General features: G+C 44.6%; 4 protein-coding genes across 4 annotated transcripts; 2 read left to right on the forward strand and 2 right to left on the reverse strand.

Moving 5' to 3' along the window:
- Window positions 1-2,669: 2,669 nt before the first annotated feature.
- On the forward strand, window positions 2,670-26,682 carry LOC310771280 (TBC1 domain family member 9B-like; the record flags this gene model as incomplete). The annotated part of the gene is made up of 12 exons (XM_083663929.1): window positions 2,670-2,872; window positions 3,427-3,509; window positions 5,791-5,920; window positions 6,075-6,173; window positions 7,925-7,993; window positions 15,079-15,319; window positions 18,768-18,833; window positions 19,148-19,216; window positions 20,882-20,935; window positions 21,354-21,451; window positions 21,874-22,179; window positions 23,184-26,682. Coding segments are annotated over 12 exons (1,793 nt in total), but the record flags the coding sequence as incomplete, so codon positions are not given.
- Window positions 26,683-27,562: 880 nt separating this feature from the next.
- On the forward strand, window positions 27,563-34,802 carry LOC310771282 (MRN complex-interacting protein-like; the record flags this gene model as incomplete). The annotated part of the gene is made up of 3 exons (XM_083663931.1): window positions 27,563-27,622; window positions 32,696-32,755; window positions 34,692-34,802. 3 exons carry the CDS (start codon window positions 27,563-27,565, stop codon window positions 34,800-34,802), a joined length of 231 nt encoding a protein of 76 aa, XP_083520057.1.
- A 15,174-nt stretch (window positions 34,803-49,976) lies between these two features.
- LOC310771281 (sequestosome-1-like) lies at window positions 49,977-64,170 on the reverse strand. The gene is made up of 9 exons (XM_083663930.1): window positions 63,932-64,170; window positions 62,811-62,999; window positions 58,371-58,466; window positions 56,837-57,150; window positions 56,009-56,165; window positions 54,981-55,049; window positions 54,676-54,854; window positions 54,199-54,415; window positions 49,977-50,758 (listed from the first exon to the last, which is right to left on the reverse strand). The coding sequence occupies exons 2-9, from the start codon at window positions 62,977-62,979 to the stop codon at window positions 50,598-50,600; spliced, it is 1,362 nt and encodes a 453-aa protein (XP_083520056.1). The 5' UTR covers window positions 62,980-62,999; window positions 63,932-64,170; the 3' UTR covers window positions 49,977-50,597.
- A 1,906-nt stretch (window positions 64,171-66,076) lies between these two features.
- On the reverse strand, window positions 66,077-94,330 carry LOC310771283 (E3 ubiquitin-protein ligase RNF4-like). The gene is made up of 7 exons (XM_083663932.1): window positions 94,153-94,330; window positions 93,469-93,503; window positions 87,806-88,088; window positions 87,577-87,683; window positions 76,829-77,091; window positions 73,432-73,483; window positions 66,077-66,767 (listed from the first exon to the last, which is right to left on the reverse strand). The coding sequence occupies exons 2-7, from the start codon at window positions 93,478-93,480 to the stop codon at window positions 66,618-66,620; spliced, it is 867 nt and encodes a 288-aa protein (XP_083520058.1). The 5' UTR covers window positions 93,481-93,503; window positions 94,153-94,330; the 3' UTR covers window positions 66,077-66,617.
- Between the last annotated feature and the right edge of the window lie 36,670 nt (window positions 94,331-131,000).

A 131,000-nucleotide genomic window follows, 5' to 3' on the forward strand; every position in this document is an offset into this window, starting at 1 on the left:
CCTACATGATGAAACACACGAGTAGGCTTCACGAAAGACTGAACGCCGTGACGTTCATTACACCGCCCCTACATGATGATACACACGAGTAGACTTCACGAAAGACTGAACGCCGTGACGTTCATTACACCGCCCCTACATGATGATACACACGAGTAGACTTCACGAAAGACTGAACGCCGTGACGTTCGTTACACCGCCCCTACATGATGAAACACACGAGTAGGCTTCACGAAAGACTGAACGCCGTGACGTTCGTTACACCGCCCCTACATGATGATACACAGGAGTAGGCTTCACGAAAGACTGAATGCCGTGACGTTCATTACACCGCCCCTACATGATGAAACACACGAGTAGGCTTCACGAAAGACTGAACGCCGTGACGTTCGTTACACCGCCCCTACACCTGGCAAATTTGAACGAGATGCTTTTTGATATAATTCATAACGTTAATGCAACAACATGGGGAATTAGCAGTCACGTCACGTGGCTGCCACATTAGCTGCTCATGTCAAGAACCAAACTTGGTAAGGTAAACCGAGTCCTGAATGCGGGGGGTGGGGCCTACTGTTGATGTCAGTGTGAATATAACGCTAACGACAGGCGCTGACAGCAGATCAGCTGCGTCGCCGTAAACACAAACGGACGTCACCTCACGTGACGCTTCCGAGGAAAGGACGTCTCTAAAAACATATTTCCTCGTTTCCTCTCTTTTCTTGCATCTCTCCATGTCTCCCCACCATTTTACAGAAATCACACATGCGCTCGACATTTCTGCCAGTCAGCACTTCCTGGTTGACCTGTGCCTGTGTTTTCATTGGCTGCACAGACTCTCCCGGGGAGACGACCTATTGGACTTCCTGTCAGGAGGGGAACAGTCAGCTGAGCTCGAGTGTGTTTGTGCTGACCTCAGCTTACAGAGAGGAAGCCTCACAGAAGCTGTTTACAGCCCTGTGCAGAGGACCTAAGCATGTCAAAGTCAAAAGAAAAAAAAGCTGCAATGCCAAGATGTTTTCAAAAAGATCAAATGAAAAGTTTCTAAATATATTTTAAAATAAATACAATAAACAGCAGCCTGCTAATGCAGGAAACAAATATTTAAGACAACATTTATTTAAAAAAATCAAGGCTGCCTAAGGGAGTGTTCACGCTGCCTGGAGCACTTTTGTGAGGATAGAGACAGTCTGCATGTCTGGGAACGCCCACAAAATGTTAAACGGCTGCCGCGCGAGTGGGGTAAAACCGCCAATATATCTCATGGGCTGACTCACCAAAAGACGGTGCTGCGGCTCTAAACTACAGGTTTGGGGGTTCTAGAGCAGAACACAAGATGTCTGCTCAGATGTGCGTTTACTGCGGTGGTTAAATCCCCGATCGTGTCTGCCTGGGCTGGGCTATCAGCTAAATTCTAACTTTGCTGAATGGATAGAACGGGGGAATTTACCCCACCCTGACCACGCCCCCAGCCAGGCTGAGCCAGCTAACCCAGTGTTTATGACGAGACGTAGCCTCAACCTATAAATAAAAAGCAGATCACAGCAACGTTAGCTTAGCAGCTGCTAGCTCCGTAACCAGCTGGTTAGCTCTCATATCAGACAGTACAGTGTTGTGCAACAAACAAAGACTTAGCAGATATTTCCAATACATGTCATGTGTTATTTGTTTTAACCTTTTATTTATTTAGGGGCGTCTCACTGAGAGTAATGCTGTCTTGTTTATGAGTGCCCTGTTTACATTCACACCTGGAAGCTGCCCAGTACAACCACAGTCTGATCTGCTGGCCACTGAGCAGCTCCACTGACCAGTACAACCACAGTCTGATCAGTCTGATCTGATTTTGCGACCTAACCCTATTTTCCAGACCACCCTGGCGACCTAATTTCTCAAAAGCGACTAGTGACAAATCTGGCGACTTTTTCTGACCATGGGAAGCAACGTTAATGTGTTGAATCCCAAAGGATTTTGCCTATAACTTGGTGCGGCTGCTGCCGGGCTTTCTCTCTCTCTCCTTGTCTCTGCCTGTCTCACACACACACACACGCACGCACACGCACACACACACACACACACACACACACACACACACACACACACACGCACATGCACACACACAAACACACACACACACACACACAGCTTCAGTGCAGCCTCTCCTCTGCTGAGAGCAGCAGGATAGGGTTTACTTGTCATTTCTAACCTCGTATGACGAATCTGGCCCAGGCGAGTTGAGTCAGCACTTAATATTACAACTATACAGTCAATGAGTACAATGGCTACAATGGTTTTTTCAAGCATAATTGTATATGCAAATTAGCGTGTGACGTCATCTAGTGACTTCTAGCAACTTTCTGAGCAGCCAATACAATACAATACAATACAATACAATTCCAATGCTTGGAAAAGAGACGTAGCCCTACGGCAACCACGGCGAGGGCTTTGACACCCGAGTATAAATTACGCCTAAAACTTTTGCACAGCACTGTAGATGTGTTCGCTTGTCTGCTGACAGACTACAGAAAAAACTGCTTTTGCTGGATTCTGATTGGTCATTCATACAGGTAAAGAGATTGAACACAGTTTCTCTTTGCATAATGAAACCAGACAGAGGTTGAGGTCAGAGTGTTGCCCTGTAGCATAATGGTGTTGTTCCTCTCCCGGGCCTGCAGGGGCGCTGGTGGACCAGGCGGTGTTTGAGGAGCTGACTCGGCACTTCCTGCCCCTGCTGTACGGACACATGCAAGAGCTGGGCGTCATCTCCACCATCTCCCTCTCCTGGTTCCTCACGCTCTTCCTCTCCGTCATGCCCTTCGACAGCGCCGTGTTGCTCGTAGACTGCTTCTTCTACGAGGGCATCAAGGTCATCTTCCAGGTCAGAACAGAACCACTGGGAGGGAGACTGGAAGACTTGGAAACTGACTGGGTGACTTTGGTATGACCTGGGAGACTGACTAGATCAGTGATTCTCAACCTTTGAGGGCCACAGACCCTCATTTAATGGCATTTTGTGTCTCTGAGACCCAAATTTGAAAAGTTTTCCAGAGTTCCACGACTGTAGGTAGGTAGAGATAACAGAGAAACTATGTCATTCCTCTGGATTCTATCATTGTTTTAACTTCTTGTAAATTAAATAATGGTGACGTTTAACAATGCATCAGTTTGCTGGGGACCTCCTGGAACTCCCCCAAGGAGCCCTGTTAGTCCCCGGACTGCACGTTGAGAACCACTGGTCTAGAGATAACTGTGAGACTGGTTCACTGGAGACAAACTGAACCACTGGTCTAGAGATAACTGTGAGACTGGTTCACTGGAGACAAACTTGAGTGACTGACAAGATGACTGGGACCCTATCTTGGACACTGACTGAGAGACCTATTATTATGTGCTATGGAAATGAATACATGAATTGAGCAAACCACCCTGCAGGTGGCGCTGGCGGTGCTGGACGCCAACATGGACGCTCTGCTGTCGTGCAGTGACGAGGGAGAAGCCATGACCATCCTGGGCCGGTGGGTTCCGTCCAAATAACTCAACACCTTTGCTCAGTCTCAAGTTTGAGGCACGAGTCCCAGTCGACTCCATGTCATTAATGTCAAGTCTAAATGTAGAAACAGCAAGTCTAGTCACAACCAATCAAGAGTCCACTTATCAATTTAAAGCCCCAATCAGTCACTTTTTCACCTTAATATAACAGCTTTTTAGTCATTGAAGATGGTAGAGTGACTTGTAACAGGGAGAATGTCACCTCTATTGGTCACACACCGGCCTCTCCTGGGACTATACAGTTGTGTGCCTGCGTCCCGGAGGCAAGATGCGCACATGCGCTGTACATCGGGAGCGTTGTGTTCATGAAAACAAGGAAGTAACTCGGTGCAGATTTGTTACGAAAATGACGTTTCACGTAACTATGGATTATTATTTCATCACATGGTGATGTCTCACAACATGTACATAGAGCTTTCTGACGCTGTGTTTTGTTGACTTTGAACGGCGATATCGATACCGATACTGTTGCACACAGAGGGCGCTGTTTCTCCAATAGAAAAAGTTAGAAAAGTTGCTGAATGGGGCTTTAATATCTTAACTCATTGAGTGCCATGGACGGACATGTTCGTCATTTCAAATAGTAACGTAGAGTGCCAAGGACGGACATGTTCGTCAATTGCGTTTTTTGACGGTGGGGCGTCGATTAAAGCCTTCTGCCTCTCCTGTACAAATATTATAGCTATTGGAGGTCTATAACCTATTTTACAGAACCCTTAGGTGGCGACAGTGCTCTCCAGGTTAACAGAAAGGCAGAGAAAAACAGAGAATAAGTCGTTGGGGAAACGGAAATCGCATCGCATCCGTATGCATCGATATGCATGAAGCGTTTTAACGTTAGATGTGCCTGCAGCAGGCAGCAGCCAATCTGCTCCCACAATTGAGCTCCTCCATGTCCGCTGCGACAGGCTGTCGCCGACAGCCCATTCGCATGATCAGCCGTTATTATTCTCAACTGGAAGCATACAGTAGTAGCCGGTGACAAACACACGCGGAAAAAGCTGGATGTCGCCGACGCGCACCCTTCACAGTGCAGAGCAAACTCAGCAGAGAGCCACCTCCCATAAGGAGGAGTGTGCAGTTGAGGCGGGGGGGGGGGGGGGGGGGGGGGCACGCAGAGCAGCACACAACACTGACCCAGACAGACCCAGGCAGCAGGACAGGGTTGGCAAACGCAAGCCAGAATATCTGATGCCCACCAGCAGCAAATCAAGATCAGCAAGAAGCTGCAACCAGCAGCGCACGCAGGGGCCAGCGCTGCTGGTTGCAGCTAAAAATATTATTCTGCCAAACAAAATTCCCTGGCCTTCACTGTTTTATTGAAGGAAATTATTTTTGAGGTGTGACTACATCAGAAAATTAGCTTCAGAGTCAGTGATGTGTTTGAAATGTTTAATTTCACAAAAGGGCCATTATCTCAGCTTCTAGAAAAAAACTGCTCTTTTTTGTTAAATCAAGCTATCTTCTCCGGCTGATAACTAAAGAACGGAAAATGATATAAATAAACCTGTTTTTGCTGATGATAGAAAAGAGTCTCATCGTTCTTTTTGCGTGTTCATTGTTTACATAGTAATATCACACAATATTCTGTGGGCCTCGAGAAATCACTGAAAAAAGCTCTGAAACTCTGGCACTGGGAGCGTCCGTTCTCCAAAAGTGGCTGGCACTCAATGAGTTAAAGAAAACTATCTAGGACTTTTCAATGCCACATGGTTTTATGGGTTTTACACCAGCTTGTGTGCAAACCTAGCCTAGTTTGAGCGTAGTCTCACTAAGTCCAAGTTTACGCATTACTAAAAATTGTAACTGTTGCACCAACTGAAATAGTTCCAATGTAGGCATAAGTGACTTACACCATGCCCTTAGTAGGTGTAAAGTCCTCTGTAAAATAGTGGTTGGCAACTTGGCATGACGCATCGTTTTGCTAAGAGCATCATGAGTTTGATTTCTATCATTAGTTTCAGCTTCAGTCAATTCAATCATTCCAAACAAATTCAGAAAACAGAATTTAAATTCAGTCGTCTGCTAGAACAAATCTCATCACTTTCAATCCAAGTCACTCACACAAACACAAACACAACATCTCAAGCCAAGATTTGAGAAACCTTTTCCAATGAACAAAGTATAAGTTCGAGTCAAGTCCCAAGTCATCTCAAGCAATTCTACTCATGTCCAAGTCATGTGTCACTCGAGTGACCTGTTCGTATTGTCAGCAACTGAGGTGTGTGCGTGTGTCTGCGTGCACAGGTATCTGGATAATGTGGTGAATAAGCAGACCGTTGCCCCGCCCATCCCTCACCTCCACGCCTTGCTGACCAGCGGCGACGACCCGCCTCCTGAGATCGACGTCTTCAAGCTCATCAAGTCGTCCTACGAGGTCAGACGGGCTGCGTGACACGTTACGATGATGTCACTGCTGCTGTGCGCGTGGCTGCGTGACGCATTACGATGACGTCACCACCGCTGTGCGCATGGCTGTGGGACATGAAAGTGACCCAGACTGCGGTTTGTTTCTCCTCTTCTCTGAGCAGAAGTTCGGCACCCTGCGGTCTGATGTCATCGAGCAGATGAGGTTCAAGCAGAGGTTGAAGGTCATCCAGTCGCTGGAGGACACGGCCAAGCGAAGTGTGGTGCGTGAAGCTGCTCTCTTCTCAGCCTGCGTGCACACCAACACCTCTCCGTCTAGAGTGTTTTTGCGGACTGGTTGGGGATCCTCCTGCTCAAATATCTTGTAATGTGTGATCCCCTGTCACAGCTTAATCATATAGTGTGAAAACCACCATGACACAACGACTCCTGATTACAAGACAAGACAAGTTATGTAGTGTGAAAAGAACAGCGACTGGTGACTGACAACCACCGGTAACTCGTCTGAAAATGCACATCACATGACCATTCGCGTACACTGGGCATGCGCTGGACACAGGAATTGTCTCAAATCGCTCGAATAATATTTTGACTCTTGTGCATGTGGCAATAGTAGCATTATAAAATGCAGAATTTAACTGCACAACAGCTGCTAGCGTAGACAACAAGGTCAGCAACGCCGGTAATTCGTTATCCATGTTGGATTAACCACTGCTAGTCAAGGATGAGGGTCCCATGATAAGGGCGGGACGAATCAGGGAAGGACACGTCGTGACTGATAAGACCCAATCAGGAAGTGAACGTGGGTGTCTACGTCATCGTTTTCAAAAGTCTCCATTTCCGCCCGTCCAGACTGAAAGACATTCCAGAAATGTTCAAACTAAAAGGGGGCGGGAGAGTAATGTAAATGCTAGGCGTGAACATAGCAAAAGGTATGCGTTTTAGGGGTTCAAACAGGGCAGAGTAATGTAAATGCTAGGCATGAATGTAGCAAAAGGTATGCGTTTTAGGGGTTCAAACAGGGCAGAGTAATGTAAACGCTAGGCGTGAACATAGCAAAAGGAATGCGTTTTAGGGGTTCAAACAGGGCAGAGTAATGTAAACGCTAGGCGTGAACATAGCAAAAGGAATGCGTTTTAGGGGTTCAAACAGGGCAGAGTAATGTAAACGCTAGGCGTGAATGTAGCAAAAGGTATGCGTTTTAGGGGTTCAAACAGGGCAGAGTAATGTAAACGCTAGGCGTGAATGTAGCAAAAGGTATGCGTTTGAAAACAAAAACATTAGTGTGGACCCAGCATCAGCTTGTGTTGACTAGGGGTGGGAATCGTGGAGTAACTCACGGTACGATATGGTCACGATACTTGGCCCTCGATAACGATATCACGATACAGCGATTCTGCGATAATCGATATATTGGAAGAAATTTAACCTACGATACATCACGATATCTGTGTAACTGAAGAGAAAAAAATACCCCTAAATGGCAAGAAGCAGGTATTATGTATTTATTAGCAGAATTGACATGAACTCTCTCAGAGTTCACTCACTCACTCATACCATTTTCGATACCACGGAGGAAAAGTTACACATTAAGTCTTTTTATTATTATTATTATTAAAACAAGAAAACCTATATAACCTACCTACCTATATAATTCCTAAAAGTAGATATTAATGATCAAACATTTCCATTCATGTAGCCTACAGTATTTATGTTTTTGTTTCAACTACAAACATAAATAAACTTGATAAATAAACTCAACTTGAAACTATGTTTCAACTACCACACACAGCATAATATTTTAGCCTGTTTAATTTTTTTTTTTTTTTTTAATAAACATATCGATACTTGGTGCCAGTGTATCGATAACGTATCGCAAGTGGAAATATCGCGATACCGTGAGTATCGATATTTTGTCCCACCCCTAGTGTTGACATGGTGTGTGTGTGTGTGTGTGCGCGTGCGTGCGTGCGCGTGCGTGCTTGTGTGTGTGCTTGTGTGTGTGTGTGTGTAGGTAAGAGCCATGATGACTGAGTCGGCCTTCAGCATTGAGGAGTTGGAGGAGCTCTTCTGCCTCTTCAAGGTCAGACATCTCTGTACACATTTAAGCATAAAACACAAAGTTACCAACTTAGTGACCAACAAGAAGCGGGAAGCCTTAAATCCCACTTTGGGCGGCAGTTACTTCATGTAGAGCAGGGATGGGCAACTACCTTTAAAGAGGTCCCTTGACCTCTCCAGGGTTGCCACGGGTCTGCAAAGAAAAAAATGAAGTACCGTAAATTCCGGACTATAAGCCGCGGCTTTTTTCCCGTTTTTTGGCCCCTGCGGCTTATATAACGGTGCGGCTTATCTATGGATTTTTTCCAAAAAAAAAAAAAAAATCTCTCTTTTTTAGCACTCTTTCTAACTATAAATCCACTTCTGTTTTAATTTCCTCTCTTGCCCTCTTTTAACAACATAACATAACATAACATAACACAACACAGGTAAGCAGAAAGAAAAAGACGAAGCAATCACGCCATGAATGAGGAAATGACTCACCTGCTGGAGGCTGGAGATACACGGCTTGGGCTAAACTTTTACTCCGTGAAACACTATCGATTAAGTCGGACATCGCTCAGAGGTTTTGAGCAGCTTGAAAACAAGTTTGAAAACGTGCAGAAGTCCATCCACTCACTCACTAAAGAAACTAAGGCAACCGTGAACAGAGTTTATAATGCGGAAAAGCGCATCCGCGCACTGGAGGACAAAAACAACACAGTGAGTCCGAAAATGGATAAAATGCAAAATCGAAACCCTGCACACGCAGGTTGATGACTTAATCAGCAGGAGTAAAAGAAATAACATTCGCCTGATCAATGTAAAAGAGGGAGCTGAGATGGGTGACATGGACGCTTTCGTGGCAAAATCCTGTGTTACATCCTGGACCTGAAGGAAGGCGAGAAACCACCAGAGGTGGACAGGGCACACCGGGCGCCTCGGCCACGTCCAGACCCCGGCCTGCCACCGAGGGCCATCTTCATCTGCCTACTCCGCTGGCCCGACCGTCAACTCATCCTCCAGGCTGCGGGGAAGAAGCCCCTCACCTGGGAGGGTACGTGCTTTTTCGTCCGGCAGGACCTCTCCGCGTTGGTGCAACAGAAACGCGCAACATACAACAGCATCATGAGTCAATGGATATCGCTTTGGCGTACTGTACCCAGCGAGACTCGTCATAACCATTGATGGACAGCGGCGGAACAAGAGCTCAAAGTGAAACTGCCGAATATCTTTTGAGTTGGACTGGTCAATAGTACTGTGAGTAACTAAAATAAAAAAATAAAAAACGGAATTCTCTCTTCTTTAGCACTCTTTCTAACTATAAATCCACTTCTGTTTTAATTTCCTCTCTTGCCCTCTTTTCACCACACCGCGGACACTGTGTGCACTGTAAAAATAAACAACGGTGGTGTTGTGTTATGTTGTTTTGTTGAAATGTTACGGTAATACGGTAAATGGGAGCTTCCTCAAACAGCCATCTCTTTCCCGACAATCCCCTCTGTGCGTGACCACTTACATATGGTAATTACGGTAAGCAAACGGCCACTCGGCCAACTCCCTCCCCCGACTACCAGGAGAAAATCACAAACTTCGGCGAATTCACACAAAGGAAGATCAAGGAATATTCACAACAAGACGAGCAGTAGAAGCGGAATATTATAGGAGTGTGAAAACATCCACAATCACCAACGGGTTCCAAAACGCTGGACTGCTGCGGGATGAAGAGGATGACGCAGCTGGCGCTGAGGGCCGTCAGAGGCTTCAGAGGCTGTTCGATGCCGACAGTGATGAAGAGGAGTTCGTTGGTTTTGAGTGACAATGAAGGAGAGAGGAGAGTGGTTGACGAAGCCACCCTGAACCTGTTCGTTTCCGACACTGAAGATGAGGACTTTGGTGGTTTCAGTACGCAGGAAGAAGAGGAAGACGAGGATTAGTGACTTGACTTCTCTGGTTACAGGTTTGCTGCACATATAGCCTATTGTTGTGTGATTTTGTCTGGGGATTAGTGACCTGACTTTTGTTTTGTTTTGTTGAAATGTTAATAAATGGGAGCTTCCCCAAACAGCCACCTCTTTCCCGACATTCCTCTCTGTGCACGAACCCTTTCATATGGTAATTAAACATCAAAACACCCGCGGCTTATAGACCGGTGCGGCTTATAGAAGAAAAAAATAGTCAATTTTGGTCCCGCGGCTTATAGACCGGTGCGTCTTATAGTCCGGAATTTACGGTACTTGAAAGTGCTTGGGTTTAATGTACCGGTTGATCCGTACAACGCCGTCCGTCCGGAGAATTGCACACATTTACATTTCTATAACAGTATGTGCTTTGCAGCATTTATTTCTCTATAAAAGTAATGTTATTTAATGTAATATTTGTTTGTAACTTTGTGCTGCTTTTCTTGGCCAGGTCCTCCAAAAACTACATATGTTATTTCAGTTATACTTTAGCAACGTTACTCTCCTAGAACATTTGCATATCACTATACTACCATTCAAAAGGTTTGACACACCATATTATAAAATGTTTCTTCATTTTTTGCCATTTAGAATAACGAGTTCAAAACTATAAAATAACACAAATGGAATTGTACTGTGACAACAAAATCAAACAAATTAAAGCTAGCTTATATTTTAGATTCTTTAAAGTAGATGCTCTGACTTCACCACATTTTTCATTACATTTCATATTAATTTGAAGCAGCGGTGGCCAAGTGTATATACTGTATATATACACCTATATGTATATATAGGTGTATATAGAGGAAACCCTGTAATCCGGAATTGGATACGAATTTTGAATCTCAAAAATAGGTGAGCTATCATCCATTCGCAGAGACTGGAAGAAAATCAATTAGGTTAAGATAAAAGCGACATTTAAAAAAGACAGATGTAGGATTGTTGATTTATGAGAAATGTCTAAATGTAAATATTCAAGATTCAAGATTTTTTTATTTTTATTTTTTTGTCACTCCATGGTACAAGTATCACGTGTGAAATTCTTGTGCTGTGGACTCCGTTTACAACATAGTGCAAATAGTACAAATATAACAGGGCATATGGGTGCAAAAACAACAAGAGACACAACAAGCAATAAGGCAGTATAGTGATAAGACAAGTCAGAGACAGTGGCATATTCACTGCACATAGGTGCACATGTCGGGTGCATACTTTAGACGTGCTTAAACATTTTAAATTCTGCGTATTTGACATACAGGTGCAAATAACATATTCCTTATTAAACATACAATTAAACTCTGCATTTTAAATTCGGCGTATTTGACATACAGGTGCAAATAGCATATTCCTTATTAAACATACAATTAAACATTAGACATACGTAATGGTAGCAGCTACAGTACGGTACAGTGCGGCTACTACACTATTTGTGTATGTTAACACGTTCACTGCCAATGACGAGTTGACTCGTCAAAAAAAATCCAACGGTTGATTGCCAATGACGAGTTGAGTCGTCAAAAAAAAAAAAAAAATGTTTTGACGGTGGGACGTGGATCAACGCCCCCCACGTCTCCTATAAAAATATTGGAGCCACCGAACGTGTACAACCCATTCCACCGACCCACTAAGTGGCGACAGTGCTCTCCAGACTAGAAAAAGCCGAGCCAAAACTGCAGGGGAACGCGCGAGGAAACCATTCTCATACTGTAAAATGGATTGGCGAAAACGCTTTCGCTTTCGCGCATTATCGCGCTGGGAGCTGGCGGTGGGGGATTGCAAATTTGCATAATAGATTATGCGTGCAACACACTTTGAAACACCGACAGAAAGCCCACAATCGCACGCAGCTTCATTGCAGCTGAGCTCACAACCGAAACGACTCATGCAGACTCGCCCAAAGAGCAGCCGCCAGCAGCCAGGCAGCACAGACAGGCAGAGCCTCGCTTGTGACAAACGCTGCAAAGCCACCAGAGACACACCCATGGAGGGAGGAGTTTGAAGGTGAGGGGGGTTTCCTGCTGCTATGGAGGAAATTACTGTTCAAAACTATTGTTTAGATGTCTGACGTCTTACGCCAAAAATAAATGGTTAAAGTGACTGTTCTATCGAATTTCACAAAAAGCCATTTATCTCAGAATACATTTTCAGACACTGAAACCATGCTGTATTCTACTGCTAATGCCTACATAACTACTAACTCTACAAACTAACTCTTTTAGACAGAGAAAGCACACATTCTATTAGTTGTTTTGAGATCATTTGTGTTCACAAAATCTTAGCAGAAAAGAATCCTCGGCTCTAGAAAGATGAGCCAGAATCCTCAAAAAAAAAACTTGGCAGAACCTACCTACAGTATTGAAAAAACGGCTGGCAGTGAATGTGTTAAGGAGTCTCGTGGCCTGCGGGAAGAAACTGTTCCTCAAGCGATTTGTGCGTGCTTTCGGAACCCTGTATCTTCTCCCTGAGGGTAGCAGGGAGAACAGGCTGTTGTGGGGATGGTTTGTGTCTTTGATGATTTTCAGGGACCTCCTGAGGCACCGCTGTTTATACAGTTCATGCTAGGGGTGTCACGGTACACAAAAGTCACGGTTCGGTACGTACCTCGGTTTTGGGGTCACGGTTCGGTACGAATACGGCACGGTACGGTACGAAAACGGGGAAAAAAAGCAACAAATCCCAAATTCTGTTTTTTTCCCTTTGAATATGTCTGAATTCTGCTTTTTACGCTATTTATACCATCAGAAATAGTGTCTAATATGTGGGAATGAATAAATGTCCACTATTTAATAAGATCTAGGCAATCCACACAAAAAGGTTTTACTCTAGAGCAGTGATTTTCAAAGTGTGGGGTGCGCCTCCCTCTCAGATGTCTGTATTCCAGCTGTTTGACAGGGCAAAGGCATTTCCCCCCACTTTAAATCTTTATTGTACACAAGTTTGTAAACAGAGCGCATGTGTGGAGTAGCCTAATACTCCCACCAACCCCTCCCCCTGTTGTATTTGTTTTATGTAGCATTTGCGTTTGATGTAAGCACTAATTTGGAATCCTATCTAAAAGCGGCCACTAGGCGGCAGTATTTCTTTAGTCAACGTCAAAATACCTACATGTTAAGTAGAAGAAGAATAAAACGGCAGAAGAAGAAAAACTTCTAAACCCTGTTGAAAGATACCCCCACTGTCTGAGAGACAACGGGGTGGGTTTCACTTTCCCAGTAAGTACGGGAAAGAACCCTGTCAGCGCCTTAACGTTATTGGATGTGAGTTTTGTTTAGCATAATATGATTACGTTCGGTCATCTAATGGATTATTGGAACATGACAAGGAGTCATCCCCTCTTCCTTGCTTGTCTGCATCCGCAGATGTCTGGTTGAGTCTGCTTGACCGCATCACTCATCCCACGCGATGTAAGTTGCTTGTTTACAAGTTAACAGCTTTGTCAGTGTTATGTAACGTTTAGCCGCAACGCGCAACTATAAAGGACTTTGTCGCGGCTACGTAGCGTTACATTGGCAAGCTTACCTCGTTGGCTTGATGTTGACAGAATTTGCAAAACAGCTTATCGCCACAAAACGTCCCATTCTGTGAACGCGGATTTCTATGGCCCTTGTGTTGTTTTGGTGTGTCTTCTTCTGTGGCGTTTAATTCAATTCAATTCAATGCCGTTCAAACAGCGTTTAGGTGCTTCTGGATTTGACGTATTCGTCGTGTCGTTTCACGTATCGTGAAACGAGGTACCGTGAGGGTCGTACCGTAAATTCACGGGACGAATACATGTACCGTGACACCCCTAGTTCATGCAGATCTGGCAACTCACATTCTGTTACGTGCTGTGCCGCGCGTCTCACTCTCCGTAGCGCCCTGCGGTCCATGGTGGTACAGTTCCCGTACCAGGTGGTGAAGCCGCCAGTCAGCAGGCTTTCAATGGTGCCTCTGTAGAAGTCCCTCAGGATTTCTTTCCTTAGCCCAAATTTCTTCAGGCGCTTGAGTCCGTGTATTCGCTGTTGGGCCTTTTTGACGACAGTGGCGGTGTGGCCGGCCCAAGTCAGGTCCTGGTGGATATTGACTCCCAGGTACTTGAAGCTGTCCACCCTTTCCACCACTGTGCCGTTGATGGTGATTGGGGGGTGTGCGCCCCCCCCCTCCTGTAGTCTACAATGATCTCCTTGGTCTTGGAGACGTTCAGAGAGAGGTGGTTGTCCTGGCACCATTGTTCCAGGGCCCCCACCTCCTCTCTGTAGGCCGTCTCGTCGCTCCCCGAGATCAGCCCCACGACTGCTGTGTCGTCTGCAAACTTCACGATGGTGTTAGAGGTTTGAGTCGCCACGCAGTCGTGGGTGTAGAGGTCGTACCAGAAGGGGCTGGAGACGCACCCCTGGGGCGCTCCTATGCTGATGGTCAGTGGGGAGGAGGTGAGGTTGCCCACCCTCACCACCTGGCGGCGGTCTGTCAGGAAATCCAGGATCCAGTCGCACATTGCTGTGTTAAGTCCCAGGTCCTTGAGCTTGCATACCAGCCTGGAGGGTACTATGGTGTTGAATGCTGAGCTGTAGTCCACGAACAGCATTCTTACGTAGGTGTCCTTCCCCTCCAGGTGGGACAGGGCGGTGTGGAGCACGTGTGCTACTGCATCCGCTGTGCTCCTGTTGGGGCGGTATGCGAATTGTAGCGGGTCGTGGTCCGGGGGGAGTGTGAGAGAGAGTTAGCAGGGGGGGGAGGGGGGAGGGGGGGGGGGGGTGGTGGGGGTTAGGAGAGGGGTGGGAGAGGAGGGGGGGAGGAGGGGAGGCGCTCTGGCAGAGGGGTCGAACCTGGCGTAGAACGCGTTGAGTTCGTCTGGCAGGGTGGGTGACTCGTTGTTGTTTTGCTGTTTTACCCCTTTGAAGTCAGTGGCAGCATGGAGTCCTCTCCACAGGTGTCTGGGGTTGTTGGAGTCCAGTTTTGCCTCCAGCTGCCTTCCATATTCTCTCCGCGCTTTTTTTATTGTAGCTCGGAGGGCGTATTTCGTCTGCTTGTATTGTTCTGTTCCATGTACGAAATATATTCGTACATGGATGTGGTTTTATGATCATATGATGTCCGGAATTGCATGACCTGACCCTACATCATTTGGTTGAGTGTGTTGTGTGTCTGTCATGTAGTATGAGGTCTTTTCTCTGTGTGTTTCTGGCAGGCAAAACACATCATGAGTTGTTACTGGGGCTCCAGCAGCTCGGCGGCCGAGCGTCACGACCCCAGTCTCCCCTACTTGGAGCAGTACCGCATCGACGCGCCGCAGTTCGTCCAGCTGTTCGGCGCTCTGGGCCCCTGGCTGTGCGGAGGCCACACCCCCACGCTGGCCGCACGCCTCTTCAGACTGCTCGACCTCAACAAGGACGGACTCATCAACTTCAAGGAGTTCGTCACCGGACTCAGTCAGTGACCACACACTCACCTGGTTTGACAGACAGACACACAAACAGAGACAGACAGGCAGACACACAAACAGAGACAGACGTGACACACAGACAGGCAGACAAACACACACACACACACACACACACACACACACACACACACACACACACACACACACACAACACACACACACACACATACAGTCAAAAGTTTGGACCCACCTGATTGAATGTTCTATGTTTTTCAATCATAAGCGCTTATGCTTAATTTTTTGAATCGGTTTCTTAGACAAATATTAAGTTGATCCTATGGATCCTATGTTTATTTGTATATCACATAAAATGGATAAAAAGAAAAGAGCAGTGTTACAAGGTAAATATAAGATCCAAGAGGTCACAGTGCAAAATTATTAACATATTTTTTTACTTCCAAATCACTTCGAAATCATATGCAGCATAATTACATCTTAGATTATGCATTATTGTGAGGGAATTCTGAAAGTGTGCTTTTACCGATTTATCCTTCTGCTGATTCCCCCCTAATTAAATTGCAGATGTGATAGAAATTTGGTTCAAACTTTAACCAACCTAAGTCACAGAATATTGTCTCTTGGTCCATCTGACCTCAGTTGAGGATCTCACTGCTGATCGTGTGCTGGAGTACATGGTACTTTATAACCAGTGTTGGGCAAGTTACTGGAAATGGGTAATTAGTTACAGTTACTAGTTACTTCTCTCAGAAAGTAATTTAATTACTTTATAGTCACTAGTAATTAGTTACTAGGGAAAGTAACTTCTGCGTTACTTTTAAAAGTCTGCTTCGATTGTCTTATTAATGCACACATTATTTTAGTGTTGTTGTGGCACAGTGTGGAACAAGACATACTGTCAAATCAAATCTGATCTATCATTGTAGCTGCATGGGATACTTGAAGTTTTGCTTATAGAGGACGGCATGGTGGCTCAGTGGCTAACACTGTTGCCTCACAGCAAGAAGGTCCCGGGTTCGAACCCCGGTCCGTCCCAGGTCCTTTCTGTGTGGAGTTTGCATGTTTTCCCCATGTCCGTGTGGGTTTTCTCCGGGTGCTCCGGTTTCCTCCCACCATCAAGAAAGACATGTATGTTAGGGTTAATACTCCTGTCAGTGCCCCTGACCCAGGTACTGGCAAAATAACTGGAGTTGGTCCCCGGGCGCTGCACAGTGGCTGCCCACTGCTCCTAGTTCTAGGAAGGTTCCTAGTAGGGATGGGCATCGAATTTCGAATTTTCGAATAATCGTTGTTATTATCAAGGTCGACTTTTATTATTGAAATTCGAAATTCGAAAAAAAAAAAAAAAAAAAAAAAAATTTGAGTGAAATGTTGCATTGTCTCCCCTGATTCTAAGTATAGTCAAATCGCTTGGTTTGAGCAAGTAAAACAATTTTTATAAACATTTTAAGCAAGGTTTATGGAAAAATGAATGGCGGATGAAATCCCATGAAGAGGGAGAGGGGGTGACTTTGGCACCCCTTTGGCACTCAGACCTGAGCCTACTAAATATTTAATGAACCACTCATGATTGTCAAAACTGTTTTTTATTTTCGAAAATGTCAATGTCATGTAACATGTTCTTTACTTCAGTGGTGCAATGCTTGTTTGAGCTAAAAATCCACAACAGAAGCTTTTTATATTAATTAATAAAGCCGTAGACTTAGAATCAGGGGAGACAATGCAACATTTCACTCACAATTTTTTTTTTTTTTTTTTTTTTTTTTTTTTTTTTTTGCATTTTTATTTTTATTTTCGAATTTCGAATTAAATTCGAATTTGGCCAGCGAATTTCGAATAGTGTTTTTGCTAGAAATGCCCATCCCTAGTTCCTAGTAGAGGATGGGTCAAATGCAGAGGATGAATTTCCCCATGGGGATAAATAAAGGATAACTTAACTTAACTTACAGCACCGCAGGAATGAGTCCCGAAGTATACTTCCGGGTTCCTAAGAGGAAAAGTGAATCAGGTTTTAGAATGGGGATTTCACTTAAATGCATAAAATAAGTCTGTGGTCTGTGGTTAACAAAAGTTTATGGGAACGCGAATCTGGGTTCAGCAGGATCATCTTCACAAACGTGAATAACCTTTATGACTTTTCGAACGTAAATGCTTTTTTTTTTCCTTCGCGTTTTTTAGCAAACGCTTCAAAACGATTTTTTTTTTTAAATGCTTCAAAAGGCAGAGCCACCGTCTCGGGGGCACTGAGCCTCTCACTAACTCTAACATTACTCTCGTCAGAATGATCTGCATAGTTTAAATGAGTTTGCAGCCTAGGGAGAATTCGACAACATTTTATTGATCTATTTACGACAGACGACGCCAGAAACAAACAAAACAAAGTCAGAAATACACAGCAGGTCTGCCCGTGTCTGCTTTCCGGGTATATACTCTTGCCTGGGGTGCTTCAGACAGAGGGGAGGAGCGACAGATTGAGGGCGAATGGAGTCATGACAAAAAATACAATTTGAAAAAATGGATATACGAGGTCCCCGACTCCCCGCCCGACAGCGACGATATGATAGATTTGATAGATTTGTTTAACACTTTTTTTGTATTTCTTTACTGTTATTCTAATGTGTGTGGGAAGGGGGGCGGGGGAGAAAAATGTGGTCAAGTCAAGTTGATTTGTAGCCCGATTGTGGAAACCTTTGACTGGTATGTCAAAGGTGAGGTAATGTACATACTGAGTATGTACAGTATAAACAGTAGGGCTGTGGCGATTCACTTATCTCCCGATTCGATACTATCACGATTCTTGGGTGCCGATTCGATTTATATTGCGATTCTTAAGTATTGCGATTCTACGATTATTGCGATTCGATATTACGATTTATTGCGATTTTTGTTTATTTTTTTCTTTTCTTTTTTCAGTTTGTTTGCTTTTTTACACTAGATTAGAACATGGGAAAAGTTTAATCATACACTAGAGACTGTATATTATATATCATGAGTAGGGCTGGGCGATATAGTTAAAAACAGGGGCGGACTGGGATCATAATTCAGGCCGGGCATTAGATACCAAGCAGGCCAGGCCGGTATGGGCCGACGCGCGTGAAATTTGGGCCGTTTGAAGCCCAATTTGACAATGAGATGCACCCACTTTAACGCTGAAGTGTAATTATTACTTCAGACTAACTAATAAAGTAATAAAACCACTAGTAAACCAGTAGGCGGCGCCTGGCCTGCTGTTCAGTGAGTGGCCTGACTGCAAGCACCAAAAAAAAAAAAAAAAAAATTTTTTTTTTTTTTTTGGCGATTATCGATTCTGGAATAAAAGATCGATTCAAAAAATCGTGACATTAAAAATCGCGATACTTAGGTGAATCGATTTTTTCCCCCACCCCTAATAAACAGCACTCGTCTGGTTAAACTTAACTACATATAGTGATATCTACTGTATATCTTTTCTTCAGTGTCTCTCTGTCTCCCTGCAGGTGGGATGTACCACGGAGACATGACTGAGAAACTCAAGCTGTTGTACAAACTGCACTTACCACCAGGTACCTCCTTCATTGACATAGAGATATATTATACTGTGTATATCTGTTGGAGTTTATGTGTAAAAACAGTCAGTCCGGACAGTGTGGTACATGTAAAGATCCATCCGTCAGTCTGTATATTTTTCCAGCCTCAGCACGCACGCAGGAAGTGAGATCGCACGTCAGCTAACGCTCTGTGTGTGTGTGTGTGTGTGTGTGTGTGTGTGTGTGTGTGTGTGTGTGTGTGTGTGTGTGTGTGTGTGTGTGTGTGTGTGCGTGTGTGTGTGCGTGCGTGCGTGCGTGCGCGCGCGCGTGTGTGTGTGTGTGTGTTTCAGCCCTGTGTCCTGAGGAGGCGGAGTCTGCACTGGAGGCAACACACTTCTTCACTGAGGATGTTCCACAGGGTACATGCGCGCGCCCGGGCCTTTATTTACCTCAACTGCCTTTATTGAAGCAGGCTTCTATTAGAGACAGGAGACTCATCAAGTTTCAGGAGTATTTGCTCATATTTTAGTACCAAGCCTCCTTGGTTTCTGGGCTGCTTCTGTTGGGGGTCGTTAGGTAGCCGTTTTTTTGTTATCGTAATCAATGCATTACCATAATGCATTACCATAATGCATTATCGTAATGCATTACAATAATGGAAGATGGCATGCTGCAGAGCAGGGCTGTCCAATAGGTCGATTGTGATCTACCTTTAATAAGTAGCTCGCCAAAGAAATCCAAAATGTTTTTTTTTAATGCATCAACTAAATCCCACTCATGTACAGTATAGCTAACTCAATATCTACAGTATTTAACATGATTAAATAAGAACCGTTAAATAAGTTAAAGTTAAATATATAATACTGTTAAAATGTGCTAAATATGTACTTGGGGCGGGGGGGATTCAATGGCAAAAGAAGTAGCTTGTGACTAGTTAACCGGCTGACTTCTGGTTACGCCTCTGCTAACTTGAATGGGGATCAAATAGTTGAATAGTGGGCTCTGCTACACTCCTCGTTAAAAAATAAAAATAAAAAGCCCATGCTTCAAATGTAGCTACTGCCATCTTGTGGCACTTGTATGTTACTACAAGCAAACAGGCTCCAGTAGTGGCTATCACCACCAACTTAGACCGTCTCATTGACTATCACCACCAACTTAGATCATCTCATTGGCTATCATAGCACCAAGTTAGACCGTCTCATTGGCTGTCGTTACTCGGAGGCGGGCCTGTCAGTGCTGCTGAATCTCTGGCTCTTCGCTTTGCATGAGTAAATCTGCTTAATAACAGAACTGTCTGCTTCCTCTCTCACTCACATACTGCCTGAACCTCCCTCTCTCTCTCTTCTCCCTCTCTTCCTCTGTTTTCTCTTCTCTCTTCACTTCCGTTTCCCTGTGACTCCAGAATCTCCCTTCCTGTCTGATTTGGACTTCCTGGTGCAACAGGAAGTGACGTCAGGTTTGTGTCTGTGGCTCAACAATGTTTTTGGTCACGAGGGCTAGAATTGGTGTTAGGATTAGGATTTGGATCAGGAGTGGGTCTGTAGGTTGTCTGTCTGTCTGTCTGTCTGTCTAGTTAAAGACTTTTACTAACACTTAAAAAAACACTTTTAAATGATCAATGTCACACAGCTCTGTATACTTCATACATTACTGATATTTTATATACCACCAATACTTTATACACAACTAATAATGTATCCTACTTACGATTTACGACAGTACACAGTAGTAAGTAGTAGTACACCTCTAGTTGGGGTCCATAGTTGGGCCCCTGAGCTGCATCGGGCCTCACAAGGTTCCTCCTCTCTGAGGCAATCCTGTGGATATAAATCATGGCGTCCTGGGGTTGGGGGGTCTCAGCCCAGCCTCCACTCTCTCATCTTTGTGGGTGTAGGAGTGGGGGGTACCAGAGCTCTCCTTCAATGGCTGAGGGATACCGGTTGATACCGTCCTTATAGTTGAGACACAAGTTAGCTACGTCCGCTCTTCCTGTCTGAGCCACAGCTGAGTCACTGTGGACGTTTCTTCTATTGATGATGAAGAGATGAAGATAGAGACGATGGTTTCCTTCCTGTGTGCAGGAGAGGAAGTGAAGGACGGTGGGGGCGGAGCTACAGACGGCGAGGAGAAGAAAGGTAAAGTCATGGTGTCTCTGCAGTCGGCTCGGTCTCATGTTTAGGACTCAAATCTGTTCATCTCCTCCCCCTCATGCCAGTGTAAACACAGGTGAAGTTAGTCCATATAACACACGTTAGGTCATAGTGTTGCAAACACATTTCTATCTTGTGACCATCCACAGTGATATGTAGGCTATCGATTTGAAGAAACAACGTCTCACGGACATGAGAGAGAAAGATAAATAAATAAACAGGCTGTGCTCAATAAACACCAGTGGACACCTTGCGTCCAGACCCATATATAGAGTGCCGATTCATATGGGGCTGGATACCAGCCTAGCTGAGATTATGATAACACAATTTTCATTTTTGGGTGAACTATTCCTTTACATTATCTCAACCCTGATCCTGTGGTGTCCTGGCTCATGTGTTTCAGAGGAGAAGGTGAAGGACTACAAATACTACCTGAGAATGTGGGCCAAGGAGAAGGAACCCAGGAGAGAAACCATCAAAGATCTTCCCAAGATGAACCAGGTCAGGAGAACCTGCTGGAGCTGCTCACTCAGTCCCTTACCAAGTACAGTACAAGTACTCAGCGTGTACTTACTGAGTACAAGTGCTGTATGTATACTACATACTGTGTATATTGTCAGGACCTTTTCACCCTCTGCCAGTTCATACATGTAGTCAGGCTGTGATCAAGAGGGTCTTTGGGTAGATCTGAGGATCATAACGCTCTGATGTTAGCCCACAATAAAGATACAACTGAGGTCACATCCTGTGCTTTAAAGGTGTGTGTGTGTGTGTGTCCGTGTGTGTGTGTGTGTGTGTGTCCGTGTGTGTGTGTGTGTGTGTCCGTGTGTGTCCGTGTGTGTGTGTGTGTGTGTGTGTGTGTGTCTGTCTGTGTGTGTGTCCGTGTCCGTGTCCGTGTGTGTCCGTGTGTCCGTGTCCTGCAGGAACAGTTCATTGAGCTGTGTAAGACGCTGTACAACATGTTCAGTGAGGAGCCTCAGGAGCAGCAGCTGTACCACGCCATCGCCACCGTGGCCAGCCTGCTGCTGCGCATCGGTGAGGTCGGCAAGAAGTTCACCAACAACAACGGCTCCAAGAAAGCCAGCGCGACGGTCCAGACGGTCCAGACGGTCCAGACGGTCCAGACGGTCCAGACGGTCCAGACGGTCCAGACGGTCCAACATGTCCCAGCCAGCGAGGCCGAGAATGAGGACTGTGTGGAGGAGGATGGAGCGTCGGGCGAGTCCCAGGTAAGGCACACTCACTCACTTGATTGTTTTAAGGTAATGCATCTTTCTTCTTCTTTTATTCCACCTTATTTCTAGCTGCCATGATAATGATGTTTCAAAGCTGCAGGCGAACGGAGTAAATCAGGTCCAGCTTTGGCAGAAATCTTGTCGATAAAATATCCAGAGCTGTTCAAAGAGCAACAGAAATAGTGGATGTGATAGATACAATTATTACATTCCCTCAAATAAGTAGTCAAAGCAGTCTTATTTATTGTGACAAGCAACTCCCCCCCCCCCCCCCCTTATCCCACTTTTATCCCCCTTTAGTGCTAATTTAATGTATTTATCCTGGTTGCTGCTCCACCCTCTGCCGATCTGGGGAGAGCCGAAACTGGCTCCATGCTTCCTCCGAGACATGGGCAGTTAGCCAGCCGCTTCTTTTCACCTGACAGAGGAAGCTTCACCGGTAGGACATAGCACGTGGGAGGATCACGCTATTCCAACCAGTTCCCCTCCCTCTGAACAGGCGCCCTTAACGACCAGAGGAGGCACCACATCAGCAACCAGGATATTGCATGTTTTGGTGAAGGGGGTTCCTATATGAAGGAAACCCCCAGGGGGCACGGGGAGAACATGCAAGCTCCACACAGAAAGGCCCTTTTGACGACCCCACCCGGGCAGTGGGCACTCGAGGACATGCGGACGGCACGCATTCCTTCAGCGTGCACAGCGTCCCAGGTGGGAATCGAACCCAGGACCTTCGAGCTGTGAGGCGACAGCGCTTACCACTGCACCACCGTACCCCCCTGAAATGCGCAAGCTTAACGAGGAAATTGCAAGCTGCAACAATCAAGTCACGTTAAACCGGACCTTGTACCCATAATTATTTTACAGCGGGGCATTCAAAAATAAGGTTGATATTTTTGTTTGTTTGTTTTTGTCTCAATGCTTTTCATGTTTTATGTAAAGCTGGTAGAATTGCCTTGTTGCCGCAATGTGCTAAACACATCGCCTTGCTTTGCCAGGTGTGCCGGGCGCTGGCCGAGGCCCAGCTGGAGGCTCCGGCCCAGCCGCCCTCAGACGAGGAGACCAGAGACGACACGTCGGTGTCGTCGTACTCGGTGGTGAGCGCCGGCTCGCTGCAGTGCGAGGACATCGCCGACGACACGGTCCTGATTGGCTGCGGTGGCGACCAGAGGCGGGGCAGCGCGCCGGACGGCGACTGGGCCATCACCTTCGAGCAGGTGCTGGCCTCGCTGCTGACCGAGCCCGTCCTGGTGGACTACTTCGAGAAGAAGGGGGACATTCGGGCCAAGATGGCCGCCTGTAAGGCTCAGCGGGCGGTGGAGAGGCAGACCAGCTCCTCCAGTGACCACGAGTTGGCCCAGCACTCGCTCTGAGCGAGCGGACCCTTCCAGGAGCTCGAACCCTCGCACCAAGGCCTCCTGAGATGAGATCTGCCCTCCACTTCACCACAGTGTCCCAGGAGCTCGAACCCTCGCACCAAGGCCTCCTGAGATCTGCCCTCTGCCCTCCACTTCACCACAGTGTCCCAGGAGCTGCTCCTCCCACTCTGACGCTAACACAAGAAACCTGAAATCTGTTCGGTCTGCATCTATAGACCCTTTTCACAGCAACTGTTTTGGGTTGGTAAAGCAAGGAAGTTAATCAGATGTAACCAATACCATTATTGTTGGTTCCATTCCATTTAGGTGTTCCAGTGCCAGGCCCCCCCCAATACTGTTATTAGTTACACCTGCTTTACTTCCTGCTTTACCACCTCAAAACGTTTGCTGTGAAAAGGGCCTATCATTTCCCCAACCATTTTTTAGATGAAACCACCCCCACTTCCGTACGACAAAAGCCTGGTATTTCAAACGGGAGAAACATGGCAGCTCGTTTGGAAACTTTCAGTTATATTAGGAAAACGGTTCCACCGAAATGTCTTTCTGGAGACATGAGGTGAGAAATCAGCCATGCAGCTGTTGAATCCGTCTTCATTTTACATTGACAACTGTTAGTTTACAAGTTTGTTTTCGGGGACGTTTCCAAACGAGCCTCCATGTTTTACTAGTTTGAAATCCGAGGCTTTCATATGGAAGTGGGCGTGGTTCATCTAAAGTGCGTTGAAAAAATGATGGATGCGTCCCAGTGAGGAGTCCTGTTCTGCTGCTCTGCGAGTCAGAGGAGGTGAAGTCTGCTAGTAGGCTCCTCTCCACTGTTTGGACAGATCCACGTCGTGTTTTTCTGTCCTCCGCTCAGCAGAACACAATCAGACGCAGGGAGAAGAAGAAGCCTTTTGCTGTGAACTGATGTCATTAATGAACTCCTGTAATCCACCAGTGTCGTCAGTCTCACCTGCCTTACCACCGTCTCCATTCAAACACACAGCCTCTGTCAGACAGTATGTTCAGTGTTCAGGGAGGAAGCCGCGACTGTAAAAACACTATTCTGACATTTACTCGTGCAGTAATACCAATTTCTGTTAATTTAAAGAGTAATACCAGTCTATTAATTATGATCATTATAGTCTTTGTTGCTAAAAACAGCAGTACCAGTCTCCATTACTAACAGTAACTCGTAGTTTTCTGTCCTTACAGCTCAGCTTTGCTTTGTCTCAGTGAATCTACCTTTTTTTTTAAGCCTCTCAGTGGACTGTTCAGTTTCTGACTACGTGTGTGTATTTATCTGTACATGTATATTAATATGTATAAGGTATATTTTCTCTGTTCCCAGATAGTGAACTAGGTTTCTGTCCGAAGCATTTCTTCTGTCTGTCTGGAGTGTGAAGAAGAGTTGAAGGTCAATTCCAGTTTCAGTTTGATACATTTTAAACATTTAGTTTTATTGTCTATCAGCCTCTGTGCTGTATATGTAGGCCAGATGCAAAACTATGGAAGCCCCTTGAGGACATACAGGGTATTCATACATTGTATTTGCGGCGAACTTCCATGATAGCGACAATGTTCCTTGTTGTCTTGAAAACACAATGTGTTCTCTCGAGAAAATGACACCGTGAATAACTCAATATCTAGAGGAAATCAACTACTAAAAATATACTGTATGTTCCCAATGGGTGTGGGGCGCTGATTGTAAAGTGGCACACACTGGAAGTAACAGCAACATTTCGCCACATTTAGCTCCAAACAATATAAACAAAAGTAGTGTGAATTGTTTAAACTCGCTTTGTACCAGATTTACAGCTTAATGTTAAATCTTAAATCTACATGTTAAATATAAATGTTAAATATTAAATCTAAATGTTAAATATTAAATCTAAATGTTAAATCTTAAATAGAAATCTTAAATCTAAATGCTAAATGTGTGCTTGGTGAAACTAAATGTTTAGCCAATATCGCTCAAGTCTGCCTGTCGCTAGCTAAATATGTAGTTTCACCCAGCACACATTGCGCCTTTAGATTTAACATTTAGAATTAGTAAAAAATGCACACCACCGTTGTTTGGAGCTCTAAATGTGGCAAAATGCTGCTGTTAATTTCAGTGTGGCCACTTTGCAATTCTAAATAGGCTTCTGTAGAAAACAGTGTTACTGACTGATTCAACATTTATTATTGTGACTTCCTCCACAAACTGCTCTGCGTCCAGAGGATCAGTAGGTGAGGTGCTGGCGCTGTCCTCTATTGGTCTTCTCTTGGTCTCAGCTGAGCAGCAGACAGCCAATCAGCTGCTTGTTTACTGGCTGTGTCTCATACTGCCTTCATTTCAAAGTCGTGAACTCGTGTTTACAAGACCAGAAGTCGTGTGTACACAACATGCTTGACACTCAAGTAGTCACACATCGTGAGCATGCGCAGTTGACTAGCAGCCAACAATTTATTTAGCTAATGCTAGTTAGCGAGCGGCTAACTACATTAATGCAGGAAATGCAAAGGCATAATGACAGAGGAAAAAAAGTGACTGTTCGGAATATCAAAATGTTCCTCGGACATATTATATAATGACTATGGAAAGCTACGGCTAAAATGACAATATGCCTATATTAACTTTCCGTCCACGGCCTTCAACATTTTCTGAAAACCTTACAAGTCACAAGTCGTGCATTTGAGGCTTTCAGAAGAATTCCACTTACCAAGTCGTGAATACCAGTACCACATGAGGGGGGCATTCAATTGGACTTATGTCATATTGGTAAACATGAGCCCAACTCCCAACTGAAGGGCCCATCAGTTGACTTTGGGAGGTGGTGTGATGTCAGCACTTTGTAAGCCGGAGTTAGTTTTGTAGCTGAATCACTTTCTATTTGCCCAACACATCTGCTCGGTCATCACAGAAAGTTATTCCAGCCTTCTTCTCTTCTATATCGTTTGCTTGACTGCCTGATTCCTGATATATAATGAAAATGATTCCCATTAACTTCAGTTTGATAAATGTGAATGATTACAAAAGCTCTTTTTTTTATTTCCATTGTCATTTAGAACTTCACTGTATCCATGTAACACATTATTTATTCACACACCTGCTTTTTAAATTGTTCTTGATCAGTACTGTATTATATTGTGTAATAAATCCTGAATGAAATTCACATTCTCTGGATCTGTCTGTGGAATTCAGCAACTTTATTTTAATTGACAGACATACTTTGCATGGATAGAAAAAAAAATCTAAATAAGTAACAGGATATAAAAAGTTGTTTGCGGATATGATGTATAGGCTGCCTACATTCAACCTAAATACAGTTGGTTTTAGTGACTTTATGATTTGTATGATAAGACTTACAGGGTTCCAACAGGTCCTTGAAATCCTTGAACATTGTGAAAAGTCCTTGAATTAGATGTTTAAGATGGTGTGGGAACCCTGGACTTACAGTCAATACCAGGAAGTTTGGCTTCTGACTAAATAAAATTTAGTTTAGCTCAAATCCAAGCATCCTTATAGCTGCAGACCAGACTTGAGCTAGTGGGTCAAATAGAAGTCGGCCTGAGCTTGTGTTTTGGGTTTTAACCGGCCAAAAAGTGATTGTCTGCCAAAATCTGTATGGTCTGTATATAATAACATTATGTATAACAATACTATGATATTGTTTCCTATGTATGTGTTACAAATGATTTGAAAACTAACAAACCTATAATAACCATGATTTATGGATGTGTTATGTGTAAAATAAACAAATTATCTCTTTTGCAATTATCCTCATGACTTTGCATTATTTTACCTGCTCTGTGCCCTAGATTATAATCAACCCAGTCCTTTTCTGTAATCTGACGGCAATCACTTTTTGCCACAACACGTTCCCCTCCCGTCCTGTAGGGGGCGCGCTCACATCAGCAGCACCGTTCAGCCGGGTTCAGTGACTTTGGGCTCAGAGTTCACAGACTGACAGACTGGTTCAAAACATCCCGGGAACAGAGCGAGGAGCCGAGCCGTGCTGAGCCAAGCGGTCAACATGGTGCAGGAGTTCCAGGTCCTCAGGTGTTTCTCCTGTGAGAGTTTCCAGGTGCAGCAGGTCAGTCACTCTGCTGAGACACGGGCTAACAACATTAGGCTAACGCTAAGCTAAGCTACACTCAGCCAACACTCGACAGATAAGAAGAGCCCTTTACGGTGCGTCGGGAATCGGTGCAGTTGTAAATCTGACCACTTTGCAACTGTGCTGTCATAAATATGCTTGCTTTGTGGTTAGGTTGCCATAACTAGCCGGGACACACATCTTGCATGTGCGTGGCGTGTGCGTGCTTGCTGCGGCTGGTGTTACGCGCAAATCAACCCCCCTGTACATGCGTGCCCCCCCCCATTGTCACCTTTCACTGTGAGTGTAATTTTTTTCCTGATGTAATTTCATGTGTTCCATTGTTGTATTGTTTTATCTCTTCTATTTCTGTAAAGCACTTTGAATTGCTTTTGGCATGAAATAAAGTTGCCTTGCCTTGCCTTCAACATTAAGCTTCTACTAAGGCCTCAGAATCTTTCATAAGCATTCCTTACCCAGACTTGTGCTAGAGTCAAAATGGTTTTTCGTCAATATTCTGTTGTTTTCTATTTGGTCAAGTACTATTTTAAATAAACAAGTTAAATGCAATTATTAGCCTCATTTTGATATGCAGACAGGCTCCTTCTTTCTTTCTGTGTTCAAAGCAAGTCACAAGGCTGTCTGAAACAAAACAGATAGCCTATAGGTTTTAATCTAGTTAGTGACAGATGCTGAAATGCTATTATTTTCAAGCAAAACACATGTAGGCCTATTCCTTGTTGATCAGCCTACCAACCATTAATACATGTTATTTCAAGAACCTTTGCTTGTTGCATTCTCTCACACATGCAATACATGAAAGAGACAGACATGGTTAGCATGATGATTGTGAGAAATAGGTGACACCTGCAACAATGGCAAGGTGTGGTCAATCTAATTGTGCCTGTAAAGAATAGAAAAAATTGCCTCTTCACATTAAGTGTCTTTCTAAAGGATATTAACACAATAAATGCATGAATCTCCCAATTGAGGAATTTATCATCAGAGAGCTTGTAATCTTGACGTCAAAATTACCACTTAAGGTCATATTGTGACCCCAATAGGCTACATGCACAACTTTTTTACTTCCTGAAATTAGTGCAGCTTCTTTATTTCCTGTCCTACACTATTGGATGAACTGATTAATCAGGTGTGCCTGATCATTGTTGTGACTGCAGCACACCTGCCATTAATCAGTTCATCCAATAGTGATGACAGGAAATAAAGAAGCTGTACTAATTTCAGGAAGTAGTGGAGTTGTGCATGTAGCCCATAAAGAGGAACTAGGAAGACTAGAGCCAAGGTGTTTGGTTTTCCCTGTCACCTGGTGGCTGAAATGTGGTACAGCAGGGGACACTTCTGCATGAGGCGTACACATAGACAGTGGAAGAGATGTGAGGTCTTGGGGACAAGCATGTATGGGAGGGCAGAATTGCCCATAGAGAGGAATTAACTAATGCAAAAGACAGCAACAGTCATCAAAGATCTCTGTGGTGCAGTGGTTTAAGAGCTGACTTTTGGCTGCAGAGGCCTTGGGTTCGAATCCCACTATCTGTTGCATGTCTTTATAACGGTTTGTCTACTTACTTGAAAGGCCATGCATTCTTTAGTCGATTGATTGATTGATTGATTACTAACACCTATTTTTACAGTCCATCCTTTGGCAAGAGATGAAATGTTGGTACTCCAATTAATTCAAACCCTAAATATAGGCTACATTTGGAAACCTTTCCCTTTAAATGGGCTAGTGTGTACAGACGAGACTTGATGAGGTTCCATTCTTTTATAAGCCTCCATGGGAGAAACATTTGTACACATGGTGGTTGAAATGCGGTACTGCAGGGGGGGCAGTTCTGCACACTCACAGACATGTGAGGTGTTCACAGGAGGGACAAGCATGTACAGGAGAGCAAGGTTGCACATAGAAACAATTTAACTAATGCAAAACACACCAATTACCATTAATGGTCTCTGTGGTGGAGTGGGTTAAGAGCTGACTTCTGGTCCATGTTGCAGATTAGGGAGGCATGAGTTCAAATCCCAGTTGTAATGTGTTTTGCATGTCCTTATTATAACAGAGTATGTCTACAGCACTTAGCCTATAGCCTACTTGTCAAAGTCATGATTTTTTATTCATTTATTTTCTTAATACAAAGACCCGTTTTTACAATCCAACTTTAGACGGTTTTAACTTGACAATTGGCATTCTAAATTGTCCCTAGCTTACTTCCAGTTGCAGTTTGCTAATACAATAACTGACAGGAATTAAGCTAGGTTTCAAACTGTTCCCTAGCAACATCGTTCCGGGAAAACTGTCTATATTTAGTGAGATTTGAAGATCTGAGGTAACCTACTGCCTGCCTGTAAATTTAGCAGTGTTTTTATGTCCAGATGACACCTGGCGGCTAAAATGTGGTACTACGGGAGGCAGGTCTGTCCTAGGGCTGTGCGATTAATCGATTTTGAATCGTAATCGAATTAATTAGTTAGGACGATGTTAAAAAAATGAAAATCGTAAAATCGTTTTTTTTTTTTTTTTTTTTTAATTAATTAATTAATTTTTTTTTTAATTTAATTTTCACTTTAACTAGGGTAAGTACGTTACGCGGGGCGGCTCTCTCTCATGTACGCATGCTGCTACTTGTGTAAAGTCTCTCTAGAGGCTGTGATACTGGCTACTAAAAACAGCAGCACAATGGACTTATTTCAACACCTCCGACCAAAAAGCAGCTTGTTGCACTGCAGGCTGTAGCCTACAAGATAACGATTGCCACAACACACTCACGCGCGCACACGAACACAGACATTATCACCGGACGATGAAACGTTGCCAGTTCACATAATAACAAAACAACACATGAGGCCACCGAGTACTGATAGATTGGCTGTATTCATGGCTGCCTCAGCTGACTCACCTGTCCCTGTGTGTCTGAATTTCCCCCTAACTGCTATCGCAGTTCCACGCATTCCTGTTGTGACTTTGTGTTATTCTAGTACAGATATAACTCCGAGCACGGGTGGTCGCTTAGACACTAATATAATTATCTCACGGAGGAACACGCAAATCCACCAGTGTCAAGTTAGCAAGCAACAGCCAGGAAGTTAAGCATAGCAGCGGCAAGCTAAAACAGGAAGTTGAGTTGTTCTACCTTCAGAGTAAAAGCGTAAATTGTCAATTATGGAAAAAAGGGGGGAAAAGAGCTCTGCAGGGCAACAAATGTTTAGAGAAGTATAATAGTATAATAAATTGAAATCGAAAATCGAGTTTTGAGAGAAAAAATCGTCAATTTTAGTTTTAGGCAAAATCGCACAGCCCTAGTCTGTCCAATGCGTTTGTTTACATAGGGGGGCGCGCATGTACAGGGGGGTTGATTTGCGCGTAACACCGGCACGCCCACGGCATCCACACAGGCAGCGTGGCTGGTGCGTGCAGCTGCTGCGCTGCTGCCTGTCTGCCAACTATCTTCCTATAGAGTTTACCTTTTATTAAATTTGCTATAAACAATACAATGATGATTTTAACTGAAGATCGATTGGGCTCACTTCAGAATCGAGGCAGTATGACTTGTGTGTCTGTGTGTGTGTGGTGGGGATGGGAGGAACAAAGCCACGTTGTAGCCTATGTGGTTTTCAGAGGGCAGGAGAACTGCAGCTGTGAGCTCAGCTCATCCTCTCGTCTCAAATCAAAACGAGCCTTGATTGGCTGTGGCTGCCCCTGTAAAATATCATTTTAATGTCTTTCTGTGTCTATTTGTGTAGAGACACGCTAGAGACGCGTGCTGTAAAAGGAAAAAATAGGCTTCGCTTCTATTCTCTAGATTACGCGCGTCTCACGCTCGCAAGACACGCGCTTGAGACGCGCGTCTGATGCCGGTGGTGTGGCTGCTGTAACCTGTTAACATGGGCGCCGAAATGAAAACGACACGCAGACGCCACGCAGACGCACAGCACACGCAAGATGTGTGTTCCGGCCGTATTTTTTCCTTTTACCGCGCGCGTGTCTCTAGCGTGTCTCTACACAAATAGACACAAAAAGATATTAAAATGATATTTTACAGGGGCAGCCACAGCCAATCATGGCTCGTTTTGATTTGAGACGAGAGGATGAGCTGAGCTCACAGCTGCAGTTCTCCTGCCCTCTGAAAACCACATACACTACAAGTGGCTTCGTTCCTCCCCTCCCCACCACACACACACAGACACACACACACACACACACACACAGACACACACACACACACACACACACACACAAATCATACTGCCTCGATTCTGAAGTGAGCCCAAGCGATCTTCAGTTAAAATCATCATTGTATTGTTTATAGCAAATTTAATAAAAGGTAAACTCTATATGAAGATAGTTGGCAGACAGGCAGCAGCGCAGCAGCTGCACGCACCAGTCACGCTGCCTGTGTGGATGCCGCGGGCGTGCCAGCCGCAGCTAGCACGCCACGCACACGCATATGCCACGCAGTCGCAAGATGTGTGTCCCGGCCGATAGGCTTCGCTTTTATTCTCTAGATGACGCGCGTCTCACGCTCGCAAGACACGCGCTTGAGACGCGCGTCTGATGCCGGTGGTGTGGCTGCTGTAACCTGTTAACATGGGCGCCGAAATGAAAACGACACGCAGACGCCACGCAGACGCACAGCACACGCAAGATGTGTGTTCCGGCCGAAACGGCTCCATGACCTCAAACTCTACTGTCTATCTGGCACATCTGAAACAACTGAATGACTGCAGGAGTTTATTAACTTTGGTAACATGTCAAACTAGTCACCTGCGCTGACAGGCATTTTTTTTTATCCAAAATAGGACACTTGAGTGAATGCCTTCTTTAAAATAATACTATGTGTTATGAGAAGGCAAATATGTTGACAGAAATATTTGCCACGGATCAATTCATTTAATTTAATTAATGGCCTTATTAACATACTGTACTGATCATTCATGTCTCATCATGATTGTGGCAGCTCAGTGCCTCTTTGTTAAGTTGTAATGAAAATAAGGGCCCAAATGAACCAAAACAAGGGAATCATGCATGTCCTGTTGTTTGTGTGTTTCTCTCAGGTGAAAAAAGCCAACAGATGGAGCTGTAAGATGTGTGGAGAGAAGCAGACTGTGCTGAAGGTGACGTCGACTTACACTGTTCCCTCTGTTTTACACTGTTCCCTCTGTTTTAGACTGTTCCCTCTGTTTTTATAGCCTCAAAACCATCCTGATAACGTCACCTCACATTCTGTTTTGCTCTACGTATCAGTCTGGACTTCTAGCCGCCAACAGTGATTTCCTGAAATTACAACCGGGCCAATTAGGGGCTGCGTCATTCATAGTTGATGACATAATCGGACCAATCAGGGCTGCTGCTGGCAAAACAGTAATGGCGTCTCCCAAAACAACGAGCGGCAACATTAACGTCAGTAGAGGAAAGTAAAGTGCATAAATAGACTGAATAGGCCCTTTTCACACCAACCGTTTTGAGGTGGTAAAGCAGGAAGTAAAGCAAGTGTAACCAATAACATTAATGAGGGCACTGGAACAACGAAACGTTAGGGAACCATCATGAATGGTATTGGTTACACCTGCATTACCACCTCAAAATCATTGCTGTGAAATGGGTGTAACCACCTTATTTTTGAATGCCCCACTGTAAAAAATAATTGTGCGCACAAGGTCCGGTTTAACGTGACTTATTGCTGCAGCTTGCCATTTCCTAAATGGTATTCTACTTGATTTGAAAAGATGGCCGCCTACACTCAGTCCCTTGTACCCTGGCTGAATTGAACATAACTTGGCCAATAAGTATTTAACATACAAAATAAAACAACCCGTAATATCTTAAATTTATGTAGAATGCAGAGGACATGTAACTGTTTAGTTAAACTTGCATTCCAGGAATATTGTGCTCTAAAGATGACGATAGTGGCTTGAGACTGTTTTGTCCTGAAACCCACACGCTTTGTGGTGGTGGTTTTACCTATGTGGGATTCGAGGCGTAACCTATGTGCGTTTTAGCGTAACTTAACTTATGTGGGATTCGAGGTGTAACCTATGGGGTTTGGCGTAACCTATGTGGGATTCGAAATAACGCATCCAAGATATAAAACGTTATGAATATAGCCACGTTATAAACAACAAACTAACGCTGGTGATCCGTATGGAAACAGTGTTACTCGAAATGGTTAAAAGTTCCATCAATTTGGTCATTTAGTGGCGTTTTACTGCCATGTAACATAACTAACTAGTGGCTAATATTAGCCACAGCAGGCGATTACCCATGAATGCACTGCGCTCTTAAAGGGATATTTATCGACGAGATTTTTGCCAAGCTGGACCTGATTAGTGATTTGCTCCGTTCGCCCAGACGGGTGTCAAGCTGTCAGCAACAAGGCTGGGAGGATCACACCGGAAGAAGCACCCATCAGCAGATCAGGCAAAAATGGCCGCCAAAAATAAGGTGTATAGAGTAGCGGAGTTTCTCGGCGCAAAATATGTCTCCGCCATTCTTCCAATTGGATTTGGCAACGCTGATTGGCTGAAGGAGTTGTCTGTCAAAGCAAGTGCTCCCGCCCACTGAAATCGCTGTGGACGGCTGGAAGTCCAGACTGATAGGTAGAGCTAGTGTCCTCTAGTAAGAGAGTGGCGTCAGCGGAGGACCAAAATGCGAGACTCATTAGCCAATGAACAGCCAGGAATGGGTCTCGCGCTACTTTTGCATGCGAAAATAAAGCCGATAATGTACAATTTGATTCATTTCAAGGGATGAAAAACCCTTTCAAAGTACAACACTGTCTATTTTGTTGCAACTCGACAGTGCTGCTTTTTTTACTCAAGAGTTCCACTTTCTACTTCCTGGAAAAAAAACTGGTCCATTGGAGTGAATGGAGATGTCGGAACTCTTCTATTATACGGCTCTGGGTAGAGCGAAACAGAATGAGAGGTCACGTGATCTGGGCGATTTTCAGCAGGCTACTGTTGAACTGTCTGTTCCCTCTGTTGAGCCATGTGACACTTCTGGATTCCCAGTGTGTCATGTAAACAGTGGAACTGTGTTGTGATTGGACAGGAGTTTGGGCGTGGCTCCGGCGCCGACTGCAGACGTCACGTCCAGAAGCTGAACGCCAGGCGAGGAGCCATAATGGAGGAGCAGGAGCAGAGAGCCTGGTTGCTACGGTAACCTAACAACTCTCTCTCACAACCGTATTACATACTCTGTCTGTAAGCCCTCTGTACACTATATACACACATACTTAGGGTACATTGAATCAACATCCTGATGTATTGGTCTATGACTGGGGACACACACACACACACACACACACACACACACACACACACAGTACTGCAGCATTCCCAGCAGGAAGCACTACAGTACAAAACAAAATAATTGAGATAAGTAGATTTGTAAGCGAGAGGGCACTTGGTAGAGTTCATACCGCCGTCAACTTTTCTACAAAGTTGTGTGGTGTTCTACAGTATGTATCCATTTAGAAGTGATGTGCCTCTGTGAGTGTACTAGTGTAGTTTCAGCTTGTCTTGGTAACAACAGACCCATGCTTGTGGGGATAGGCTATTCAATGTTTGGGGTCTATGTTAGCAGTATTACATCAGAAAGACATGGGAGCTGTTAAGCTAATATACATACCGTAAATTCCGGACTATAAGACGCACCGGTGTATAAGCCGCGGGACCAAAATTGACTATTTTTTTCTTCTATAAGCCGCACCGGTCTATAAGCCGCGGGTGTTTTGATGTTTAATTACCATATGAAAGGGTTCGTGCACAGAGAGGAATGTCGGGAAAGCGATGGCTGTTTGGGGAAGCTCCCATTTATTAACATTTCAACAAAACAAAACAAAAGTCAGGTCACTAATCCCCAGACAAAATCACACAACAATAGGCTATATGTGCAGCAAACCTGTAACCAGAGAAGTCAAGTCACTAATGCTCGTCTTCCTCTTCTTCCTGCGTACTGAAACCACCAAAGTCCTCATCTTCAGTGTCGGAAACGAACAGGTTCAGGGTGGCTTCGTCAACCACTCTCCTCTCTCCTTCATTGTCACTCAAAACCAACGAACTCCTCTTCATCTATAGCTGTGTTTCCATTACAGTTTTTCGCAAAAGAATTGCGATATTTCTACAACTTCGACAATGTACAATTGCGACTTGTAGGCGTTTCCATTGAAGTTGCGTTTGAGTGATTCCCCGTTGCAGCAGCTGCCACAGTGATTACGCACGGGGATCTGCCCCATATCCCGTCCCCTGCATGCTCAAATCCAACCAATGGTCAATGGAAATCCCAACATGAAGTTACAATGCATATAAACGAGCCTGATTATCAATTCAAAAGAAAATGAGTCGCAAAATGTTGCTGGCTGCGTGAATGCAGTCAGCGCGACAGGCAGAGGAAAAAAGGTAGCCTAATAGCCTACAACTGGTCCGATTTAGAGATGGAGGGGGGAAAAGGCTGATTTGGTTCTATAATTGCACCTGAAACGTGTGCAATGTATTAGCCTACTCACAGTCACTGTATTCACTTCAGACAGCACCACCGCACCAGTGTGTGCTTTTCATCCTCTCATCTCGCCGCTGTGCCAAATGCGCGCACACAGGCAGCCTGCTGTCACCATGGACCGATTTCTGCCATTAAACATTATCTAATTTGCCCGGCTACGCTTTTGCACAACACTCGTCTTTCTGCTAGGTAGCGTTGCTTCAAAGTTTTCCACTTGCTGCGGAGGTTTTGACACGGCTATCGAACCTTACTTACCAAACTTATTTTCCGCTCCTTTTCCAAGGGATAATATGGGTCACATGACGTGCAAATGCGAAAAATGTGTTTCCATTACACTTTTGCGATAAACTGCTATATCGACACGTCTGAAAAACCACCACATGATCATCTACTGCTCGTTCTCATGCTGTCGAGAACGAGCAAAGCTTTTTTTTGGTGAAAGAATCCTCCAGGGCGCTTCTTGTTAACAGTCCGAGTGAGTGGCAGGTCGAACGTCAAAGGCACTTCATCCATATTTATGATCTGCTCCGGTTCGATGGAATATTCCTTGATCTTCCTTTGTGTGAATTCGCCGAAGTTTGTGATTTTCTCCTGGTAGTCGGGGGAGGGAGTTGATGGGCTTGTGGCCGTTTGCTTACCGTAATTACCATATGTAAGTGGTCACGCACAGAGGGGATTGTCGGGAAAGAGATGGCTGTTTGAGGAAGCTCCCATTTACCGTATTACCGTAACATTTCAACAAAACAACATAACACAACACCACCGTTGTTTATTTTTACAGTGCACACAGTGTCCGCGGTGTGGTGAAAAGAGGGCAAGAGAGGAAATTAAAACAGAAGTGGATTTATAGTTAGAAAGAGTGCTAAAAAAGAGAGATTTTTTTTTTTTTTTTTTTTTTTTTCCTGAAAAAATCCATAGATAAGACGCACCGTTATATAAGCCGCAGGGGCCAAAAAACGGGAAAAAAGCCGCGGCTTATAGTCCGGAATTTACGGTACTTCAATATTTGTTTATTTATCGCAAGCCATATCGTCATTGCAATATTGACCAATGTTATCGCGGCACATCACAGATTTTCCTCATATCGTGCAGGCCTACTCTCTATACTGATTATATATATATATATATATATATATATATATATATATATATATATATATATATATATATATATTAGGGCATTCATGACTAGTGAATTTTACTAGTCGACTAGTCGTCCCTAAAGGTAGTCGACTAGTCGTTTAATTTTTTTAATTTTTTTTTTTTTTTATCTTTAAGAAAGAACATGAGAAAGAACAACCAAACAAAAACAATGCATTCAAAGTAAATACATAGATCTTGCCCTGTTGGCAGCTAGGAAATGCATAGCTTTAAATTGGAAAGCATCCAATCCCCCAGCTGTAGTTCACTGGTGGAATGAACTCTCAAGCTACCATACGTTGGATAACATTTACTACAAGAGCAAAGGCAGATTCTTAGACATCCCCAAAATATGGCAACCACATACAGAGTTTGACTTTAAGAACTTTTTACCCCAGTGTCATTAGGCTTATCAGGATAGGAGCTGAATGCATTGTTTTTGTTTGGTTGTTTGTCCAATAGTCTTGTTTGTTCTTGGATTATTGTGTATCTTATGCAGTTTTCTTGTTTTGTTTTGTTGTGTTTTGATGTTCTTTGTGGGGGATATGGGACATGATAGTCCATGTATGTCGTGTAAATACCTCATGTTCTTTCTTAACTCATTCTCTGCCAAAGACGTACCCGGACGTACTTTTAACAATGGCGTTCTGTGCCAAAGACGTACTCGGACGTACTTTCATGTTTTGGCTGTTTACATTACATCAGACACTTTCCCAGCCTGTGACATTGTTTCAGGTCAAACAGATAAAAGGAACCCGCTAGTTTAGTATTTATGGGTGGAGCCTGTGGTCGAAACAGAGTCCGATCCAGAGTTCTCGGCTGGCGACGATGGCGAGGAAGACGCCGGCGTTTTTGTTATTGCTCCACGACGGAGCGCCATGGCGACGAAGGCTCCCCTTCACAGCGTTCTGACAGATGAATCGGAGGAGGAGAAATGGGTGCCACTTGGAGAGAGCGATGACGATGGTAAAAAGTAGCCTATTTTTTGTATCGCGTTTGAGATGAAATGATCACACACACAACATTCGAGTATAATTGTCACGCATTGTTTATAACTTATGCCGCCGGCATGACTCGCTTCACGTTTCCTCTTGCCAGCTCTCCCTCTCAAGGGAGAGCTGTCACACTCAAGGGAGGGGGAATCACATGGATACGTCAAACGCGTCAAACCGCGTCACACACCCGTCCCCAGCAACCAAGGCGAAACATGTGTCACATAAACATTTCAAAGTTTACAGCACTAACGTAGCTATTGTGTGATCTTCTGTGCTAACGTTAGTTATGAGAGGTAACGTGACAGCAGGTAACGTTACAGCACTCGTTATTCCTGTGTGTGTGTGTGTGTGTGTGTGTGTGTGTGTGTGTGTGTGAGTGAGAGAGAGAGAGAGAGAGAGAGAGAGAGAGTGTGAGTGTGACCACATAAGGGTTCGTTCCATTTGTTTATGCTTTTATCAAGCTAAGCTAAAAATCCACATGGCAACTGTAAAATACATTCTCTTATTTATTTATTTTTATTTTTTTATTTGGGAAAACAAATACTGTATATGTCTGATGTGTCACTGAGGCAAAAAATAAAAGGCTCAAAAGAGAGTTCTGCTTGAAACGGTGTCCTTCACTAAAAACCTCTTTTTCTCATATTTCTGTCCCAAAGAGGGCATTTTTAGTGAAAACAAGCTAACTTCCACTGCTTGTAACTAAACAAGGAAACATGGGAGAGTTTCAGTTTTTTACAAGGGGTAAGAAGAGAGTCTCTGCTTTATTGTGAGATATGTTGTGTAATTTTATTCCTAGCACAGAATATTCTGTGGGTCCTGGAAGATCAGGAAATATGCTCAAAATCCTGGCACTGGGAGCACACAGACCGAAATGACCCTGGCAGAGAATGAGTTAAAGATTTAAAAAAAAAAAACTTTTTTCTAACGACTAGTCGTCGACTAAGCACAGTGTCGACTAGTGGTTTTACTACTCGACTAGTCTGTGAATGCCCTAATGCTTTTAATGCCTAATGCAGTGTTTAAGCTCTATGCCTCACTCAACCCACATACTGAGTCCTGATCCCAGACCAGTGTTTAAGCTGTATACCTCACTCAGCCCACATACGGAGTCCTGATCCCAGACCAGTGTTTAAGCTGTATACCTCACTCAGCCCACATACGGAGTCCTGATCCCAGACCAGTGTTTAAGCTGTATGCCTCACTCAACCCACATACTGAGCCCTGATCCCAGACCAGTGTTTAAGCTCTATGCCTCACTGTGTGGAAGAGACTGGGATAATTCTTCCATGTGTAAGACGTTCAGACTTTCCTAACTTTGTAAAACAAAATGGAACAAATAAATACATAGGTGTAAATGTACTGAATTGTTATTTATTAAAATAATAGCATTCGATACCAGCCCATTCTCACGATACCTGATCCAGCTATTTGAGTCAGTATCGTATCGGTGCATCTCTAGTCTGAACGGAGCCTCACACAGTGACCTCTGATCTCTGAGCCTCACAGTGACACAGTTCAGCCATTGCAGAAGCACCTGCCTTCAAACACTGAAAAGCAGCACGTGTCAATGAACTCTGACCTTCCGTGTGTGTGTGTGTGTGTGTGTGTTTTGACAGGGAGGGGGAGGAGGAGGAGGAGGCAGCTGGAGGAGGAGTAGAGGAGCATGATGGGAACCAGGTGAGCTGGGCTGAATTCAGCCCGACAATAATGATAATAATAATAATGATGATAATAATAAACTTTATTTGTATAGCACCTTTCTTAACAAGGTTACAAGGTGCTTGTAATAGTAAAAATACAATACAAATAAATACAGACAGTCATGGAGTTCTGGACAAAATCACATCTGACAATGTTCTCAGATTTGGGTTCAAGAGACAAAATCAAACGTCTCCCCGTCTGTGTGGTTGAACGACGTCTCGGTGTGTCTCTGCAGTGGGAGGAGCCTCAGCCGAGTCGTTGGAGTAAATACATGGACCGAGCCCAGGAGGCGGAGCCAGAGGCGGAGCTGTGGGAGGAGCCAGAGGGGAACGTTTTGACGGACAGAAGCCGTCTTCATGGCGACAGGAGCAGCAGGTGAGCCTCCGTGCAGGAGAACAGTGTGTCTGTTACACAGCAGCGTCTTCTGACACATACCGGACAGACCAGGGTTTCCACGGGTCTGCGAAGGACTTGAATTTAAAAATAACTCAATCAAGTACTTGAAAGTGCTGGGATTTATAAAGAGGTCCTTAAAAGTGCTTGGATTTAGTCTACCGGAGTCTCTAAGTTTGAGCCTCGTGCGCTTCATCATCTCAAAATTTCCTGGGCCAAGCTTCATACACTTTGCTCCTATTGTCATGTGTCGGTCCAGTCCAATCTTCTATCCCTTATCAGTGTTTCCCACAGGATTTTGAGTATTTGTGGTGGGCGACCGCAGACCCCCTAGGGGGGTGGGGGGGGGCATGCCCCCCTGTGAGATTTTTTTTAACATTTTAAAGTAAAATGCATGCATTTGGTGTACTTTGAGAAAGCTTAAGAGCAAAATTAAAAGGCTAGATCTATGAAGAACATGTCATCATTACTGTGCTGTGGGTTTACAATGACAAACTAAATTTCTCCCTATAGGTCAGGGATACTCAACTTGCTTTGCCACTTTCGTGAAATGATAGAAGGCGAGGGGCCAGTTAATAAACAAACAATATACATTTTTCTGTAGCGGATTGTAGGTTTTTGGGGTGTCAGCCAGAGTTTAGGCTGACAATGTTGTGCACACCGGATAGTTAGTTAGGTTAAGTACATACAATACATTAAAACGGACATAAACTGTCCGGGCGCTGCCTCGCGCTCAGTTTAGAATCTAAGAATCTAATTTTCCCCCACCCCTAGTTCCTACTGTCGCTTTTGAATCGGCGAACACGTTGATGTTCCAAAACAGCCAACAGACAGGAATCATTGTGTCTGGCTGTGGACTGGAACTGATAACTGCATATAGCTGCTGTCTTCAGGTGTAGAGCCCCTCCCCCAGCCCCTGATCACATGCTGGAAACCAGCAGGGTGCCCTGACCTCTGACCCCTCTGTGTCCTGACAGGAAGAGAAAGAGAGGCGGGGGGAGAGACGGAAGGAGCGGAGAGGACTGCTGCACACCTGAACAGGTGACACTGATCCAGAGATGGGAAAAGTTAGAGCTGTCGAAAATAATCGATTCAGAGATGCATCGCGATGCTTAATAGGACGATTCTGAATCGATTAACAAATATCAAAAATCGATTATTAAAAAAAAAAAAAAATTTTTTTTTTTTTTTTAATAATCAAATAAAATAGAATGTAAGTACATGCAGTTGTTTATTTTAATTATGGATCATAATACAATGCAATTCCAAATGCACTTTTATTTTAAAAGTAGCCACACAGTGAGAAAAAAGAAAGAGAAAAAATAAATCATGTATTGCGGAAAAAGTGATGCCTCGATTTAAGATGCATCGTGATGCATCGAGATGCATCGGAGATGCATCGAGATGCATCGTATAATCGAATCGAATCGAATCGTTGACTTGTATAATCGAATCGTATCGAATCGTGAGATCAGTGAAGATGCACAGCTCTAGGAAAAGTACACACATTCTTTACCTAAGTAGAAGTACAGTTTACCTGTGTAGAAGAAAACTGGTAAAAGTAGAAGTATGGATTCAACTTGTTTACTCAAGTAAAAGTAAAAAAAAGTTCTGAAATGTAATAAAGTATAAAAGTGAAAATTATTTTCTACCAGCTGTTTCTGTGCAAAGCTAACTGAACCTCACATCATATTAAGATAACTATAATGTTCACGTGCTGCGCGCTGTTATGACCCTGGGTCATATGTACTGTATTTTTCATCTGTTAAAGGAGAATTTCGGTTTTTTACACCACGGTCCTCATTTCCAGCTTAAAATATTATGTTTTACTCACCGAAATAGTTTGGCTTCATTCGGATGCCCACGGAAGATTTTGAGCTCCGAGTAGTCTCCTCAAACAGGCTATAACGAGAGCCTGCGGCGAGTGCGGGGCATGCTGCACACGCTCTCTAAATGACACTTTTTCTGTCAGATCACGGTTCATTATGGTTGTAAATATAATTATTTCGCTAATAGCTAGAAGCTAAGCTAACAACAACACAACAGTCAACGTTGATCTGCCCCGCCCGGATGGGGTTACAGTGCGTATCTTCCCCCTTCTGTGGTTCCTCTGAAGAAGTGTGGTTTCACAGAGGGGGAAGATGGGCACTGTAACCCCATCCGGGCGGGGCAGATCAACGTTGACTGTTGTGTTGTTGTTAGCTTAGCTTCTAGCTAAATAATTATATTTACAACCATAATGAACCGTGATCTGACAGAAAAAGTGTCATTTAGAGAGCGTGTGCAGCATGCCCCGCACTCGCCGCAGGCTCTCGTTATAGCCTGTTTGAGGAGACTACTCGGAGCTAAAATCTTCCGTGGGCATCCGAATGAAGCCAAACTATTTCGGTGAGTAAAACATAATATTTTAAGCTGGAAATGAGTGTGTGTGTGTGTGTGTGTGTGTGTATATTGGCTGGTGGCACTCATTTAAGCCAGCTGATGCCATCCTTCCCTTGCTCTCTCACATCCAACAATGGAGGCAACCATGCTGAAGCTGTGTTTTGTTGCTGTAGTCTTTTCTCTAATGTAATTTAGTGCTTATAAACATGGATGCTTTTGTGTTAAGGTAACTTAACTTCTGTAATTGTAAATGGTAAACTGCACTGTAAACTATTTATGCAAAGTAGCAGTATGGAGGGAGAAGCCATTTTTGCTTTGTGACATTTTCTCCTGTTTTGTTGTAGGAGTTACGTTACCGGTCTGTCTTTTGTTTAACCCATCCTTTGGTAGGTAAGTTTAGGGTTTAGTTTATTTTTGTTTGTTGTGTTAGCATTTTCTCTGATCTGAACTAAATACACTGCTACTTGTGAACTTTTGATCATGGTTCTGGCTGGCCATTCTTGGAAGTGGGAAAAGTGGGAGCACCTTTGTGTTGTGATCCGGTTCCCCTAGGCCGGGTCGTAACATAAATTGGGGGCTCATCCGCTTTTCTTGTTCTTTGTCACGTAATCCGGTGAGTATTTTGTTGCTTCTATTTGGTTGGCAGTCTTTTGTGTTTGTGGTAATGGAGTGAGTGACAGGTGCTGTGGCATGAGGAGCTGAGGAAGCTCGTGTGGCAAAGCTGGGGAGAGAGGTTTGTTGGACGTGGAGCCGGTCATAGAGGGAACGACGGAGGAGGGGTGTGACGAGGCGGGGCCATCAGCAGCGCTTGACTCCACCACAGATCTGCCCGAGTGGTGGGTATGTTGGGGGAGGAGCTGCGGGTAGTTCTCCATATCAAGGAACTGGAGGTTATGCGCCTTCAGATAGAGGCCTTCAAGTTGAAACACCAGTCTGGTAATGCACCTCAGTCCTCTTCCCGCGTAAGCTTTGATAACAGGCACATCTCCACAGGTATAAAGCCACCATCCTTTGAGGGGACTGCCAACCATAGTTTGCGTGGGAGAAAGGTGCACGCTTTTGTCTATTTTGCTTAAAATGTTGGACTTCGTTTAAATTTTGTAGTTCAGTAGCTTGCTAAATTTGTGGTTCTTCGTTGACATTTCAGTGTTCTTTGTCAAATTCTGTGGTCCTTCGGTGGCTTGCTTGTGTAGCTTGCTTAACTTTTTAGTTTGCGTAAACGCATTTGGAAAGAGGTAACAGTGTTTCCCGTTAGGAGTGATGGGTTGGCAGGGGTTGGCAGGGGTCGACATAAGAAAGAGGGGTAACAGTGGTTCCCGTTAGGAGAGATGGGGTGTTTGGTACTTGGCTGTTAATTTTTTCTGTCCTGAGTAGAACATCTTTTTGGGGCAAGATGTTCTTTTTGGAAAGGGGTGTTATGACCCTGGGTCATATGTACTGTATTTGTCATCTGTTAACATCAATCCTTTCCTCCTCAGTGTGTGTTACAGTGTGCTTGAGTGTGTGATTGAGGAATGATGTGCAGGTGGTGTTGAGTGGCCTGGTCAGGTGATGGGGCAGTTGATGGCTGATTGGCTGGTGGAGATCATTTAAGCCAGCTGATGCCATCCTTCCTCCCCTTGCTCTCACATCCAACAATGGAGGCAACCATGCTGAAGCTGTGTTTTGTTGCTGCAGTCTTTTCTCTAATGTAATTTAGTGCTTATAGACATGGATGCTTTTGTGTTAAGGTAACTTTTAACTTCTGTAATTGTAAGTGGTAAACTGCACTGTAAACTATTTATTTAAGCAAAGTAGCAGTATGGAGGGAGAAGCCATTTTTGCTTTGTGACATTTTCTCCTGTTTTGTTGTAGGAGTTAGGTTAGAGTTCTGTCTTTTGTTTAACCCATCCTTTGGTAGGTAAGTTTAGGGTTGGGGTTTAGTTTCTTTTTGTTGTGTTGGCATTTTCTCTGAACTAAATCAACTGCTACTTGTGAACTTTTGATCATGGTTCTGGCTGGCCATTCTTGGAAGTGGGAAGAGTGGGAGCACCTTTGTGTTGTGCCGGATCGTAACATTACATATTTATGTTATGTTACGACCCGGCATAGGGGAACCAGATCACAACACAAAGGTGCTCCCACTCTTCCCACTTCCAAGAATGGCCAGCCAGAACCATGATCAAAAGTTCACAAGTAGCAGTTGATTTAGTTCAGAGAAAATGCCAACACAACAAAAAGAAACTAAACCCCAACCCTAAACTTACCTACCAAAGGAAAAGGATGGGTTAAACAAAAGACAGAACTCTAACCTAACTCCTACAACAAAACAGGAGAAAATGTCACAAAGCAAAAATGGCTTCTCCCTCCATACTGCTACTTTGCATAAATAGTTTACAGTGCAGTTTACCATTTACAATTACAATTACAGAAGTTACAAGTTACCTTAACACAAAAGCATCCATGTCTATAAGCACTAAATTACATTAGAGAAAAGACTGCAGCAACAAAACACAGCTTCAGCATGGTTGCCTCCATTGTTGGATGTGAGAGCAAGGGGAGGAAGGATGGCATCAGCTGGCTTAAATGATCTCCACCAGCCAATCAGCCATCAACTGCCCCATCACCTGACCAGGCCAATCAACACCACCTGCACATCATTCCTCAATCACACACTCAAGCACACTGTAACACACACTGAGGAGGAAAGGATTGATGTTAACAGATGACAAATACAGTACATATGACCCAGGGTCATAACACCCCTTTCCAAAAAGAACATCTTGCCCCAAAAAGATGTTCTACTCAGGACAGAAAAAATTAACAGCCAAGTACCAAACACCCCATCTCTCCTAACGGGAACCACTGTTACCCCTCTTTCTTATGTCGACCCCTGCCAACCAATCACTCCTAACGGGAAACACTGTTACCTCTTTCCAAATGCGTTTATGCAAACTAAAAAGTTAAGCAAGCTACACAAGCAAGCCACCGAAGGACCACAGAATTTTACAAATAACACTGAAATGTCAACAAACCACAAATTTAGCAAGCTACTGAACTACAAAATTTAAACGAAGTCCAACATTTTAAGCAAAATAGACAAAAGCGTGCACTTTTCTCCCACGCAAACTATGGTTGGCAGTCCCCTCAAAGGATGGTGGCTTTATACCTGTGGAGATGTGCCTGTTATCAAAGCTTACGCGGGAAGAGGGCAGGAGTGGAGAGGACTGAGGTGCATTACCAGACTGGTGTTTCAACTTGAAGGCCTCTATCTGAAGGCGCATAACCTCCAGTTCCTTGATATGGAGAACTACCCGCAGCTCCTCCCCCAACATACCCACCACTCGGGCAGATCTGTGGCGGAGTCAAGCGCTGCTGATGGCCCCGCCTCGTCACACCCCTCCTCCGTCGTTCCCTCTATGACCGGCTCCACGTCCAACAAACCTCTCTCCCCAGCTTTGCCACACGAGCTTCCTCAGCTCCTCATGCCACAGCACCTGTAACTCACTCCATTACCACAAACACAGAAGACTGCCAACCAAATAGAAGCAACAAAATACTCACCGGATTACGCGATGACGAACAAGAAAAGCGGACGAGCCCCCAATTTTTGTTACGACCCGGCTTAGGGGAACCGGATCACAACACAAAGGTGCTCCCACTTTTCCCACTTCCAAGAATGGCCAGCCAGAACCATGATCAAAAGTTCACAAGTAGCAGTTGATTTAGTTCAGATCAGAGAAAATGCTAACACAACAAACAAAAAGAAACTAAACCCCAACCCTAAACTTACCTACCAAAGGAAAAGGATGGGTTAAACAAAAGACAGAACTCTAACCTAACTCCTACAACAAAACAGGAGAAAATGTCACAAATCAAAAATGGCTTCTCCCTCCATACTGCTACTTTGCTTAAATAGTTTACAGTGCAGTTTACCATTTACAATTACAGAAGTTAAAAGTTACCTTAACACAAAAGCATCCATGTCTATAAGCACTAAATTACATTAGAGAAAAGACTGCAGCAACAAAGCACAGCTTCAGCATGGTTGCCTCCATTGTTGGATGTGAGAGCAAGAGGCAGGATGGCATCAGCTGGCTTAAATGATCTCAACCAGCCAATCAGCAGCCCCATCACCTGACCAGGCCAATCAGGGTGAACACCACCTGCACATCATTCCTCAATCACACTCAAGCACACTGCAACCCACACACACCCACACCAAATAACTTTTATGGAAAGAACTGAAAGCTCCATATTGCCCCATTGCAACATCAGCGCCCAGCAGCCTCCGCCATTTTTTATTTTTGGAAGCGTGACAGCGCCAAAAGAACCTCGCACAGGCTCGCAGTGGTCAGCTGCGGTAGCGCGGGCCCCTATAATCAGCCTCTCTAAACAGTAACTCAACGGGAGAACACTCTAAATTTCGTGGATTCACATCTTTTCTGGGCGTACTGCAAATCTTGACTGAAGTGGTGTAGTGCAGGGATGTAAAACAACAACCATATTGTGGAAACTAAGCAAAATGTTTCGTTTTCTTTGTTTAGTTTTTTCAAGATAAATAGCTAATGCGGCTGTCGTCCACTCCGTCAGAAGTGTGTTGCCGTGGTTTTAACCTCGGGTCCTTTGCATTTACTATTTATCTTGAAAAAACTAAAAGAAAAAAACGAAAAATTTTGCTTAGTTTCCACAATATGGTTGTTGTTTTACATCCCTGCACTACACCACTTCAATCAAGATTTACAGTACGCCCAGAAAAGATGTGAATCCACGAAATTTAGAGTGTTCTCCCGTTGAGTTACTGTTTAGAGAGGCTGATTATAGGGGCCCGCGCTACCGCAGCTGACCACTGCGAGGCGCATTCTGTTTCCAAAAATGGCCGGAGTTTCCTCTCTTTCCTTCCATGCTCTTTGCCCACACATACACACACACACACTGAGGAGGAAAGGATTGATGTTAACAGATGACAAATACAGTACATATGACCCAGGGTCATAACACGCGCTCAATTCTAGTGTGGGGACACACAGCTCTCCTATTATAGTAGTAGGATTGGCTACAGAGGATGTATGCAGATGGTATTTAATCTCTGCTCCTAAATTTGTTTGGGTCACAGTAGGGATGGGACCGATCCAATATTGGTATCGGGTGCCGATACTGACGTAATTCAAGGATCCGAAATTGCCAATCCGTGTGCCCTGTGGTGCCGATCCAGCTTACACATGGCTCACACTGAGCCCAACGTAACATGAGACACGCCTCCGCTCCAGAAATTCCATTGCACGGTTTGCAGGGCGCTAGCCTACAGCAGGCTGCTGCAACTCAACACGTCCGTGGAGTTGAGATATTTACTCTTGAAACACCAAAAAGCAAGACAGCAACTTGTAATGACACAAAGGGCTCTCTCTCCCCCTCTCTGATGATGCATCAGATGATAGCAGTAACGTTAGGATATCATACATAGCGACTCATTTACACAAAACATTTCAGTGAAAATAAAAAGACAAGCATGTATATTTATTACTTTTCACCAATGAATGAACCGGTCTGCTACATGTGAAACAGTACATCCTCGTCTGTCTCCCCAGATGCGGAGCGTACCACTTGGTAGTTTCAGATGCGGAGCGTACCACTTGGTAGTTTCCTGACATTTTAATCTAGTACTGTTTAGTGACTGATAAAACATAAAGACTTCCTCAGATTTACACAAAACGTTGACCTGCATTCATCAACAACACTACTAAATTCCCATAGCAGAAAGAAAGTGGAAAACGTATTTAGTATCTATTTAAGTATTGTAACAAAGTATTTGTACTTAGTTACTTCCCATCTCTGCTGATATCACTAATGATAAATACAGTGAGAATAAATCATCTCTCAATGAATCAATCAATCATCTCTCTCTCCAGTCCAGCTGCTCCAGTGTGAGGCCTCCTACCAGAACTCCCAGTTCACCCAACGCAGACTCCAGAGCCCAGACTGCTCTCCCTACTGGTCTTCATACTGCCCTTCCTGGTCCTCCTACTGGTCTTGGTACTGGTCCTACTCATGTTCCCACCGGTCCGCCTCTTGGTCTTCATATTGGTCCTCCCTCTGGCTCCAGGTGGACTCAGTTCCTCAGCGCTGCTCGCCAGGATGAGGAGGAGGAGGAGGAAGAGGAGCAGTCCAGGAAGAAGGTCTGTGGGCGGAGCTGCTCAGTGGGCGGGGCCAACGATCTGACTTTCGACAGACCGGACACGGCTGTCAGTCTCTGTGATAGGCCGAACATGGCCGTCAGTCTCTGTGTATCTGATGAAGGCCCCGCCCACAAGTCAGCAGGGCCACAGCATCAAGAAGCAGTCAGTTGGCAGGCTCCGCCCCGTGAGAAGCCACACCCCTTCCTACCTGTCGGCTCTCTATTCGACACCGGAGATGACTTCAGCTTCGACGACATGTTTCAACGTTCAGCGTAACGCGGTGACATGTTTTAACGTTCAGCGTAACATGTTGACATATTCTTACTCTCATTGTTTTCCACAATCCATTCAAAACAGTTAAGACAATGGCTGACTTGGTTTGAATTGACAAAAGGGTTGAACATGGGTCAAGTATGAAAGTGGTAAAAGAATCAAGTTAGGAAATAATACAATCCACCTGCCTGTCAACAGGTATTGTTTGCGTTTTGATTTTTTTTTTTAAATACATTTTAACAATGGTACTCTGACAACAGCAGAAGCTTCTGCCCTGAAACAGATCAGTGGGTCATAATAACAGCTAGAGGAAACATCTTAAAGGAACACTCCACCCATTTTCAACCAGCTTTGTATCATTAGAACATCAGTAGTATATCAGAAAACTGTAAACAGTTTTAAGTCTGTCATTTAATTTGACAGTTATTGAGTGTTAAAGTGTGGACCAGTGACATCACTGGTCCACACTAACTCAAATTAATAACTCATTAACTCTCAAACTGTAAACGGTTTTGAAGTCATTCATCTAGTTTGACAGTTATTGAGAGTTGATATATTACTGATGTTCTAATGATACAAAGCTGGTTGAAAATGGGCAGTGTGTTCCTTTAAGTGACTCTGGTCCTTTAGCTTGTTTGAAGCATCTGGTTTATTGAAGCTAGTTTTCTTTCTATCCACTTTATTCTATCACTTTACATTCTAGTTGTTTAAGAGGCTCAGGAACCTGCAACACATTGGACACATTATTTCCACATGTTCACAATAAATTAAAAGCAATGAAACAAGAATAATTTGAAAGAGTTTTATTCAGACAGGTTCAGACTCCTTCACCTCACCGCTGATACTCAGAACAGACAAAGAAAAACATTGAAGTCATAAAGGAGTATTGATGTCGGCTAGCAGGAAGGATTATAACATGTTAATAAGATGTTTACCGTATTTCCTCAAATACTGGCCCCGGGTACCAGGACTTTATTGGAAGCATATGATAAATAAACTACTTGAACTTGAAGCAGGGTTATATTAGAGACAGGACCCTCTGTTTCATAATTACAGTTTATATTTTAGTATCACCTTGTTTTCTGATCTGCTTCTTTGGGGGTTTGTTAGGTCGTTTGTTTCTCCGGCCTCTATTTGTTCATGCTGACCACGCCCCCCGGCCATTATCGGAGACCCGGCTTTCACTGTTAAGAGTTAATACGGTAAAACATGTTTGAACTGGTTCCAACATTATATTGTTACTGCCATTCAAATTCAAATAGATTTTTCTTCTCCTTTACATTCGAGTTATTCCACAGTCCACACTGAAAGATGACAGAACAAAAGCATAGATGGAAATGGAGGGATTACAACTATGAATGCATAGTTAAGTAACAGCTGGTGGTGATTGTTGTTACAGTATGATCGTGTGAGTGACATCAGGGTTTGGGCCCGGGAGGCTTGGCGTACTGGATGGTGTCCAGCGCCGCCCCGATGTCGAAGGCTTTGGCCTGCAGGAGGCGGGTCAGCCAGCCCGCCTCATCTGTGAAGCCCATGGAGAGCATCTGGGACAGAGACTCCACCAGCCGAGGGTCCGCCTCTGCAACGGACAGAGACGACACTTTAATGGGCCATATCTTAACACCAAGGGCGAGCGTTCTCTTTGCTAGTTTCTAGCGCTCAAAATCCCCCTTTTATTTTTTCATTTTAATTACCAACTGGGTCAGTACATCAAAGGACGTGTTTCAGTGACCCAGTGGTGATTACAAGACGAAAAGGGAGATTTTGAGCGCTAGAAACTAGCAAAAATGCTTACGTGAGAGAGTTTATGTTGAGACATGGCAGGTGTTCAATCTAATAAATAATCACCATGAAACTTCTGCAGTTGATTACTTAGATTAAGACAATTCTTTTGTGTTACAGGTTTTCTCAAATGTTATGTTTAAACATGCAAATGAGGCATTTTCTACTTAAATATGTGCTAATTTGCATACATTTCCACAACAGAAATCTGAACATTGGATAAAGCCAGGTAAAAAAATATTGTTTCATTTTGTAGACGTATTGGAGCCAAAGGTTTTTACAGGGGGGATTTTGCATAATATCTCTTTTTATCACTCAAAACAAATGCATTTTTTTTTTTTTTTTACTTTTAAGAAATGTTATATAATTCAGGTTATGAATGATATATAAACAAACCCCATGGCAAAACCCCTCAGAATATAGATAGGAATAAAACTGGAAAGTTTGGTGTATGTAAGAGCTACTGAACTGGAGATTTCTGGCTCAGAGTATGAGAAAGAGACAACTTTTGACCCTATTCAATATTCACCTGCCACGCCTCACTCTGCTACTGATAAATACTGCAGCATGTTGTTCTTCCAGAGTAACACTCAACATGTTGTGAACAGGGCTGGACCATAGAGACACTGCATGAAATAGGCCACACCCATCACGGGGGAAAAGCTCAGTTCATTTCCACACACCAGCGTCATTTTCCTTGAATTAAACATAGCTAAAAGCTGTTGTGTGGTGGGCTGCGCAGACAACAAATGTAAAAAATCGCCAGTTAAAGTTTTTTTGTACTCCCGAGCAAAACAAGGAAGCCATTGGGAATTGGCGAGAAGAAAAATGTGGATGTTGCTGTCAATGGAGTAAGTTGGAGTGTTCATCTTCTGTATATACGATCTTTTTGTGCAAGACCCGGCCATGCACGCGACATAGGAGAACGCCAGGATTGGACAGGAGTTTGTGTTTTCCCCCGTTTTGGGCGTGGTTTCTGAATGATGACGTGCTCCACAGTGTCTCTATAGGGTTCCTACACATTTCAAATTTCCAGACTTCTCTGTAGATTTTTCAGACCATATTTGGCCTCTGAGTAGACAAGGGCATCACTTTGTGTTGAAAGGTGGTGGGGACATGTCCCCATTGTAAAAGCTATGGCCACAGCACACTTTGGGGGTTTTGAGTTTGAGCCTCAGTGAAAGCTGGAGAACTTCCAAAGTGAAGACTGAAAAGCTCTGACAGGAACGACCTGACCTTCCTGACCGTGTCAGACTCAGTGGCTCACAGAGTTTGACAATTGCATGAAGGTTTTGGAGGTTGTGGTTTTGAGTCTCAGTCAGAAGTGGACGTACCCCAGAGACAAAAGACTGAAAAGCTCAGAGAAAACCTGTAAAACCGCTCGCCACACATCAGTTAATTCACAGCCGTCAACGCCTTTTTGCGTGGTTTTTAGCTAACAAATGGTACCAGCGTACTTTGATGCCAAAATGCGTGCAGGTTATCAGGTGTGCTTTCCTCTGAAATAACAGCTGATCTTATTAGAAGAGTCAAACATTAAAACCCTTGTACCCTACTGGTCCGGCTGGCCGGATCGAAGCGGTAATCGCGTATCGGAAATTTGGAAAATCTTGGAACGAAAGGTCTGAAATTCAGCTCAGGTTTTCTTTATGGTTTATTATGGTAATTCACGTTGCCAGGACTAGAAAAAAATCATCCTGGCACCCAGAAACTCAAGTTATCATCAAATTACTATTAAGGTACGGCTGCACGGTCATTGACTTTCATTATAACCGCCTTTTTTGAGACCTCCAGGAAATTCTTACAAAATTAATGTATTTCATTTTTTTCAGTGGGCATCCTGGACCAAATACCTTGAAATTTGACCTTAATATCTAACCTTGGGGTTGATTGAACATTTGGTGGAGTTACAAGGCTTCAAAATCCATTGCATAGTTTTTTCCCATTGATTTCAATGTTAATTTAGCAAAAAAAAAAAAAAAATTCGACTCCCAGCTACTTTCCCCAAAAATAATTATTTTTCTGATCTTACACCTCTCAGCTCGAGTCAAGACATCAAATTTGTAGTTTCTATTGTGTTTGCCCCCCCCCCCTATTTGCTCAGTGTAGGCACAGCAACCAATTGCATGGAGATTTACATGAAATATACAGTACAGTGATCGTCATGGAAACATGGTCACATGACCTTGAAACCCGGATTTTCCGGTGCAAACTACGGTACTGATTTGAAGCCTTTAGACCGAGATTGATGGAGGAATCAAGCTATTTTGTGTTTTTTGTGAAAATTTGCCGGGAGTCCAAAATTGGCAGTTTCATGTATTTTTCGTTAAATTTACCTTCTTAGAAAGTATGTCCGTATCTCCGCGCTCGTTTGTTGTAGAGACTCGCCACTAGCATGGCTGGAATCGGCGTCGAAAATTGACTCTAGATCTCTAAAATCGTCGTGATCTGGCGTTCTAAGAGCGTTGTATCACTTCCGCTTTGAGGTACGCACAAAGCACCGAGGCACAATAAATCCGATGCCCACGAAGGAGCCTCTCGGGCGGGGGAGGCGGTCAGAGCGTCATAGGTGGAGCCCAGCTCTGCGCTCTCTCGCTCATGGCCTAAATGGCGTTGTTCAAGCGTGTGTCTTCAGCCGGATGTTAAACTACGGATATGAGGTATGAGGAATGGAGTCAGGAACGGATAAGAATCAATAAAAAATAAGCAAATAGTTAATTATGAATATAAAAAACAAGTACTAATATCAAGATCCATGACCATGGACCAGTGTTTGCTTAGTAGGAAAAAAAAATTAGTAGGAAAAATGTGCAATTCTCAAAAGATGGAAGCTGGAAGAAAATAATTCCTTCGCCAAATATGTGAGAAATCCAAAGCTATGATAATCCCACCACCCGCCACCAGGTGGCATTCATGGGAAGGGAAAAAAATAATATTTTGTGTTTTCTTACAAAATCTTATTGCACAGTAAGTACAGTAAACTGGCATTCGAGGGGTTAAAATTCAGAGTAAGCATGAAATGTTGATATGAGGTATGAGAGATGAAGTTACCAATGGATAAGAATCAATAAAAATAAAAAATAAAATTAATTAAGACTATCAAAAATAAGAACTAATGACCATGACCATGACCATGGACCAGTGGTAACTTAGTGATAACAAAGTTAGTAGGGTAAGAAACCAACTGCAGGGAAACTCAACAAGGAGGTCAAAGCCAGTTGATGTGTGAGTGAATACCTTGAGGCAGGTGAGGGTAGAGGGCAGCCTCTCTCAGGCCTGAGGGCCTCTGTTGGTCGGGGGGCCCCTCCTCGCCCAGCGGCAGGCTCTGCAGCTCCCCCTGCTGGCCGGGTGGCCCCTCCTCGCCCAGCCGCAGGCTCTGCAGCTCCCCGGTGGACGGGTCCACCTCTCGGGGGCTCAGGTGGGTCCACTCCTCGTCGCTGCCCGGCTCCTTGCCCTGAGGGACACACCGCTTTAACACCAAGCCAAGCTCTGTGTGTGTGTCTGTGCTGTGTGTGTGTGTGTCTGCTGTGTGTGTGTGTGTGTGTGTGTGTGTGTGTGTGTGTGTGTCTGTGCTCTGTGTGTGTGTCTGTGCTGTGTGTGTGTCTGTGCTGTGTGTGTGTGTCTGTGCGCGCGCGCTCTGTGTGTATGTGCTGTGTGCGCGCGCTCTGTGTGTGTGTCTGTGCTGTGTGTGTGGTATATGGCAGAGTAACATACCTTGGCTCCCTCGCTGCTCGTTCCATCTGTCTCCCCTCCACCCTCTGTCCCCCCCGCTGCTTGCTCTGGCCCGCCCTTTCCCGGCTCCGCCCCCCCTGCAGGCTCCGCCCCAGGCTTGGCGCTGGGCGTCACCTTGGTCCTCTGGCCCTCGTGCTCCACGTCAATGTCTACGTCGATACCTGACACACACACACACACACACACACACACACACACACACACACACGCACAGTTTATTGACGTCGCAGTTCAAAGGGATTCCTGTGTTGTGTATTGGAGTGTTGCGTCGCTGTGTCTGTATTTACCCAGTGGGCTCAACATGGCCGCCACTCCCTCACCGATGTTCTTCAGGAATTCAACGTTGGCCTGGGAGGCTGCAGGGAGAGGTCAGAGGTCAATGTGAGGTAGACACATGTGACAGGGCTCACTAAAAACACAGTATTTCAACTAGATGGGCATGGTTTAGCAGGGCATAGCAGTGCACGCATCGGCAGGCTCTGTTACCAATTCAGCCCGGGCTCTGGGTGCACGTTCACGAGTTTTACACGATGCGGGGGGAGTTGCGTTCATTTTTTTTTTTTTTTTTTTTTTACAAATAATGTACGTTACTACTTTTAATTTGCATTTAAAGTCATGCTAACATTATTAGAATGACTTGGCAAGGTTCAGGCACCAGGAAGGGAGTGGTTGAGGTTAGGGTTTGGGTTATGTAAATGTCAGAATATATTTGAAGACTATTTAGTTACACATTTCCCAGGAGAACATGGTCAATTTGAGAATTTATCAACAGTCACAGAAATCTGCAGGAAAGTCTGGTCACGGTTGCAGCCTGGCAGCAGTGGTCTCTTCGTAAATTATCACAAAAAAGTTACAATTAGGCGTGAGGTTGACTGAAGGTTTAATCTTAGGGTTAAGCTAAACATGAGGTTAATAAACAACTTTTTAGTTACAGTTTTGCTCGCTTATCCAAAAAGTAACAAGACGTCCCGTTGCGAGCCGACAAGAATGTGCATCGGGCGCACAACACTGACGCAGGATGTAAGGCCCCACCCCCGGGTGAAATGGCGTATTTTTTTAGGGAGTCCCGTTTTCTAATGAAGTCTGGTCAACTTCCTGCTGTGAGTGAGACAAGATGGCCGCAGCGTCACATCTGCTCTGCTGTAGGATCTGTGGTGAGAAAACTAAACTGGGCTCTGAAGAAGAAGGCTTGCTAGATTGAATCGACCAGAAGGACCTAACCCCGCCTCCGTACCTAAACCCAACCAATCGTCACTCCTCATGTCCCTCCGGCTGATCCATTCTAGCGTCAACCAAGAAGAAGATCTGGACTCACCACCAGAGGGGGTGTTGCCGCTGCCGTCTGCTGCAGCCTGGCCGGACCCGGAGGCATCAGACTTCTCCTGGTCCCGGGTCTGGTCCTGGGTCTGGTTTTGGTTCTGGTTCCACATGCAGTGCCTCATCTTTCTCATCCATTTCCCACGAGGAAACCACTGCAATGACATCACAGCGGTCAGTCATGATGTCATCACTCAGAGACAAACTAACAACTGATCTCTCACATCAGTCTCCAGACAGCAACACTCTTGTATGTACAGCAGTTTCCTCTGATATGAATTGAACAGAATGAATGAAACTCCATGAAATTCCACTTCTAAGAGAGCTTGTCTCAACTCCTAAACATCACAAATCAAATCAAACACCTTCAGTTACCATTGCCATCACATGTTCTGCATGAAATACCAACTGAAAGATGTGGAATACTGTACTGGAATACTATTTTCTTTCGACCAAAATACACCCGCCAATTGTCTCACTGCACAGAAGGAAGTGTGCATCTAAGGTTAGCTTAGCTTAGCTGTAATGTTAGGTTAGCTTATCTTAGCTGTAACATTAGCGCGCTTCCTTGCCATCCAGTTCCACTGTATTCATCTCTACAGCCGATATCTCCAAAACTTGGCAAATCACACCAAAACAATCACGATGGATAAACAGCACTACAGGTTAGAGGAAAAATATGTATTGGGGTGAACTGTCCCTTTAAATTAAGTAAAGTAAATTTCCTGAAATTCTAGTTCTGTTTCCTATATATATATATTTTTTTTCTTCTTCTTCTTTTCAAATTCCAGTTGAACTATCCCATGATGCTGTGCGGCTGGCTCACCTGCAGCATGCTGATTGGCTGCCAGATGGGCAGCAGGCAGTGCTGAGTGTGCAGCCCCTTGGCCTGGCAGGAGGAGCACAGGTCGTAGTCGGGACACACGGTGCACTTGAAGCGCGTCCCGACCACCTGCCCCTCGCAGCCGTCACACGTCACGTTGGGGTGCAGGGTGGGCGGGGCGTGTGGGGGCGGGGGGCCGTGGGGGGGTGGTGGGCCATGGGGGTGTGGGGGGCCATGGGGGGGAGGGGGAAAGGCGAAGGGATTCACTCCTCCCGGGAAGGCATGGAGCGGAAACTCCCGACGGTGCTCCTTCTTCTCTGTAAAGTTTCACATAAGTTCGTTAGTATCAAACAGTCAGAAACAGAAACACACCAACAGTCTGAACAGAAAGAAAGCGGTGTTGCTGCTCGATCTGAGTCGCACATGCGGGTCGGCCATCTTGGACAGCTATGTACGGCAACACCACTTGGACAAACCACATTAGAGTTGAGTTTGACACTCCCCGATTTGCATCCCATGCCCGATGTCTACCGTCCATGTGCAATATTTTAACTCCATTAACTTCTGCTAAAAGCGTTGGCCAAAAAAGTCTAAAGGTCCACTGGCCGTGATGCTAATTTTCACTATGTTCAACTCTATAGTTTTGTGGAAAGCATTAACGATCTAATAGTCCACTAGCTGCAAATCCATTTTTGGAAAACATTTTTGCTATATGCAACTCCATTGAGTTATGCTAAGTGTTAGCGAGCTAAAAGTCTGGTGGCCTGCAATCAAGTTTTTACTAAACGTATTAGCTCTCTAAAGTAATTATTTTGATTGGTTATGAATGAAATTGTGATTGTGAAACTGAAGTGAGCTGCCTATGTTGCACAACAGAAGTTTGTTAATTGAGCCTCTGAAAGTACATTTTCAAAAATTGCGCTATTTCCCGAATATCGCAATATTTCTGAAAATTGGCCCAAGCCGCCTACTCCTGAGGGTTAATGTGTATGTAAAAACTGTTTGTAAAAAAATACAAAATAAAAATGAAATGCAATTCTCTGGCGGACCACCAAGCGGAGGCCCACGGACCACCAGTGGTCCGCAGACTACAGTTTGGGAACCAATGCTCTATGTCATTGCCCGATTTGCATCAGATGCAAAATGGGCATGCAAATGGCGTAGTGTCAAACACAACTCCAATGTGCTTCGTCCAGTTGCTGTTGCTGTACCTCGCTGTCCAAGATGGCGGACGCACTCACACATGCATGACGCTGCAGATCAGGCAGCAACAACCTGTTTACGCACAATGCTTTGACAGAAACAACATCTTCAACCTCCCACACATATAAAACTACAGACTGACAGACGCTCGGCTCACTCTGGCTCCACTGCAAATCAGTCAGTGTTTGTGTGTGTGTGTCACAGTGTGTGTGTGTGTGTGTGTGTCACAGTGTGTGTCTGTGCGTCAGTGTGGGTGTGTCAGGTTTGTTGGTCAGTGTGTGTGTCTGTGTGTGTGTGTGTGTGTGTGTGTGTGTGTGTGTGTGTGTGTGTGTACCTCTGATGAAGAGGCGGAAGGTTTGCTCCTTCATGCAGACCAGCCCCATCATCAGCTCGTCGTCTGTGGAGAAGGCGATCAGATCTCCATCTTCATCTGAGAAACAAACAAACAAATAAACAACAAACAGATCAATTTATTCATCTTCTGTATTCTTGGATGTTTAACTTGAACAGATTATTGGTAACGTTTCCTTTTACTGTCACCTAAAAGTAAAATAATATAAAATAATATATAACGATAGTATATTATTGGGTAATTACCACTGGTAAACAAGAAGGTAAATACAGAGAAAGTATAGTTTGTGTTTATTGCATGGAAAAGGGAATAACCAGTTAAGAGCCTGGTAATACATACCTACTTATTTACTTGTGCTAATTATTCTATCATTTACCACATATTTACTGGGTAAATATTATTATTGTTTATGAGTTTATGACCAGTGTAGGAAATTTAAAGTCGAAGTGAACCGGAACGGAATGCACCAGCGCCAGCTGCTTCGTGCGGAGCGAGTGGACAATCCGATCCATAGGTGCTGCCCGCCCGCCTGGAATCTCCGAGAGACGACCCCTGACAGCCAGGGAGGCGCGCGCGCCATTATCGTTATAAATGTAAATAATATTCCTGGAATGCGTGTTTTAACGAGCCAGTTACATTTCTTTGCATTCTTAGACATTACCGTTTGATTTAATTTGCATAATTGCTCAAGTTAGTAGTTAGTTTATGGGCTAGAAACTCTGCCAGATGCCAGGCACTAGGCGCCATTTTCCCCTTCATTTGGAAGAGAAAATGATCCTGAAATGAAGAGTTGATTGACAGCTGCATGTCGTGAAATGATTGGTTGAAATGGGGTAGAAATTTGATAGTACTAGGTGACATCAGCAAACTGTACATTACTGTTATCAATGAAATCTTGAAAAACAAACTTTTGATGTGAAAAAGTGTGAAAAACTAAAGAAATGACATTGTTGTGATTTGTTTTGCATACATTATTAAATAGGTGCACTGCATACCCAGGTATTTGAACTAAAAGAAAAGAAAAGTCATTCTTGGGTTCAGCTCGACTTTAAAATATATATATTTTGGGGGCAACTTTTGCCTCCACTGTCTAAAAACTGGGGGCATTTACAACGCTAGGAATCTTGCGCGCTTGATTCCTGGGCGAGGCCGCGTCCTGCAGCTCGCCAAGCTGGCCCTGCAGCTCGCCCGCTGCGCGGCCTTGCCCGCAACTTGGCTGCTGTGTGGACAATGAGACCAGCATCACGATGTCAGATTTATGACATCACTGATGATGTCATCAGTGAGATTTATGACATCACTGATGATGTCACAGTGGGATCAGGGATTTATGACATCACTGATGATGTCACAGTGGGATTTATGACATCACGGATGATGTCACAGTGGAACAATCACAGTGGGACAGACACACAGAGCCCGAGCTCCCATTTATGTTGGGGATTTTGGAAGCACTTAAAAAAAATGTAATTAGTGCATAACGTTGCTAAATTGTAGTCTGAACAACAGCGCTGTGTGTGTGTGTGTGTGTGTGTGTGTGTGTGTGTGTGTGTGTGCGTGTGTGTTTGTGGGTATTCTTCTTCTGGCAACCAGCTTGCAGGTGCTGAGTATGTGTTAGAGATGCAAATGGAAATTAAATTAATTGAATGAAAAGAAAATTATCTAAATCTTGGGGCAATTTTTACCCCTGGATCATGATTTTTAGAGGCATTCTTTAGAGATGTCTTGGGGCGTTGTTGCCCTCTTGTCCCTGGCTAAATTGCTACACTGCTTATGACACATGATGGTGAAAAGCAGAACTTGTTTTTTCGTGCTTCACTGACAGACAAAGCCAACCGGACAGGTTTCTGAGAAGTCCGTCTGGTTTGATCTGCTGCTTCTGCTTGTTATGAAAGCAAGGAGACAACTTGAACTCTCAGAGAGTCTCAGCCACACAAACACATTTCCATTTCCACTTCCCTTTATTTCTTTTGGATTTCATTCCATGTCTGTGGGTTCAGCTCACGTCGCGTGTCACAGTGTCAGTGTGTCAGACCTGTCACAGTGTCAGTGTGTCATACCTGTCACAGTGTCATACCTGTCACAGTGTCAGTGTGTCATACCTGTCACAGTGTCAGTGTGTCATACCTGTCACAGTGTCAGTGTGTCATACCTGTCACAGTGTCAGTGTGTCATACCTGTCACAGTGTCAGTGTGTCATAACGTCACAGTGTCAGTGTGTCATACCGTCACAGTGTCAGTGTGTCAGACCTGTCACAGTGTCAGTGTGTCAGACCTGTCACAGTGTCAGTGTGTCAGACCTGTCACAGTGTCAGTGTGTCATACCTGTCACAGTGTCAGTGTGTCAGACCTGTCACAGTGTCAGTGTGTCATACCTGTCACAGTGTCAGTGTGTCATACCATCACAGTGTCAGTGTGTCAGACCTGTCACAGTGTCAGTGTGTCATACCGTCACAGTGTCAGTGTGTCAGACCTGTCACAGTGTCAGTGTGTCAGACCTGTCACAGTGTCAGTGTGTCATACCTGTCACAGTGTCAGTGTGTCATACCGTCACAGTGTCAGTGTGTCAGACCTGTCACAGTGTCAGTGTGTCAGACCTGTCACAGTGTCAGTGTGTCATACCGTCACAGTGTCAGTGTGTCAGACCTGTCACAGTGTCAGTGTGTCATACCTGTCACAGTGTCAGTGTGTCAGACCTGCCAACACTCCCTATGGGAGTCTCCCTATGTTTAACCCTTACTCCTGCCGTGCTCCCGCTTGCTAATCAAATCAATCTCTGCATTTCATTCAAATGGCTGAGTAGTTTGAAAGCCACAGTGAAGTGACTGGTCATCTGGCATCATAGGAAACTATAAGACGTGAGGCATCTATTGGTACCAAGTAACCAGGTCATGTTAGCTTGTCGGGAAGGGGGGCTAATATTAATAATGCTCCAAAGTTAGGTGACGATGGAAAAACTATTTTCAAAGGGCTCCCTTGACCCCTCACCTCAAGACATCTGAATGGAAATGGGTTCTATGGGAAATGGGTTCCCTTTGCAGAGAGGGGAGCACGAGATCTTCAGTGGACCTGACAGATCTGATGGGAAGGGGGGGGGGGGGAGATACCCCAGAAGACCCCTCTCTTTTTCACAGCCTAATGTTGGCAGGTCCGGTGATGTGGTGTCATATCATCGGTGTCTTATTAGGTCAAGTTATGTAGGCTGCATTTGTTTATTTATGATGGTTGTGTTTATATAATCTGCACAGGTGGTTTCTGCCTCTTGGCCAGGCTGTCACTGTAATGTAATGTATATATATATATATATATATATATATATATATATATATATATATATACATAATTGTCTCCGTCTGTCTGTGTCATAACACAGTAACAACAACAGACAGCATGAAGCAGTGTCAGGTCAGCCTATGAACAACCTGCCATTGTCTACAATAACATCAAATCATCATCTTTGAACAAAAGTACTGGACTAAGAGAACACAAACAGGATATATGTTATTATATTAGAGCCTGAATGTCTGGGGACTAAACTGATTACTCTGCTCTGAAAACAATTTAAATGGGACTGTTCCACTAGCCTTATTATGTCTCTTATTTATGTAGTTTTCATCTCTATTTTTTGTGTATCTTATCTATTCAATCAATGTTTAGACTCTAAACATTGATTGAATAGGTAAGATACACAAAAAGACTGAGGGAATAAATGTCTTAGGACCATTTCATAGCACTCTTTAGGGTCTTACGTTACTCTTAGGACAGAGGTGTCGTTGTACAGTCTTAGGTGTTTTGTAGGTTGTAAATGTTACTGTATAGATTATATACATGCACTTTTTTCCAAATCTAGACGTGTTAGTAAACATATTTTAAATATTTGCTTAAGTGTCTGGCTGGGCCCCTCATCTCAAGCTTCAGATAGCTTATCAGGGGTAGCATTTCACATATCTCGATTATGTCTTGGCACGTCAATCTATTTCTATTCTCGGCCTATTTCTATGATCTGATCTGCCATGATGTAGTCAGCTCTACAAAAACAGGAAGTCACACCATAGAATACAAGCAGACGCAGAGTGGACTTTATGCTGCGAGCTGCGTTCAAGACTAATCGGAACTTGAAAGTTTCAACTCGAGATTTCCGACATCAGCTGTTTTTAACTCGGGGTTTAAAATAAAACATACACAACTAGCTAATTTCATTGGTAAAATAGCTGTTGAATTCAACCAGAGCTCTGAAATGATGCCCACACAGACCTGTAATTCCGACCTCGACGACCGTTCAATTCGTTTCTTACAAGTCGGAGCCCGTTCTTTTCAGAGTTCCCAGGTATCTTGAACGCAGTACAAGATTTGAAACAGACACAGAGTAGTAGGGGAACAATATAATAATAACAATAGAAGCAGAGTGGTAGGTTATCTGACCCTTGTAGAACATGTTGAGGTTGGCGTGCTGCAGGTTGGAGAAGACCTCCTGGACTCTGGCGCTCAGGTGCGAGAAGCTGCCTGAGACCTCCTGGTCCACCGCAAAGCGCCGGATCTCCTTCACCACCTCCTCCTTCCCCAGCAGGTAGGCCTTCACCGTCACCGACATGGCTGCTCTCTGCTCTCTGCCTGCCCGGGTTACACCACAACTACAATCAGATTTATTCTTGGCGACATCTAGTCCCCATTTGTTCCCTCGCCCATCGCCCATGATCTCCGGGACTTGGTCACGTGAAGTTTCCATCCGTGGTGTGAGAGGTACCACGTGGATAAAACGGATCCTTACCCGTTTCCGACATCGTATCGCAGATCTGAAGATCTTAGACTCCTCTTATAGAAGGCAGTAGTATGTCTGGAGGTGTTCAAATGATATTCCTGCGTGAAACAACCTTTTAAATTCAGTCTTTCGACAGCCTGTGCCGAATTTACAGCAAGGTGCGTTTGATCTCACTAACCCGGTGCACCAACTATACTGCAGTCACACGGATACGGCGGCACAGTGATCAAAACCAGCGCACCTGGGAAGCAAAACACATCATGGAATACTCAAACTCAAACTCCCAAACTCCTCTCCTAAATTCAGCACAGGCTGTGGAAAGACTGCTTTTCAACGGCTCTTTCACACTGGAGGAATATAATTTTAACATCCCCGGACAAACTACTGCCTTCTTTAAGAGGAGTTACAATATCTTCAGATCTACAAGACGACGTCAGAAACGGCTAAGGAACTGTTTTATCCACTTGGTTGGTACCTCACACCACAGAGTCCCAGGGCCAATGGAACAAATGGCTAACACACACACACACACACATACACACAGACACACGCACACACACACGCGCGCGCGCGCGCACACACACACACACACACACACACACACACACACACACACACACACACACAAGGTATGCATACAAGCTAAAACAAACAGTACAGTGACTAGACAGCGCACAGAGGTACATTTAAACAACTTAACTGATAGTTACAATAATAAGTGGGATATGTAAACCACACTGGATTGTAAATAACACTATAAGTCAGATATTGCGCAGCTATTTACCGATCTATGTGAGCAAAAACACTGCTTCAGCCTCGGTGTGTTCTGCTCTCTGTGTCCGGGTTACACTGCTTCAGACTCGGCTTCAGGTGCAGCTTCTCCTCGGTGTGTTCTGCTCTCTGTGTCCGGGTTCAGCTGCTTCAGACTCGGGTTCAGCTCCAGCTTCTGCTCGGTGTGACTCGGATCGGTTCTGTCGTCGGTCTGTTGCGCAGTATTAAATACCGAAGGCAGTTCTTTCTCTGTCTCCACTTCCGTGATCCACGTCAGCACGTCGCCTCCAGGAGGCTTTTGATTGGCCGAAAAGAGGCATTCGCGTCTGCTCGGCCAATCAGAAGCCTCCTGAGTTCGTGGAAAGGGCGGGTCAAGTGTGAAGGGTCCGTGCTCGAGTGCTGTGTAAACAAGTAGGCGGGGCTCCGGGGCTGGACCAATGGGAGGTCGAGGAATGACAAAGCACTTTCCAATGGGGACTTTCCAATCTAATTTCTCATGATGTCATTACATGTCATTAATTTGCTGGTTATTTTAGCCGAATTCTACATTCATGAAATTAAATTCTTGAAGAAGTTACCATCTTATTAACCCCAACAAACAGATCTAGCATAATCTTCAAACACTTACATTTAAGAAGCTGCAATAAATTAATAATAATAATAATAATACACTTTCTAATTGGGGTTATTTCCCCGCTGATTCACATGACCCAGTATAACAAGGCTAGCAAGTTAATATATCAACATGCATCACTGAATAATATTGCAAAATCTAATATTCAACTTCATATCACTAGAAACTACTAGAAACTACTAGAATCTTTTCACAGCCAATCTTTGACTGCTGTAGCGTAGACTCACTATGACATACTATTACTATGGAGAGAAAAACAAGGATTGCCTGTAGTATTAACAGTTTAACTAATCATCTGTGTTTGTGTATAGTTGTAACAGTTTTAAATAGCCTAGACAGGTTTAATTAAAAAAAAAATGTTTTAAATGGCTGTGACTTTCTAGACATAAGTTCTGATATAGTTTTAATATTTCACTGGGCTGATATGTGACTATACATGACCTTCACCTTTGCTCCTCCTTGTTATCATGTAATGTTGTCATATTGAAGCCACGCCCCTCACATCATGATGACTGATATCAGACCGGCTGATAGAAGTTTCTGGAGTTTACATCAGATTGTGTCGAGCTGTTCGGCCAATCACTCAGCAGCAGCCCATGGGTCAGCTGACGGTGACTCATCTCTGCCCTGTGATCACATGACTCACCATCACATGAAGGGTGTTTGTTTCTGCTCCAAACTGCTGAGTCATGCTGCCTCACAGTCTCAAAGTTAAGACAGCAAAGCATCGAAATAACTCAATACAAGCAGAACACCTCTCTCCTGTTTTTAGACTGAATGGTGTCACACAATCTGCATGTTCTACCAAGTGAGCTAAATGTTCAGTTCCAAGTCAAAGCCACACACGAGATCTCACAGGCAAACAGCATAGGGCTGGGCTATATGGGCAAAATCAAACGTCACAATATTTTTGACCAACTAGGCCAAAATCGATATAGATATTGTAACAATATTGTAGGGCCCCCTGACTGTTGGTGCTTTCGCAAAATACTTTAGCACACAAGATGTTTTGATAAATAAGCATCAGTAATGTGTATACAATCAAGTGGGTAAAGGCACATATTAGAACAGCTAGAACAGTCTGGTAAATTCAGAAAATGACATCATTGCACTGTAATGCAGCCTAAAACAATACAATACCAGAATCGGATTTACTGCCAGGTAGACTTACACAGACAATCAGAATCAGAAAACTTTATTGATCAAAAATAAATATATAATAATAATCAAGCAAACAAATCAAAATTAGAGAAAACTTTGTAAGCTGCTATGTTCCCCGCATACGCATCAGATGACAACTTTTAATGGATCAGAAAGAAAAATCTATCAGTTACAGTTGAAAAGCATTTAAACATGAGGCACAATAAATGTTTCCTCCCACAGAACATGTTTTGTATTTCTTCTCTAGAAAGAACAGTAGAGACAAATCCAACAAATACAGACGCTTTGTGAACTCAAGAAAACTGTCTTGTAATAACACTGAACTGAACCAGAGAGATGTTGCAAAAAAAAAAAAAAAATTAAATAATCAACATTTGAACTCAGAAGAGCAACTTCTTCTCCGGTCGTTGACAAAACTCGCCGACCATTTCCACCGTGTCAGCAGCTGCCCAAACCTTTAAACAGAGGGGCGCTCGGCTGGCCGCGGACATTTGAACATTTGAAAAGGAGTCCAGTGGAGTTGAGCTCAGATGTAGATGGGGTGGTCCTGAGTGCAGTGGAGTTGAGCTCAGATGTAGATGGGGTGGTCCTGATTCCAGTGGAGTTGAGCTCAGATGTAGATGGGGTGGTCCTGATTCCAGTGGAGTTGAGCTCAGATGTAGATGGGGTGGTCCTGAGTGCAGTGGAGTTGAGCTCAGATGTAGATGGGGTGGTCCTGAGTGCAGTGCAGTTGAGCTCAGATGTAGATGGGGTGGTCCTGATTCCAGTGGAGTTGAGCTCAGATGTAGATGGGGTGGTCCTGAGTGCAGTGGAGTTGAGCTCAGATGTAGATGGGGTGGTACTGATTCCAGTGGAGTTGAGCTCAGATGTAGATGGGGTGGTCCTGAGTCCAGCGGAGTTGAGCTCAGATGTAGATGGGGTGGTACTGGCGGGGCGTGAGTTTTTTGCGGCAGGTCGGACAGGTGTGTGACCGGGCCAGAGAGTCTCTGATGCACTGGCTGCAGAAGAGGTGCCCACATTTAGTAGAAACCACCAGCCTGCCGGTGTCCATGATCTGAGGACAGACAGGAGGACGACACGTCACACATCTGCTATGCTAACCCCATACAACACATGTGCTATGCTAACCCCATACAACACATGTGCTATGCTAACCCCATACAACACATGTGCTATGCTAACCCCATACAACACATCTGCTATGTTAACTCCATACAACACATCTGCTATGCTAACCCCATACAACACATGTGCTATGCTAACCCCATACAACACATGTGCTATGCTAACACCATACAACACATGTGCTATGCTAACCCCATACAACACATGTGCTATGATAACCCCATACAACACATGTGCTATGCTAACCCCATACAACACATCTGCTATGCTAACTCCATACAACACATCTGCTATGCTAACCCCATACAACACATGTGCTATGCTAACCCCATACAACACATGTGCTATGCTAACCCCATACAACACATGTGCTATGCTAACCCCATACAACACATCTGCTATGCTAACACCATACAACACATGTGCTATGCTAACACCATACAACACATGTGCTATGCTAACCCCATACAACACATCTCCTAACCCCATACAACACATCTGCTATGCTAACCCCATACAACACATCTGCTAACCCCATACAACACATCTGCTATGCTAACCCCATACAACACATGTGCTATGGTAACCCCATACAACACATCTGCTATGCTAACCCCATACAACACATGTGCTATGCTAACCCCATACAACACATCTGCTATGTTAACTCCATACAACACATCTGCTATGCTAACCCCATACAACACATGTGCTATGCTAACCCCATACAACACATGTGCTATGCTAACCCCATACAACACATGTGATATGATAACCCCATACAACACATCTGCTATGATAACCCCATACAACACATGTGCTATGCTAACCCCATACAACACATCTGCTAACCCCATACAACACATCTGCTATGCTAACCCCATACAACACATCTGCTATGCTAACCCCATACAACACATCTGCTAACCCCATACAACACATCTGCTATGCTAACCCCATACAGAGAGAGGTCTTTGAGAATTATGTTCAGTTGGGCAAGTTGTAATTGTTCTTTCATGTCAGCTACAGCTAGTATTGGCTTTTTCGAAAAATGCAAAAACCACCTTCAAATCTGTTTGTGAAATTTTGGATTTCTTATTTTATTTTGCAGTTAACTTTTTCTAATATGATACTTCAAAATGTGCATAAAAATATGTTTATGGAACAAATAAAACTACTACATTTTTAAAGCTCGATTTCTAGGGTGGAGAGTCTAGTCTAGAGTAACTACCTTTTCTAGGGGTGCACCGATCGATCGGCACGCAATCTGTATCGGCCGATTTTGACCTCAAATATGTGATCTGCTGATTGCAGTTATTACTTTATTGTCGCGATTGCATAGCCGATCATGCTGCACGTGAGAAACATGAGGCAGCCCATTTTCATGTCTTCAATGTCTATCGTTTAACTTTCATATTGTGCTCTAACGTTTATATCATTGTGTTGCAAAGCACACGCTTTGCTTTCGTCAGTGTACTCACCTCCACACACCACACCAGACTGTCAACACACTGCCGGAAACCTCGCGAAAAAAAGTTGTGGCCATTTTTGTATATGAAGCCTTTATTTTTTGACCGAAAAATGTGAAAGAGTTTTTTTTCCTCAAAGTCCTCAGTGGGTTGCGTAGGCTGTCAATAAATTCATCCCAGGTACACAGAACATGTGTGTTGACAACACCAAGTTAAGAAATACACTTACAAAACCTTTCCAAATGATTTATAGCCATTTTCTATTACAAAAAAGCACTCGTTTTTTGAATTTTCTCCATTATTTTCATCTTTACTTTGTTAGTAAGCAATTATATCCTGAAATATGACATCAGCCAATCTGTCATTCTTTTCAGCAGATATTATAGTCATTCCACACTAAAGATTATTAAAATCAACCCAAAATCAATGGATCTGTGGTGATTTTATTACCTTTAGCCTATGCTCGAAATTCCTGGAGACATGTTTTTAGTTTTAACAAAACCCTGTACCCCAAAGACAATACTTGTAACACAAGAAATTCAAAACAACAAAATGATTTTAATCACAAAATGTACACTGGATGACAAGCCAAGAAAACAATTATTGTTATACAGCTTTGGATAGATTGTGACCAGTATCTAGAAAACATTAAATTAAACATTAGCTGAACAAAATTATTGAACACAACACTTAAAAAAAAGAAAGAAAAAAGACTGGCAACAAGGTCTATAATATAACAAAATTACCTTTGCAATGAACAAAATAACTCAATCACTGTCACTGTCTTCAAGTGTGAGTTCAATACTTGAACATTTGTTGGGGTCCCCAGTGCAGAGACATGCGATGACACACTTGACATTGGCTCTCACACAAGAGCATCCTCGGGCACACATGCTTTTCTTGCAGTGACAGTATTTGGTGTGTTTGAATTCTGCAGGTTTTGCCTCCTTCAGCATCATGGTTGCCATCAGCTTACCACTGACAAGCTCTCTGCTGAAGTCAGTGGCAACAGGGTAGGTTGGTTGAGACATGTGTGCTCGCTTGCTTACTGTACAGCCAACTGATGCAGGGCTCGGCGAAGGTGTAACTGGAACGAAGGCATCTTCGGTAGGTGGAAGGCAACGCATGTCTCCTTTGATATTGCCAAAGAGATGGGCTCGCAGTGCATCCAAATTACCACTGAAGTCACTCCTCTCATTCAGTGACACCATGTACCGCCTAGCCGCTGTCACAACATCTTTAACATCCAGGCTTTCCCCAGGGTTACCGTATCTGCACAGGGGCAGAAGGTCTTCCAGGTGATCAACGGCAGTTTTGTAGGCGTGCTTTTTTCCTCTTCTGTAGAGATAGCTCACTGTGTCACATCCAGTCAGTAGGTGCTGAGGAGCATGGAGGAAAGATCTGCAGCTTGAACATCATTGTTAACAGGGCGTTTGCGATTGCAGGAGCAGGTAGATATCCATCTTCTTTACCCACAGCTCCTGCAGGCCATCCATGTGTGCAATGTAGTATATGCACATCATAATCAAGTCTGTGTCAGTAGCCACCACTACAGCCCGTTTGTGGTGCAGATTTTGTAATGAGTATGCAATGTGGGCAAACATTCTGGTATCTGCCTCCTCATGCTTCTCACAGGATAGTTCTGGAAGCTCAACCTGACAATCTGCTTTTAACAGAACAGTGCGACCAGGATCACGGAAAATTACATGGATGGCCTGCAGGAGCTGTGGGTAAAGAAGATGCAATCGCAGACGCCCTGGCAGTGAACTATGATGTTCAAGCTGCAGATCTTTCCTCCATGCTCCTCAGCACCTAGTGCTCCGTAGTACAAGTATCACGTGTGAAATTCTTGTGCTGTAGGCTCTGTTACAACATAGTGCAAATAACAGTATAACAGTGCAAAAACAGGGCATATAGATGCAGTAAAACAAGAGAACAACAAGCAATAACAGTAAACTTTTCCTTTTCTTTTCTAGCGTAGACGCCTTAAAACATAATTAAACATTCTGTTTGCACAGGTGCAAATAACAGGCATAATTATCATATGTAATGGTAGCAGCTGCCACATGATTGTTTATTTGTGTGTGTTAAGGAGTCTCGTGGCCTGCGGGAAGAAACTGTCCCTCAGGCAATTTGTTCGTGCTTTTGGGACCCTGTATCTCCTCCCTGAGGGTAACAGGGAGAACAGGCTGTTGTGGGGGTGGTATGTGTCCTTGATTATCTTCAGGGACCTCCTGAGGCACCGCTGATTGTACAGTTCCTGCAGTTCTGGTAGCTCACATCCTGTTACTTGCTGGGCCGCGCGCCTCACTCTTCTTAGCGCCCTGCAGTCCATGGTGGTACAGTTCCCGTACCAGGTGGTGAAGCAGCCAGTCAGCAGGCTTTCAATGGTGCCTCTGTAGAAGTCCCTGAGGATTTTTGGCCTTAGCACAAATTTCTTCAGGCGTCTGAGTCTGTGTAGTCGCTGTTAAGCCTTTTTGACAATGGTGTCGGTGTGGCTGGCCCATGTCATGTCCTGGTGGATGTTGTGTGCGCCCCCTTCCCCCCTCCTGTAGTTTACAATGATCTCCTTGGTCTTGGAGACATTTAGAGAGAGGTGGTTGTCCTGGCACCATTGTTCCAGGGCCCCCACCTCCTCTCTGTAGGGCGTCTCGTCGCTCCTGGAGATCAGCCCCACGACTGCTGTGTCGTCTGCAAACTTCACGATGGTGTTCGAGTTTGAGTCGCCACGCAGTCGTGGGTGTAGAGGTCGTACCAGAAGGGGCTGGAGACGCATCCCTGGGGTGCTCCTATGCTGATGGTCAGTGGGGAGGAGGTGAGGTTGCCCACTCTCACCACCTGGCGGCGGTCTGTCAGAAAGTCCAGGATCCAGTCACACATTGCTGTGTTTAGTCTCAGATCCTTGAGCTTGTGCTGTGACAGTGAGCTATCTCTACAGCTAGCTCTACAGAAGAGGAAAAAAGCACGCCTACAAAACTGCCGTTGATCACCTGGAAGACCTTCTGCCCCTGTGCAGATACGGTAACCCTGGGGAAAGCCTGGATGTTAAAGAAGATGTTGTGACAGCGGCTAGGTGGTACATGGTGTCACTGTATGAGAGGAGTGACTTCAGTGGTAATTTGGATGCACTGCGAGCCCATCTCTGCACTGGGGACCCCAACAAATGTTCAAGGAATGAACTCACACTTGAAGACAGTGACAGTGATTGAGTTATTTTGTTCATTGCAAAGGTAATTTTGTTATATTATAGACCTTGTTGCCAGTCTTTTTTCTTTCTTTTTTTAATGTGTTGTGTTCAATAATTTTGTTCAGCTAATGTTTAATTTAATGTTTTCTAGATACTGGTCACAATCTATCCAAATTAAGCTGTATAACAATAATTGTTTTGTTGGCTTGTCATCCAGTGTACATTTTGTGATTAAAATCATTTTGTTGTTTTCAATTTCAAGTATTGTCTTTGGGGTACAGGGTTTTGTTAAAACTAAAAACATGTCTCGAGGAATTTTGAGCATAAAGGTAATAAAATCACCACAGATCCATTGATTTTGGGTTGATTTCAATAATCTTTAGTGTGGAATGACTATAATATCTGCTGAAAAGAATGACACATTGGCTGATGTCATATTTCAGGATATAATTGCTTACTAACAAAGTAAAGATGAAAATAATGGAGAAAATTCAAAAAACGAGTGCTTTTTTGTAATAGAAAATGGCTATAAATCATTTGGAAAGGTTTTGTAAGTGTATTTCTTAACTTGGTGTTGTCAACACACATGTTCTGTGTACCTGGGATGAATTTATTGAGAGCCTACGCAACCCACTGAGGACTTTGAGGAAAAAAAACTTTCACATTTTTCGGTCAAAAAATAAAGGCTTCATATACAAAAATGGACACAACTTTTTTTCGCGAGGTTTCCGGCAGAGCAGACCTCTCATTCAGTGGACCTTAATGTCCAAATGAAGAGATAAAACACAAACAAAAAGTATAGCATGCCATGTCAGGTCCTCTCAAATTTTGGGTGACTGGATCCCTGACTACTACTTCTTCCCTACATTCTGTAAAACCCGATCGGTTCCTCCTCCTCCCTACTTATCAATCCTACATCTCCCACCACTTATAAAGCCTCAGCCAGGAATCACTAATGACATCACAATTGCTCAAGTGACATCACTGATGACATCATAATTCAGCGATGTATTACATCACTTTCGTCACAAATCATGACTGCCACTGCCACAGACAGCCCACTTAGGTCGCTTTCACATATAAGCTGGTGGACTCGGTGTGATTCGGGGGGGTGAAGTTGCAACATTGTTGCGATTTTCATTTGGTCTGGTTCACTTTCACACAGCAACTTGTCACAAGCAGCAAACTTTCTGAACAATGTCACATGGTGGAAACAGTCACTCGTCTATTGGATAGAATAGAGAAGGGAAATCTCTCCTCCTGAGCAGGCTTCTTGCCTGGCTGAGGGCTGACGACCTGAGGGCAACACCACCTGCGATATTGGGATTTCTGGTTTTACTTTGGTGTTACTATCAAATAAATATTTGACAAGAATGTGCCCAATATGAGCAGCAGAAGAGGCAGCGAGCTGTTGAACATTTCAATCTGCAGATGAGACGAGTAGCCTACATACCGAAGGAGAAAGCTGTTGAGAAACGATGTGTTGTTATAACGTACGTCATGCGGCGCGCAGGTACTGTAGTACACGTGTGTGCACCACAGTGTTTGTTTTACTCCCTTCTACGTTCTACTGTCTTCTACTCATGATGCACTGCATGAGTGCATCAGATGCAAGCGGACCAGAGTTCACTTGTTTGTTCCGCCCCAGAGTTCGTTTGCGCTTTCACACCACCCCAAACGAAGTGCACTATCCGAGGAAACAAACTGTGGCGCGTTTAAAGCGGACCAAACAGCTTATATGTGAAAGCGACCTTAGCCAATTTTAACTAATAGATCATGGATAGGATTAGGCGGTACAAAAGTTTTAGAATAGCCATTTTTAGCCGTGGTCTCGGTTAGCCGTGGTCTCAGTCTCGGTTTTTGAGGATTAACAGCTTGTAGATAGAATATTAACAGGTTATAGTTATAATAGGTTAGCAGGATTTCTCAGTACTCACCTCAGTGTAAAGGTCCATACACACCGGACAGCTGATCGCCCCTGGTGTCGCCCTGGAAAACACTCTCTAGTTAATAGTAGTGAAATCGACTGTTTTGTTTTTAGATTATTTTTGGGGGCATTTGCTTTTATCAGACAGGGCAGTTAGGCACACAGGGAAGGTGTTTATTAGACAGGGCAGTTAGGCACACAGGGAAGGTGTTTATTAGACAGGGCAGTTAGGCACACAGGGAAGGTGTTTATCAGACAGGGCAGTTAGGCACACAGGGAAGGTGTTTATCAGACAGGGCAGTTAGGCACACAGGGAAGGTGTTTATCAGACAGGACAGTAGGCACACAGGGAAGGTGTTTATCAGACAGGGCAGTTAGGCACACAGGGAAGGTGTTTATTAGACAGGACAGTAGGCACACAGGGAAGGTGTTTATTAGACAGGACAGTTAGGCACACAGGGAAGGGGTGTATTAGACAGGACAGTTAGGCACACAGGGAAGGTGTTTATCAGACAGGACAGTTAGGCACACAGGGAAGGTGTTTATCAGACAGGACAGTTAGGCACACAGGGAAGGTGTTTATCAGACAGGACAGTTAGGCACACAGGGAAGGTGTTTATCAGACAGGACAGTTAGGCACACAGGGAAGGTGTTTATCAGACAGGACAGTTAGGCACACAGGGAAGGTGTTTATCAGACAGGACAGTTAGGCACACAGGGAAGGTGTTTATCAGACAGGACAGTTAGGCACACAGGGAAGGTGTTTATTAGACAGGACAGTTAGGCACACAGGGAAGGTGTTTATTAGACAGGGCAGTTAGGCACACAGGGAAGGTGTTTATTAGACAGGACAGTTAGGCACACAGGGAAGGTGTTTATCAGACAGGGCAGTTAGGCACACAGGGAAGGTGTTTATTAGACAGGGCAGTTAGGCACACAGGGAAGGTGGGGAGAGAGAGGGGATGACATGCGGCAAAGGAACTCAGGTCAGATTCGAAACCCGCATCGGCCGTGCGAAGGACAGAGCCTCCGTGGTACACATGCTACCAGGTGAGGCACTGAACTCTACTGCTAGCCGGCACTAAACATGATATTCAGCCCTACTAGATGCCAGCAAACCACTACTATATATCTAGCGAGACAGCCAAGCGATGCTGTTCTGAGCAGGCAAGGAAGCCACGCCCCCTCTGTGTGTTGTGAAACGCGAGGCTAGTCGCCCAGCCCCTAGTTTTTCCCAAAACTTTCTTTTTAAAAATGAAAAAAAAACTTTGTGACCCAATTCACAATAGGCCTCGTCTAAATGAATGTTGCCGACCATTTTTACTGCCATTTCTGCATCACCATCTTGAATAGGTAAACCAGCCATTTCGAAGAGATATACGTTTGATAAATAATAATTTTGTTTATGCGTTATTGAAAACATACATTTAATAAATGAGCCCAATAAATGCATTTAGGCGGCATTAACAGACTCAAATGTTTTCCTCTAATCAGTAAAAACTAATAAAGTAAAACTCATTTTAAATAAAAGACTGTAGAAGAAATTCTGTACATTAGGCAACCCAAATAAAATCTCCTGCGACCCACCTGTGGGTCCCGACCCAGTATTTGGGAAACACTGCCATAGACTAGGGCATTCACGACTAGTGAATTTTACTAGTCGACTAGTCGTCTTTTTTTTTTTTTTTTTTTTATCTTTAACTCATTGAGTGCCAATGACGACTATAGTCGTCAATTCAAATAGTAACGTAGAGTGCAATTGCGTTTTTTGACGGTGGGACGTGGATCAAAGCCTGATACATCTCCTCTAAAAGTATGGGAGCTATTGAAGGTGTATAACCTATTTTACAGACCCATTAGGTGGCGACAGTGCTCTCCAGATTTGAGAAAGGTGAGGAAAAACAGCAGAAAAAGCCGTGATGAAACCATTCTCATGAGAATGGTTTGGCTTTTCGGTGTCGCGCTGGGAGCCGGCGCACAACGGCGGGGCGCCCCGAAAATAGACTCTGGGTGCAGCACACTTTGAAACGCGCAGCAGAAAGCCCAGAAAGCCGAGAATCGGACGCAGCTTCATCCCAGCTCACAACCGAAACCCCAGAAACGAGCGAGCCCGATCCAGACTCCCCCGACGAGCGGCCGCCATCCGCAGGCAGCAGAGACTCGCCTGACACACGCAGCAGAGCGAGCAGAGCCACCAGAGACACACCCACGGAGGAGGAGTTTGCAGTTGAGGGGGGTGGGGGTGCTGTTATATTTTAGGAAATTACTGTTCAGATGTTTCAGGTCAGAAAGTGATTTGCTTGAAATGCTTCATTTCACAAAAGGCTCAATATCTCAGCTTCTAATTTGAAACGTCTGTTTTTGGTGAAAACATCCTATCTTCTCCGGCTGATAACTAAAGAACGGAAAATGATATCAATAAACTATTTTTTGCTGATGATACAATAGAGTCTCATCGTTCTTTGTGCGTGTTCGGTGTTTACATAGTAATATGACACAATATTCTGTGGGCCTCGAGAAATCACTGAAATCGCTCTGAAACGGCTGGCACTGGGAGCATCCGTTTTCCAAAAGTGGCTGGCACTCAATGAGTTAAGAAAGAACATGAGGTATTTACATGACATACATGGACTATCATATCCCATATCCCCCACAAAGAACATCAAAACACAACAAAACAAAACAAGAGAACTGCATAAGATACACAATAATCCAAGAACAAACAAGACTATTGGACAAACAACCAAACAAAAACAATGCATTCAGCTCCTATCCTGATAAGCCTAATGACACTGGGGTAAAAAGTTCTTAAAGTCAAACTCTGTATGTGGTTGCCATATTTTGGGGATGTCTAAGAATCTGCCTTTGCTCTTGTAGTAAATGTTATCCAACGTATGGTAGCTTGAGAGTTCATTCCACCTGTGAACTACAGCTGGGGGATTGGATGCTTTCCAATTTAAAGCTATGCATTTCCTAGCTGCCAACAGGGTAAGATCTATGCATTTACTTTGAATGCATTGTTTTTGTTTGGTTTTGTCCAATAGTCTTGTTTGTTCTTGGATTATTGTGTATCTTATGCAGTTTTCTTGTTTTGTTGTGTTTTGATGTTCTTTGTGGGGGATATGATAGTCCATGTATGTCGTGTCAATACCTCATGTTCTTTCTTATATAAAAAAAAAAAAAAAAACGACTAGTCGACTACTAAGCACAGTGTCGACTAGTGGTTTTACTAGTCGACTAGTCTGTGAATGCCCTACCATAGACTGTATTTGTTTTGTGTCTGATGCTGCTGCTCTAGTACGACATCTAGTGGGCTAAAAAGAATCGCACATATGAGTTGACTCTACTGACACATGAGTGAAGAACACAGGCATGGAGAGTGCAGAGTGGTGTTCAAGCTGTGGTACCTGGCCTGACTACTGGCCTCCAGTGAAGACATGGCCGCAGTGTTGAAGACAGCGGGGAACTCCTCCTCTTCATCACTGCTCACAAGATAACTCTCTCTGCTCTGAGCACCTGAAGGAGGAGCGTTGACTTTAGCAACAGAGATGGAGAGCAAGAGATTCAGGACAGGAAGAGACGATGAGATTAATGTCGGTGAGACGGCACCCATGCAACGTGCAGCCTGTGGTTCAAACTGGGTTTCTCCACATTTAAAGTCGAACTGAACCTGTTCGTCACGTGCATAATGAGTCCGTTTCAGACTGAAAACATAGTTTGTCTAAGATGACAGGTTGAGAGGTGGGTCATAGTATCATGTCGATGATTTGATTTGACAATTGTGGGGACTGGATTGTAGGGGTGGGACAAAATATCGATACCCACGTTATCGCGATATTTCCACCCGCGATACGTTATCGATACACTGGCGCCAAGTATCGATATGTTTATTATTATTTTTTTTTTATTATTATTATTTTTTTTTTTTTTTTTTTTCCAAGTTGACTTTATTTATGTTTGTAGTTGAAACAAAAACATAACTACTGTAGGCTACATGAATGGAAATGTTTGATCATTAATATCTACTTTTAGAAATTATATAGGTAGGTAGGTAGGTTATAGCCTATAGGTTTTCTTGTTTTAATAGTAATAATAAAAAGACTTAATGTGTAACTTTTCCTCCGTGGTATCGAAAATGGTATGAGTGAGTGAGTGAACTCAGAGAGTTCATGTCAATTCTGCTAATAAATGCATAATACATGATTTTTTGCCTTCAGAGGTATTTTTTTCACTTGTTACACAGGTATCGTGATGTATCGTCTTCCAATATATCGCAGTATCGCAGTATCGCAGTATCGTGATATATCGTTATCGAGGGCCAAGTATCGTGACGATATCGTATCGTGAGCTACTCAGCGATTCCCACCCCTACTGGATTGGGCTTTGGCCAATCCTGGCGTGTTCCGCCTCCAAATCGAGTGGGATTTATGGCTCATTTCCACCACATATAACAGCACAGTACAGCTCCACTCTATCTGGTATTACTCGGCTCTACTTGATAGAGACTCTGTTTCCATAGCAAGTTTACTTGCCTCCGCCCACACCAGCTGGTCGATAGCGACCGCATATCTGCCCTCCGCCCATAGCCGAAGTAGGCTATAAGTATAACGTTAAATTGAAATCAATACACGGAACTTTTAAACTGATTATGAAATACTGGTGCCCCTAAATGACCTACAGTGTACATGGGCAAATGTGACAATCGGCTAGGAGAATGGATATCACTTTGTTGTTACTCAAACTCACATGCATGCACTGCGCGGGGACGGGAGAGGCGCTACGAGGAGAACCCCAGCGGCAGCTCAACAGGCAAGACCGCGGCTTCGCCTGCGGCCTAGCGGAGGCAACTACAAAGGGCTTCCCGAGGAGCGCATGTTAAAGCTGAGCAAGGAGATCGATTTTATTTCACCAGCGCCAAAGGCAGCAACACAAAAGACTGATGGAAATAACATAACAGAAGAGAAGGTAAGCTAACTAAACTGGTATCCAGCATTGACAGTAGATGCCTACAGTAAACACGATTCTGCCTGACCAATCAGTCGTCTGCAGTGTTTTCACGTCACCATATAGTACCGGGTCCACAGCCCTAGAACCTCAACAGAGCAGGGACCAAAAGCAGCACGACTCAACCCCGATCAACCCGGGTTGTCCACGTTTTTGATCGGTGGAATGAGACAAAAAAGCGAGACGAGCTGTGCGGGGCCGCGTTGATACCAGCGGTGGAATTGGGCCATTAGTGTGTTGTGGCGCTCCGCTCGGGAAGAGCCTGGTGACGCGAGGTTAGTGGCTGAGTGGAGCTCAGCGAGCCGCAGGCAGCCAGCTGCCTTCGTGTTGCGGAGAGTGCAGCACGTCGGCCTGGAATCTCCGAAGTGCAACCCCTGACAACCAAGCTCTCGGATGCGCGCGCCATTATCGCTGCTGTAATGATACGATATCCCTGGAATGCGCGTTTTAACGAGCCAGTTACATTTCTTTGCATTCTTAGACATTATAGTTTTTGTTTTTTGTTCATGTTTCTAACAATTGGCCAAGTTAGTAGTTAGTTTATGGGATAGGAATTCTGCCAGATGACAGGCACTAGGCGCCATTTTCTACTTCATTTGGAAGAGAAAAGTATCCTGAAATGAAGATTTGATTGACAGCTGCATGTCGTGATATGATTGGTTGAAATGGGGTAGAAATTTGATAGTACTAGGTGACGTCAGCAAACTGTACATTACTATTATCAATGAAATCTTGAAAAATGAACTTTTGATGTGAAAAAGTGTGAAAAACTAAAGAAATTAGATTGTTGTGATTTTCTTTGCATACATTATTAAATAGGTGCACTGCATACCCAGGTATTTGAACTAAAAGAAAAGAAAAGTCATTTTTGGGTTCAGCTCGACTTTAAAGACCCTGGAAACAGAAATCCACAAAAACCTTCTAACCGTGTAATTTAGGGTCTTATGTGAGTAATTATAAGCCTCAAAAGGTTTGAGACATTAGTTTCAACCCAAATCCTAAATATCGCCATTTCATTATTTACAATTTTTCTGGAGGCAGGTTTGAATTGGGCGGTGCTGAACTGCTTTAAACTCCCCGCCTGTTGACGTCACTAGGCGGAGCCAATCAGTAGCTTGCAGGTGTCCGTTCAACAAAACCTTTGTGCCCCCGCAGACGGTCCTCACCACCAGGGAGACACATTGCATTTCTTTAAATGTGTGTTTCAAAAGTCTGTACATGAAACACATTATGCTCATGTTTTTGTATATCTGCTGTGGGCTATTTAAGATTGATTTTACATTTATAAAACAGTCAGACGAGTCTCTGAGCGAGCCCATTCCACTTTCACTTTCTCTGAGCGGGTCTCAGCAAAGCCAGAGAGACCGTGAGAGAAATGGAACGTACGCTACACTGACCCGGGTTTTGCGGTCTTCCTCGCTCGTGATTCAGCATTTTTCACGGCATTTTGGGCGGTGTCACGATACACTCAGTTCACGATACGATACACGATATTGGGTTCACGATAACGATACAATATTTTATTTTTTTGCAATCGATTTGTAAGTTGAGGGGGCATCCTCCACACTAATTTGAGTAATTTCACCATTTTCATCCTCCGTGTCTGTAACGTCCCTCGTCTGTTCAAACAAAGCAATGAAAAGGAGAGCGAGCATGCAATCAGATGCAGATCAGTGCCACCATGTTCAGCTTCTTTTTCTCGCGATATGAGATTTCATCTCAACGATACATATTGTCACGTTTTGATATCGCGATATATTGTGGGACGATATATTGTGACATCCCTACATCCTATAATATGAGACGACACATCTCTCTCTGTGCTGTGCATGCTGCTGCGCTGCGGAAGGGCTCTAAACTCGTGGGGGCTATTTTACAATTGTCTGTGTGAGACTGTTGCCTAAAGTCTAAAGACAGCCATGGCAGCTCTCTGTCTCTCTCCCCCTCTCTCACACACGCGTACGCTACCGTCGCCTATCACAATCCAGACATGTCGAGAGAGAGAGAGAGAGAGAGATAGAGAGAGAGAGAGAGAACGTGGGGTGGCAGACTAAAGGCCGTTCCACACTGGTGCGGATTTTCGCGCGAATATTCGGCACGGAGATTTGCAACAAAATGTTTGAATGAGTTGCAATTGAACCTTGCACACCGAGGCGGAACATTCGTGCGGGGGTTTATTTTTCCGGACGGACTTTGACTTCCGTGGATTTTCGGATGCGGCAAGATACGTTTGATCAATGAAATCCTTTATTTACAACTGACGTCACATGGTGTGATGGTGTGAATCAGATTGGCTATATAATTACACAGTATGGAGCTGTGCTGCTGTTTGGCATGGTGATGATTCAATTTGTGTTCATAGCCTACTGTCATCCCCAAAAGAGCCTCAAATTGCTCAACTCCCATTCTGAAATACTGCCTGAAGCGACTGTGATACAGGCGCAGCTCCTGGACCAGCTGATGAAACTCGCCATGTTCTGTGCGCCTCTCTAAAATTGGGTGAACCCAGAACCTTCTTTTCCTCTTTCTCGTTTGTTTTCTCAGCAAAATGAGGAGCAGGTCGTCATCACTGCTACTACTACTGCTTGACTCCATCGTGGTCTCTGCTCACTGTTTTTCCGCAGATGCAAAATGAATCTGGGAATGCAAATAATTCGCACCCGGACCTGTGTGTATAGTTTGCAATGCGGAAAATCTGCACGAAATTTCGCATCGCATTTCGCAACGCATTCTGCACCGCACCAGTGTGAAACGGCCTTAAGACATCACAGTGAGTGTGGTGTGTGTGAGAGCGTCTGTGCGCTCCGCTCCTCCTCCTCTTTGTCTCACTCTGCTGTGTAAAATTAAGCGAGTAATACAACTTATTGAATTTAATTATTGAAACGGCTCGGAGCTATTCATAAAACAAAAAGCCCGGCCCAGCCCGTATTGGCCCCGGGGCGCGAGGCGAGGGTACCTCCACCACACCTCTCCCCCAACACCACACCTGCGATTTAGGAGCTGGTTCAATGGACACGCCCAGACAATCCACCAGGGAGCATGAGGAGATCATTCTGCTAGTTTCTCCATGACTTTCAAACCTAAATTGATCAACTTTGCAACGTTCACCATCGTTCAAATTTGGCTGTTGGCTTATTAACATATCGTCGCTGTCGTTCCAGGACCTCGAATGTCCCTTTTTTCACCTTTTTACTTTTTGTCATAAATCAGTGCCATTGGTCACCCTTCACGTCTCTGTGTGGTTTTTAACAAATGCAACCAATGGAAAAGCATTAACACGAGCTTGTGAGTAAATCTCGTAATGCCATTCGCCCTCAATCTGTCAGTCAAACCTCAAAATTAGTCCCCTACCTCCGTCTGTACCCCCCCATGCAGGACAATAAACCCGGAAAAGTCACACGGCAGACGTGCTGTGTATTTCTCATATCGTTTTGACTTATCCTGGCTTCCTCTGGCGTGAATAGATCAATCAAATGTTTTCCAGTTATTCCTAGGCTGCAAACTTGTTTTAACATGCAAATCGGAGTGTTTTCTGACGAGAATAAAGTAACGTTAACGCTACGTTATGTCAGACTGTTCTCATCCCATGCAAAAGCCCCCGCCTCGGCCATGAGCCGTGCATGAGCATACGACTCTCTCCCGCTTGACTGGCCGGGAGAAAGTGCTTCCAAGTCGGACTGATAATATAAACAACATCATTTGAGCTTATCCAGGTAAGATATTAATGAAGTAATGACACATTCAGCGGGAAACTAACTATAATTAAGACATGTGCCAACTTTGACGACGTTTGGTTCAGTATTTTAACACATTGAGTGCCAAGGACGTCTGTGGACGTCCTAAAAAAAAGTAACGAGGAGTGCCAAGAACGTCTGTGGACGTCCTAAAATCATAATTCATATTATTCCATAATTCTGCTGTTTAAGGTCGTACCTAGCCAGTGAGCATGAATCCCTTCAAGGGATCACACGGCGCCACCTTAAACATCGTCACAGGAGCTGCTCCACCCACCTCAGATCCTTTACTTTGTACAGGAGACAGCGGAGAAAGCCGTGATCTTAGTGGAAACCGATGCATGCTTTCTGCCAGAGCCGTATATATTGCTCTGTCTACAGGGGAGAGTGGGCTCGGCTGCATCCGCGCTCACAACTGAGCTCTTATGCTTCTATCTATCTCCACACGATTTCCTAGAAAGCCAGCATCCGAAGCCGAACGGCCAAGCCTTTTCGTTCAGTCGCGTTTGCCAGCGCGCATCATTTCCTTGATGGGCGCTGGGATCTGTCCGGGGCAAAAACGGAGTCGAGAAACAAACTCTGTGCGTGTGGGAGGAGCCCGCAGCTCAGAGGTGGAGAGGGGGGGGGGGGGGGGGAGAGGGGTGTGTGGCACACAGGCTGCACAGAAACCACACCACACGCCACCACATCAGAAAACACCAGCCAGAGTCAGTGAATGTGCTCGAAATTAGAGTGCAAAAGGTATTCATAAAAGGGACTATATCTTGGAAAGTAAAAAAAAACGACAGAAAACCCTTGAAAGTGCACTTTTTTGAGAGGCTGTCATTTCATAATGGAACTGTCTAGAAACAAAATTTCTTCTTTGGAAGAAGCAGGAGTGTTCAATGTTTCATTAAAGTCCAGCCCCGTTAATATAGCCATAATAGAAAAAATTCTATAGATGTTTTCAACTGAATGGAAGTGAATCTGGCACAGGCTCCAGACAATTTTACTGAAGCGCTGTGGCACTCAATGTGTTAAGTGCAAACAGGTTTTTTTAACTTCCTGAAAAGTTGCTGTTTTGGAGATTCGAGGTCCTGGAACGACAGCGACGATATGTTCCTGTGGTGTGATGAACTCAAAATGCATATTTATTTTGGGTTTCCAGGGTCTTTAAAAAAAAATCCATACTTTTTCCAGGCCTTGATTTGTTTTGAAGATGTTGTCTGGTGTTCAATATGATTTAGGGAGATATACACAGATTGTGCCCCTGCTATCTAGGTTATATCACTGTATAGTGACATGTTCTTCACAGCCACAAATATCAGAATATGTGAGATGATTGGCAGGGGTCCTACACGGTTTCCATTTTAAAAGTCTTTTGGAATTATTGACTGGATGTGATTTTGGTGCAGACCCTATGTTCTTGACTGGATGTGATTTTGGTGCAGACCCTATGTTCTTGACTGGATGTGATTTTGGTGCAGACCCTATGTTTTTGACTGGATGTGATTTTGGTGCAGACCCTATGTTCTTGACTGGATGTGATTTTGGTGCAGACCCTATGTTCTTGACTGGATGTGATTTTGGTGCAGACCCTATGTTCTTGACTGGATGTGATTTTGGTGCAGACCCTATGTTCTTGACTGGATGTGATTTTGGTGCAGACCCTATGTTCTTGACTGGATGTGATTTTGGTGCTGACCCTATGTTCTTGACTGGATGTGATTTTGGTGCAGACCCTATGTTCTTGACTGGATGTGATTTTGGTGCAGACCCTATGTTCTTGACTGGATGTGATTTTGGTGCAGACCCTATGTTCTTGACTGGATGTGATTTTGGTGCAGACCGTATGTTCTTGACTGGATGTGATTTTGGTGCAGACCCTATGTTCTTGACTGGATGTGATTTTGGTGCAGACCCTATGTTCTTGACTGGATGTGATTTTGATGTTGGGTATTTGATATAATGCATGCTGACAGCGGATGGGGAATAAGAGCATCCCTCTATCTGAACATTATTCTGATCATCAACACAAAATGTGGACTGAAATTGGCTCTACAACAACATCAACGCTGGAATTATGTGTGTATCGGACCTGAAGCACCACCACATTTTCCAATTTCCAGACTTTTTTTTTCAAATTTTAAACTATTCAAGACCAGGAAATGAACAAATCAATTTTTAATAGCAGACTTTATAGACGTGAGTAGGAACCCTGAATCAAGCTCAAGTGTAATGATAAGTGTTAATAGCAGACTTTATGGATGTGCGTAGGAACCCTGAATCAAGCTCAAGTGTAATGATAAGTGTTACCTTCTCCCACCACCTGGGATCCATCACAGCAGCCAAAAGCATCACCAAGAAGACAGAAACAGAAAGAAGGACAGTTGTTATTTTAATTGAGATCAAAGCACCACCTGCTGGACAAAACACGCTATAGAGCTCAACAGTCCCCTGACTTTTCGTGGCGTCATTGCCCCGGATGTAAGTTCCCCATTCATTTTCTCCATAGACATTTAAGTACCATTCAAGTACCATTGGTTACATGCTACTGAAAAGTAACTTTTTGTGGTGGAATAAATAATGTTGCTGTATTTCTATATTGTTAAATAAAGACTATACTGCATGTGACAATTTTCTGACACTAGGCAGCGCACTTGATTGGCTCGCTCGCTACGCGGGCTCGGTAGCTCACCCGCCCTGCAGCTCGCATACGCAGCTCGGCTGCTGCGTGGCCTCACCTGCTGTATTGGCATACGCAGCGCACAATTGCCTCAACTTTGCATGCCTATGACATCATCAGTGATGTCATAAGATGATTTTAGTCAATAATGATGCCACTGATGACATCAATGAATTCTGAGGGGCCGACATTCGGCAGCGACCAAAGGTCCCCGGCTAAAACATTTCGGTGGCGACCTAAGGTCTGAATAGATCTGCAATGATTCAATCAGTCTGTCCAGATAAAGTGTGCTGAATCCACTCATGACTGGTTGATTTATCTATCAATGGGTCCATTTAGCTATTTCTAAAATGTTGGCCATTTGAAGCCAGATTTAGAGGAAGATCTCATTTTAACACGTTCACTGCCGTTGACGAGTCAACTCGTCAAAAAAAAAAAAATTGTTTTTTTGACGGTTGGACGTGGATCAATGCCCCCCACGTCTCCTATAAAAATATGGGAACCACCGAACGTGTACAACCCATTCGACCGACCCACTAAGTGGCGACAGTGCTCTCCAGACTAGAAAAAGCCGAGCCAAAACTGCAGGGGAACGCGCGAGGAAACCATTCTCATACTGTAAAATGGATTGGCGAAAACGCTTTCGCGCTGGGAGCTGGCGGTGGGGGATTGCAAATTTGCATAATAGATTATGGGTGCAACACACTTTGAAACACCGGCAGAAAGCCCACAATCGCACGCAGCTTCATTCCAGCTGAGCTCACAACCGAAACGAACGAGCCCCATGCAGACTCGCCCAAAGAGCGGCCGCCAGCAGCCAGGCAGCACAGACAGGCAGAGCCTCGCTTGTACCGCTGCAGCCACGGAGGGAGGAGGAGAACACACACGGAGGGAGGAGTTTGAAGGAGAGGGGGGTGAGGGTGCTGCTATGGAGGAAATTACTGTTCAAAACTATTGTTTAGATGTCTGATGTCTTACGCCAAAAATAAATGGTTAAAGTGACTGTTCTATCGAATTTCACAAAAAGCCATTTATCTCAGCTTAAATTTTCAGACGCTGAAACCATGCTGTATTCAACTGCTAATGCCTACATAACTACTAACTCTACAAACTAACTCTTTTAGACAGAGAAAGCACACATTCTATTAGTTCTTTTGAGATATTTTGTGTTCACAAAATCTTAGCAGAAAATAATCCTCGGCTCTTGAAAGATGAGCCAGAATCCTCAAAAAAAAAACTTGGCAGAAGCTACCTACAGTAAAAAAAAAAACTGCTGGCAGTGAATGTGTTAAATTAACATTAGGATTAGACTGTTGTGATGTCATTATTCAGTTTTAACCATCACTATTTTGCTCCTTTTTTCATTAGGGTTACTGTATATTTATTTAGAGATTTTGGTCAATTATTTGTGCTTTTATGGTTATTAGCTTAGTCACTCACTTCTACACTATAGCTTCTAGACTGCTGCCAGTTTTCTTGAAATAGCTAAATCTTACTTCACCTAAAATGTTATTCACATAAAAAGACTATATCCACAAGAACTGCATTAACCTGGATACATCAAATGGAATTCAGTGTTTTGCTACAGTAACTACAGTATAACCTGTGATAGTGGTGGTAAAAACTAACAGCTCACTGCCATAACAGCTCTGGCTAACATTACAATGCTAACTTTAGCTACATGGTAGGTACAAGTATAAGCCAACTAACTTGCTATGCAAACTATGCCTATAATAACTAACAGCATTTCATTTTCACATGTTTGAAAAGGGGATTGATGCTCTACTACTAATGACCGCCATGATTTTTTCCCCTCTCTTTTCCCCCCCAAAACATCTGAGGGCGCAACTGCAGTTTCAATGGGCATGACGCTTCTGCAGAAGGCGAATAACAGCTCAAGTGAGGGAGAAATTAGTTAACAACTAAAACTGAAATGGAAGAGTGTGTTAGAGGGCACACATAGGAGAGAATACTGTCACAGAGGACTAAAGAGACGATTTACCATCTAAAGAAACAAGAACATTTCACATTTGCGAAGCTGGAATAAGAGCATTAGGACATTTTTCCTTAAAGAAATGGCTCAAAATGATTAATAGATGATCAAAATAGGCAATTAATGTAATATTTAGCAATTAATCGATGAATTGACTAATGGTTGCAGCTCTTTATCAGTTTTTTATAAAATGTATTTTTATGTATTTTCAAAACAAAAAAATATGTATTTGTATTTCAAATACATTTTTCAGACCAGTATTTTGTATTTGTATTGTGATCCATTTTTTGAGCAAGTATTTGTAATTTGTACCAAAATACTTTTTTGATGTATTTTCGCCCATCTCTGGCTACACCGCTGCCTGAGGTAACGTTCAGCTAACAGTCCAGCCTCTAATGTGTCTGACCAGTCGTGCGTATTCAGCAAACGTCCGTTCCGCTCTGTCGGCTTAACATTATAGACATTGGTGCGCAAACAATTTGCGGGACTTCTCCCGCATTATGAATTTACAAATCTGCGGGAATTGGAAAAAGATGCGCGATTCTCGCAAACCCACGCCGAAATTTAAGCCCCGTCATGTGACCAACAGGTGGAATTGTCCAGAACAATCTCTGTTGCTGGAGCAGAATCCTTTACTGGAGGAAATGGATGGTGATCTGAGCTTCAGAGTTCAGGCTCGCTTTGTTTTTCAGCCTTCAATCCTAAAATATGATTGGCTGTGAGATGAAGCATCCATGTGTGTGTGTGTGTGTTCCTCACCATCACCGAGTCATCATTGCTCACCACCAAGGAGTCGTTGTTTGTCAGGTCAACAACAGCAGCCGGCTCTGTTCGCTCACAGGTCAGATCCACAACGTCCTCCTCACCTGCACACACACACACACACACACACACACACACACACACACACACACACACGTTTAACCACTCATCAACTTCAACACACCAAAGTGCACTAGACTTCCTGCACACACGTTACTATACTCACTGGCTACAGTGTTGTCCAACACATCGATCGTCTCCGTGGGCGTGGCCGGGTCCAAGACATCCGCGGCCGGGACAGTGTTACCCATCATGCTGGGCGCGTTAGCTCTCCTGCTGGTGTTCGTTGTCCGGCTGCTAGCGTTAGCCGCTCTTCTAGCGTAAGCCGCTCTGCTGGTATTAGCCGCTCTGCTAGTGTTAGCCGCTCTGCTAACATTAGCCGTTCTGCTTCTCTTGGCGTTGGGTCTGGAAACCACAGGAGTTCCTGTCGTCCTCCTCTTCCTCTGAGCCTGAAAATAGACATTATACACACGCTTAATACACATGATACATACTGTGGACACATTGCCTAATTTCACACAACCTGCCTGCTGAATCTGATGCTGTGTTCCATTTAGCTCGGAAGTCAGAGCTGGGAATGACGTCACACCCAATAGACCCTTCTCGCGGGGGCCATTTTGTGTCGAAAAGGCAGGGATAACACAGGTGCAAGCAACACACTAATGAGGGTTTCCAATTTCCATGATTGGAATGTGGAAAGCCTCATTAGTGTTATGCCCGCACCTGTGTTTATTCTGCCTTTTCGACACAAAATGGCCCCCGTGAGAAGGGCCTATTTAGTCTCGCCGGCCAGCCTCCCCTCCCTTCCGTAAGAGGAGTCTGGCTGCATGGAAACAGGCTGCTGGCATAAGCCCCTCCCCCTGCTCTACAGCTGCTCTCCCACTGGAGGCGTCCATTTCAGACGCTGCCGGATTTCCGCTCCGCACTTACAAGCTCTGTCATTGACTCCGACCGTGTCAATCAGAGCGGCTTCCGCTCCCTCCTCCCTGTGTGTCGCTGTAAATAGTCCCCTGACGCCGCAGTGAAAACAACAACGCCTAACTGTTCACACAAGACGCCTTCTCTTTTCCTCTCAGTGCCTACTCTCTTGCCTTGAACCCGCCCACAACTCCCATTGACTTCATGCCTCACGGCTTCACGGCTTCAGCGTCACGCTTGGAAATTCTGCGTCAGTCCTGAGTGATCGCTTCGGCGTGGCGTGAGCGTGGCTTCGGCAAGGTGTCAGCGTGGGTGGTGTGAACGGCTTCGCCTGTTAACAAGGACGCCTAAATGAAACTTGTGGGTTCAGCGTAGGTAGAGTTTCGGTTGAGCGTTGCTTCGGCGTCCTGTGTGTGAAGGAGGGCTTAGATTTAGAAGTCAGGTTGGTTAGGTTCCCCCGACTTTCCAAGTCGGAATTCGAACGTCAGGGGAGCACTCCTGTTGAAATTTCGACTTCCCACCCAGGTCAAATGGAATGCAGAATGAATCATATTTTGCACATGTCCTCTGTGTGTGTGTGGGTGTGCGCGCGTGTGCGCAGTGAATTTATAAACAGGATTAGTGAGATCAGTCTCTGGTGTGACCTCACAGTCACAACGAGATCACTTTAGATCCATTTCTGACCAACTTTTAGGCCCCAGGCAGATGATCCTGGTGAGGATGTATGGGAAACAGTGAAGACTGATCAGTGAGAGTGATCAGCCTGTCCTCTCCTCCCCACTGCCTCCCAACAACAACAACAACAACAACATGCACTCCAAACTGTGACTGTCAACATGGCTGCCGAGGGACCTGGACAGGGACCTGGACAGGGACCAGTTTCAGGTCCCAGACCAGAGTTTAGGAACCAGTGGCCTCAACACAATGCAGAGGATCACAGCCTCATCTCTCTGCTGTCCACGCAGCAGTCCTCTCCCCGGGAACAAGCAGACTGCTTTGTGGCTTTGACTCACAACTGAACATTTAGCCCACTACTTTGTCGAAAAAATACCCAGATGTATTTATTGTGTATCGCCATTAAGCCTACAAATACTGAGATGTGATTTCTAGAGCGAGGTGCTCGACGCAGGTAAATGACGTGCAGCGCACAGGCCCTCTTGAGGCGTCCTTGAGGCATCCCTTCAGCCTCTGGATTGCCTTTGTCATGAGGGGCGTCTGGTGAGACGAAGGAGGAGCACGGCCGGGAGAAACCCACAGAGCCTAGATCCTCCATGCACCGAAGGGCCAATACTGCGGCGTAGCACTAGCTCTATTGCAGCGGATTGGGTTCTCTTTTACCCCTCCCGCGGGCAACGTTGCAGATAGAGTAGTAAGGCTGATCCGTAGCGGCTTCTGGGACGTGAGTCGGGGTCTTAATTGGCCTCGGCTGGGTCTACTGGGCGAGGGTGTATGATGTTGACAGACCCGAAACACCTTACGACCCCAGATAACATCACTGATGACACGTCCTAGCGCATGCGGTAGTAGTGTATTTGAGAATGTAGAACCCTGGCTTGCCTCTGGCCAGTGACACTTAGGAAAGACTAGGTGACAACCAAGTATAGTTTGGTGACGAGCTGGAGAGACAGTTGACGGCCGGAGAGACGGCAACCCGGTACGGGATGGGATTAGCACCCCATCTTGGCTCTCTCGTGAGGGAGAAATCCACAAACGCTACGGATTAGCCTCCTGAAAATCTGTGCAAGATCGGCGCGGCCTGGGGTCCTCCAGGCTAGAGCGAGGTGCTCGACGCAGGTAAATGACGTGCAGCGCACAGGCCCTCTTGAGGCGTCCTTGAGGCATCCCTTCAGCCTCTGGATTGCCTTTGTCATGAGGGGCGTCTGGTGAGACGAAGGAGGAGCACGGCCGGGAGAAACCCACAGAGCCTAGATCCTCCATGCACCGAAGGGCCAATACTGCGGCGTAGCACTAGCTCTATTGCAGCGGATTGGGTTCTCTTTTACCCCTCCCGCGGGCAACGTTGCAGATAGAGTAGTAAGGCTGATCCGTAGCGGCTTCTGGGACGTGAGTCGGGGTCTTAATTGGCCTCGGCTGGGTCTACTGGGCGAGGGTGTATGATGTTGACAGACCCGAAACACCTTACGACCCCAGATAACATCACTGATGACACGTCCTAGCGCATGCGGTAGTAGTGTATTTGAGAATGTAGAACCCTGGCTTGCCTCTGGCCAGTGACACTTAGGAAAGACTAGGTGACAACCAAGTATAGTTTGGTGACGAGCTGGAGAGACAGTTGACGGCCGGAGAGACGGCAACCCGGTACGGGATGGGATTAGCACCCCATCTTGGCTCTCTCGTGAGGGAGAAATCCACAAACGCTACGGATTAGCCTCCTGAAAATCTGTGCAAGATCGGCGCGGCCTGGGGTCCTCCAGGCTAGAGCGAGGTGCTCGACGCAGGTAAATGACGTGCAGCGCACAGGCCCTCTTGAGGCGTCCTTGAGGCATCCCTTCAGCCTCTGGATTGCCTTTGTCATGAGGGGCGTCTGGTGAGACGAAGGAGGAGCACGGCCGGGAGAAACCCACAGAGCCTAGATCCTCCATGCACCGAAGGGCCAATACTGCGGCGTAGCACTAGCTCTATTGCAGCGGATTGGGTTCTCTTTTACCCCTCCCGCGGGCAACGTTGCAGATAGAGTAGTAAGGCTGATCCGTAGCGGCTTCTGGGACGTGAGTCGGGGTCTTAATTGGCCTCGGCTGGGTCTACTGGGCGAGGGTGTATGATGTTGACAGACCCGAAACACCTTACGACCCCAGATAACATCACTGATGACACGTCCTAGCGCATGCGGTAGTAGTGTATTTGAGAATGTAGAACCCTGGCTTGCCTCTGGCCAGTGACACTTAGGAAAGACTAGGTGACAACCAAGTATAGTTTGGTGACGAGCTGGAGAGACAGTTGACGGCCGGAGAGACGGCAACCCGGTACGGGATGGGATTAGCACCCCATCTTGGCTCTCTCGTGAGGGAGAAATCCACAAACGCTACGGATTAGCCTCCTGAAAATCTGTGCAAGATCGGCGCGGCCTGGGGTCCTCCAGGCTAGAGCGAGGTGCTCGACGCAGGTAAATGACGTGCAGCGCACAGGCCCTCTTGAGGCGTCCTTGAGGCATCCCTTCAGCCTCTGGATTGCCTTTGTCATGAGGGGCGTCTGGTGAGACGAAGGAGGAGCACGGCCGGGAGAAACCCACAGAGCCTAGATCCTCCATGCACCGAAGGGCCAATACTGCGGCGTAGCACTAGCTCTATTGCAGCGGATTGGGTTCTCTTTTACCCCTCCCGCGGGCAACGTTGCAGATAGAGTAGTAAGGCTGATCCGTAGCGGCTTCTGGGACGTGAGTCGGGGTCTTAATTGGCCTCGGCTGGGTCTACTGGGCGAGGGTGTATGATGTTGACAGACCCGAAACACCTTACGACCCCAGATAACATCACTGATGACACGTCCTAGCGCATGCGGTAGTAGTGTATTTGAGAATGTAGAACCCTGGCTTGCCTCTGGCCAGTGACACTTAGGAAAGACTAGGTGACAACCAAGTATAGTTTGGTGACGAGCTGGAGAGACAGTTGACGGCCGGAGAGACGGCAACCCGGTACGGGATGGGATTAGCACCCCATCTTGGCTCTCTCGTGAGGGAGAAATCCACAAACGCTACGGATTAGCCTCCTGAAAATCTGTGCAAGATCGGCGCGGCCTGGGGTCCTCCAGGCTAGAGCGAGGTGCTCGACGCAGGTAAATGACGTGCAGCGCACAGGCCCTCTTGAGGCGTCCTTGAGGCATCCCTTCAGCCTCTGGATTGCCTTTGTCATGAGGGGCGTCTGGTGAGACGAAGGAGGAGCACGGCCGGGAGAAACCCACAGAGCCTAGATCCTCCATGCACCGAAGGGCCAATACTGCGGCATAGCACTAGCTCTATTGCAGCGGATTGGGTTCTCTTTTACCCCTCCCGCGGGCAACGTTGCAGATAGAGTAGTAAGGCTGATCCGTAGCGGCTTCTGGGACGTGAGTCGGGGTCTTAATTGGCCTCGGCTGGGTCTACTGGGCGAGGGTGTATGATGTTGACAGACCCGAAACACCTTACGACCCCAGATAACATCACTGATGACACGTCCTAGCGCATGCGGTAGTAGTGTATTTGAGAATGTAGAACCCTGGCTTGCCTCTGGCCAGTGACACTTAGGAAAGACTAGGTGACAACCAAGTATAGTTTGGTGACGAGCTGGAGAGACAGTTGACGGCCGGAGAGACGGCAACCCGGTACGGGATGGGATTAGCACCCCATCTTGGCTCTCTCGTGAGGGAGAAATCCACAAACGCTACGGATTAGCCTCCTGAAAATCTGTGCAAGATCGGCGCGGCCTGGGGTCCTCCAGGCTAGAGCGAGGTGCTCGACGCAGGTAAATGACGTGCAGCGCACAGGCCCTCTTGAGGCGTCCTTGAGGCATCCCTTCAGCCTCTGGATTGCCTTTGTCATGAGGGGCGTCTGGTGAGACGAAGGAGGAGCACGGCCGGGAGAAACCCACAGAGCCTAGATCCTCCATGCACCGAAGGGCCAATACTGCGGCGTAGCACTAGCTCTATTGCAGCGGATTGGGTTCTCTTTTACCCCTCCCGCGGGCAACGTTGCAGATAGAGTAGTAAGGCTGATCCGTAGCGGCTTCTGGGACGTGAGTCGGGGTCTTAATTGGCCTCGGCTGGGTCTACTGGGCGAGGGTGTATGATGTTGACAGACCCGAAACACCTTACGACCCCAGATAACATCACTGATGACACGTCCTAGCGCATGCGGTAGTAGTGTATTTGAGAAAAAAAAAATTTAGTTCATATCGCCCAGCGAAGAAAGGAGAAACTTACAGCACTGCTCATGTTGATGAACACAGACAGATACCCTGAGAGAGAGAGAGAGAGAGAGAGAGAGAGAGAGAGAGAGAGAGAGAGAGAGAGAGAGAGAGAGAGAGAGAGAGAGAGACAAACAGGCAGACAGACACACACAGATAGACACAGACAGAGAAAGTGAAATTAGAGAGATTTGCCATCTAGTCAAGTAATCGTTGAGTCTTTGGTATTGGTAATTTTAGAGACAAAGAGAGAAACTACCTACCTACTCGTATGCATATGATTGTAATGTTACATAGCTGTAACACATCTTTATCCTAGTTTATATCTTTAATTGGACGCAAATATTTGTACCTTTACACTTTATTTATGTAACGCTATCAGTATGCTATGTATGTATGTATCTATCTATCCCAATGCGAATTCCCTAAGCCCCTTTGAATTGAACTGAGTTATACAGCAGTGTCACCATGTTAGCTTGCTAACAGCTTGGTACCTCTGAGCTAAGCTGTTAGCCTCTAGCGTTAAACGACAGTAACATTGTCGGGGTTTAGCTTCCAGCTGCTGCGGTATAAATGTGACGAGAGGAGCAGCGAGTCTGCCGTTACACAACAAGACATGTGGCTGAAGTAGCGGTAGCGGTTATGTGACAGCTAGCAGAGCTACATATTATGAATCCAGGCACTAGCCTAGCTTTCCTACCGTCTCAATGCGTTCTCCCGTTAGCACCTAGCTCTTAGCTGTTGTGAAGTTCAGCGCCAGACTTGCTGTGAACTGTGAAGACATGTGGAGATCGGGCCGAGCAGCTGAGCTAATGCTAGTTAACGCTAACGATCAGCGTTCAGCGTAGATGAGAAATGAGCTGCGAGAGCATGAAGGTCTGTGAGCCAAGATAGCAACGATTTCATTTCGACTTCTGGTCGGTCAGCATTCTTCAAAATAAAAAACCCGCTAAAATACACAAATTGAACTGTCACACAAATTGTTGACAGCTGTGGACATTTCTGGAAATGCAAAAAGCTTATTTGGGGGGGAGAGAGAGATTTGGCAACACAATGAAATCTATCTGATTAGAACTGTTGGAATCATTTTGTTGAAAGGTTTGAAAGAGCTAAACTGAGAGATTTGCTTCTCCTTCTTCTACTTCCGGCAGGCTGCCGCTGAGCAGCGCGCTGCCGCCCTCCATCGTCCAGGAAGGAAAACACACATGTGAGAAGACGGCAGTCATGCACCTGACCTGATATTAACATGATGATACTAACACCCATACACTTGTATTGTCTGTGAACATTGAAAAATAAATAGCTTATCAAATAAACTGCGTGGAACAACTCTCAAGAATCAGAAAAAACGTTATTGATCCCCAAGGGGAAATTGAGTATTATTGCTATAGTTGTTCACACTCAGGTAGGGAAAATGATAAACATAGACATCAGAAGAATAGGAATAGACCATAAAACAATAAAACAGAAGTTCGGTAGCCTACAATGAAATATGTGCCTTCTCCTAACATCCTTAAAGTAGCATTGAGTAAGAAGTGAGATATGTGAGGTAGGCCTACATAATATTAGCTATATTGTATAAGACAGTGTGAGTAGTAGTAATAATAGTACATTGGGTTCCAGTTAGTAAAATGGGAATCCATAACAGTGTGTATTATTTTGATTTTATTGCACAAATGCAGTATTTAGCAGTTATTCCACATTTACATTAAGTTTTATTGCACAGATAGATATACATTATCAAATGTGGGTTTTTGATTTGTAGACAGATAGAGTGAGTCCAAGGCTATAATTGATTGACTCAAGAGTGTGTGACACTCTGAGGAGTTGAAGAGTTTGATGGCCACAGGCAGGAATGACTTTGTGGCACTCTGTGGTGCATCTGGGTGGAATCAGTCTTGCACTGAAAGTGTTCCCATGCTTGACCAGCACGTGTATCAGATACACAGTAAACAGGTTTAGAATAAAAACCTCTTAAGTTGATTTCAAAACTTATTAGAATAGAAATAAAAAGATCAAGTAAAGTTAAGTTAAGTTACCGTTAAGTCATAAAGGAATAATTTCTTTGGATTTCTAGAATCTTGGTTATCCATTTATATTTAATTTCAGAACAACAATCCTAATTCAAATGTTTCGGTTTATCAGGTTGCTCTTGATGTAGAGTTCTTGGTATTCAGATGGGAGAATGCATACTATATGAATCTGTTATTTTATGTATTTATTTTTTGTCTGTAGGATCCAGACCATCCAGACATTCATGCTCCCAATATCACACACACACACACACACACACACACACACACACACACACACACACACACACACACACACACACACACACACACACACACACAACAAAAGTTCATTCATAACAGTCATCTACAGTTTACTGATGTCAGTTAGTACTATCAAATGTTTACCCCATTTCAACCAATCATAACACGACGTGACGGCTGTCAATCAATCTTCATGACTGGAGAACATTCTGAGCAGGCAACATGGCTGCCTACATGGGCAGACTTGTCTAGCCCATAAACTTACTTACTTACTTGGCCAATAAGTATGCAACATAGAAATAAAAGTAACAGTAATGTCTTAATTTAATGTAGAATACAAAGGACATGCAATTGGCTCGTTAGCTCCAATATATATATATATATATATATATATATATATATATATATATACATACATATACATATATACAGTATACCGTATATATATAGCCAACAGGCAGCACTCTACCTCGGCTTGGAAACGCACTCCACAGGGCTGTATTTACATTATATTTTGTTTGTACATAGACTGTTATTGAAATGTGTCCGGTAGCTTTCAGACTTGTCAGGTAAAATACACTATTTTGTGGTGCAGACTAGAGTGGTGCTGGCTCATTCTGCCCCAAAATCCGGTGGGATCCATCGAGTGGGATTCGCACCATCCAAACGCCAGGATTGGCCAACGTCAACTCCAGTCGATACGCCCACTTTCCAAAGGTCAAATCAAACTCCTCACATGCTATGTCCCGCCTCTCTACCCTGTTTCAGTGAGAGTAATGTTTGTTTTCAGTCAACTTTAAGTGAAATCTGCAGAGCTTCCATGCCAATGTCTTACTCCGTAGCGAGCTCAATCGGAACTCCATTTATATTCTGAAACACACCCATGATACTCAGAGGATGTGACTCCACAGTCCCCTGTGGATTTGTGACACTCTTCTGCGGGACAACCTGAGTGACAGTAGGTGGTGTCTGCTGGAGAATCATCGACTTGTTTACTCCCCCATGTGATAGTCTGGATGTCACAGGAACCAAGTCAGCTGGAGTTCCGTTACTGGCACTAACAGGGACAGATGCAGGGATACAACCATGTCCCGGGGGCTGGGTCGTCCCGTGACCTAAGGCAAGGGCTGTCCCTGATTGGACAGCTGTGTTGGGAACAGCCATTAATAGGCCTATAGGGATTAGGGGTGTGACAGGTATTCGGGGTCTGATAGGGATTAGGGGTCTGACAGGTGAGGGGGAGGCGGGTGATTGGATCAGGGGTCTGACAGGTGATGAGGAGGCGGGTGATTGCATGTTTAAAAGAGTCTGTTCTGAAGTTGTCGTCTCCTGACAGGACAGAATCGGGGGCCGGCTGTGTAGATTATTCTGCGTTGCAAAAGTCACCTGTTGAGTCATCAGTGGATTTGTGGTGACAGTGACCAGTGGATCTGTGGCGCTCTCCTGCGGGACAACCTGAGTGACAGTAGGTGGCATCTGCTGGCATCCGATTGTCACAGGAGTCGGGTCTGAACCAAGATATTTTTCGATCGTTTTTCTTCTGGAAGCTGCCTGATATATGGCTTGTTTGGCTCTAAATGCTGTGGGATCTTTTTCTATGTTTTTTCGTCTGGAAGCTGCCGAATATTTGGCCTGTTTGGCTCTAAATCCTGTGGGATCTTTATCTATATGTTTTTGTTTGGTCGCTGCCTGCGCCATAGCATGTTTTAGTCTGAATGTGACAGGATTTTCCAGTAATTGCCTTTGCCTGTACGCAGCCTGAGCTTCCGTATGTTTTAACTTTAGATTTGCCCTGGCTTGATTTCGTAAAGAATCAATGTCGACGAGGGTTCGGCATGTTTTCGATTTTTGCAAGTGTATTAGCAAATTCCTGCAACGCTTTTGACAGATCTGGCACACGTTCTGCATACTTCCATTATGTTGATCAGAAACATCTGTTGTGTGGTCCTCCTTTCTTCTCTCCAGCACTCGTCCTGCCATAGTCATAGGCCATCTGGTTTTGATGTTATCATTCAAGGTGGAGGTGTTGCTTTTGTTCGAGCCTCTATCAAATCAATCAAAATCACCTTGTGGTCTCTGGCTGAGAGGGCCGCTTTGGTTTGAGACGTTGGTGCACAGGACGCACTTTGGAGCAGGGTTGACAGGCAGCTGGTGCACAGGACGCACTTTGGAGCAGGGTTGACAGGCACGTGTAATATCAAATTAGACATCCCGTAGTCATCAGCATCCTGACACCACAGCTGCCTGTATTAAAAAGAAATTGTGTAAGTGTAAGAAATATTAATTATGTATAGATAGGCAAGGGCAAGGCAACTTTATTTATATAGCGCTTTTCATGCCAAAGGCAATCCAAAGTGCTTTACAGAAATAGAAGAGATAAAACAATACAACAATGGAACACAGGAAATGACATCAGAAAAAAATTACAATCACAACAAAAAGTTACAATAAAAACACAGAGGTGGGAAATACAATAGTAAAATATAGCCGCAAGCGGCGATGGGCGGGGTTCAAGCCTTGCGCAGATGACAAACCTTCTGATTCTGACTAGGACATCCTCCTTGATATATCTGACAAGTTTTGCGATCATTGGACAAACAGGTGTGGAGTTAAAGCCTTTTTTATGTTAAGCCACGCCCATTTCTGGCGTTTATGGCGCCCCCTTTTGGTCGAATTGCACAAAATTTGACACACATGGTCTAGGATGGTCTCCGAAGACCTCCTGCAAGTCTCATGAAGATTCCTTAATCGGTCATGAAGTTATGACAATTTAGCTGTGAGGCCACGCCCCTCTCAACTTTAACGATCAATATCTCCGAAACTAAAGTAGCTTTCAAAAATCCACCAATCACGATTGTAGAGCTTGCTCCATAGATGCTTCCTGGTGAGTCTGGTGCAAATCGGTCCAACGGTCTAGGAGGAGATGTCAAAAATGTGTTTTCCAAACTTTTCCAAATATCTCAAAAACTTTCCAGGCGGACATTGAGGGTCCTTATGGCAAATTTGTAGAGCAGGTCCACCTGAACATCTGGAAAAAAAAAGTTTGAAAATCGGACCAACGGTGTGGAAGTTATGGCCTTTAACGTAAAACTGTCGATTATAGCGCCACCTTCAGGCCGATTCGAAAAATCTTTTTTGAGCAGCTACCTGCCAACAATATCTGTCATTGGGCCAAATGTCAGGTCTCTACCATTTACCAACTCACGGGAATTTGCGTTGGGGCAGATGAACAATAATAACAAGAATAAATATAGCCGCAAGCGGCGATGGGCGGGGTTCAAGCCTTGCGCAGATGACAAAGCTTCTGATTCTGACTAGGACATCCTCCTTGATATATCTGACAAGTTTCGCGATCATTGGACAAACAGGTGTGGAGTTACAGCCTTTTTTATGTTAAGCCACGCCCATTTCTGGTGTTTATGGCGCCCCCTTTTGGTCGAATTGCACAAAATTTGACACGCATGGTCTGGGATGGTCTCCGAAGACCTCCTGCAAGTTTCGTGAAGATTCCTTAATCGGTCATGAAGTTATGACAATTTAGCTGTGAGGCCACGCCCCTCTCAACTTTAACGATCAATATCTCCGAAACTAAAGTAGATTTCAAAAATCCAAAAATCATGATTGTAGAGCTTGCTCCATAGATGCTTCCTGGCGATGGTGGTGCAAATCGGTCCAACGGTCTAGGAGGAGATGTCAAAAAGGTGTTTTCCAAACTTTTCCAAATATCTCAAAAACTTTCCAGGCGGACATTAAGGGTCCTTATGGCAAATTTGTAGAGCAGGTCCACCTGAACATCTGGAAAAAAAAAGTTTGAAAATCGGACCAACGGCGTGGAAGTTATGGCCTTTAACGTAAAACCGTCGATTATAGCGCCACCTTCAGGCCGATTCGAAAAATCTTTTTTGAGCAGCTACCTGCCAACAATATCTGTCATTGGGCCAAATGTCAGGTCTCTACCATTTACCAACTCACGGGAATTTGCGTCGGGGCAGATGAAAAACAGCAAGAAATATAGCCGCAAGCGGCGATGGGCGGGGTTCAAGCCTTGCGCAGATGACAAAGCTTCTGATTCTGACTAGGACATCCTCCTTGATATATCTGACAAGTTTCGCGATCATTGGACAAACAGGTGTGGAGTTACAGCCTTTTTTATGTTAAGCCACGCCCATTTCTGGCGTTTATGGCGCCCCCTTTTGGTCGAATTGCACAAAATTTGACACACATGGTCTAGGATGGTCTCCGAAGACCTCCTGCAAGTTTCGTGAAGATTCCTTAATCGGTCATGAAGTTATGACAATTTAGCTGTGAGGCCACGCCCCTCTCAACTTTAACGATCAATATCTCCGAAACTAAAGTAGCTTTCAAAAATCCACCAATCACGATTGTAGAGCTTGCTCCATAGATGCTTCCTTGCGAGTCTGGTGCAAATCGGTCCAACGGTCTAGGAGGAGATGCAAAAAATGTGTTTTCCAAACTTTTCCAAATATCTCAAAAACTTTCCAGGCGGACATTGAGGGTCCTTATGGCAAACTTGTAGAGCAGGTTCACCTGAACATCTGGAAAAAAAAAGTTTGAAAATCGGACCAACGGCGTGGAAGTTAAGGCCTTTAACGTAAAACCATCGATTATAGCGCCACCTTCAGGCCGATTCGAAAAATCTTTTTTGAGCACCTACCAGCCAACAATATCTGTCATTGGGCCTAATGTCAGGTCTCTACCATTTACCAACTCATGGGAATTTGCGTTGGGGCAGATGAAAAACAACAAGAATAATAATAATAATAATAATAATAAACCGGCACAAAAACAATAGGGTTTCAGCCCCTTCAGGGCTTGAACCCCTAATAAACCGGCACAAAAACAATAGGGTTTCAGCCCCTTCAGGGCTTGAACCCCTAAATATAGCCGCAAGCGGCGATGGGCGGGGTTCAAGCCTTGCGCAGATGACAAAGCTTCTGATTCTGACTAGGACATCCTCCTTGATATATCTGACAAGTTTCGCGATCAATGGACAAACAGGTGTGGAGTTACAGCCTTTTTTATGTTAAGCCACGCCCATTTCCGGCGTTTATGGCGCTCCCTTTTGGTCGAATTGCACAAAATTTGACACACATGGTCGAGGATGGTCTCTGAAGATCTCCTGCAAGTTTCGTGAAGATTCCTTAATCGGTCATGAAGTTATGACAATTTAGCTGTGAGGCCACGCCCTCTCACAACTTTAACGATCAATATCTCCGAAACTAAAGTAGATTTCAAAAATCCACCAATCACGATTGTAGAGCTTGCTCCATAGATGCTTCCTGGCGATTCTGGTGGAAATCGGTCCAACGGTCTAGGAGGAGATGCAAAAAATGTGTTTTCCAAACTTTTCCAAATATCTCAAAAACTTTCCAGGCGGACCTTGAGGAAACTGGGGGGTACTTTGAAGAGCAGGATCACCTGAACGTGTGGAAAAAAGTTGTTTGAAAATCGGACAAACGGCGCGGAAGTTATGGCCTTTCAAAGTTTGAAATTTGAACCCCTAATTATAGCGCCCCCATCAGGCCGATTCACAAAATATTTCTGGAGCATCTAGGAACCAACCATATCTGTCAGTGGGCCAAATCTCATGTCTCTGCAGTATACCAACTCACGGGAATTTGCAATGAGGCAGAGAGGAAAAGAAAAAATAAACCATAATATAGCCGCAAGCGGCGATGGGCGGGGTTCAAGCCTTGCGCAGATGACAAAGCTTCTGATTCTGACTAGGACATCCTCCTTGATATATCTGACAAGTTTCGCGATCATTGGACAAACAGGTGTGGAGTTACAGCCTTTTCTATGTTAAGCCACGCCCATTTCTGGCGTTTATGGCGCCCCCTTTTGGTCGAATTGCACAAAATTTGACACACATGGTCTAGGATGGTCTCCGAAGACCTCCTGCAAGTTTCGTGAAGATTCCTTAATCGGTCATAAAGTTATGACAATTTAGCTGTGAGGCAACGCCCCTCTCAAATTTAACGATCAATATCTCCGAAACTAAAGTAGCTTTCAAAAATCCACCAATCACGATTGTAGAGCTTGCTCCATAGATGCTTCCTGGCGAGTCTGGTGCAAATCGGTTCAACGGTCTAGGAGGAGATGCAAAAAATGTGTTTTCCAAACTTTTCCAAATATCTCAAAAGCTTTCCAGGCGGACCTTGAGGAAACTGGGGGGTACTTTGAAGAGCAGGTTCACCTGAACATCTGGAAAAAAAAAGTTTGAAAATCGGACCAACGGCGTGGAAGTTATGGCCTTTCAAAGTTTGAAATTTGAACCCCTAATTATAGCGCCCCCATTAGGCCGATTCACAAAATATTTCTGGAGCATCTAGGAACCAACCATATCTGTCAGTGGGCCAAATCTCATGTCTCTGCAGTATACCAACTCACGGGAATTTGCAATGAGGCAGAGAGGAAAAGAAAAAATAAACCATAATATAGCCGCAAGCGGCGATGGGCGGGGTTCAAGCCTTGCGCAGATGACAAACCTTCTGATTCTGACTAGGACATCCTCCTTGATATATCTGACAAGTTTTGCGATCATTGGACAAACAGGTGTGGAGTTACAGCCTTTTTTATGTTAAGCCACGCCCATTTCTGGTGTTTATGGCGCCCCCTTTTGGTCGAATTGCACAAAATTCGACACACATGGTCTAGGATGGTCTCCGAAGACCTCCTGCAAGTCTCGTGAAGATTCCTTAATCGGTCATGAAGTTATGACAATTTAGCTGTGAGGCCACGCCCCTCTCAACTTTAACGATCAATATCTCCGAAACTAAAGTAGCTTTCAAAAATCCACCAATCACGATTGTAGAGCTTGCTCCATAGATGCTTCCTGGCGAGTCTGGTGCAAATCGGTGCAACGGTCTAGGAGGAGATGTCAAAAATGTGTTTTCCAAACTTTTCCAAATATCTCAAAAACTTTCCAGGCGGACCTTGAGGAAACTGGGGGGTACTTTGAAGAGCAGGATCACCTGAACGTGTGGAAAAAAGTTGTTTGAAAATCGGACAAACGGCGCGGAAGTTATGGCCTTTCAAAGTTTGAAATTTGAACCCCTAATTATAGCGCCCCCATCAGGCCGATTCACAAAATATTTCTGGAGCATCTAGGAACCAACCATATCTGTCAGTGGGCCAAATCTCATGTCTCTGCAGTATACCAACTCACGGGAATTTGCAATGAGGCAGAGAGGAAAAGAAAAAATAAACCATAATATAGCCGCAAGCGGCGATGGGCGGGGTTCAAGCCTTGCGCAGATGACAAAGCTTCTGATTCTGACTAGGACATCCTCCTTGATATATCTGACAAGTTTCGCGATCATTGGACAAACAGGTGTGGAGTTACAGCCTTTTCTATGTTAAGCCACGCCCATTTCTGGCGTTTATGGCGCCCCCTTTTGGTCGAATTGCACAAAATTTGACACACATGGTCTAGGATGGTCTCCGAAGACCTCCTGCAAGTTTCGTGAAGATTCCTTAATCGGTCATAAAGTTATGACAATTTAGCTGTGAGGCAACGCCCCTCTCAAATTTAACGATCAATATCTCCGAAACTAAAGTAGCTTTCAAAAATCCACCAATCACGATTGTAGAGCTTGCTCCATAGATGCTTCCTGGCGAGTCTGGTGCAAATCGGTTCAACGGTCTAGGAGGAGATGCAAAAAATGTGTTTTCCAAACTTTTCCAAATATCTCAAAAGCTTTCCAGGCGGACCTTGAGGAAACTGGGGGGTACTTTGAAGAGCAGGATCACCTGAACGTGTGGAAAAAAGTTTTTTGAAAATCGGACAAACGGCGTGGAAGTTATGGCCTTTCAAAGTTTGAAATTTGAACGCCTAATTATAGCGCCCCCATCAGGCCGATTCACGAAATATTTCTGGAGTATCTAGGAACCAACCATATCTGTCAGTGGGCCAAATCTCATGTCTCTGCAGTATACCAACTCACGGGAATTTGCAATGAGGCAGAGAGGAAAATAAAAAATAAACCATAATATAGCCGCAAGCGGCGATGGGCGGGGTTCAAGCCTTGCGCAGATGACAAAGCTTCTGATTCTGACTAGGACATCCTCCTTGATATATCTGACAAGTTTCGCGATCATTGGACAAACAGGTGTGGAGTTACAGCCTTTTTTATGTTAAGCCACGCCCATTTCTGGCGTTTATGGCGCCCCCTTTTGGTCGAATTGCACAAAATTTGACACACATGGTCTAGGATGGTCTCCGAAGACCTCCTGCAAGTTTCGTGAAGATTCCTTAATCGGTCATGAAGTTATGACAATTTAGCTGTGAGGCCACGCCCTTCTCAACTTTAACGATCAATATCTCCGAAACTAAAGTAGCTTTCAAAAATCCACCAATCACGATTGTAGAGCTTGCTACATAGATGCTTCCTGGTGATTCTGGTGGAAATCGGTCCAACGGTCTAGGAGGAGATGTCAAAAATGTGTTTTCCAAACTTTTCCAAATATCTCAAAAACTTTCCAGGCGGACATTGAGGGTCCTTATGGCAAACTTGTAGAGCAGGTTCACCTGAACATCTGGAAAAAAAAAGTTTGAAAATCGGACCAACGGCGTGGAAGTTAAGGCCTTTAACGTAAAACCTTCGATTATAGCGCCACCTTCAGGCCGATTCGAAAAATCTTTTTTGAGCACCTACCAGCCAACAATATCTGTCATTGGGCCAAGTTTCAGGTCTCTACCATTTACCAACTCACGGGAATTTGCGTTGGGGCAGATGAACAAGAACGGGAATAATAATAATAATAATAAACCGGGTGAAAAACAATAGGGTTTCAGCCCCTTCAGGGCTTGAACCCCTAATAATAAACCGGGTGAAAAACAATAGGGTTTCAGCCCCTTCAGGGCTTGAACCCCTAATAATAATAATTTATTCGGATTTACAAAAACAATAGGGTTTCAGCCCCTTCAGGGCTCGAACCCCTAATAAATGGGAAACGGAAGGTGCGATGGTGATTCCGGGCCTCGTACCGCTACTTTTTCACCCCGAGTCCAACGCCGCCATCCGTGAGTCTCTACGAGTTACGGTTGCGGAGATACGTTGCTGTAGCGCCCCCCATAGGCAAACAATAGCGCCTCCTACAGGCCAAATGACACTTTCTTTTCTGAAATCAGCTCAGAAGTGTCAAGTGTCATACAAGAAGGAAGGCTGGCCATAATGGCAATGAATCCGCACTTCCTGCCGCCCTTCAAAATCAAACAATTTAGAAGGTACAGGTACTGAATGCTGCTATAGCGCCCCCTTTTGGTGGAATTGCACCAAATTTGACAGGCATGGTCTAGGATGGTCTCCGAAGACCTCCTGCAAGTTTCGTGAAGATTCCTTAATCGGTCATGAAGTTATGACAATTTAGCTGTGAGGCCACGCCCCTCTCAACTTTAACGATCAATATCTCCGAAACTAAAGTAGCTTTCAAAAATCCACCAATCACGATTGTAGAGCTTGCTCCATAGATGCTTCCTGGCGAGTCTGGTGCAAATCGGTCCAACGGTCTAGGAGGAGATGCAAAAAATGTGTTTTCCAAACTTTTCCAAATATCTCAAAAACTTTCCAGGCGGACATTGAGGGTCCTTATGGCAAACTTGTAGAGCAGGTTCACCTGAACATCTAGAAAAAAAAAGTTTGAAAATCGGTCCAACGGCGTGGAAGTTAAGGCCTTTAACGTAAAACCTTTGATTATAGCGCCACCTTCAGGCCGATTCGAAAAATATTTTTTGAGCACCTACCAGCCAACAATATCTGTCATTGGGCCAAATGTCAGGTCTCTACCATTTACCAACTCACGGGAATTTGCGTCGGGGCAGATGGAAAACGACAACGATAATAATAATAATAAACCGGGTGAAAAACAATAGGGTTTCAGCCCCTTCAGGGCTTGAACCCCTAATAATAATAATTTATTCGGATTTACAAAAACAATAGGGTTTCAGCCCCTTCAGGGCTCGAACCCCTAATAAATGGGAAACGGAAGGTGCGATGGTGATTCCGGGCCTCGTACCGCTACTTTTTCACCCCGAGTCCAACGCCGCCATCCGTGAGTCTCTACGAGTTACGGTTGCGGAGATACGTTGCTGTAGCGCCCCCCATAGGCAAACAATAGCGCCTCCTACAGGCCAAATGACACTTTCTTTTCTGAAATCAGCTCAGAAGTGTCAAGTGTCATACAAGAAGGAAGGCTGGCCATAATGGCAATGAATCCGCACTTCCTGCCGCCCTTCAAAATCAAACAATTTAGAAGGTACAGGTACTGAATGCTGCTATAGCGCCCCCTTTTGGTGGAATTGCACCAAATTTGACACGCATGGTCTAGGATGGTCTCCGAAGACCTCCTGCAAGTTTCGTGAAGATTCCTTAATCGGTCATGAAGTTATGACAATTTAGCTGTGAGGCCACGCCCCTCTCAACTTTAACGATCAATATCTCCGAAACTAAAGTAGCTTTCAAAAATCCACCAATCACGATTGTAGAGCTTGCTCCATAGATGCTTCCTGGCGAGTCTGGTGCAAATCGGTCCAACGGTCTAGGAGGAGATGCAAAAAATGTGTTTTCCAAACTTTTCCAAATATCTCAAAAACTTTCCAGGCGGACATTGAGGGTCCTTATGGCAAACTTGTAGAGCAGGTTCACCTGAACATCTAGAAAAAAAAAGTTTGAAAATCGGTCCAACGGCGTGGAAGTTAAGGCCTTTAACGTAAAACCTTTGATTATAGCGCCACCTTCAGGCCGATTCGAAAAATATTTTTTGAGCACCTACCAGCCAACAATATCTGTCATTGGGCCAAATGTCAGGTCTCTACCATTTACCAACTCACGGGAATTTGCGTCGGGGCAGATGGAAAACGACAACGATAATAATAATAATAAACCGGGTGAAAAACAATAGGGTTTCAGCCCCTTCAGGGCTTGAACCCCTAATAATAATAATTTATTCGGATTTACAAAAACAATAGGGTTTCAGCCCCTTCAGGGCTCGAACCCCTAATAAATGGGAAACGGAAGGTGCGATGGTGATTCCGGGCCTCGTACCGCTACTTTTTCACCCCGAGTCCAACGCCGCCATCCGTGAGTCTCTACGAGTTACGGTTGCGGAGATACGTTGCTGTAGCGCCCCCCATAGGCAAACAATAGCGCCTCCTACAGGCCAAATGACACTTTCTTTTCTGAAATCAGCTCAGAAGTGTCAAGTGTCATACAAGAAGGAAGGCTGGCCATAATGGCAATGAATCCGCACTTCCTGCCGCCCTTCAAAATCAAACAATTTAGAAGGTACAGGTACTGAATGCTGCTATAGCGCCCCCTTTTGGTGGAATTGCACCAAATTTGACACGCATGGTCTAGGATGGTCTCCGAAGACCTCCTGCAAGTTTCGTGAAGATTCCTTAATCGGTCATGAAGTTATGACAATTTAGCTGTGAGGCCACGCCCCTCTCAACTTTAACGATCAATATCTCCGAAACTAAAGTAGCTTTCAAAAATCCACCAATCACGATTGTAGAGCTTGCTCCATAGATGCTTCCTGGCGAGTCTGGTGCAAATCGGTCCAACGGTCTAGGAGGAGATGCAAAAAATGTGTTTTCCAAACTTTTCCAAATATCTCAAAAACTTTCCAGGCGGACATTGAGGGTCCTTATGGCAAACTTGTAGAGCAGGTTCACCTGAACATCTAGAAAAAAAAAGTTTGAAAATCGGTCCAACGGCGTGGAAGTTAAGGCCTTTAACGTAAAACCTTTGATTATAGCGCCACCTTCAGGCCGATTCGAAAAATATTTTTTGAGCACCTACCAGCCAACAATATCTGTCATTGGGCCAAATGTCAGGTCTCTACCATTTACCAACTCACGGGAATTTGCGTCGGGGCAGATGGAAAACGACAACGATAATAATAATAATAAACCGGGTGAAAAACAATAGGGTTTCAGCCCCTTCAGGGCTTGAACCCCTAATAATAATAATTTATTCGGATTTACAAAAACAATAGGGTTTCAGCCCCTTCAGGGCTCGAACCCCTAATAAATGGGAAACGGAAGGTGCGATGGTGATTCCGGGCCTCGTACCGCTACTTTTTCACCCCGAGTCCAACGCCGCCATCCGTGAGTCTCTACGAGTTACGGTTGCGGAGATACGTTGCTGTAGCGCCCCCCATAGGCAAACAATAGCGCCTCCTACAGGCCAAATGACACTTTCTTTTCTGAAATCAGCTCAGAAGTGTCAAGTGTCATACAAGAAGGAAGGCTGGCCATAATGGCAATGAATCCGCACTTCCTGCCGCCCTTCAAAATCAAACAATTTAGAAGGTACAGGTACTGAATGCTGCTATAGCGCCCCCTTTTGGTGGAATTGCACCAAATTTGACACGCATGGTCTAGGATGGTCTCCGAAGACCTCCTGCAAGTTTCGTGAAGATTCCTTAATCGGTCATGAAGTTATGACAATTTAGCTGTGAGGCCACGCCCCTCTCAACTTTAACGATCAATATCTCCGAAACTAAAGTAGCTTTCAAAAATCCACCAATCACGATTGTAGAGCTTGCTCCATAGATGCTTCCTGGCGAGTCTGGTGCAAATCGGTCCAACGGTCTAGGAGGAGATGCAAAAAATGTGTTTTCCAAACTTTTCCAAATATCTCAAAAACTTTCCAGGCGGACATTGAGGGTCCTTATGGCAAACTTGTAGAGCAGGTTCACCTGAACATCTAGAAAAAAAAAGTTTGAAAATCGGTCCAACGGCGTGGAAGTTAAGGCCTTTAACGTAAAACCTTTGATTATAGCGCCACCTTCAGGCCGATTCGAAAAATATTTTTTGAGCACCTACCAGCCAACAATATCTGTCATTGGGCCAAATGTCAGGTCTCTACCATTTACCAACTCACGGGAATTTGCGTCGGGGCAGATGGAAAACGACAACGATAATAATAATAATAAACCGGGTGAAAAACAATAGGGTTTCAGCCCCTTCAGGGCTTGAACCCCTAATAATAATAATTTATTCGGATTTACAAAAACAATAGGGTTTCAGCCCCTTCAGGGCTCGAACCCCTAATAAATGGGAAACGGAAGGTGCGATGGTGATTCCGGGCCTCGTACCGCTACTTTTTCACCCCGAGTCCAACGCCGCCATCCGTGAGTCTCTACGAGTTACGGTTGCGGAGATACGTTGCTGTAGCGCCCCCCATAGGCAAACAATAGCGCCTCCTACAGGCCAAATGACACTTTCTTTTCTGAAATCAGCTCAGAAGTGTCAAGTGTCATACAAGAAGGAAGGCTGGCCATAATGGCAATGAATCCGCACTTCCTGCCGCCCTTCAAAATCAAACAATTTAGAAGGTACAGGTACTGAATGCTGCTATAGCGCCCCCTTTTGGTGGAATTGCACCAAATTTGACACGCATGGTCTAGGATGGTCTCCGAAGACCTCCTGCAAGTTTCGTGAAGATTCCTTAATCGGTCATGAAGTTATGACAATTTAGCTGTGAGGCCACGCCCCTCTCAACTTTAACGATCAATATCTCCGAAACTAAAGTAGCTTTCAAAAATCCACCAATCACCATTGTAGAGCTTGCTCCATAGATGCTTCCTGGCGAGTCTGGTGCAAATCGGTCCAACGGTCTAGGAGGAGATGCAAAAAATGTGTTTTCCAAACTTTTCCAAATATCTCAAAAACTTTCCAGGCGGACATTGAGGGTCCTTATGGCAAACTTGTAGAGCAGGTTCACCTGAACATCTAGAAAAAAAAAGTTTGAAAATCGGTCCAACGGCGTGGAAGTTAAGGCCTTTAACGTAAAACCTTTGATTATAGCGCCACCTTCAGGCCGATTCGAAAAATATTTTTTGAGCACCTACCAGCCAACAATATCTGTCATTGGGCCAAATGTCAGGTCTCTACCATTTACCAACTCACGGGAATTTGCGTCGGGGCAGATGGAAAACGACAACGATAATAATAATAATAAACCGGGTGAAAAACAATAGGGTTTCAGCCCCTTCAGGGCTTGAACCCCTAATAATAATAATTTATTCGGATTTACAAAAACAATAGGGTTTCAGCCCCTTCAGGGCTCGAACCCCTAATAAATGGGAAACGGAAGGTGCGATGGTGATTCCGGGCCTCGTACCGCTACTTTTTCACCCCGAGTCCAACGCCGCCATCCGTGAGTCTCTACGAGTTACGGTTGCGGAGATACGTTGCTGTAGCGCCCCCCATAGGCAAACAATAGCGCCTCCTACAGGCCAAATGACACTTTCTTTTCTGAAATCAGCTCAGAAGTGTCAAGTGTCATACAAGAAGGAAGGCTGGCCATAATGGCAATGAATCCGCACTTCCTGCCGCCCTTCAAAATCAAACAATTTAGAAGGTACAGGTACTGAATGCTGCTATAGCGCCCCCTTTTGGTGGAATTGCACCAAATTTGACACGCATGGTCTAGGATGGTCTCCGAAGACCTCCTGCAAGTTTCGTGAAGATTCCTTAATCGGTCATGAAGTTATGACAATTTAGCTGTGAGGCCACGCCCCTCTCAACTTTAACGATCAATATCTCCGAAACTAAAGTAGCTTTCAAAAATCCACCAATCACCATTGTAGAGCTTGCTCCATAGATGCTTCCTGGCGAGTCTGGTGCAAATCGGTCCAACGGTCTAGGAGGAGATGTCAAAAATGTGTTTTCCAAACTTTTCCAAATATCTCAAAAACTTTCCAGGCGGACCTTGAGGAAACTGGGGGGTACTTAAAAGAGCAGGTTCACCTGAACATCTGGAAAAAAAAAGTTTGAAAATCGGACCAACGGCGTGGAAGTTATGGCCTTTCAAAGTTTGAAATTTTAACCCCTAATTATAGCGCCCCCATCAGGCCGATTCACAAAATATTTCTGGAGTATCTAGGAACCAACCATATCTGTCAGTGGGCCAAATCTCATGTCTCTGCAGTATACCAACTCACGGGAATTTGCAATGAGGCAGAGAGGAAAAGAAAAAATAAACCATAATATAGCCGCAAGCGGCGATGGGCGGGGTTCAAGCCTTGCGCAGATGACAAAGCTTCTGATTCTGACTAGGACATCCTCCTTGATATATCTGACAAGTTTCGCGATCATTGGACAAACAGGTGTGGAGTTACAGCCTTTTTTATGTTAAGCCACGCCCATTTCTGGCGTTTATGGCGCCCCCTTTTGGTGGAATTGCACAAAATTTGACACGCATGGTCTGGGATGGTCTCCGAAGACCTCCTGCAAGTTTCGTGAAGATTCCTTAATCGGTCATGAAGTTATGACAATTTAGCTGTGAGGCCACGCCCCTCTCAACTTTAACGATCAATATCTCCCAAACTAAAGTAGCTTTCAAAAATCCACCAATCACGATTGTAGAGCTTGCTCCATAGATGCTTCCTCGCGATTCTAGTGGAAATCGGTCCAACGGTCTAGGAGGAGATGCAAAAAATGTGTTTTCCAAACTTTTCCAAATATCTCAAAAACTTTCCAGGCGGACCTTGAAGAAACTGGGGGGTACTTTGAAGAGCAGGTTCACCTGAACATCTGGAAAAAAAAGTTTGAAAATCGGACCAACGGCGTGGAAGTTATGGCCTTTCAAAGTTTGAAATTTGAACCCCTAATTATAGCGCCCCCATCAGGCCGATTCACAAAATACTTCTGGAGCATCTAGGAACCAACCATATCTGTCAATGGGCCAAATCTCATGTCTCTGCAGTATACCAACTCACGGGAATTTGCAATGAGGCAGAGAGGAAAAGAAAAAATAAACCATAATATAGCCGCAAGCGGCGATGGGCGGGGTTCAAGCCTTGCGCAGATGACAAAGCTTCTGATTCTGACTAGGACATCCTCCTTGATATATCTGCCAAGTTTTGCGACCATTGGACAAACAGGTGCAGAGTTACGGCCTTTTTTGTGTTAGGCCACGCCCATTTCTGGCGTTTATGGCGCCCCCTTTTGGTCGAATTGCACAAAATTTGACACACATGGTCTAGGATGGTCTCCGAAGACCTCCTGCAAGTTTTGTGAAGATTCCTTAATCGGTCATGAAGTGAGGACAATTTAGCTGTGAGGCCACGCCCCTCTCAACTTTAACGATCAATATCTCCGAAACTAAAGTAGCTTTCAAAAATCCACCAATCACGATTGTAGAGCTTGCTCCATAGATGCTTCCTTGCAAGTCTGGTGCAAATCGGTCCATCGGTCTAGGAGGAGATGCAAAAAATGTGTTTTCCAAACTTTTCCAAATATCTCAAAAACTTTCCAGGCGGACATTGAGGGTCCTTATGGCAAATTTGTAGAGCAGGTCCACCTGAACATCTGGAAAAAAAAAGTTTGAAAATCGGACCAACGGCGTGGAAGTTAAGGCCTTTAACGTAAAACCGTGGATTATAGCGCCACCTTCAGGCCGATTCGAAAAATCTTTTTTGAGCACCTACCAGCCAACAATATCTGTCATTGGGCCAAATGTCAGGTCTCTACCATTTACCAACTCACGGGAATTTGCGTCGGGGCAGATGAACAAGAAGAAGAAGAATAATAATAATAAACCGGGTGAAAAACAATAGGGTTTCAGCCCCTTCAGGGCTTGAACCCCTAATAATAATAAACCGGCACAAAAACAATAGGGTTTCAGCCCCTTCAGGGCTTGAACCCCTAATAAACCGGGTGAAAAACAATAGGGTTTCAGCCCCTTCAGGGCTTGAACCCCTAATAAATGGGAAACGGAAGGTGCGATGGTGATTCCGCACGGGCCTCCTAAAGCTACTTTTCCACCCCGAGTCCAACGCCGCCATCCCTGAGCCTCTAGGAGTTAGGGTTGCAGAGATACGTTGCTGTAGCGCCCCCCATAGGCAAACAATAGCGCCCCCTACAGGCCAAATGACAATTTCTTTTCTGCAATCAGCTCAGAAGTGTCAAGTGTCATACAAGAAGGAAGGCTGGCCATAATGACAATGAATCTGCACTTCCTGCCGCCCTTCAAAATCAAACAATTTAGAAGGTACAGGTACTGAATGCTGCTATAGCGCCCCCTTTTGGTGGAATTGCACCAAATTTGACACGCATGGTCTGGGATGGTCTCCGAAGACCTCCTGCAAGTTTCGTGAAGATTCCTTAATCGGTCATGAAGTTATGACAATTTAGCTGTGAGGCCACGCCCCTCTCAACTTTAACGATCAATATCTCCGAAACTAAAATAGATTTCGAAAATCCAAAAATCACGATTGTAGAGCTTGCTCCATAGATGCTTCCTGGCGATGGTGGTGCAAATCGGTCCAACGGTCTAGGAGGAGATGTCAAAAAGGTGTTTTCCAAACTTTTCCAAATATCTCAAAAACTTTCCAGGCGGACATTAAGGGTCCTTATGGCAAATTTGTAGAGCAGGTCCACCTGAACATCTGGAAAAAAAAAGTTTGAAAATCGGACCAACGGCGTGGAAGTTAAGGCCTTTAACGTAAAACCGTGGATTATAGCGCCACCTTCAGGCCGATTCGAAAAATCTTTTTTGAGCACCTACCAGCCAACAATATCTGTCATTGGGCCAAATGTCAGGTCTCTACCATTTACCAACTCACGGGAATTTGCGTTGGGGCAGATGAAAAAGAAGAAGAATAATAATAATAAACCGGGTGAAAAACAATAGGGTTTCAGCCCCTTCAGGGCTTGAACCCCTAATAAACCGGGTGAAAAACAATAGGGTTTCAGCCCCTTCAGGGCTTGAACCCCTAAATAGTAAGAATAATAAAAAAAAATAAACAAAAAATAAAAAAGTCACAGTAAAGATCTATATAGCTATATCAAATAAAAAAGTTTTGAGGCCGGATTTAAAAGACTGAAGTGTCGGGGCTGATCTAAGGTTATCTGGTAACTTGTTTCATGCTCGTGGTGCATCAAATTGAAAAGCAGCTTCTCCATGTTTGGTTCTAGCCCTTGGAACATTGAGGAGGCCAGCAGCTGAAGACCTGAGGGGTCTGGCATGAGATGAGATCGCTAATATATTTTGGCCCTAAGCCATTTAGTGCTTTATAAACAAGCAAATTGATTTTAAACTGTATTCTTTCACGCACAGGAAGCCAGTGCAGTGACTGCAGCACTGGAGAAATGTGCTCTCGTTTTTAGTACCAGTCCAGATAGACATATGCTAGACAATTATGACAACACTTGGTTTGCACTGATACAGTCAAATGCATGGGGAAACATGAATTACATCACATTTTGCATACGTATCACTAGAGCTGGCTAATGCCAAATTATGTGGTGCTTGGTCATTCAGAAAATGCCTTCAATTGCATTATGCTCTAATATCTACCTTTGTGAATAATGAAGAACCTTTACATTGACAGGTGTTTCTCATAGAGCTGGGTCGCTGCCTAGACAACAGCCTGTCAGCAGACAGACAGCATGTTGTTGTTGTTGTTGTTGTTGTTGTTGTTGTAGCAGCTCGAGGTGGAGCTAGTTTGAGCTGCTTTGTAAGATTCACAGCCAGACGGGTTTTTTTTCTTTCAGCCAGACGTTCTGCAATGAGTAACGTTAGCCAGACGTTACTTCCCGAAATGAGTGGATTTGGAATTGGGGATCAGAACCCCGGGGCTACATTGTTGTTCGTATACAAGCTAAAAGTTGCTAAGCTAACTACTAACTTCATGCAGTCTCGCCACAATGTAAACACAAGCTAAAGCACAGAGGCGTGGTGTAACTGTTTTAACGCTTCCCTTCATTTACCTTGGAGAGATGGACACAATGCTCTGCTCAATAATACATTCACAAGTCTTTAGTCTTCCGCTGTTTTATCCATGGACTGTTTTATCCAAGAGTGTTTATAACACAAGAGCAGCAAATTCAGAAGATTCTTCTTTTGGTTTTATTGGTGGTTGGAAAACAGCTTGCGGGTGCATTAGCGCCACCCACTGCCATGGAGGACTAGTAACAAACAAAATAAATAAATAAATAATACTAATATTTCCTAGATTCTATTCACTAATTGTCTTGTGTGTGTTTATGTATATACACACACACACACACACACACACACACACACACACACACACACACACACACACACACACACACATATATAGCCCCAGATTAGAAAATACACATTTTCTAGAACAGTTTGGCACAAGGAACACCCATGTCCTCTCTGAGTATGATTGATATCTGCATTCTTTCTTCTGCTTTCATTATGAAACATCTGGGGGATTTCAGAATGGTATCAGGTGTGGATCTAAGTTGGCTTCATATGGAAATGATGTTACATAAAGCAGAATTTCAAAAATTGCCCCACTTTACACACATCCATCAACCCTATAGATTAGTGATATTTTGCTCTCCAATATTTCTCAGTGCATCCTTTAAAACGTCTCTCTCTGAAATGCTTTGATGTCGAGTGGGACACTAGTGTCAAACAAACATTAATGTCGTCAAAACTATACATGTCAGCACTCTAAATGTTCTTTTCCAATGTTTTAATATGTTATCTGGGCAGCAGCAACAACCAACGTTTCAGCCCACAGGCCTTCCTCAGCGCTGTTCTCTCTTCTGACCAGTGTGTTTTTGCAGTGCACTGAGATTGTATTGTTCCCTGGAGTGTGCTGCTCGCTATCGGTGTGTTTCGTGAAAAACTATACATTGCATTGCTTATATTTTTGCCATTGTGATTGAGAGCAGTACTTGAAGGGCTTGATGTACAACATGCGGATCGTGTTAAAGTTGTGAACTGTCACCGTTTTATCAAAATGTGTGAATTTAGCCAAAAGTACAGCCTGTAAACTCTTCTAGAGTGAATTGTGAGATCACGGAGGCTGGCGGCTCCATAAGGTCCCATTATAAAGGTTGAAAAAAGTATCAAACTAAACTGTGATTTCTCATAAAGTACGAACGATGAAAAGGACATACTTGTAATCCAAAGCACATAGCCTACAGTATGTGATTTTGTTTTACTTTTGTATTGTAAAAAATAAAGTAATTACATGGCATGTGTGAAAGATCGCTCTTGACTAAACATGTTGCTCTGTATGATGCAACACCACAATAAAGCCACACAAACTGCACACACTGTTACACACAATGCAGGAACAGAAAGAAAAGACTTGTTAACCCTGAACAAGTCAGACTTGAGTCAATACTGTCAGTGAGGGCTTCTTCCAGTCTTGTGTCTTTTGTCCCTTTTGTAAGTTGGTGTAGGGGCATGCTACACTTCCTCCAGACTGTGTCCAGGCTATGGTCCAGGAACATCCAGGAGAAGAACAAGGGGATTTCCTCGACTTGCCCTTCATGTTCAACACAACTTTAACTAAACTAAAACAGTCAATGGTGGTCAATGTATCATTAGCTTCCTTGCCAACATCACTGTTTCGTGTTTTGGCAGGTGCTCCACCCCCCGAACACATCTGGCAGGCTAACTTAGCAGATTTACCAGCCAGATGAATGTGACTGAACTGGGCTGGTATTGTCAACATCGGTCTGTGGAGCGACCGTCGTCTTAGCTTAGTTATGACCATAAAACTGTCTGCAGAAGACCTGATTATTCCACTGTGCTTTATTTTACCACAATAAATAGGTGGTTGGAGTCTCAAGTAATGCACAAAATGAGTGTAACGTTATCTAACGTTAGTCAAAAAATAAATAATAAAATAAAAACACCAATAAAACCACAATATCGCAATATATTTGTAAAATAATGTCACTGTTTTGGCCAAGCTCGGGTCGCTCGCGCCGACAGCTGTTCAGACGTACAGCCGGTCATAATGCATGACGTAACGTCATCTGTAGTCGCAGGAGCCCGAACACATCTGGCACACGGTGCTTGAAGACGCGGCCGCACTGGCCACGGTGTGCACGGCCGTCCTGATAGACGTAGCGGCGGCTGACGATCAGGGAGGGCTGCCTCGAGACGGCGCCAGTGCACCACACTGCCTGCAGGGGGCAGAAGGTAGAAGGAGCCTTGGAGCGCCAGCCTGCGTTCACTTTGCAGTCACCGGAGGATGTGTCATCGCGACAGTCACAGGTGGATTTGTGGAGCTCTCCTGCAGGACAACCTGAGTGACAGTAGGTGGCGTCTGTTGGCGTGGGGATGTCACTACAGGAGTCGGGTTTGGACCAAGATATTTTTCAATACATTTTTTTCTGGAAGCTGCCTGCGATTTGGCTTTTTTGGCTCGAAATCCTATAGGATCTCTTTCGATATTTCTTTGTCTGGTAGCTGCCTGCAATTTGGCCTGTTTGGATCTAAACCCTAGGGGATCTCTTTCTATATTTCTTTGTCTGGTAGCTGCCTGGCGCAGAGCACATTTTTGCCTGAATGTGATTGGATCTTCACACAATTGCCTTTGCCTGGAGGCAGCCTTAGCTTCACTATTTTTTGATCTTCGATTTGCACTGGCTTGTTTTAGTAAATAATCCATGTTGACGAGAGGTCGGCATGTTTTAGATCTTTGCAAGTGTATTAGCAAATTCCTACAGGGCTTTTGACAGATCTTGCACACATTCTGCATACTTCCAGTATGTTGATCGAATACATCCGTCGTGTGGACTCTGGCTGAGGGCTGCAGGGCTGCTTTGGTTTGGGACGTTTGGTTTGGGACAGGTGCATTTGTCGGGACAGTCACCTGTGGATTTGTCGGGACAGTCACCTGTGGATTTGTGGCGCGCTTCTGCGGGACAACCTGAGTGACAGTAGGTGGCGTCTGCTGGAGAATCATCAACTTGGTTATTCCCCCATTTGATAGTCTGGATGTCACGGGAACGAAGTCGGCTGGCATTTTGTTACTGGCACTAATAAGGACAGATGCAGGAGTACAACCCTGTCCAGGGGGCTGGTTTATCCCCTGACCTAGCTCAATCGGAACTCCATTCATATTCTTGAACACAGCCACGATACTCAGGGGGGGCGTTACTGGAGAGACAGAGTGAGAGGTTACAATACTCAGAGGGGGCGTTACTGGAGAGACAGACTGAGAGGCTACTGTAGCTGGAGTTTTATTACTGGCACTAAGAGGGACACATGCAGGGGTACAACCATGTCCCGGGGGCTGGTTTGTCCCCTGACCTAAGGTAATGTTCGTCCCTGATTGGTCAGCTGTGTTGGGAGCAGCCATTAATAGACCTATAGGGATTAGGGGTCTGACAGGTGACGGGGAGGCGGGTGATTGCGTGTTTAAAATAGTCTGTTCTGAAGTTGTCGTCTCCTGACAGGACAGAATCGGGGGCCGGCTGTGTGGATTATTCTGCGTTGAGAAAGTCACCTGTTGAGTCACAGATGGATTTGTGGTGACAGTGACCAGTGGATCTGTGGCGCTCTCCTGCGGGACAACCTTAGTGACAGCAGGTGGCATCTGTTGGTGTCTGGATGTCACAGGAGTCGGGTCTGAACCGAGATATTTTTCTATTATTCTTTTTCTGGAAGCTGCCTGCGATTTAGCTTGTTTGGCTCTAAATCCTATAGGATCTGTTTGGATATGTTTTTGTCTGGTAGCTGCCTGCGATTCCGCTTGTTTGGATCTAAATCCTAGGGGATCTCTTTCTATATTTCTTAGTCTGGTAGCTGCCTGGCGCAGAGCGCATCTTTGCCTGAATGCGATTGGATCTTCCCGTAATTGCCTTCTTCTGTACGCAGCCTTAGCCTCAGTATTTCTGGATCTTCGATTTTCCCTGGCTTGTTTTCGTAAAGAATCCATGTCGACGAGGGTTTGGCATATTTTCGATTTCGCAAGGTGCATTAGTAAATTGTTATACTGCTTTTGACAGATCTTGCACACATTCTGCATACTTCCAGTATGTGGATCAGATGCATCTGTAGTGTGGTCCTCCTCTCTTCTCTCCAGTAATCCTGCCATAGTCAACATAGGTGATGTACTTTTGATGTTGTCAGTTGAATCAGCTTGTGGTCTCTGGCTGAGGGCCGCTTTGGTTTGAGATGTTGGTGCACAGGACGCACTTTGGAGCAGGGTTGAGGGGCACGTGTAATACAGAGTTTGACCTCTGCCATATCAAATCTAACCGCTTGTCCATCCTGTAGTCATCATCAGCATCCTGACACCACAGCTGCCTGTATTAAAAACAACAGTTGTGTAAGTGTAAGACATATTAGATAGACATTAGACAACATGACAAAACTTGTTTTTTTCATAACTATCACATAAATAAATGTGAAAAACAATATTGGGCAACACTTTATAATAACGTTCAGTAGTAAGTCATTTATAAGCTATTGGTTATGTAGCTATGCCGAATGGAAGAGTAGCACCTGGTAATACAGAACACGACTCAAATTGCATTTTATGGTCTATGTACCTTTGTGGGCCATCAAGATTTGTGGATCATCAAGAAACACCGCGGACGCATTGTTCATATAAGCCAACGTTAAACGTTACATATTTCACTTTCTAAAGTGAGCAACGTTAGCCTGACGTTACTTCTAGTGTCGCCGAAATTAGTGGATTTGGGGAGCAGAATGCTGCCACACTGATCATACAAGCTAAACGTTGCTGCTAGCGACACAACTTAATAGTCTCGCCACATTGTAATGTGTAAACACAAGCTAAAGCACAGACGTGGTGTAACTATAACGCTCCATTTCACTTACCTTGGGGAGACGTGACACATGACCTGCTCAATACATTCACAATAGTCTTCCACTGTTTTATCCAAAAGTGTTTATATCCAAGAGGCAGAGCAACAGAAGATTCTGTTGTGATTTGTGGAATGAGACAAGACGCCTTTCTTCTTCTTTGCGTTTTTTGGCAGATTGCAATCCAATTATTAAGGAGCATACCGCCACCTACTGGATCGGAGTATGCAATAAAGGATAAAATTATCCTACATCAGTCTATGAAAGAAATTAAATAAAAGAAAGAAAAGAGAAGATAAAAATCAAATTGAATCACCCCTCTCTATGTAATCCACACCTTATCTCTTTTTGTTCCCAATATCCCTTTCAAATCCCATCCCTCTCACCCTTTGTTGCAAACTTACCCTTTCTTCATTATATTCAAAGTGCATTAATACGTGCTGTGTTTTCAACAATTACAGTGTGTGCAGTCTTGTGAATTTACTTTTCCCTAAAGAAATAAAAGTCTTATTTAAACCAGTGTGATCGAATCTTAGCCTGGATAAAACTCCTATCATCATCATCTTCTTCTTCTTTGGAAGCCTCTCTATCAATCTTCTTCTTTTGGCTTTTTTTGGCATTAGCGCCACCAACTGGCATGGAGTATGGACTAGAGCTCTAGCCTCCAACATTTCTACCCAATTATCTAAACAATAAACACAATAGTCATAATTAAATAAAACATAACCAAATAAATACTATTTATCAGATTCTATTAATTAATCGTGTTGATCTTAAACACTCCTATCCAACATTTGTCACCTTACTTTTTTTTTTAAATAATATTACTGATGTTTTCCTCTCCAATCTTTCTCAGTGCATTCTTAAAAACATAATACAAGTTCGGCAACATACTTTTCACCATTAGGCTTCACTCTATATTTATGTGGGTAAGAGACTGTTCTGAAGTTGTGATCTTCTGAGAGGACAGAATTGGGGGCCACATCCATTGTTAAATTCACATCAAGTGAACATCCCACACCTTGAACATCAAATTTGACTTTGCAGGTCCAATTCTCTCAAATTCAAGGACCCAACACGACAACGGCATAGTCTGAGACACGGAATAAGGTTCATTACTGTTACAAGTGGATCTGTTACAAGAATGTTTATGAGAAGTAGCAGCCTAGGCTTTACAGAAGCTCACAGACAATTAAAGAGGCATGGATGTGGAAACACTTCTCAAGTGTCCTGCGTTACATGTCAAGTAAAAAAAAAAAAATCAAAGGAAATTAGATTCATATTCTTGTACAAAATATATAAATTCTAGCACGTTCAATGACCCATCTATTTATGTCTATTTTCAAAAAAGTTCAAGGCCTTGATTTCTTCTTCTTCTCAAATTCACAAACTTTTAAGGATTTCAAGGACCCGTGTGAAGCCTGTTAAAATCACCTCAAGTTCAAATCACGTGCTTGCTCGGAGATTCACACAACAGCATTCTCATGCTATGCCTTGGTGGTGGGACTGTGACAGGTAGGAGATTGCAGGGAGTGGTTGGTGAGGGGAGAGGGAGGAGTTTACATTTTCTGTGGTGCTTAAAATGTTCTAAATAAATAACTGTTGAAATTGAGTGGCTTGAACTAATTTTTTACAACTGAAATTACATTTAAAAAACAAATTTTACAGAGAAGAAAGTAGAGAACAAATTTACTGTTGGGTACCGGTACCGAATTCCAGGCGCTTGAAATGTGAATGGTAGCCAACCCTAGATGCTTTGTTTGGTGCAGTCACCATTGGATTTGTGGCGCTCTCATGCGGGACAACCTGAGTGACAGTAGGTGGCGTCTGGGGGAGTAACCAAGTTGATGCTTCTTCAGCATTTGAGAGTCTGGATGTCACGGGAACCAAGTCAGCTGGCGTTTTGTTACTGGAACTGACAGGGGCAGATGCAGGGGTACAACCATGTCCCGGGGGCTGGTTTATCCCCTCACCTAGCTCAATCACAAATCCGTTCATATTCTTAAACACACCCACAATACTCAGGGCGGGCGTTACTGGAGACCCAGACTGAGAGGCTACAATACTCAGGGAGGGCGTTACTGGAGACCCAGACTGAGAGGCTACAATACTCAGGGCGGGTGTTACTGGAGACACAGACTGAGAGGCTACAATACTCAGGGAGGGCGTTACTAGAGACACAGACTGAGAGGCTACAGTAGCTAGGGTTTCGTTAGTGGCACTATTTGGGACAGATGCAGGGGTACAACAACCATGTCCCGGGGGCTGGGCTGTCTCCTGACCTAAGACACAGTACATCCCTGATTGGTCAGCTGTGTTTGGAACAGCCATTAATAGACCTATAGGGATTAGGGGCGTGTTTATCAGAGTCTGTTCTGAAGTCGTCTTGTCAGGTATTCGGGGTCTGATAGGGATGAGGGGTCTAACAGTCACCGTTGGTTTTGTGGCGCTCTCCTGAGCCACAGTAGGCGGGTCTAAAAAACCAAGTGTGCGTCTGAACGCAAGATATTTTTTAAACATTTTCTTTTCATGGGCAGCTGCATCCCTTTGAGCTTTTTTACATTTTTGATTTGCCCTGGCTTCTCTCAGTAAAGAATCAATGTCGACGAGAGTTCGGCATGTTTTAGATCTCTGCAAGTGCATTAGCAAATTCCTACAGCGCTTTTGACAGATGTGGCACATGTTCTGCATGCGTCCAGCATGTTGAACAGATACATCTGTTGTGTGGTCCTCCTTTCTTCTCTCCAGCACTCCTGCCATAGTCAGAGGTGATCTGCTTTTGATGTTGTCATTCATGTTGTCATTCAAGTCGTAGGTGTCCTTCAAATTTAGAGGAATTTGATGTTGCTTTTGTTGAAATGTCTCAATCAAAATCAGCTTGTTGTCTCTGGTTGAGGGCTGCTTTGGTTTGAGATGTTGGTGCACAGGACGCACTTTGGAGCAGGGTTGACAGCCATGTGTAATACAGAGTTTGACCTCTGCCATATCAAATCTGACCGCTTGTCCATCCCGTAGTCATCAGCATCCTGACCCCACAGCTGCCTGTATTAAAAACAACAGTTAAGTGTAAGAAATATTAGATGCACATAGACAACATGACAACACCTGGTTTGCTATGATACAGTAATAATGCATGACGCAACATGAATTACAACATATTTTCCATGTCTACCACATATTAGACACAAAACATATTGTTTTATCACGTACATTAGCAGCATAGAAGTGTTCTAAAGTTTGGTAGTTGGTCATGGCTGATAGAACAGACCGCTGTCTCACTGTCACAAGGCATGGCAATCTGATATAATGCTCATGTGACCTCTTCATACATGCTGACGATTCTGCCCTGCTCGATTCCCAAAAACACAACATTGTGGTTGTACAAACATTGAGCTCAGAACCTCAGAAAGTCCAGGACTGGTTAGTTGATAACAAGGAATCTGTAAATGACTGTGGGTGTGTGTGCTTTATAACCACTTGTCTGGAGAGAGCATGGCATAGAAAGATCTTATCAAAATGAATAATCAAATTCCTTGGCAGGACCTCCAGATTTCTTGAGCAAGTAGCTATGAAAACTCTTGCTGGTGCTCACAATGCCAATTTAGATTCCACCTATCTTTAACCTGAGCCCCTTGTTTTGTTTTGTTTTGAGTGCTATATCATTGTGTATGTACATGTATTGTTGTGTATGTACATATGTATGCATATAGGACGAATCAGCGTGACGTCACTTTACACCCAGAAATGTGGAACCCTGCAGCAGTTAATAGTATGAGTTGTGCCAAACAAACGTTCATATCTCAAAAACTATACATCACATCGCTTATATTTTTGACATTCTGAGTGAGAGCAGAAGTAGCTCAAGAGTTTGATGTATAATATATGCATGTCGTGTTGAAGTTGTGTGTTCGACCCCTCTGCCAGAGCGCCTCCCCTCCTCCTCTCCCACCCCTCTCCCCCTCTCCTCCCCCCCATCACCCCCCCCTCCCTCCTCCCCCCCACCACCCCTCCTCCTCCCCTCCCCACCCCCCCTCCTCTCCTCCCCCCCCACCTCTCCCCCCCCATCACCCCTCCCCCTCGCCGCCCCCCCACCACCCCTCCTCCTCTCCCCCCCCAATCACCTCCCCTCCCCCCTTCCTCCCCCCCACCCCCCTTCCTCCCCCCCACCCCCCGATCACCTCCCCTCCCCCCTTCCTCCCCCCCACCCCTCAGCACCCGCACCCCCCCCCATTCCCACCTAACCACCAACCCCACCCACCCTCCACCCCCCACAGACCGCCCCCTCACCATCACTGAGGATGAAGTGTGCCGGTCGTTCCTGCGTATCAACCCATGCAAGGCGGCCGGCCCGGACGGCATCCCTGGGCGGGTCCTCAAGGCCTGCGCCCACCAGCTGGCAGCCGTGTACACAGACATCTTCAACCAGTCCCTCTCCCTCCGACGAGTTCCCTCCTGCTTCAAGGCAGCAACAATCATCCCCATTCCCAAACAGCAAAAAGTGACCAGCCTCAATGACTGGCGCCCTATAGCCCTCACACCAATAGCCAGCAAGTGCCTTGAAAAGCTGGTCATATCAAAGATCCGTCCCACACTCCCCCCGGACCACGACCCGCTGCAGTTTGCATACCGCCCCAACAGGAGCACAGCGGATGCAGTGGCACACGTGCTCCACACCGCCCTGTCCCACCTGGAGGGGAAGGACACCTATGTGAGAATGCTGTTCGTGGACTACAGCTCAGCATTCAACACCATAGTACCCTCCAGGCTGGTAAGCAAACTCAGGGACCTGGGACTAAACACAGCGATGTGCGACTGGATCCTGGACTTCCTGACAGACCGCCGCCAGGTGGTGAGGGTGGGCAACCTCACCTCCTCCCCGCTGACAATCAGCATAGGAGCACCCCAGGGGTGCGTCTCCAGCCCCTTCTGGTACGACCTCTACACCCACGACTGCGTGGCGACTCAAACTTCAAACACCATCGTGAAGTTTGCAGACGACACAGCAGTCGTGGGGCTGATCTCGGGGGGCGACGAGACGGCCTACAGAGAGGAGGTGAGGGTCCTGGAACAATGGTGCCAGGACAACCACCTCTCTCTGAACGTCTCCAAGACCAAGGAGATCATTGTGGACTACAGGAGAGGGGGGGGCACACACCCCCCAATCACCATCAACGGCACAGTGGTGGAAAGGGTGGACAGCTTCAAGTACCTGGGAGTCAACATCCACCAGGACCTGACCTGGGCCGGCCACACCGCCACTGTTGTCAAAAAGGCCCAACAGCGAATACACGGACTCAGGCGCCTGAAGAAGTTTGGGCTAAGGAAAGAAATCCTCAGGGACTTCTACAGAGGCACCATTGAAAGCCTGCTGACTGGCTGCTTCACCGCCTGGTACGGGAACTGTACCACCATGGACCGCAGGGCGCTACGGAGGGTGAGGCGCGCGGCCCAGCACGTAACAGGAGACGAGTTGCCAGAACTGCACGAACTGTATAACCAGCGGTGCCTCAGGAGGTCCCTGAAGATCATCAAAGACACAAACCATCCCCACAACAGCCTGTTCTCCCTGCTACCCTCAGGGAGGAGATACAGGGTTCCAAAAACACGCACAAATCGCTTGAGGAACAGTTTCTTCCCGCAGGCCACGAGACTCCTAAATATGCACAAATAGTGCAGTAGTCGTACCGCAGTACCGTACTGCAGCTGCTACTATTACGGATGCCTAACGTTTAATTGTAAATTTAAGTGTATGTTTAATAAGGTGCCTAACGTTTAATTGTAAATTTAAGTGTATGTTTAATAAGGTACATGCTATTTGCACATGTATGTATAAAACGTCGAATTTGGAATGTCTGAACACGTCTAACGTATGCACATGACATGTGCACCTATGTGCAATGAATATGCCACTGTCGTATAAGCCACCGACTTGTCTTATTGCTTATAAGATGCCTATTTCTTATTGCCTTATTGCTGTCTTATTGCTTATTGATGCCTATTTCTTATTGCCTATTACTTATTGCTTGTTGCCTATTTGTACTATGTCGTAAACGGAGTCCACTGCACAAGAATTTCACACGTGGTACTTGTACCATGGAGTGACAATAAAAAAAAAAATCTTGAAATCTTGAAAATCTTGAAATCTACTGTCGCAGTTTTTAAAAGTGTAAACAGAGTTAGCTGGCTAGAGTCACACACTCAAGCCTCGCGCCACTTGGGCTCCATAGGGTTCCATTGTCGTTGCCACTCAGTGACGCGGTTTGTTTACCAAAATGCTGCTCGGCTGATCCCTCCTATATATGTGCATACCTGCACATGTATTATATACTATGTGTTTTAATATGTTATGTCATCTGTTTACAGGGGTACAGGCTGGCCACCCTTAGGTGACATCTCCCTTTTGAATCAAAACAGTTCACTCAATTGAATTACTTGATGTTTGCTGGTATGTCAGCACTTTTTTCCGTTGCTCTGATATTGAATCTGCATCCCTGTGACCATGTTGTAGGTGTCTCTATAACTGAAAATCAATAAAGATAAGATTAGCTAAAGGAAATGTTTCAACAATAGCCTAGCATCGACGGGAGACCCAGCCTTCATGATATGGGGCAGCATAAGGGACAAAATTAAGACTACTGAGAAGCCGTCGGAGGCTATATCTTTGCCGAAGCCAGCTATGGATCTGGCCAATGATCTGTCAGCACCGGCAACTGAGAGACCATCAGTGAGAAATGAGAAGCCGACTATTGATTTGTCTTACCAAGCAATCCACTGGATCGGCTATTGGATCGGCTGGTCATTAGCTTGGAGAGGCTAGCTACTAGCTTGGAGAGGCTGGCAACCCACTGAATCAGCTATTGGATCGGCTGGTCATTAGCTTGGAGAGGCTAGCAACCCATTGGATCGGCTGGTCATTAGCTTGTCTAGGCTAGCTACTAGCTTGGAGGGGCTGGCAACCCACTGGATCAGCTATTGGATCGGCTGGTCATTAGCTTGTCTAAGCTGGCTACTAGCTTGGAGAACTGCAGTCAACTGAGCCATCGTTTGCGAAACCACAGTCAAGCCAGCCGCCACTTGCCTTTTGATGCGCGTCTATTCGTGCTGTAACGGTACTGCTGCTTCACCGGTGTTCGGAGCGGGCTAAAAAGTCGAGTGTCACAATTCAGCGATCCTTTCTCACATTTACTTTACCATACTAGATCGACATTACAACAAACAGCGTATTGAATGACTGTTGAATATGTCACAAAAGTCCAACCTTATTGAACGATCGTAGCAGGAGTTTCGCTTGGTACTATCATGTTGATGCGCTCAACAAGGTGGGAAAAACAGGCATTTCCGGGACTGGTTTTTCAAAATAAAAGCACGATTAGACTCCAGTCTAGACCACACAGATTTAGTGTTTTTTCCGACTTTCTAAGTACTGTACAATCGCATAACTCCATAATCCCACACCATGACTGACAGTTGTGTGTACACTACCCCCCTGGGTATACACTCTCATGAAATTAGCCATTTTCACGGTTCCATTTTGGAGAAATTGACAAAGTCTCAATACTGAACTTGAAAAATGTGTTTATTCCGACTTTCTAAGTACTGTACAATCGTATAACTCCATAATCCCACACCATGACTGACAGTTGTGTACACTACACCCCTGGGTATACACTGTCATGAAATTAGGCATTTTCACGGTTACATTTAGGAGAAATTGACAGTCAAATTGTCAATACTGACCTTGAAATATAAGGAAAGAAAAATAAAAAAACACCCTAAGAAATGAAAGGTAACTAAAGACAATCACAACGTTGCAAGTGCAATCAAATTAATTATATACAATACGTACATGAGTGATGGAGTGTTCTGACTATATATGAATTTGTGTTTATTTACATGAAATTTACAGTCTGAGCAAAATAGGCATTAAATAGGCATGAGTTTCCATGAATGTACAGTCTGAGTTAAATATGAGTTTACATTGAATCTACATTAAATTTAGAAGCCGAGTTCAATATTAATGGGCAGTGAAGTAACATGAATTTACAGTCCCGGTTAATTATCAGTTTACATTGAATTTTCCATGAAATGATGATGAGAATAATTTGAAAAATTATATAATAATAAAAAAATAAAAATAAAAATGGCAATAAAATAAAGTGCAGGATAAGACCAACAATAATTACTATAACAAAGTGTAAATATAGCAGCAAGCGGCAATACCAGGGTTTCAAGTCTGCTGACGTCACAATAATGTCACAATGTCTATGGCATCATCAGTGATGTCACAATTGCTCGAGTTAACCAAAAACCCCAAATGGTCGAGTGACATCACCGATGAAAACCCCAAATGGTCGAGTGACATCACTGATGATGTCAAATGCCTATAACATCATCAGTGCCAATGACATCATTAGTGTAATGAGATCAAAATGATGATCAATAATGATGTCACAATGTATGACATCATCAGGACTTACCTGATGACATCACATACGAGCAATTTCTATGACATAATTTCCAGTTGAGTAGTCTCGCTGGCCAGCCTCCTCTCGATGGGCGGCACTTAGTGGCAGTGCCCTTGGAAAATAGTTTCCAACAATACAACTTATCATTTTCAGCGTGTAGCAATGAGCTAGCGTGTAGGTAGGTTTCTGTCGTTAGCTTGCTAGCTAGTTACCATTGTGATTGACATGGTCGGAGCCAATGACAGACTTTGTAATAAGCCGGGAGCGGACATCCGGCTGCCACCGAAACAGTCGCTCCAATGGGAGAGCAGCTGTAGAGCAGGGGAGGGTTTATCCCAGTTGCCTGTTTCTGCGGCACCAGACTCCTCGGACGGAAGGGAAAGGAGGCTGGCCAGCGAGATTACCAGTTCAGTGACATCACTTTACATCCTTTTTTTTTACACTAGATGAATTAGCCATGGTCAACTACTGACCTCCACGTGCACATGAGCGAAATCACACAGAGAAGGGGCTGCACTGCTTAAAAAGTGAGAATTAAAAAAATGCAGATAAGAAAAGATATGCACATCAACACGAAAATTAAAAAAAAAAAAATCTAGGGCATCTAGTGAGCACCAATATCTGTCATTGGACCAGATTTCAGGTGTCTGTGATGTACCAACGCACGGGAATTTGCATCGTGGCGGAAGAGGAACAAAGAAAGTAAATAAAGTCAAAATAATAGGGGTTCTGCACCTGTGGGGCTTGAAGCCCTAACTAGTATGAAGGAGCACTTAGAGTTCAATGAGGGGAGGGTTCATTTGCATACACAACAATTCCAGATGAATGCATCATCCGTTGCCCGTTGGAACTCTTCTTCATCCATCTCCAGGCACTCAGTATGGTACCAACGAGGACAGCTGTCACACTGGATCTGTAAATGCATAAGTAGAGACGTCTGAGAGGTTTGCAGCAGACAAGTGGAGCGACTGTGGGGGTGAATGCCCCAGGACCAACGCTCAATAGGACCCACCCGGCTGAGCTACGTCTTCATTAGCCTAATTCAAATCTGTGAATCCAACAACTTGTGTGAAACCTCCCTAGTTATTGTTTAATAATGATCTCCGCCAGGCGAGAATCCCCTGGAGGAGATGTATTTGGCCGTGTGTGTGCTTGTGTGCGTCTGTGTGTTCTCCTCTCCTAATGCGATCTGAGTAAAGCCTAGACGGAATTTCATCAAATTTGCCTCAAACTGATGGACTCACTGATTAACAACTGATTTTAGTGTTCAAAGGTCAAACTTAAAAGGTCACTGACTGTGACCTCACAAACGGCATTCCCAAGTTCGTTAACGCGATATGTCAAAAATGGCTAGATGGAATTACTTCCAATTTGGTTAAAACGTCGACTTGGATGCAAGGATGAAATGGTTACATTTTGGTGATCGAAGGTCAAGGGTCAATGTCACTGTGATCTCTTGAACGCCATTTTCAAGCTCGTTTCCCCGAAATCTCAGGAATGTCTTGATGGAATTTCTTCGAATTTGCCTCAAACGTCCACTTGCACTCAAGGGATGACCTGATTACATTTTGGTGGTCAAGGGTTAGGGTCATTGTGACCTCTCGAACACCATTTCCAAGCTTGGTAACCCCATCTCTCACCTTGACCTAATTTCTTCATATTTGGCCCAAACATCAAAGTCTAAAAAGACATGCATTTCAACTGTTCACTGGTTGGGGCAGGCATATATTTGCGGGGCAGTCTTTCTAGTTTTAATTTATAAACGAAATCCATTCAGCTTTTTTCTCACCGACTTCACAAGTCAACGGCGAGTGGCTTCAGTTTTTCCCCTGCCCAGGGCAGTTTCTGGCCCTTTTAGCAGCCCTATGCTACATCTTATAGTGGGGCGCCCAAACCACTGTCATCATAATATCCCTGAATGAACATGAATGACGATGCATAGTTCATCATCTATAAACCTTCTAATTAATCAATTACACACAATATTAACAATAACTATGAACGAATTATTTTATTTTCGTGTCAGCACAATTGACCATCCCACATGCGATTATCAGACACATCAATCAATAACTTAACAAAACGTTCTGGTGTGTTATCCAACCCCAAATCTATATATTCATGTATAATAGAATATATATATATATCTCTCGTGAGGGAGAAATCCACAAACGCTACGGATTAGCCTCATGAAAATCTGCGCAAGATCGGCGCGGCCTGGGGTCCTCCAGGCTAGAGCGAGGTGCTCGACGCAGGTAAATGACGTGCAGCGCACAGGCCCTCTTGAGGCGTCCTTGAGGCATCCCTTCAGCCTCTGGATTGCCTTTGTCATGAGGGGGGTCTGGTGAGACGAAGGAGGAGCACGGCCGGGAGAAACCCACAGAGCCTAGATCCTCCATGCACCGAAGGGCCAATACTGCGGCGTAGCACTAGCTCTATTGCAGCGGATTGGGTTCTCTTTTACCCCTCCCGCGGGCAACGTTGCAGATAGAGTAGTAAGGCTGATCCGTAGCGGCTTCTGGGACGTGAGTCGGGGTCTTAATTGGCCTCGGCTGGGTCTACTGGGCGAGGGTGTATGATGTTGACAGACCCGAAACACCTTACGACCCCAGATAACATCACTGATGACACGTCCTAGCGCATGCGGTAGTAGTGTATTTGAGAATGAATATATATATATATATATATATATATATATATATATATATATATATATATACTGTATATATATATACTGTATATATACACTGTATACACCATATTATATCTCAATGGTATACACACACACACACACACACAAGGGTAGAACAATACCATACCCAGTCGGTCATCGGAGGCCCTGTCTCAGGTGGTCTTGTGTTGCAACAGAGGACGCATTGGCTCTCTATGGGAAACACTAATGTACAGAAGCAGACGTTACATCTTGAAAAGTACAATAACAAAATCAAAATATAGCCACAAGCGCCGATTGACGGGTGACCTGGGGATATATGAGACATAATAAACACCAAATAGTGCACATTTATTCACAGTTGGTATGCGCACAAGTAAACAATGTTTGGTTGAGATCCGGTGACCTGATGGTTTCCAAGCAGTAGTAGTAGTAGTAATAGTAGTAGTGTTGGTAGTAGTGGGACTGGTAGTAGCAGCAGTAGTTATAATTGACGATTGTACAGTACTTAGAAAGGCGGAAAAAACACCTTTTTCAAGGTCAGT

Source organism: Poromitra crassiceps (assembly GCF_964638095.1).
Source record: "Poromitra crassiceps genome assembly, contig: HAP1_SCAFFOLD_494, whole genome shotgun sequence".
Classification (NCBI taxonomy): domain Eukaryota; kingdom Metazoa; phylum Chordata; class Actinopteri; order Beryciformes; family Melamphaidae; genus Poromitra; species Poromitra crassiceps.

What these genes read in the sequence shown, in the direction of transcription:
- LOC310771281 (XM_083663930.1), bottom strand. Translation starts at nt 62,979, where the DNA reads ATGTCGGTGACGGTGAAGGCCTACCTGCTGGGGAAGGAGGAGGTGGTG. An exon ending in CGGCAACACCCCCTCTGGTG is followed by an intron (nt 55,050 to 56,008) that starts GTGAGTCCAGAT and finishes CTCTCCCTGCAG; the next exon opens with CCTCCCAGGCCAACGTTGAA. An exon ending in GGCCATGTTGAGCCCACTGG is followed by an intron (nt 54,855 to 54,980) that starts GTAAATACAGAC and finishes TGTGTGTGTCAG; the next exon opens with GTATCGACGTAGACATTGAC.
- LOC310771283 (XM_083663932.1), bottom strand. An exon ending in GTTGGACAACACTGTAGCCA is followed by an intron (nt 87,684 to 87,805) that starts GTGAGTATAGTA and finishes GTGTGTGTGCAG; the next exon opens with GTGAGGAGGACGTTGTGGAT. An exon ending in GAGGCCAGTAGTCAGGCCAG is followed by an intron (nt 73,484 to 76,828) that starts GTACCACAGCTT and finishes AGTGTTTTCCAG; the next exon opens with GGCGACACCAGGGGCGATCA.